Source organism: Lissotriton helveticus, chromosome 7 (genome assembly GCF_964261635.1).
Source record: "Lissotriton helveticus chromosome 7, aLisHel1.1, whole genome shotgun sequence".
NCBI classification, from domain to species: Eukaryota; Metazoa; Chordata; class Amphibia; order Caudata; family Salamandridae; genus Lissotriton; species Lissotriton helveticus.
In genome coordinates, this window is record NC_136068.1 from 7,124,658 (window position 1) to 7,268,836 (window position 144,179).

General features: G+C 49.7%; 1 protein-coding gene across 1 annotated transcript; it reads left to right on the top strand.

Moving 5' to 3' along the window:
• The first annotated feature begins 23,051 nt into the window (after positions 1–23,051).
• On the top strand, positions 23,052–72,563 carry LOC144766561 (serine protease 1-like). The gene is made up of 5 exons (XM_078650364.1): positions 23,052–23,114; positions 25,350–25,512; positions 40,336–40,595; positions 41,951–42,087; positions 72,365–72,563. Exons 1-5 carry the CDS (start codon positions 23,072–23,074, stop codon positions 72,512–72,514), a joined length of 753 nt encoding a protein of 250 aa, XP_078506490.1. The 5' UTR covers positions 23,052–23,071; the 3' UTR covers positions 72,515–72,563.
• The last annotated feature ends 71,616 nt before the right edge of the window (positions 72,564–144,179 follow it).

Below are 144,179 nucleotides of genomic sequence, written 5' to 3' on the forward strand. Positions count from 1 at the left end.
CTGCTGGGCCCTGTCACCTCTGTTCCTATGCAGGTTGTCCTGATCCTGTCCTTATGCTGTAATAAACCTGCAGAAACTCCTACTACCTCGAATCTTGACTCTTATTTTATTGAGCTATCTGTTATTCATTCATTCATTCAAAAATAGATCCGGTATTATTTATTTATATACCACATAATGGCGCCCGAACAGGGACTTGCCCTTTCCCCACGCGCCGGTGAAGCCACGCCGACCCCCTGACCCTCTGCAGTCGTGACGGAACTCTTCTGCGCAGTGGCAGATATTTCTGCTCAAGTATCCCTCAGGCCCACGGAGGAGACGGAGGAGGCGGTCCAGCATCCAAACGAGACGGTGGAGGAACGCGGCGAGTCCCGACCAGAGCCCAAGCCGAGAGTCCAAGGTCCGAGGTATCCGGAGGCCCACCCGTAACTGAAGTCCGAAGTCCGAAGTTCGTCGTCGTAGCAGTCCAGTCCCGTCCGAGGCCTTCCGTTCCGTGCTGCCCGGTGAGTACCATTGCTGGGGTAGTATCTAGACAGGACCAATCTAAATTGACTCCTGGTCCGTGGGTTGGTGGTGCCCAGACTCACAAACGAAGTGTTCACCTAGGTGGATACGGGTCTTGATGCGTCCCTTTATGGGACCGGTATGTTCCGTACTGTTACAGCAGTGCATCCAGTAACTCTAGTCTGTTCCGTTCTCGAGAAAATCTGTTCTGTTTCTGTTCTCAGTATTTTCAGGTAGTATTCTGTCCGAACTGTTATGTTATGATGTTGTTCAATGTATTTCCAATATCGTGGTATGCCTGAATTGTTTTCCCAATTGTTATTGTTCTTTGTGTATTGTATTGTGTTCCGATTCAAGTTTACAATGCCGCTCTTTTCCAAGTTACGTCAGTTAAAAACTAGAAAGGGTTTATTAGAAGAAGCAGTTCCTGTCCCGCCGAGGGACAGTCCAGGTCACTTTATGTATCAGAAACATGGCATAAGCGCCATATTGTATCTAGATTTATGGGTAGAGTATACCAAACAGTTAGAAGAAAAGTATAGATGGCCCGTATCGGGTACATGGGATGCCGAATGTATCATGCGAGTAGAAGAAGCATTATGGAAAAAGAAAGCCAGACAGTCACAGAAAGATGCCATCGAGTTATGGCGTAAAGAAGCGCATAGAAGAACCGAAAAGGAAGTCAGAAAGTCGGAGTTAAGTAGAGAATCCCAGGAACGAGCCCAAGAAAGAGAATTAATCGAGATAGGTGAACAAGTCAAAGCCGAACAGTCAGACAGACAGAGGCATGCCCTTATTAAGGGTATGTATCCTCTTCTTGCCGAGGGCTTGCCAAAAGCGACCCCAGAGGCATCCAGTAATTTCCCGCCGCCATTAGTTCCGACCAAGCTACGTCACAAACAGACCGCAGCTGATATTTTTATTTCGTCCTATTTGGACGACACAGTCCCAGAATATGCAAATCCTGTTCGCGCTCCGCCAGTCCCTGTAAATCAGGCACTTCCCGCTCTTCCAGACACCGGAGTACCTGCTACGGTACCCCCGGTCCAGCCAGCGTTTCAACTTCCCGCTCCGCCACGAAGAATGTCAGTCGACGATTCTAGTCTAGGGGCCGCAGGAGGAGGTCCTCCTCAAACCCCGCCGCCACACAAGCGTTTAACGTTAGCCGAATTACATGCACAAGCATCACAGCGTACGCCTAGATATCAGTCTGTTGCAGAAATAAGAAAATCCCTTGCCGAATGTTGCTATGATCCAGTCCCAGGCGAGGATAATATGGTTTTATATTCATTCCGCGTAAGAAAAGTGACCGAGTATCTAGTCACCTTACCGAATATGAAAGAAGATCTAGACAGAATATATCGTTTCATCCGTACAGGGGATGATCCAGAAAGTATTGGCGAGATTATGTCTCAAAGGAAAGCCGAGATTCAGCTCATGATATTAAAGTTCCTGATCAATTGTCTAATAAGAGAACAAGATTACCCGTCTAAAGATTCCGCCGAGATGAAAATTCTGACAAGGTGGAGTGATAATATAGCCGAGGGTAAGCACAAGACCGTCGGTGCTATGGAGAGTATGTACAAGAAAATTCGTAAAGAAATAATAAGGTTACACGACCAGCGTAAAGCAGCACCAGTAAGCGAGAAAGAAAGTATCTCTGATCCCGAAGAAGAGGAAGACGAGAATCCCGCCAGAATAGCGTATGTAGGAAAATCTAGATTTCCAGATCGCCATTTACGCCTAGAACACAAGTCTATTTGTCATCATTCAGCACCAGAACAAGGTTCTCTAGAACAAGTATTTCAAGCTACCGATCACATTCTGAAATCACGAATCGGTTATAGTGAATTAAGTACCATGCATGAACAAGAACTAGCCCGATCAGCAGTCCGATGGATTACTGATTCTACCACTTTTTCAGACGAAATAGTGGCACAAATGTTTCTGAAATTGCCCCCAGCCGAGCAACGACTGGTGGGTATGTATATGGTCCAGTACCTCATTACTCTGTATGAGGGTCAACACTCTGATCCAGGCCCGTTACACGATATCCTGAACGAGTTACTCCAGTATAGATGGAGAGGTCTGGGTACCGATTTAATTAGTGTTATTCTAGAACAGCGCCACAAATATAGAACGTTCCTGAACCCGCATTTTGTTCATGTCTCACCCCCAGAAAGTAAATCATTCTACATAGACAGACAGAATCCGTTACGAGAAGTCCACCCAGTCCAAGGGGCGGGTGGCGTAATGCAACGAGTGTTTGTATACACTCCGATATCAAAGATGGAACTTCTTGAAATGAAGAAATTAATTCCCTGTCATGACAAAGATCCAGCAGGGTTCCATAGAGAATTAAAAGACATGCTCCGTATGGGAGAATACACTTACCCAGATATCATTAAAATGTTAAAAGTCCTGCTGCCCGCAGGGGTATATGAAAAGTTAAAAGAAAAAGAATGGGAGGTGGGAGAGAAAAAGATCGATTGGGCAGCTCTAGAAGCTGAAGACAAGGCACGAGTACCAGGTACCGGTCTTGGAGATAAATGTAAAGAATTACCAGAATTACTGATTCAAGTTTTACCCAGATTATTGACAACTAGGAAGGAAGACTGGGATGCAATCTCAGCCTGTAAACAGAAACAAGATGAAGATATTAGTGATTTTTATTCTAGATTTGAGAAATGTTTCAGTATCAATAGTGGTCTCAAGACAAGTAGTGAGTCATACCCTCATCTTTTTGTTACCAAATTAGTCGAGAATTCAAGTCCACAAATTAAAAATCGAGTTTTGAAAGTCGAAAGCACCTGGCAAGCAAATACTCCGTCCCAGATGCTCCAGATGCTTCAGTATCACCAGAATAGAATTAGGGAAGAGCAAGAACACGAGAGAAAACGTATGAAAGATACGAAAATGAAAGTGCTAGTTGCACAATCTGTTCCTCAAGACAGTCAGAAGAGGGGTCCGAATCAAGCCAGTCATCCTGCAGCTCCCGTTAAAGGGAACTGCAATTATTGTAAACAGCCAGGTCATTTTATAAACGAGTGTGCAGTTCTGAAACATAACATAGCTACTGGTAAGACTAAAGAAAGACCACGTCCGCCTAGACAAGAACAAGTTTCACAGATTCCTCAGTCACAGAATGCACAACAGACAGTTCCCGCACCGCAGCCTATTGCTGCAACACAGCACGTTACATCGCAGATGTATCAGTATGCACAGTCTGAGTATCCAGAGTACCAGCCATATTCATGAAACAGCCTAGAGAGGGAGGTAGGCTTGCCTCTCATCGAGATACCTGTAGATCAAGAAGGTCCCTATGTTCACAGTCAAGTATTAGGGAAAGACAGAAAGTTTTTGATCGATACAGGGGCAAGTAGGACCACAATTAGTCACGCCGAAGTTCCAGGGGCTCCGCTCTCAGGCTCAAGAAATGTTTCCCTTGGATTTTCAGGAAAGCCAATAGTTAATGAGATATCAAAGCCAGTCACTCTAGAAGTAGGTCCATTGTCCCGCACTACTGATCTGTTACTTACTAAGTCATGTCCAGAAAATCTGTTAGGCATTAAGACACTGAAAGAGTTAGGTGCAGTTATTTGCTGTTCCCCAGAGGGAATACGTCTGTTCCTACGTGACTTTAAGGGTCACTATGTATTACGAGATTTTGATTCCAGATTGTCTAATGTTCCGCAGCATCTATGGGCGCAAGGTCCAATTGATGTAGGTTACATGCAAATCACACCCCATCGTGTGACTCTCAAACCAGGTGTAGTGTTACCACGAATCAGACAGTACAGATTGCCACCTGAGGCTGTAGCAGCCTTATCCAAAATTATTGACGAGCTCATGGCTCAAGGAGTAGTTGTAGAAACTGACTCCAATGTATGTAATTCTCCGATCATTCCAGTCATGAAACGTACTGATCCGAATGCACCCCCAGTATATCGATTAGTGATTGATTTACGAGAGCTTAACAAATGTATTATTCCTCAGTACCCAGTTGTCCCAGATATTTCTTCCCTGTTAACTGCTATTGATTACGAAGCCATGTTTTTCACTGTCATAGACCTTAAGAATGCATTTTTTAGTGTTCCAATTCATCCAGACAGCCAGTTTCTTTTCGGATTTTGTTTAAATGGAAGGAGCTATATGTTTACACGCGCTCCTCAAGGTTTCACAGAAAGCCCTAGTATTTACAGTCAAGCACTCAAGCGACAACTAGACAACATTCACATGCCAACTGACACTGCCCTGCTCCAGTATGTCGATGATCTACTGATCACAGCCCGTTCTGGACGTGACTGCGAGCGAGCGTCACTGACAGTTTTGTATTTCCTTGCCGAGATGGGGCACAAGGTGTCACCTTCGAAGCTTCAATTCTGTGTCCAGCAAGTGGTATACTTAGGACACTTGCTGTCCAAGAGGGGTAGGCAGTTGACACCCGACCGCATCCAGTTAATAGCGAGTCTTCCCCAGCCCAGAACCCAGAAGGAGGTACGTGCCTTTATCGGCCTTACTTCTTATTGTAGACAATGGATTCCTCAGTATGCATTTCTAGCCAAGCCACTGATACAGTTAACGACACAGGAGGCAGCCGTATCGACTGTCCTCCCTTGGACATCTGACCATACACTTAGTTTCAACGAGTTAAAGAAAGCCCTATGTCAAGCTCCAGTTCTAGCTACACCGAACTACAGTAAGCCTTTTACACTTTTCGTTACTGAACGCGAAGGTACAGCATTATCTGTTCTCACACAAGATCAAGCAGGACAATACAAGCCCTGTGCTTATTTTTCGAGCACATTAGATCCAGTCGCCCAGGCGTTGCCTGCGTGCCTCAAGTCAGTTGCAGCCACAGCACTAGCTATCAGACAAAGTGATTCCATAGTTTTAGGACACTCCCTGACAGTACAAGTTCCACACTCCGTAGAAGTTCTTTTAAACAGAACACAAACACAGCACTTGACAATTGCACGTTTAACAGGTTATGAATTGACACTGTTCCAGCCACACATAGAAATTAGACGCTGCAACGTCCTGAATCCTGCTACACTGTTACCATCAGTTAATTCAAATCCAGACACACATGACTGTGTGGAAGTAGTTAACATTACGACAAAGCCAAGACAAGACCTGACAGACATTCCGTTACCAGATCCTGACCTGACACTTTATGTGGATGGTTCATGTATGAGAACTAGTACAGGAGAACTAGTCGCCGCGTATGCAGTGACTACTGACACCGACGTTATTGAAACACACCGTATTGATACCCTGTCCGCTCAAGCAGCAGAGCTAGTCGCTCTGACACAAGCCTGTATACACGCCAAGAACCTGAAAGTTAATGTTTACACAGATTCACGTTACGCATTCGGAGTTGTACACGACTTCGGAGTGCTCTGGCAGGAGAGAGGTTTCATGACTTCTCATGGAACCAAGATTCAGCATGGTCTCCTTATTCAAGCCCTGTTAGATGCCATACATTTACCGACATCTATCGCTATCATGAAGTGCAAAGCACATACGAAAGTTACTGACATTATTTCTCAAGGTAATGATCTAGCAGATCGCACAGCCAAGCTTACAGCACAGACTCCAGACATTCCAGTTAACATGACACATACTCCAGATCCAACTACATGCATGACAGTTAAGGACCCTACACAAGACGTCATAGATATACAGTTACACGCTACTCCCGATGAAATCAAGAAATGGTCTGAACAAGGAGGGGTCCAGACAGATCAAGGATGGTTAACGAAGGGTAGAGCCACATGGTTTCTCCCCGATTCTATGGTTCAAGTCATTATCAATACCGCACATAGTCCAGCACATTTAGGAGAAAAAGCTATGTTAGACAGTATCCAGAACATTTGGTTCAACAAGCATTTACGAGCTGCAGCCAAGCAGAAAGTCCGTACCTGTATGATATGTTGTCAGTTTAATCCAGGTAAAAGTGTCCCGGTGGAACAAGGTGGTTTCCAGCCCCCTGACCACCCTTTTGAGGTCCTCCAGATGGATTATATTCAGATGGAGCGATGTCGAGGTTTCAAGTATGTCCTTGTAGTTGTATGCGCTTTGTCCAGATGGACAGAAGCATATCCAGTCCCAGATTACACAGCCGCGACCACTGCCAAGCAGTTGGTTCGTGAATTCTTCCCTAGATACGGACTCCCTAGAGTCGTATATTCTGATAACGGTCAGCCATTCTCCTCAGAGTTAATGAAGCACGTTTCCCTTTTGTTAGGGTACCAGTGGAAGTTCCATTGTGTACGCCATCCTGAAGCAGCCGGTCTAGTCGAGAGACATAATCAGACCCTGAAAATCCGTATTGCCAAAGTTTGTAAAGAAAAAGGTGTGGACTGGCTAGTAGCTCTGCCAGTCGCTTTGTTTTATATGCGCATGGTCGCACATTCCAGATCAGGTCTGTCCCCGTATGAGGTCGTATTCGGCCGCCCCCCTAACATGTGGGGTACTCCTAGACCCCGAAGTATTACCGATGTTTCATGTAATATGCTGACAGATTACCTAGCTTCCTTGATGTCTGCCCTCAACTCATGTCGTTCACAGGTTGCCGCCGCATTTCCAGACAATACCGAGGTGGCACCGCACGAGATCGTTCCAGGCTCCTTGGTGATGATCAGAAATTTTGACAGATCAAGTCCGCTGGAACCACGTTGGAAGGAGCCACGTCAGGTCCTCTTGACCACCCGTACTGCCGTCAAGTTGGAAGGCAGGAAGGGGTGGGTCCATCTTTCTCATGTAAAACTTTTCAATGGATTGAAACCCGTCTCCAAGAACATTTCCCAGGATTCCCAGGATTTTAAAAACTGTCAAGACATTGTTTTAAAGGACTGTCCCGCAAAAGACATTACTACAACCCCTCCCTGGTTAGAGAAAACTCCGCAGCAGGAGTATAAGTTAAAGCTCAGGTCTAGTAAAATAAGTCAGTCAGTTTGATTGTATAAGTCCTCCCCTAGGTGAAACGGTTAGATTGTTTCTGACATGAATAAAATAGACCCCCATAGTGAGAGAGTCAGTAATAACTCAATTCAATGTATCGTTTTTCTGAGTTTCATATTATTCATCAGCATTTTGATTTCCTGCACCAGCTATGCGTTCTATCTGTATTTTCCAGTTCCTCATGTAAATATGTCTGCTAATGCTACAGTAGAGCACACGTTTAGTGATCTGCCTCCTCACGAATATTCTTACCGCCTCGCTATGCGTAACAACACATTTATCCGTATGTTACATTATTCACACCAGACCAGCAATGCCACTAATTGTTGGGTGTGTGGTCGACTCCCCCCTTTTCAGACACCGAAGGGAGTTCTGCCACTCTTTCCTTATCCATTCTCACATAATGGTTCGTGTGGAGCATGGTCCACGTTAACGTCATCCTCAACAGATATGTCTTTTCTTAACAGTACATGTTTCCCAGACAAGCAAGGTCTCCCCCACAGAACAGGTTTAGATCTAGAAAATGAAGTATATAATTTAGGTAATTATTCGTCGAATTTCATGGTCCTGAATGTTCAGTCTGATACTACTCCAGACTTACCTGCTATTTCAGTACTACCTGTCAAAGGCGAATTATGTGTCCGTAGTTATGGTTCCATACATGTAGGTCATAGTGAATGTACTACTGTTATCCAGTATAGTGACAGTGGGAAATCTGTTTTCAAAGCTTCACGTCATTCTTATTTTATTTGTGGTCAAACTGCATATGTTCGTCTGCCCCTCGATTGGGAGGGAACCTGTTACATTGCCTTCCTACTGCCACCTGTTTTCCTAGCCCCATCTGATTATCACCGAAACACACATCTAGTACACATTAGACATAGAAGGGAGTCCCCAATTGTCGATTATACTGAAACTACTCTAGAACAGTATACAGATTTCAATAAAGGTTTCTTCTTCTTTGTAGGACCTGTCCAGAATAGTAAACTGATCCGTAGGTTAACAAGAACCCTTGAAGCTGTAGTAAATGAGACTGCCTCTGCTCTAGGTAACTTAACTGAAGAACAATCTGCTATGAGATTTGTCGTTTTGCAAAATCGTCTCGTCCTTGACGTCATACTGGCCGATAGGGGCGGGGCCTGTAGAGTCATCGGATCTAGTTGCTGTATTTTCATTCCAAATAACGCGCCGTCTGTTTATTCAGCTATAACCAGACTCCATAAAATTGCCCATCTGTTACACCAAGATCCAGGCACCTGGACATGGTCCGGTTGGTTCTGGAATATAATTTCCGCATGGGGATGGAAAGTCCTGTCCTTTCTAGGTATTGCAGTAGCGATCATATTTAGCTGCTGCCTCTGTATACAATGTGGCCCTGCGATTTGCAGCATGTGTGCTACCTCTTGTATTCCTAGTCCCAAGCCCCGTTCTAAATCCCGTTCCAAGACAATTCGAGACGAGCAAATGGTACTGTATGAAATGATAGATGGTATCATGAAAATTGATGTTTCCTGATGGAAACGTAGTGACAAGGAGGGAATGTGGAAAAGTAAATTTTGCCATGTTCTGTGTCCCTACTCATCCATCATATGTTATGTGTGCATGACCAATATGCATATGTTATTCCCCATGTCCGATTAATGACGCAATTCCAGTTGTGTCCACCTCTAGTATGCTAGTTTCCAGTCCTCGTGAATACTACGAATATCAGGCCTATGTAAAGCTATGTTGCCACGTTTCTCAGTATGCACGTTATTCCATTATAAAGTCCCCGTTTCTAGGCCTCAAAAGGGCCCGGACATCAGATTCAGCTCCTGTCTCCTGAAGCCTCGCTGAGGAGGGATACAGCCCCCACCTGTATCCTCGACCCTTCACTTACTCCCTGCCTCGCAGTGCCCGGTGCAGCTTGGTTCTGCCTCTGAGTCTGCCAAAAGTATGTTATAGTTCCAGCTATCAGTTCAGTCCTCCTTCTCTGCATTCCTAAGCTACTGAACTGCATCAATAGTTTCCGTCATTATCTAGCCTATTCGGCTCCACGTTAGAGAAATACTGTATTAATGGTCATTTAATATTCTTCATCACGCACTACATATAGAATAATGCATGGTCCAGTCTTAGAGTCAAGTTAGCTTTTCCCCTCATGACTTCTAGTTTATATCCACATGTTCCCTAAACACCAGATACCAGATAGGGTTTAGGTACATGTCGCTCCGACCCTCCAGACTTTAGTCTCTGCTCCTAGCACAGAGTTCGTAGCCCCCAGCTTCTCCTAGTCATACGTCATTGCCAGTTTTCGCGCACCATTAGGTTAGAGGTCCCGGCTCCTTAGGTAGCCCCCTCCTATGTTTCCGCCCATTCATGACATATTCTGTTACGTTTGCACCACATGTCTATGTACACGCCCAGTTACACCTACCTTTACTGTTATCTCTCGCGACTGCTACGCGTCACGCCTTCTGCTCCACCCACTGTTACGCCTACTGCAATGTAATGCTATGTGTTTGCGCTATGTATATAAGTCAATGTATTGTTATTAAAAGTTAGCGCGCTCATCCCAGATCAAGCCCCGGCAGCTGCTGGGCCCCAGTTGTCCTGCTGGGCCCTGTCACCTCTGTTCCTATGCAGGTTGTCCTGATCCTGTCCTTATGCTGTAATAAACCTGCAGAAACTCCTACTACCTCGAATCTTGACTCTTATTTTATTGAGCTATCTGTTATTCATTCATTCATTCAAAAATAGATCCGGTATTATTTATTTATATACCACATATCTCACAGGGGAATACCAGGAAGGGTTCCCTAAGCAAGCGCCGGGAAACCCACTGCGGGTAGCTGTGCGCTATATAAGCTCAACTACATTTACATTTACATTTACACGTTATCTCTGCGATAAAATCCGGCGATAAAAAAAGTTGCTAAGCTTTTTTAGCGATAAATATCGCTAGTTGTTGATAATATGCCCCATAGTGTTATTGAGAATTATTACGATATGCACCTTAATCTATATCTTGATAGCGGTTTCTTGTAGCTTCCAGTATTTTGAAATGTTGACAATGCGGTCAACTCCGAGCGAACCCCAGTGTCCCCATCCCCCCGCCATCAACAGCTCACTTGACCCCTGCGACCGCATTATTCACTCTCGCTTCCACGCTGTGACGTCGGCTCTGGTCGTTGAACCCTCGCGGCCTTCGTTCCTCATTGCATCACTGGTCAGTGTTTCAAGGCGCTGCATTGATCAGTCTCTGAGACCTACATCTCCCAGTGCCTAAGAAAATGAATGTATCTCTCTATGACGCGACTGGTGCTCATGTGAAGCGCTCTGAAACCTCCAGGTCGAGTTAGCGCTATATGAAACAAAAAAAGAAAATGACTACAAACAGCATGGACTGACTCCGAGAGCTGCCTATTGAACTGCATGAACTCAGACCACTTAATAATAAACGGAGTTTTTTTAATGCAGCACAAATGGTTTTTGCATTAAAAAAAGCGTAGCACTAACAAAAATGATCAATAAAAAATTGCAAAAGTGAAAAAAGGTGCAAACTTGTGGATGGAAAGAGGAAGAACACGTACAACCCTCTTGGGCGATTAAGTATCCATGTGTGATCCTGCACCTCGATTTTTAGACTGGAGTTGGAATAGTAAATCTGCCCCCCGCCCCCGTGTGTGCGCTTTCCACAATGTTTGTGGGTCCAGAGTTAGAGGAGTGAATCTGAGCCCGTCTCTTGCATCTGCCCTCCTCCCAAGGACTCTGCCCCTCCCCCACATTGTTTCTTACAGTGGAGTTAGAATAGCTAACATGTCCTAACTGCAAGAGAGGGGCTTTCCCCAACGGGCTGGGACAGGTACACCTTCGGGAAATGTCCGCGCTATAGAAAATCGCATTAAATAAAATAAAATAAAAAACCTATGGCCCGATGCTTTGCAATGGCTGATCTAATGTCGCCCTCCAGTGGTGACTCATGGTTATTGCATCCTCTGATGAAAAGTTTTCTTTATAGCGCTACAAAGAAAAAGTGTGTTTATAAATGATGCAGCGCCTCCCCCTGGTGGCCAGCTCCCAGACTGCAGCTGCTGGCTCTGCATGTCCTGGTCTATGGATTGGAAGTTTGTAAACAACTCCTGGTGCTGATGCTGAGGAGGAGGTGACGTCACCTCCTCCCCAGGGGGGCGGGGCAGCGATGGACGCAGACAGGCAGGGGAGGGTCAGTCTGACGTGCCAGGGCTGCCTGGGTTCATCCATCAGCACTGAGGGGGGCACGGTTCTATCCGCCTCGGGCCCTGTTCGAGCAGGGTTGGCTCTGGAAGCAGGGCCGGCTCTGGAAGCAGGGCTGGCTATGGAAGCAAGGCTGGCTCTGGAAGCAGGGCTGGCTCTGGAAGGAGGGCTGGATTTGGAAGCAGGGCTGGCTCTGGAAGCAGGGCTGGCTCTGGTAGCAGGACTGACTCTGGAAGCAGGGCCGACTCTGGAAGCAGGGCTGGGTCTGAAGCAGGGCTGGCTCTGGAAGCAGGACCGGCTCTGGAAGCAGGGCTGGCTATGGAAGCAAGGCTGGCTCTGGAAGGAGGGCTGGATTTGGAAGCAGGGCTGACTCTGGAAGCAGGGCTGGCTCTGGAAGCAGGGCTGGCTCTGGAAGGAGGGCTGGATTTGGAAGCAGGGCTGGCTCTGGAAGGAGGGCTGACTCTGGAAGCAGGGCCGACTCTGGAAGCAGGGCTGGGTCTGAAGCAGGGCTGGCTCTGGAAGCAGGACCGGCTCTGGAAGCAGGGCCGTCTCTGGAAGCAGGGCCGGCTCTGGAAGCAGGGCCGGCTCTGGAAGGATAGTGAGAAGGGGGTGCGATGAAGAAAGGCTGAAGATGAAGGCACAAATAGCCAGCTCAATGTCTAAGGGCCTCATTTATGAGACGTGACGCATCGCTTTGTGAAAACAGCGATGCGTCACTTCTCATAGCGCCCTCCTTGCGGCATGATGGATGCGTCATATTTACAGTATGACGCATCATTGTCGCAAGGAGTTACAGATACAGTATTTCTGACGTATCTGTATGGCGTAAAAGTGACGCATTGCTGGAGTGTGTCACAAAAGTGACAAAACCCCAGCAATGTTTCCTTTCACATGGGGCAGGGAAATCTTATAGATTTCATTGCGTCACTTCTACGAGGCTTACTTACGTGGGAACCCCCCCTGCATGCATTATACCTGGCGCAGGTATAATGTGGCGCAGGGATTTACAAAGTGACACATCTACATAGATGCGTCACTTTGTAAATATGGTGCAGCAAGGCACGTTTTTTACGCTACTGGTGCGTCACAAAAAGTGAAAAACCAGTGGCGCAAAAGTGACGCAAGGGCTCATACATAAGCCCCTTGGTTCTAGAGCAGCAGTGGTGAAAGGCTTCACAGAGATCCGCCTAAGGCCACGCCCAGTCACGGAGGGATGGCGGATATATTCAACTTGCCTTAGGATGCCTTATGCCAGGGCAAGACAAATAATGGGGCTACACTCCCAAGTCCATGCCCACTCCCAGCTTCTGCCGGACGGACGGATTTCCAGCTCCTGAGGTCTGTATTCTTTACTAGCCAAGCACATGTTTATGAAGAGACATGTAGATGATATGTTGGGTGTGTTGACATGGGTTAGTTTTTGGAAAAAGGAACCTGTTTTATAATTTGTTTGATTGACTGATGGTGTTGATATGCATACAGAAATGTGTCTTAGCTTTATTCTGGCCACTTGCGTGTTGTCTGAGCTTTGAATAAAACTGTGCCCTATACTTCCCGTCCAGCGTAAGATTGAGTCATACTGTTTTGGAGAGTGAGCAGAGTGCCAGGGGTTATGTACTCACCTCTTTCAGAGGGGTACATTTAAAGTATGATATAAACCAGATCACAGAGAGACCTCACAAAGAAAACTTAAAAGAAAAAGCATAAGCACTCCAGTTGTCTCTTGCAAGGGTGAAGGGGGGTGTTGAAGATCAAATGGTTTCAACCAGCACATACACATTACCTGTAACATCCACATCTGCGGTTGATCTGCGGTTGTCACCCCCCTCCCCCCCCAAAATTTGTAAGAGACCCTGTTGGTGCTGACTGTAGCTTCAATATCCACAAAAAGCACGGCAGCTATCGGTAGAATACACAATCCAGTATTCCTAGCCCAGGTACTGTGAGGTATTTTTAATCCACAGATCTGGGTCCCTCTTTATCCAGTAGTTTTTATCTAAGATCTCCCGCCTGCGCCGAGTCTACCCGGAGGTCGAGTCTGCCCTGGTGGCACTGTCCTACCAGGGTGGGGAGAGGGTGCCGATGATGAAGCAATGACACAATTCTGTGAGTGAGGCCTCCTCTACCATAAGGAGGACCTTCCCTTCCTTTAACACTCACACAGGAATTCTGTGATTCTCCCAGTGGGACCTCTAGTTGTTTGTTTCAGGGTAAGAAATCTGGATTGTGTATTCTGCTATAGCTGCAGTACTTGTTGTGATGATCTGGTCTCCATAGGTGGGCGTATGGTGGATTCCCTCCGCCCCATCCGTATGAGTTAGGAGCGGACTTTAGTTTAAAAGCAACACAGGACCCCAACATTGAAATCTGCACAACAGCCATGAATCTTAGATTGTTACGGTCCACTGAGGCCAAACAGCAATACAAAGGGGCGTATTTATGAGCCCCCGCGGCATCGCTCTTGCACCAGCGAAGAGTGAAGCGAATGAAAAATAGGACTTATGAAGCCAGGCGAGGCCACCTTGTGTGGACTTGAGCGGCTTCATACATCTCGAGTAATGTAATGCATTACTCTGCGGCAGGGCGGCGTTTCCATGGGTGCTACATGGGGGTTCACATGCAACATCTGTAAATTTTAACACTTTCCAGATGTACAAGAACAGGTAAGCCTGCAAATGTGCCCAAAAGATACACCTTCGCAGAGCGGCGGAAAGAGGAGAAGTTGCTTTATTTCTCCCTGTTTATTTCCTTTTTTTGTTTATTTTATTTTCCCTTTTTCAAATTTATCAGTAGAATTATATGGAGTAGAGGCCAATCTCCAATAATGGGTAGACCCATCGGTTCAGCAGCCCTCTCCTCACACCTCGCTACACAGATCCCCTCGCCAGGATCTCCCACTGAACCTCGTTCCCTCCAGGGCTCTCTGCCTCCTTACGAGGCACATTGGTCCTGGAGAGTAGGCAAGCCCTGGTGCTCCAGGTTCCTGGGCAGGAGGTCTGCGATTCCCTGGGTGATGCCCCCTCACCCAGCAGGGAGACTGGCAGGCCTTGGCCTCCAGTCCTGGTCACAGGCAGACATCTTGCAGAGCGTGATCGTTCACCATTTTGAGGGCCTTGCGTTCTGCTTCTTATGGTCCTTTATTAGACACCACGTTTGATTTAGGGCCCGAGGGGCTCATTTACAAGCCCCTTGCGCCACCCATACGTCATTTTTCACAAGTCAGAAAGTGACAGACCGGCGGCCCACGGGGCTTGTAAATAAGCCGCTGAGTCTTTGCGGTTTATGTCGGGGTTCTGTTTCCCGTTGAATTGCCCTCTCCTCTGCCCTGCCCGTCCTCAAGAAAGAAGTCTGTCACAGCGGGAGAATCTCCAAATCTGAGAGCCCACAATTCAGGTTCAGACCTGGATGTTCGCCACGGTGGTTTGTGCATCATCAGGGTATCCCATAGTCCCAGCCCTACTCGTCATGATTCTCTTACCAGCCCCACCTTCTTCCTGAGATGTGCCCCGGCCTCTTCATAGTAACCCCTCTCTGAATCGTAGAGGCCGCTTTGAAGTGTCCTGAGGAGCCTGGCTCTCCCCTCTCCAGTCAGTGGTGCAGCTAGGAGGGGGGACTGGGGGGACCGCCTCAGGTGGCACGAGTTTTGGGGGCGGCGGCCAGGCCCCCACTCCCACCCTTACCTGCGGCCTCATGCACGTAAGAATCAATGGACCCCCCCCTTCGTTCAGGCCACCAGGAGCGGCAAACGCAGGGGCCGCCACAGGCGGACTAAGGCCTAGCTACGCCACTGTCTCCAGTGTGTGTCCCACCCAGATTTAAGGGTTGCAGCACTGCACACATCTGTCTGAAGGGGGTTCATCTACCTCCTCGTGCTCCTCTAGTTAGCATTGGGTTTTGATGTACATTAAAAATAACATAAAAGGCTCTACCTACCACATAGCCCCATACCATTACCAAATAACTAGTCAGTTGGCAGTGAAGAAGGGTCAATCGTTTGTTAAGCAAAATACTCTATCGAGGAACCTCTCTGTCCCTCACCGATCAGGTGTGCAGAGAAGACTGCTGGCTTACAGTCAAAATCAAACATATATACTTTCAGTTCAACACATGAAGTCACCGTAAATGGAAAAACACCACTTGGCCCTTGGGTTCCAAGGAAGGACCACATATGGCACACATGATTGGTTCAAAGCTTTACTATTTATTACTGGGAAGGTCAGGAGGGGTGACTCCCTCTCGTCCTGGTGCCCGGGAGTGCAGGCAGGGCGCCTCCTGGAATGCGCTTCTCGCACCCAAAGCCAGATGCGACCTTGAGTCCCAGGACAGAGGGAAAACAGTTTACCTTCAGCTGCTCTCATTAACTCAAATGAACTGGGACTTGACAACTACTGGAGAATAACACGTGATCACAGCTTGTGTTCTGACCAGAGGAAAGAAGATGGCGTCTGTATGGTTCTCGGCCTGCTCTATTAGTATGGAACATAACGAAAAGATAAACCTTTTCCTACAGGCCAAAGCATATATGGGTTATGCTGCGTGCATATTAAGCAGAAAGGATATATAGATACATCATGCTAAGACAATATATATGCCCGATACTCCCCGCGTATGCAAAATCTGATTTTTATCACTCAGTTTTTCAAAATGGAACCCAAAATCTTCCATGTATAATACTATTCACAGGAACATCTTCACCCAAGACATGCATACAACACACGTGCTCAACATAGATCTACATGCTAACTGGATGTAGGTTAAGGATGAGTTAAGCACACAGCAGAGGGACTTTACAAGAGTGAGTCTGTGGACTTCACTCCAGTGACATGGTTCAAAAGGCCTGTTAGTCTCACTGATCACTACACGCTACGCTGCCACCTCGCTCTGCTTAACTCTTGGTGAAGGCGGGAGCCTTCCTCCACTATGAGGGCAGCAGTTGAGGCGCACCTCCGGCTCCAACAAGACCACACCCCCATGAGACAGGCATGTGTCGTGGCAGACACGCATGATCTGTGTTCACCCTTGACAACAAAAATCAGCTCCAGGGATCCAGACATCGTTGCAGTTGGGGCACTCAGGGCCGGGGCGCCCGTCCGTCACCAGGTGAGGGATGTTCGCTTCCCAACACCATCTTAGGCCCTGATCTGAAGGAAAACCTCCAATACACTAGACGGAGGATATCAAAAACCATCCCTGATCTCAACCCCCATAAACAAAGCTTTTACGAACTTCTGAGGATGCTCACTCCTTGAATACCTGTGGTCTCCCAGCAAGAAGTGAGCCCATGCCTCCGCCTGCTACATCAATGCAATCCAGACTCGATCACGGCAGGGCCATTCATTTGGCCTCTCCCAAGTTCTACCTTCACCAATTACAACAAATGCAAAACTCAGCTGTGCGTCTTATCACAAGTACCCCTGGAAGAGTGCGCATCTCCCTAGGTTTGGTTCAACCGCAGATATAACATAACATAACATAGCATAACATAACATAACACAATATAGCATAACATTACATAACATGACATAACATAAAATAACATAAAATTGCATAACATGACATAACATAACATAACATTACATGACATAACATAACATAGCATAACATAACACAACATCACATTACATTACATTACATGACATAACATAACATAGTATAACATAACATAACATAAAATACCACAACATAATATAACTCAACAAAACATAACATGACATAAAATAACATATCATAACAGAACATAACTTAACATAACATGACATAACTTAGCATAACATAACATACCATAACATAACATAACATAACATAACATAACATAACATAACATAACATAACATAACATAACATTACTTAACATGACACAACATAACAGTACATAACATGGCATAACATTAAATAACATAACATTACATGACATAACATAACATAGCATAACATAATACACCATTACATTACATGACATATCATAACATAGCATAATATAATACAACATTACATTATATTACATGACATAACATAACATAGTATAACAAAACATAACATAACATAACACAACAAAACATAACATGACATAAAATAACATATCATAACTGAACATAACTTAACGTAACATGACATAACTTAGCATAACATAACATACCATAACATAACATAACAGAACTTAACATAACATGAAATAACTTAACATAACACATCATAACACATCTTAACGTAACACAAAATAACATAACATAACATAACATAACATGACATAACATAGCATAACATATGTTGCTCAGATATGATTTTACCTTAAAAAAATAAAAAAAGACAAGAGGCGTTTGGAAAAAAGGAACAAGTTGGTTTTATTATACTCAGGAGCCAGGAGAGTATCAACAGAGTATCGTCTGAAGAAAGTTTGACTGACGATTTATACCGTTTGCGACGTACAATAAGCCTCTCTGACATTCCCGGCCTAGTCATAAACAACAAGTACAATCATCTGATAAGGAGGACACCCGTGGCTCTCAATCTCGGGAAGAGCTACTGTGGGCCAGTGTGTACGTGTCCAGATGTCTGGCGTTTGAAACGGATGATCATTGCATGTGGCGTGTATGCTGTCTCCTGATTGGCTGAGTGTTCCTAACTGTATGTGGCATCTGTCTTTGTGGTATTTTGGGAATGCACACCTTTGGCCAAACGTGTTTTATTGGGGCCGATTACCTCAGACCTGTTTGTGATGTAACTGCGTATCTGTGGGATCGACCGGGGTTTTCCTTGGGTGCACGTCTGTCTTTGAGGAATAGCATCTGTTGCCACGTGTGCCAAAACCATGCGTGGCTTAACTACGCAGTCAATACCATCACTGAGACATTACCATAAATGACTCATTATCATGAGTTCCATGACAACGCAACTTATTACAGCAACTTCCTTAAGGGAAGCGCTGGACTTTGGAATAGTTTAAAATACTATTCCGACTCCAGTCGGTGTATGAGTAGGGAAGGTGTGGACCTAAAATCCAACACCGCTCCAAGAGCGCATTCCCTATTGCAAGTCGTTCTAATGACTTGCGTTGTAATGGAACTTGTGGTAACGTTGCAGTTGTGGTACTGGCTGCGTTTTAAAGGCACTGCGTTGTAATGCCTGCATTGTAATAGATGTTTCCCGTCTTTGGGTTAAGTGTAACCCCACCTGTGACTTGTCTATCGGTCGGCTCAGGCTAGAGTCGCAGGGCCTTTCTGACCACGTATGACTGAATAAGGGTTGTTGGGGAAGTCACCTTGGGTGAATCCGACAGCAATGATATGAGTTTGTGCAAATGTTTCCACTTGACGTGGCACTCGATGATATAATTTTTACTGGCATCCTACGTATTGTGCATACCGTTGTCATAGCGTACAGCAATGTTCTCTTTACTGGTATCGACATTGAGATGCATGCATAGATTATGACATACATTCACGCTGTTTGTACTGGTATCAACGCTGTTATGTGAGCATATTTTATGAAGTGCATCGATATTGCATTCATTGGTATTGACGTGGTCGGGCCTGCATACATCATGGAGTGCAATGGCATTCGATTAACGGATATTTACACATAACATAACATAACAACACAAAATATGGAAAGAAGGAGGGGTGAAAAGAACCTGTAAGGGTGTGAGACAGAAGCAGGGTGTCTGGTGGTGGATTAAAGAGGTGTGAGGTGGAATCAAGACGATGCAGCCTTGGTATTGGGCACTCAGACCTTCAATAGTGTGAACCGGGCGCTAATGAGCAAACATTGGGCCTGGCACTTTTTGCTTCACAAATTAAGCAGGTGAAGTAAGTTGTGTGGTCAAACGACAAACCTTGTCTTTCAATCTGGGGCCCGGCAGGCTTTTCCGCCACATTTTAGATCACTGCCCAGGAAACTGATACAAAGAAGTGACCAGTGGACATCGGGTGTCTGTTTGGATCTCTTTGTCCTCAGGCTTCTGTATCCCTAGATTCTGTTCCCCTCTGTTCCCCTGTGTCCTGGAGATCCTGTAACACCACCATCCACAGACCCCTGTGAACCTGTGTCCTGGAGATCCTGTAACTGCACCATCCACAGACCCCTGGGCCCGTGTGTCCTGGAGATCCTGTAACACCACCATCCACAGACCCCTGTGAACCTGTGTCCTGGAGATCCTGTAACTGCACCATCCACAGACCCCTGGGCCCGTGTGTCCTGGAGATCCTGTAACCCCACCGTCCACAGACCCCTGTGCACCTGTGTCCTGGAGATCCTGTAACTGCACCATCCACAGACCCCTGGGCCCGTGTGTCCTGGAGATCCTGTGCCCCCACCATCCACAGACCCCTGTGCACCTGTGTCCTGGAGATCCTGTAACGGCACCATCCACAAACCCCTGGGCCCGTGTGTCCTGGAGATCCTGTGCCCCCACCATCCACAGACCCCTGGGCCCGTGTGTCCTGGAGATCCTGTAACACCACCATCCACAGACCCCTGGGCCCCTGTGTCCTGGAGATCCTGTAACCCCACCATCCACAGACCCCTGTGCACCTGTGTCCTGGAGATCCTGTAACCCCACCATCCACAGACCCCTGTGCACCTGTGTCCTGGAGATCCTGTAACTGCACCATCCACAGACCCCTGTGCACCTGTGTCCTGGAGATCCTGTAACTGCACCATCCACAGACCCCTGTGCACCTGTGTCCTGGAGATCCTGTGCCCCCACCATCCACAGACCCCTGTGCCCGTGTGTCCTGGAGATCCTATAACCGCACCATCCACAGACCCCTGTGCCCGTGTGTCCTGGAGATCCTGTAACCGCACCATCCACAGACCCCTGTGCCCGTGTGTCCTGGAGATCCTGTAACCCCACCATCCACTGACCCCTGTGCACCTGTGTCCTGGAGATCCTGTAACCCCACCATCCACAGACCCCTGTGCACCTGTGTCCTGGAGATCCTGTGCCCCCCCCATCCACAGTGGAGAAATCTTAGCCTGAAGACTGCTCTCCACAGCTACCACTAGGATAGCTTTCTATAAAGGTTGACTTTACAACCTACCATCAATACGGGTCGTTTAGACTGGTGCAAGGTGCCCACTAGAATAGTGGAAATCATTTGCCAGGCTAACTTCTCACAGCGACCACCGCCCAGACAGGGTTTAGGGTATTGGGGGTAGGTGGCTGCACGGTGTCCGTGCCAGAAAGTCTGCACGAGGGGCACATTTGGTGTCCTCATGCATAGTCCAGCTCAAACCAGTTCTGGGTGCTCTTTATTCCTGCTCTGGCGTGAAACTGGACAAAGGACATGGGTGTAGCCACCCCTCTGTCCTACCCTTCCCCTAGCAGGGTCCCTAAATCAGTCCAACCCTTTCCCGTGGGTATAAAATGGGTTACCTGGCTACAGAACATTAGATTTTACGTGGACAAGATTCTGCAAGAGGATACCACTACACTTCGACCGTCGGGACACGCTGAACTTCGCTGGACCTCCCTTGCGCTGTCTCTCTGCGGGTGTGCTCGTGGTCCTTGTTTCCATGATACGCCCTCCGCTGCGCGTGGGCTCTCTCTCTGCGGGTGAGCTCGCGGTGCTTGTTTCCATGATACGCCATCTGCAGCGCGTGGGCTCCCTCTCTGCGCGTGAGCTCGCAGTGCTTGTTTCCATGATACGCCATCTGCAGTGCGTGGGCTCTCTCTCTGCGGGTGAGCTCGCGGTGCTTGTTTCCATGATACGCCATCTGCAGCGCGTGGGCTCTCTCTCTGCGGGTGAGCTCGCGGTCCTTGTTTCCATGATACGCCCTCCGCTGCGAGTGGGCTCTCTCTCTACGGGTGAGCTCGCGGTGCTTGTTTCCATGATACGCCATCCGCAGCGCGTGAGCTCTCTCTCTGCGGGTAAGCTCGCGGTGCTTGTTTCCATGATACGCCATCTGCAGCACGTGGGCTGTCTCCCTGCGGGTGAGCTTACGGTGCTTGTTTCCATGATACGCCATCTGCAGCGCGTGGGCTCTCTCTCTGCAGGTGAGCTCGCGGTGCTTGTTTCCATGATACGCCATCTGCAGCGCGTGGGCTCTCTCTCTGCGGGTGAGCTCACGGTGCTTGTTTCCATGATACGCCATCTGCAGCGCGTGGGCTGTCTCTCTGCGGGTGAGCTCGTGGTGCTTGTTTCCATGATACGCCATCCACAGCGCGTGGGCTCTCTCTCTGGGGGTGAGCTCGTGGTGCTTGTTTCCATAATACGCCATCTGCAGCGCGTGGGCTGTCTCTCTACGGGTGAGCTCGCGGTGCTTGTTTCCATGATACGCCATCTGCAGCGCGTGGGCTGTCTCTCTACGGGTGAGCTCACGGTGCTTGTTTCCATGATACGCCATCTGCAGCGCGTGGGCTGTCTCTCTGCGGGTGAGCTCGTGGTGCTTGTTTCCATGATACGCCATCCGCAGCGCGTGGGCTCTCTCTCTGGGGGTGAGCTCATGGTGCTTGTTTCCATAATACGCCATCTGCAGCGCGTGGGCTGTCTCTCTACGGGTGAGCTCGCGGTGCTTGTTTCCATGATACGCCATCTGCAGCGCGTGGGCTGTCTCTCTACGGGTGAGCTCGCGGTGCTTGTTTCCATGATACGCCATCCGCAGCCCGTGGGCTCTCTCTCTGCGGGTGAGCTCGCGGTGCTTGTTTCCATGATACGCCCTCCGCTGCATGAGTGCTGAGTCGAAGGGTTTAGGCCTTTACTACCTGATGTCCATTTTTGCTGAGAGGGTGCAAGGCCCTGGGCAGTGCAGGTGATCCCGGACAGTCTGGGCCTGATTCGCAGGAGTAATCTGAGACAAAATCTTAAACTTACTACTTTTGGTATTCACAGAAGGCCTTTATTAGTAGTAAAGTTAGGATTTTGTCTTAAGTCTGTCCTAAGTTTGTCCCAAGTCTGTCTTAAGTCAAACTTAAGACACAATCCTAACTTTACTACTACTAAATGCCTTCTGTGAGTACCAAAAGTAGTAAGTTTAGGATTTTGTCACAGATTCGTTTTGTGAATCGGACCCACTGTGCACCACTCAGGGCCCCGGGCAGCGCCAGGTGATCGCGGACAGTCTGTGCACCACTCAGGGCCCCGGGCACCGCCAGGTGATCACGGACAGTCTGTGCACCACTCAGGGCCCCGGGCAGCGCCAGGTCTCTGTGTCCAGCTCCAGCTGGGCAGAGAGGCCCGGCTGTCACCCCGCCTCCGCCCCTCATGGAAAACATGACATTGCCAGCAGATGTTGCACTCTCAGGGCTCAGGGCCACAGCTGGAGAGGGAGCCTGGCTGGGAAGAGGGCAGCTGCCCGGCCCCAGGGCCATTGACGGCGATAAGCTAATCGATAGTGGTATATATGTGCCTGGCACCGGGGGCCACATCTCTCGACTCTACTCAACAGGATGAAGACAGTCCTGGTTCTCCTCGCGCTCCTCGGAGCCGCAGGTGAGTCACAGACACCCGAGTTGTAGATACAGAAACCCGAGCTGTAGATACAGACACCCGAGCTGTGGAGACAGACACCCGAGCTGTGGAGACAGACACCCCGAGCTGTAGAGACAGACACCTCGAGCTGTAGATACAGACACCCGAGCTGTAGATACAGACACCACGAGCTGTAGATACAGACACCCTAGCTGTAGAGACAGACACCTCGAGCTGTAGATACAGACACCCGAGCTGTAGATACAGACACCTCGAGCTGTAGATACAGACACCCGAGCTGTAGATACAGACACCACGAGCTGTAGATACAGACGCCCGAGCTGTAGATGCAGACACCCCGAGCTGTAGATACAGACATCCCGAGCTGTAGATACAGACACCCGAGCTGTAGATACAGCACCCCGAGCTGTAGATACAGACACCCCGAGCTGTAGAGACAGACACCCTGAGCTGTAGAGACAGACACCCCAAGCTGTAGAGACAGACACCCCGAGCTGTAGATACAGACACCCCGAGCTGTAGATACAGACACCCGAGCTGTAGATACAGACACCACGAGCTGTAGATACAGACACCCCGAGCTGTAGATACAGACACCCCGAGCAGTAGATACAGACATCCGAGCAGTAGATACAGACACCCCGAGCAGTAGATACAGACATCCGAGCAGTAGATACAGACACCCCAAGCAGTAGATACAGACACCCCTAGCAGTAGATACAGACACCCTGAGCTGTAGATACAGACACCACGAGCTGTAGATACAGACACCCGAGCTGTAGAGACAGACACCCGAGCTGTAGATACAGACACCCGAGCTGTAGATACAGACACCCCGAGCTGTAGATACAGACACCCCGAGCTGTAGATACAGACACCCGAGCTGTAGATACAGACACCACGAGCTGTAGATACAGACACCCTGAGCTGTAGATACAGACACCCGAGCAGTAGATACAGACATCCGAGCAGTAGATACAGACATCCGAGCAGTAGATACAGACACCCCAAGCAGTAGATACAGACACCCCTAGCAGTAGATTCAGACACCCCGAGCTGTAGATACAGACACCACGAGCTGTAGATACAGACACCCGAGCTGTAGAGACAGACACCTCGAGCTGTAGATACAGGCACCACGAGCTGTAGATACAGACACCCCGAGCTGTAGATACAGACACCCTGAGCTGTAGATATAGACACCCCGAGCTGTAGAGACAGACACCCAAGCTGTAGAGACAGACACCCCGAGCAGTAGATACAGACACCCCGAGCTGTAGATACAGACACCCGAGCTGTAGAGACAGACACCCCGAGCTGTAGATACAGACACCCGAGCTGTAGAGACAGACACCCAAGCTGTAGAGACAGACACCCGAGCTGTAGAGACAGACACCCCGAGCTGTAGATACATTCCAAGACACCCGAGATGTTTTAGTTTAGACCAGAAGTCTAAGTTTAGTAGTAGTAAAGTTAGGGGCAGATTTACCTTCCCTGTGCGCCAGCAGTGCGCCACTTTTCGTGACGCACTGGCGGCGCATTTCATTGCCCCATATTTACACGCACTCATAAAGCCACCCTGCATGACTTTTCCTCTCCTTGTAAATACGGCCCCTTCACACGCAGCGCTGTGCTTGGAAGGGGTGTTCCACGGGTGTTGCTGTGGGTGTTCCTACGCAACACGCATGGAATCAGGCACATCTCCAGATTTACGAGGAATTGTGAACCTGGAAACGGGTCCGAATGCTGCGCCACCCTAGCGGTTGGCATAGGTGGCGCAACGAGGAGACATGTTTTCATTTCTCCTAGTTTTTCCCTCTTTCAATGCGTGCTGCGTTCTACGGCACGCATTGTAAGAGGAAGAGGCTGCAGCAATTATTTTTGAGCAGGAAAATGCCCCTTCCTGCTCGAAACCAACCTCCCCATGATGCAGGCATGCTTGCACCATGGTGCCAGGGTGCCTGCACGGGCGCTTGGCAGCTGTTTGTGCGCCAGCGCAGGGGAGAGCACAGGAATGCAATATATTGTAAATATGTCGCATTCCTGTGCTCTGAAAGTGCCCCAGCGTGGCGCAGCCAAAGGGCTTGCGTTGCCGCGCTGTGACACTTCCTTGTAAATCTGCCCCTTAGACTTTTGGTCTAAGTTTACCGTTGTGAATCGGGCCTTCTGTGTCTCTCCACCTCTGTGACACTCACACCGTCATCTCAGACTCTAACCAGTGCCTTCTCCTTGCAGCGGCCGCTCCATGGGACGACGATGATAAGATTATTGGGGGCTACACCTGCAGACCCCACTCCCAGCCCTGGCAGGTCTACTTCACCACCAGTGGGAGCCGCTGGTGCGGGGGCTCGCTCATCAACGAGTACTGGATCATATCTGCAGCCCATTGCTACGCACCGTGAGTAAACCCTCCCTAGTTCAATCCAAGGGGGGTGAAGACATGAAGACAAGAGAGACTGAGAGCATGAAGCTGTTAGCGGGCTCAGTCGTATGTTTCCTAACCTGGGCATAAGTAGCAGAGCGGCCTTTACCCTACATTTGTCGCACCTTGCTCTACGTCAGTTCTTGCACTGACCTTTTACCCAGTTATGTGCTGAATAAATGTCGATAAGTTTCCTCGAAACCAGGCGCATTTATTATGCCTGAGGATTCTTAGCATCATATCTGAATCCGCTGCACATGACGTACATAACAGGATTAACAGATCATCTTCATCCTCGGGCGACGGAGCTACTTTGCATAGTTACAATTATTGATTTAGGTTCATCTTCATAATCGGACTCATGACATATCGATTGTGGTAGAACGCCAGAGGCTGCGTTTTTTGATATAAGAGCCTTGCACCTTCGCTAGGTAACCAGAGGAGACGCTTCTATGCCGACCCTGACACAGCGGTCCCCGCACGCCGAGACTTCAGCTCGCAGCGGTCTGACATCCCTTGCGGTGTGTCCTACTCGTGACCATGGCGGGGTCCTTTCTCTCCCATCAGGTAACGGGATGGCTCTTTCCTTGTGGAATCTTCTAGTGTTTTAGCTGATGTAGATTCTTTAAAGATGCTGCAGGAGTGGCGTTAAAAGTTGTTATGCATAACGGTCGCCTCCGGTCTTGTAATGAAATCGTGGCTTCGCACCCACGTACATGCTAGGTACACTCAGGTATATTTAGGTAGGGTCCGCATTGTAGGAGTGCGCAAAGATTACTGTTTTCATATATACGTGCATATAGCCATTGCTTTAGCACCAAGATATACATGTATCTGCTGTTCTCTCGTTTGGCGCTTGTAATCTTTTAAGCTACTGATTGTTGCAGCAAACGTGTTTTATATCACAATGGTGAAGGTAAACAACAAGAGAGAAAGGGTCACTAGGCAACTCTTATACCCCTCAATAATAATATATCAAAACAACAGAAGAGTACCTTAATAATACAGGAGACAGAGAGGAGATGAACTCTCATTGGCCACCACCAAAAGTTTAGGAAAAGGGAAATGAAGTGGGTTAGACAAATTCGGTGAGTGAGAAAAAGAACCCTCAGGCACCAACTGAAGTCGGTTGCCAGTTGTCTTCATTGGGTCCTTTTGGTAAGTACGTGAGAAACTACGAAGCAAAGGAAAAGTGCGTGATTAAAAAGAGTATTGGCTACTCCCCAAGCCAGAATTTTAATGTGGGGGTAGTACTAACTCTATTAAAAACAATAGTGCAGAAAAATGGACATGTGAATGGTTACGTTAATTTGAACCAAATGTCCTGATTAAAGGTCGACATGTTTCTTGCTCTCAACGGCCAATAGTTAGCCTAGCATTCTTCAGGACCATACATACCCTTACCTCATGGGAAGCACTCACTAAGGCGCCAAAACCATGGGGGGCAGAAAAGAAGTGAAATAAAAACGTTACCAACTTGATTGTAATTTGATGCACTGGGAATTCCACGTGCGACCCCTCCGACACGTAGGGACTGTTAGATTTGTCAGGCTCGGGTAAAATACCCCCTGGGCTCGTGGCAGGGGAAACCTTCACGCCCGGATGTATTTCGTCCAAGCGACTCCCCGCCTAGGAACCTATTTGGATCACTTCCACGGCCCGTAAAGTGTATTATTAAGGTACTCTTCTGTTATATAACAATGGAACTGGTTCAATAAATGCTTATTGGAAACGTCGCCAGCATTTTATTCTGTGTATCTCCCTGAGGCAAAGTGAGCACGAGTGCTTGAGCGAAAAGTACTGTACAGTTTCCATGATCCCTGAGGGGTCAGGGTTGTCGTGTTCGAGTTGCCAGAACTTGTGCGCTCCCTTGCAAGGTGAGGGGGCTTGATGGTGGCCCTGTGAGCGAGCTGGTCTAAAGACTAACATGTCCTTCGGGGGGGGGTCTGGAATAAGTCTGGAGACCAATCCCTTAGTTTATATTGTACAACAAATGCAGAGATCCTGAGCATTGTTAGGAACTATAAGACATCAGGACAGAACACCAAGAGGGGGCCGAGGACACAAAGCAAAGAAGGGACTCTGGGAATTAAGCCAAGGGGAGGGGAGGACATAAAGCAAAGAGAGGGCTGGACGGCTGATGACCTAAAGACAAGAGAGGGCTGGACGGCTGATGACTTAAAGACAAGAGAGGGCTGGACGGCTGATGACCTAAAGACAAGAGAGGGCTGGACGGCTGATGACCTAAAGACAAGAGAGGGCTGGACGGCTGATGACCTAAAGACAAGAGAGGGCTGGACGCCTGATGACTTGAAGACAAGAGAGGGCTGGACGGCTGATGACCTAAAGACAAGAGAGGGCTGGACGGCTGATGACCTAAATACTAGAGAGGGCTGGACGGCTGATGACTTAAAGACAAGAGAGGGCTGAACGGCTGATGACTTAAAGACAAGAGAGGGCTGGACGGCTGATGACTTAAAGACAAGAGAGGGCTGGACGCCTGATGACTGAAAGACAAGAGAGGGCTGGATGGCTGATGACTTAAAGACAAGAGAGGACTGGACGGCTGATGACCTAAAGACAAGAGAGGGCTGGACGGCTGATGACTTAAAGACAAGAGAGGGCTGGACGACTGATGACTGAAAGACAAGAGAGGGCTGGACGGCTGATGACCTAAAGACAAGAGAGGGCTGGACGGCTGATGACCTAAAGACAAGAGAGGGCTGGACGACTGATGACTTAAAGACAAGAGAGGGATGGACGCCTGATGACTTAAAGACAAGAGAGGGCTGGACGGCTGATGACTGAAAGACAAGAGAGGGCTGGACGGCTGATGACCTAAAGACAAGAGAGGGCTGGACGCCTGATGACTTAAAGACAAGAGAGGGCTGGACGGCTGATGACTTAAAGACAAGAGAGGGCTGGACAGCTGATGACCTAATGACAAGAGAAGGCTGGACGGCTGATGACTTAAAGACAAGAGAGGGCTGGACGGCTGATGACTTACAGACAAGAGAGGGCTGGACGGCTGATGACCTAAAGACAAGAGAGGGCTGGACGGCTGATGACTTAAAGACAAGAGAGGGCTGGATGGCTGATGACCTAAAGACAAGAGAGGGCTGGACGGCTGATGACCTAAAGACAAGAGAAGGCTGGACGGCTGATGACCTAAAGACAAGAGAGGGCTGGACGGCTGATGACCTAAAGACAAGAGAGGGCTGGACGGCTGATGACTTAAAGACAAGAGAGGGCTGGACGGCTGATGACCTAAAGACAAGAGAGGGCTGGACGGCTGATGACTGAAAGACAAGAGAGGGCTGGACGGCTGATGACCTAAAGACAAGAGAGGGCTGGACGGCTGATGACCTAAAGACAAGAGAGGGCTGGACGGCTGATGACCCAAAGACAAGAGAGGGCTGGACGGCTGATGACTTACAGACAAGAGAGGGCTGGACGGCTGATGACTAAGAGACAAGAGAGGGCTGGACGGCTGATGACCTAAAGACAAGAGAGGGCTGGACGGCTGATGACTGAAAGACAAGAGAGGGCTGGACGGCTGATGACCTAAAGACAAGAGAGGGCTGGACGCCTGATGACTTAAAGACAAGAGAGGGCTGGATAGCTGATCACCTAAAGACAAGAGAGGGCTGGACGGCTGATGACCTAAAGACAAGAGAGGGCTGGACGGCTGATGACTTAAAGACAAGAGAGGGCTGGACGGCTGATGACTTACAGACAAGAGAGGGCTGGACAGCTGATGACCTAAAGACAAGAGAGGGCTGGACGGCTGATGACTTAAAGACAAGAGAGGGCTGGACGGCTGATGACTTACAGACAAGAGAGGGCTGGACGGCTGATGACTTACAGACAAGAGAGGGCTGGACGGCTGATGACCTAAAGACAAGAGAGGGTTGGACGGCTGATGACCTAAAGACAAGAGAGGGCTGGACGGCTGATGATCTAAAGACAAGAGAGGGCTGGACGGCTGATGACTTACAGACAAGAGAGGGCTGGACGGCTGATGACCTAAAGACAAGAGAGGGCTGGACGGCTGATGACTTAAAGACAAGAGAGGGCTGGACGGCTGATGATCTAAAGACAAGAGAGGGCTGGACGGCTGATGACTGAAAGACAAGAGAGGGCTGGACGGCTGATGACTGAAAGACAAGAGAGGGCTGGACGGCTGATGACTTAAAGACAAGAGAGGGCTGGACGGCTGATGACTTAAAGACAAGAGAGGGCTGGAAAGCTGATGACTTACAGACAAGAGAGGGCTGGACGGCTGATGACCTAAAGACAATAGAGGGCTGGACGGCTGATGACTTAAAGACAAGAGAGGGCTGGACGGCTGATGACTTAAAGACAAGAGAGGGCTGGACGGCTGATGACTTACAGAAAAGAGAGGGCTGGACGGCTGATGACTTACAGACAAGAGAGGACTGGACGGCTGATGACTTACAGACAAGAGAGGGCTGGACGGCTGATGACCTAAAGACAAGAGAGGGCTGGACGGCTGATGACCTAAAGACAAGAGAGGGCTGATGGCATATAGTGACGAGGGGGCTGAGGAATCTAGCGCTATTCTCATCAGGAACCTCTTTCTCCTAAATTATTGAATTTACATATCCTCCTTCAACGCAACCTCTTTCCAAACTTTAAACAGATTTTGTTCTGTTCATTTCCACTTTATCGTTGTCTGCCCGCCTTGAAATACTCTTGCAAGTTTTTTTCTCCTCTGACCTTTTTAACCATGCTTTTGGGTCACTGAAACCCTTATGAGTCTAGTGTTAATATCATTTTACGGTCATACAAACCACATCTACTTGCCATTTTTCTTTATTCAATTGATTTTGAAAGCCTATGTTCTATTACAAGACCTGAGTCCAAGTATTTATTTTATTTCCATCCTAGTTTAGTCACTTATAGATACAAGCACTTGCGTCTCGTCAGCACCCTCAGATTCAATTATTCTAATAGGTCAATCTTCTTCGGCTCACGCTGAGACAAATATTTCCTCCTATGTCCTATTCTCAGTATTGGATCAATAATTTTATGATCTGAAATCGAATGTTATTCAAATGATGTCTGGTGTTTACATCATGTGTTATTTGGTAGTCAATACCAAACCATGTAAATCTGTACTGTATAAAAAGAAGCTTATGTTAAAATAAATATTATTTCTACTGAAAAAAATTTCAGTGGGAGATTTCTTATTGCAAATAACGGGAACAGCGATGGGCTCCCGAGTAGCCTCCTCACTGGTGAACTTATAAATGGAAGCATGTGACAAGGAGAATAGATTGTGGAAAAGAAAATGAAAGGTTAGTTTGAAAATGTACTTGAGGTACATAGAGAACTTTTTATTGTATGGATAGCCTGGGCGTAGTTTACAGAGTTTTGCTATGAGGAACTCCGCAAACTTACAAAAAAACTCTGCCAAGTTCCGCGAGTTAGGGAGTGCAGTGTGAACTGCAGTTTGTTCTGGTATTCCTGCAGCTCAGGTAGAAATTCTACCAGATCGGCAATTCGCGCTCGCCAACTTACCGCTCGTGATCGCAAAATTACCCGTGGCGATCGCGAGCGTGAGTGGGGAAAAAATTTCTCTGCACATCGTGAAGCGGAGTTTTCTGCACTTTGCGAGCTCTGCGGAGTGTGGTGTGCAGAAAACTCTGCAAACTTTGAGAACCGAGCAAAGTTCACCACCCAGGCCTAGGGATAGCAAAAAATTTCTGTCCCGCTAAGAATTAGATTTATCAGTAATACACATTGACGTTTGGTGCAATCTCTATGTGGCCCAATAGGAAATGGAATTAGACCTTCATATACAGAAAGCCACCAGATCAGAACAGCTTACTGCACTCTGAATGCTTTATTCCCAAATAAACGTAACTAGTTAGCCAAACGATATCCCCCACACAAATTATTTTATTAATATTATTATTATTATTATTAAACCATTTATAAAGCGCCTGGTTACGACCACTGGTGTGTCACAAAGGAAGGTATTGACAGGACAATGCGAGAAAGGAGAATACAAAGATGACAGTTTGTGAACTGTGAAAATGACCTCAAAGGAATGACTAGAGACAATATATTGCAATTCGATTGAAAAAAACATAACTAACTAAAGCTGTGACGTGACACTGTACCACGGTGCAGGGAACAGGGGTTAAAAGAATGAACAGAGAGCAGGCCCCCAAGTGCTCCCAGGTGCCCCCAGGAGCTCCCAGGTGTTCCCAGGGGCTCCCAGGTGCTCCTGCGAGCTCCCAGGTGCTTCTAGGTGGTGCCCCCGGGTGTTCCATTTGTTCCTAGGTGCCCCAGGTGTTCCTAGGTGCCCCCAGGTGCTCCCAGGTGCTCCCAGGTGCTCCCCTGTGCTCCCAGGTGCTCCCAGGTGCTCCTGGTGCTCCCAGGTGCCCCAGCTGTCCCCAGGTGCTCCCAGGTGCTCCTGAGGTGCTCCTAGGTCCTCCCAGGCTGCCAGATGCCCCCAGGTGCTCCCAGGCACCCCAGATGCCCCCAGGTGCTTCCAGGTGCCCCAGGTGCTCCCAGGTGCTCCCAGGTGCCCCCAGGTGCTCCCATGTGCCCCCAGGTGTCCCCTGGTGCTTCCAGGTGCTCCCAGGTGCTCCTAGGTACTCCCAGGTGCCCCCAGATCTTCTCATGTGCTCCCAGGTGCTCCCAGGTACCCCCTGTTGCTCCCAGGTGCCCCCTAGTGCTCCCAGGAGCCCCCTGGTGCTCCCAGGTGCTCCCAGGTGCTCCCAGACGACCCCAGGTGCCCCCTGGTGCTCCCAGATGCTAACAGGCTCCCTATCTCCTATGCTCCCCATGTTCCTTCTGTTCCAAGTACATCTTTGCATGAAGGTTCCCTGTTGGAAGGGGCAATCTCAGAGGGCCAGGTTATGCTCACCCCAAGACCCACCTCTCCCACAGAACTTGCCGAGTCTTATAGTGAGGTCCTCACCGGGGAGGACTTAGAGTCTAGGATCGTACACCCTGAGCTCCCACCACACTACGAACAGACACCACATCGTTGGATTCTAATAACAAGTTCTTTATATAAGCAGTAAAACGATGAAAGCACTCTTATGTACACAGTGGTCGAGGGACCACGAAGTCTTTGGAGGACTCGGGAAGGGGGAAGCGGGACAGTCTTTTAGTCTCTGGGTCAATACGAGGCGTACCCTGCGCACAGCTCTCAATCCTCGAGCCGGGGGATACGGGATGATGGTCGTACCGACTGCTTCACCTCTGTCGGGGCGGCTCGGTCGTGATGGTGGTCTCGATGGTCCAGCCGGACCAGAGTACTCCTCGAGCCGCAACAGTGTCAGCAGGGCTCGGATGGTTGCAGGTTCAAGCTTGCGCCGCGACAGCGTCAGCAGGGCTCCGGTGGTCTTAGAGGTCGAGCCGCGACAGCGTCAGCAGGGCTCCGATGGTTACGAGTTCAGCTCGAGCCGCGACAGTGTCAGCAGGGCTCCGATGGTTACGAGTTCAGCTTGAGCCGCAACAGCGTCAGCAGGGCTCAGGCGGTTCAGTTCTTTGTTGCGAAGAAGGAGCCGCGACAGCGTCAGCAGGGCTCAGCGATTGAAGATGAGTTCTTCTTAGGGTCAGCCTCGATCAGATCAGCAGGGCTTCAGGTCCAAGATACAACTGCCCGCTAGCTGTCGGGTGGGCCCAGATATAGTCCATTGGCCCTTTGATGTCCGGACCCTCGCAGGCGGAGGTCTCATGCCTTGGGGGCTGGTCGTTGGCGAGGTCCGGCGGTTGGCTCTTTGATCCTTTGAAAGATGGGTCCGGGAATTCCCAGACGCCCAGCGGGTCTGGAGCCAGCACTCGGGGAGGCCAGAGGTGCGATCGAAACTGGCCCACAGGGGAGGGCCAAAGGTGTGACAGATACCAGTCTCTCAGGGGAGGCCGGAGGTGCCATCGAAACTGCCTGGCTTATCACACTCGGGGAGCCCTTTACCCCCCAGCCGGGACTGGCGCGCCTTTGGAGTCTGGGTTTCGCTGGGGCCGGGGTCACGCTAGGCCCAGGGAGACAGGGATCTCGGGAAGGGAAATTGGCTGCCGGGCCTTGTGGGGCATGCCAGGTTAGGCGCTCGGAGCTGGGAGTGGAACGGGATAGGCAGGCCTGGTCGGGGGTTACGGGGATTAACTGGAGTAGGACGACCAGGCTCGGGGTGCAGGCTACACTAACGGGGATGCTGCGCAGGGGACTCAGGGTACAGGCCTACGCTCACAGGGTGTGGAGGGACAGGCGAACCACGCCACGAAGCCGGGTCCAACACGCGTCCCCCCCAGCTGAAGGCGGGGAGAACTACCCATCCTCTTGGGGGTTCTCTTCGCTGAGGCGGAAGAATCGGGACAGGCCGTCTGCGTTGGCGTGGTCAACACCAGGCCGGTGCTCAACAGTGAAATCCATTCCGTGGAGGGAGATGGACCAGCGCAGCAATTTGGGATTCTCCCCTCTCATCTGCATTAGCCACCGGAGGGGTCGGTGGTCGGTCTGGACCCGGAAGTGAGTACCGAACAGGTAGGGCCTCAGCTTCTTCAGGGCCCAAACCACCGCGAAGGCCTCCCGCTCGATGGTGCTCCACCTTTGTTCTCGAGGGAGTAGCCTCCGGCTAATGAATGCTACTGGCTGGTCCTGGCCGTTCTCGTTCACTTGGGACAGGACTGCTCCGATGCCATGCTCCGACGCGTCCGTCTGAACTACAAACTCTCGTGAGTAGTCGGGGGCCTGTAGGACGGGGGCAGTGCACATGGCGTCTTTCAACGTTTCGAACGCCTCTTGGCAGGTGGGGGTCCAGCTGACTTTCTTCGGCTGGTTTTTGGAGGTTAATTCCGTGAGGGGGGTCACGATGCTGCCGTACCCTTTGATAAATCTCCGGTAGTACCCCGTGAGTCCTAGGAATGCCCGCACTTCCGTCTGGGTCGTAGGGGCCTCCCAGGCCACGATTGCATCGATCTTGGGCTGGAGGGGGGCTACGAGGCCGCTTCCGACCTGGTGCCCGAGGTAGACTACGGACCCTTGTCCGATCTGGCACTTGCTCGCCTTAATGGTGAGACCGGCCCTTCTCAGGGCCGTCAGCACCGCCCAGAGGTGCTGGAGGTGCTCGGGCCAGTGGGTACTGTACACTGCGATATCGTCCAGATACGCAGCGCTGAACTCCTCCAACCCCGCCAGTACCTGGTTCCCCAGCCTCTGGAAGGTGGCGGGGGCGTTTTTCATCCCGAAGGGCATCACCCGGAAATGGTAGTGACCATCCGGGGTGGAAAAAGCGGATCTTTCTTTAGCTCCCTCGGTGAGGGCGATCTGCCAGTATCCACTGGTCAGGTCGAACGTGCTAAGGAAGCGAGCAGCCCCGAGGCGATCAATAAGCTCGTCTGCTCGGGGAATGGGATGCGCATCGGTTCTGGTGACTGCGTTGAGCCCGCGGTAGTCAACGCAGAACCTCAGCTCGGGAACAGCACCGGGGGCGGCTGCCTTCGGAACCAGGACCACGGGGCTAGCCCATGGGCTGTCAGAGGCTTCGACCACCCCGAGAGCTAACATCTTTGATACCTCGGCCTTGATACAGGCCCGGACTCGGTCAGGGACGCGGTAGGCTCTGTGCCGTACCGGTGGGCTGTCCCCGGTGTCCACGTCGTGGACGCACCAGTTGGTGACGCCGGGGGTGAGGGAGAAGAGGTCCGAGAACTGTCCCAACAACTGGCGACAGTCCTCGCGCTGCTCGGGAGAGAGGGAGGAGGAGAGACTCACCCACTCTACGAAGCCATCTTTTTCTTTCACGTACAGGAGATCGGGGAGAGGCTCCGTTTCTTCTTCTTCTCCATCGTCCGTGGCGAGGAGCAAGCTCAACTCGGACCGGGCGAAGTGGGGCTTGAGGCGGTTCACGTGGAGAAGCCTCAAGGGGTTCCTGGGGGACTGCACATCGATGAGATAAGTCACCTGGCTCTTACGTTCTACCACCTTAAAGGGCCCTGTCCACTTGTCTTGTAGGGCACAGGGCTCCACGGGGGCCATCACCCAGACCTGCTGTCCGGGCTGAAACTCGACCAGAGTGGCATTCTGGTCATACCACCGTTTCATTTCTTCTTGACTAGCCTCGAGGTTTGCCTCGGCCAGTTCTCTGAACTTCCTCGTCTGGTTCCGGAGGGCCAGAATGTATCGAAACACATCGGGAGCGGGCTCTGGGGCCGCCGTCTCCCAACCTTCTTTGACCAGGCTGAGGGGCCCCCTGACAGGGTGCCCATAGAGGAGCTCGAAGGGGCTGAACCCCAGGGACTTCTGGGGGACTTCGCGGTATGCGAAGAGGAGACAGGGAAGGAGGACGTCCCACTTATGCCTCAGGGGCTCTTCGAGACCCATGATCATCCCCTTGAGGGTCCGGTTGAATCGCTCCACCAGTCCGTTACCCTGGGAGTGATATGGGCTGGTAAATTTGTACGTCACCCCACATTGTTGCCAAAGGGACTTCATGTACTTGTAGATGAAGTTGGTCCCTCGGTCGCTGACGACTTCTCGGGGGAATCCCACCCGGGAGAAGATGGCCATGAGGGCCCGCCCCACTACGGGGCCGTCACCGTTCGGCGGGGAATGGCTTCGGGGTAGCGGGTGGCATGGTCCACCAAGACAAGGATAAAGCGGTGACCCAAGGAGGTCCGGGGGTCGAGGGGGCCCACGATGTCGATTCCCACCCTTTCAAAGGGGGTACTGACCACGGGGAAGGGTTGGAGGGGGGCCTTGCGCTTCCCTCCGCTCTTTCCGCTGGACTGACACGTGGGGCAGGACTTACAATGGGCCTCCACATCGGAGCGCATGCCTGGCCAGTAGAAGTGGGTGACTAGGCGGTGATATGTCTTGTCTTGACCCAAGTGTCCCGCCAGGGGCACATCGTGGGCCAGGTCCAGGAGAAAGCTGCGAAAACGTAGGGGTACCACCAGCACTCGGGCTGACCATAGCTCAGCAGATTTTTGTTCGCTGTACAGGAGGCCGTTCTCCCAATAGACAAAGTGGGAGCCGGACTGGTCACCCGCGGCCTGGGCGGCGGCCTGCTGCCGCGGCCCAACCAAGGATGGACATGAGGTCTGTTCTAGGCAGAATTCTTCTCGGGACGGTCCTCCTTCCTGGCGCCACTGGGCCAGCTCAGGAAGGTCGTCCAAGCTCGGGGTCGGTTCGACGCCAGGGCCGAGGGGACCTGCGTCGGGGGGGAAGCTCTCCCCGGGGAACAGCTCAGGGGTCTCAGAGGATTCAGGGACCTCGGGGTCCTCGGGGATAGTCAGTGCTGCCTCTGGGGTCGCCCCTTCGGGAGTGGCCCCTCGGGCGGTCATCGACCGGGTGCTCACACAGGCCCACTCGGGCAGGCCCACCATCTCCAAGTGGGTCCTTTTCTCAACCCGCTGCCATAGGGAGCTCTCTAGATCGTTGCCGAGCAGGCAGTCCACGGGCATGTCGGAGCGGACCGCCACTCGTAACTCTCCGGAGATGCCCCCCCATTCGAACGGGACTTGAGCTATCCGGCAGGTGCGGACGGAGTTATCAGCGGCGATCACCCTGCAGGAGATCTGGGGAACAATCTGGGCTTCGGTGACTAGGTGATGTTTGACTGCGGTGATACTGGCCCCAGTGTCTCGGAGCGCCCCTATGTGGTGGCCATTGACAGTCACCTGCTGTCGGTACTTCTCTGTGTTGTCGGGTAGGGGGGCTCCTGGGACCATCTCCCTATCACCCAGGGAGACTAACATCATAGCTGCGGGGTCAGCTCCCTCGAACTCCTCTTCTCCCTCTTCTTCTAGGGCTACTGAGGTGATGTGGCGCACTTGGGGCCCTGCAGCGGCAGGCTTCTTGAACAAAGGGCAGCGGGGGTCATTGGCATAGTGCCCTGGTTGCTGGCAATGGAAGCAGGCTTGGCTGACTCGGGGCCCTGGCTTGGCTGGGGGGAACCCTGCACGCGCTGTGGGAGGCGAGGTGCCGGGCTGGTTTCTGGGGGGACTGCGCGGGGACCCTACCTGGGATCCCCTCTGTCTATTCTGATTCCCCCCTCCTCTCTGGCGGGAAGTCCCCTGTTCATTTCGGCCAGAGTCTCCCCCGGGCCCCCGGGGTACTCTGGTGCTCACCCAGTGATCGGCCTCGACGGCCAGCTTCCGGGGGTCAGCCAACTTGCTGTCCAGGAGGCGCTGTCGGAGTTCCACAAAGCAGTTCAGGGACAAATGTTCGTAGGCAATGAGGTCGATGAGCCCCTCGAAGGTGGATACTTTGCTGCCCTTGATCCATCCTTCCAGGGCCCGGCTGTAGAAGTTGACATATTCCACCCATGTGGTGCCGGGGATCTTCTTGCAGTCTCTGAAGCGTTGGCGGTACATTTCTGGGGTGAGCCCGTACCTTATGAGGAGGGCCTCTTTCATGTGGCTGTAGGAGGTCTGTTCGGCAGACGGTAGGTCGAGTAGGGTGTCTCTCCCCTCACTCAGGAATCGTCCCCACAGCCCGGCTCCCTAATCTTTCTGCGGAACTCGGTGGGAGGTCATGGTGACCTCGTAGGCCTTGAACCATTGCTGGATATCATCGTTTTTATAATATTCTTTGACCTCGTCCTTGGGGATGTGGACCTTGGGTTCCACCTGGGGAACGGACTCTCGGGTTGCCGCTGTTCTGTTGTCTTCGGTCCGGGCCTTTAGTTCGATCTCCTTCATGCTGCGCTCGTGCTCCAGCTGGAGCCTCTTCCCTTCGTGTTCTCTCTGGAGTTTCTTCTCCTCCAGTTCTCTCTGGAGTTTCTTCTCCTCCAGTTCTCCTTGCAGCCGCAGCTGCTCGATGGCTAGCTTTTTCTCGGCCAGCTTGAGTTCTCCTTCCATTTTCAGACGGGCTAGTTCTAGCTCGTGGTTTCGGTTGCGTTCTCGGTCGGTCATCTCTTCTCGAGACAGACCGACCGTGCTGTGAGTCCGCGTCGGGGACTCTGCTCTTTCTTGCTCTGGGGCGTGGGTTTCGATCAGGGGGGCTCCCCCTCCATCGGCTTCTGTCGGTGCTGGAGGTTGGGCTCCGGTCTCCACCCAGGCTGTTAGAGCTTGTTGAAGGTCTTCTTTGGTGTTTAATCCCGTTGTCGGGATATGGAGATCTTTGCAGAATTGCTTGAGCTCACGGTGCGAATAGTCTCCCAGAAGCTCCATCTGGAAGGTGGTCTTGTCGTTCGTGAGGCTCATGGTTGTTCTTCGTTCGGGTAGTGTGTCAGTACTGTACGATCCCTAGACGTAGGTTCTTATCGCGATGCTGCCACGAATGTTGGAAGGGGCAATCTCAGAGGGCCAGGTTATGCTCACCCGGTCACCCCAAGACCCACCTCTCCCACAGAACTTGCCGAGTCTTATAGTGAGGTCCTCACCGGGGAGGACTTCGAGTCTAGGATCGTACACCCTGAGCTGCTACCACACCACGAACAGACACCACACCGTTGGATTCTAATAACAAGTTCTTTATATAAGCAGTAAAATGAAGAAAGCACTCTTATGTACACAGTGGTCGAGGGACCACGAAGTCTTTGGAGGACTCGGGAAGGGGGAAGCGGGACAGTCTTTAAGTCTCTGGGTCAATACGAGGCGTACCCTGCGCACAGATCTCAATCCTCGAGCCGGGGGATACGGGATGATGGTCGTACCGACTGCTTCACCTCTGTCGGGTCGGCTCGGTCGTGATGGTGGTCTCGATGGTCTAGCCGGACCAGAGTACTCCTCGAGCCGCGACGAGGTCAGCAGGGCTCGATCTGGAGGAGTTCTTGAGGAGCCGCGACAGCATCAGCAGGGCTCGGATGGTTGCAGGTAAAAGCTTGAGCCGCGACAGCGTCAGCAGGGCTCCGGTGGTCTTAGAGGTCGAGCCGCGACAGCGTCAGCAGGGCTCCGATGGTTACGAGTTCAGCTCGAGCCGCGACAGCGTCAGCAGGGCTCCGATGGTTACGAGTTCAGCTTGAGCCGCGACAGCGTCAGCAGGGCTCAGGTGGTTCAGTTCCTTGTTGCGAAGAAGGAGCCGCGACAGCGTCAGCAGGGCTCAGCGATTCAAGATGAGTTCTTCTTAGGGTCAGCCGCGATCAGATCAGCAGGGCTTCAGGCCCAAGATACAACTGCCCGCTAGTTGTCGGGCGGGCCCAGTTATAGTCCTGTGGCTCTTTGATCTCCGGACCCTCGCAGGCGGAGGTCTCAAGCCCTGGGGGCTGGTCTTTGGCGAGGTTCGGCGGTTGGCTCTTTGATCCTTTGAAAGATGGGTCCGGGAATTCCCAGACGCCCAGCGGGTCTGGAGCCAGCACTCGGGGAGGCCAGAGGGGTGATCGAAACTGGCCCACAGGGGAGGGCCAAAGGTGTGACAGATACCAGTCTCTCAGGGGAGGCCGGAGGTGCCATCGAAACTGCCTGGCTTATCACACTCGGGGAGCCCTTTACCCCCCAGCCGGGACTGGCGCGCCTTTGGAGTCTGGGTTTCGCTGGGGCCGGGGTCACGCTAGGCCCAGGGAGACAGGGATCTCGGGAAGGGAAATTGGCTGCCGGGCCTTGTGGGGCATGCCAGGTTAGGCGCTCGGAGCTGGGAGTGGAACGGGATAGGCAGGCCTGGTCGGGGGTTACGGGGATTAACTGGAGTAGGACGACCAGGCTCGGGGTGCAGGCTACACTAACGGGGATGCTGCGCAGGGGACTCAGGGTACAGGCCTACGCTCACAGGGTGTGGAGGGACAGGCGAACCACGCCACGAGGCCGGGTCCAACACTCCCTCTGTGTGCTGCTGTCTCCCAGAGGTCTCATATATTTTCCTGCATCTTTCTTCTTTAGAGCTTCGACACTGGTGGCCCACCTGGGTGAACACGACACCACCCGCGCAGAAGGGACCGAGCAGCGCCTCCAGGTGGCCAAGGCCATCATGCACCCAAAGTTCAACAGCTACGACCTGGACAACGACTTCATGCTGGTCAAACTGGCCACCCCTGCAAAGTTCAACGCTCAGGTGCAGCCCATCAGGATGGGCGTGAACTGCCCTGCCGCGGGCAGCCAGTGCCTGGTGTCTGGCTGGGGCAATCTGCGGATGTCTGGAGGTGAGAAGTGCCCCAAGCAACAGGGCAGGGGCAGGGCTGAGCTGAGCACTCATCCTCATGGAAATGTTATGAGAAGAAATAGTTTTCTCTTCTAGAGAACAAACACGGGAAACACCCTTTTTTATGGATATTTGTTTTAATGTTGCTTTGTACAAATTGTTGTGATTTTAATTAACTAAACAATAAACGTATTCATTCCTCCTCCACGGGACACTATATCACCAGCTTTATGGTGCTGACATTCCCCGTGGAGCCTTTTGGGTTGACGTCACCATCCCTGTAGGCTGGCAAGGATGATGACATCAGCATCCCTGTAGGCTGGCAAGGGTGATGACATCACCATCCTTATAGGCTGGCAAGGGTGATGACATCATCATCCCTATAGTCTGCCAAGGGTGATGACATCACCGTCCCTATAGACTGCCAAGGGTAACAACATCACCGTCCCTATAGACTGCCAAGGGTAACGATATCACCGTCCCTATAGGCTGGACAAGGGCAAAAACATCACCGTCATTGTGTTGACATGTATGTTGGCGCATTGTTCCTGTTTACACGCAGACTGTGTGACAATGTACATTGTGACTGTTTGGGAGGAGCTGGATTTAGATGCGGGACAGTGGACATTTGGACCACATGACGGATGTGAGGTTGTACGTGTACATTTCCATCTCACAGTTCCCAGCTCTGTCAGATGTGGTTGGCCTGTTTCGGCGCATGTGCGGAGCCGTTGTGCCCTATGTTCTGCAGTGTCGGGGTTGCACTTTGTGCCACATTGTCAAGGAAAGTGCTGTTGTTGCTATGTTTGTGTGCTGCAGTGTGCCGCGGAGATGGGGAATATGACCCTGGGTGATTGTGGGTGTGCAGTGTGCTACGCATTGTTGTGCATGTGTGCCATTGTGCCCGTCTCCCCCGTCACCCCAGTCCCTGTTAGTTACTCACCCTGTTGATGTTGTGTCAGACCCTCCCGAGCTGTGTCAGGACTCCCAACTCCTTGCGCCGTCTCCACACTGATGACTGTGGCTTACGTTTCCCCCAGCTCCTCCTGTGCCTTCCTGTTGGTAGCGGCTTTGTGTCTGGTTTAGATTTTCACATCATGCCAGCGCCTCATCGCAACTTTTTTGCGTTCGTTTTTCTAATTTTTGCTGCGTCGCATTGACTTTATCGCGGACATTTGAGGCGTTGTTGGGGGCATTTTGCACCTCCGTGTTGTGAATACTTAGTTAACACGTGTAATTTTCCTGCGATAGATTGCGATGTTGTAAGTTGTGTTATGTTACTTTTGCGATGGTTATCACACGTTCTTGAGATTATCCCCCTCTGTACTCTGACTATAACCTGTGTCTCCTTTACAGTTCAGTACCCGAAGGCCCTGCAGTGCCTCGATCTGCCAGTCCTGTCTAGTGCCGCCTGCCGTCAAGCCTACCCCGGACAAATCACCGACAACATGTTCTGTGCCGGATACCTGGAAGGGGGGAAGGACTCCTGCCAGGTGAGATGAAACCCTGCCTGCTAACCTGACTGTCAACATTCTGAACATCTCCCACATCATCTCCCTGTGAGCATCTCCCACATCCTCTCCCTGTGAGCATCTCCTGCATCCTCTCCCTGTGAGCATCTCCCACATCCTCTCCCTGTGAGCATCTCCCACATCATCTCCCTGTGAGCATCTCCCACATCCTCTCCCTGTGAGCATCTCCCACATCCTCTCCCTGTGAGCATCTCCCACATCCTCTCCCTGTGAGCATCTCCCACATCCTCTCCCTGTGAGCATCTCCTGCATCCTCTCCCTGTGAGCATCTCCCACATCCTCTCCCTGTGAGCATCTCCCACATCCTCTCCCTGTGAGCATCTCCCACATCCTCTCCCTGTGAGCATCTCCCACATCCTCTCCCTGTGAGCATCTCCCACATCCTCTCCCTGTGAGCATCTCCCACATCCTCTCCCTGTGAGCATCTCCCACATCCTCTCCCTGTGAGCATCTCCCACATCATCTCCCTGTGAGCATCTCCCACATCATCTCCCTGTGAGCATCTCCCACATTCTCTCCCTGTGAGCATCTCCCACATCATCTCCCTACAAGCATCGCCCACATCCTCTCCCTGTGAGCATCTCCCACATCATCTCCCTGTGAGCATCTCCCACATCCTCTCCCTGTGAGCATCTCCCACATCCTCTCCCTGTGAGCATCTCCCACATCCTCTCCCTGTGAGCATCTCCTGCATCCTCTCCCTGTGAGCATCTCCTGCATCATCTCCCTGTGAGCATCTCCCACATCCTCTCCCTGTGAGCATCTCCCACATCCTCTCCCTGTGAGCATCTCCCACATCCTCTCCCTGTGAGCATCTCCTGCATCATCTCCCTGTGAGCATCTCCCGCATCCTCTCCCTGTGAGCATCTCCCACATCCTCTCCCCGTGAGCATCTCCCACATCCTCTCCCTGTGAGCATCTCCCACATCCTTTCCCTGTGAGCATCTCCCACATCCTCTCCCCGTGAGCATCTTCCACACCCTCTCCCCATGAGCATCTCCCACATCCTCTCCCTGTGAGCATCTCCTGCATCCTCTCCCTGTGAGCATCTCCTGCATCCTCTCCCTGTGAGCATCTCCTGCATCCTCTCCCTGTGAGCATCTCCTGCATTCTCTCCTTGTGAGCATCTCCTGCATCCTCTCCCTGTGAGCATCTCCTGCATCCTCTCCCTGTGAGCATCTCCTGCATCACCTCCCTGTGAGCATCTCCTGCATCCTCTCCCTGTGAGCATCTCCTGCATCCTCTCCCTGTGAGCATCTCCTGCATCCTCTCCCTGTGAGCATCTCCTGCATCCTCTCCCTGTGAGCATCTCCTGCATCCTCTCCCTGTGAGCATCTCCTGCATCCTCTCCCTGTGAGCATTTCCTGCATCCTCTCCCCGTGAGCATCTCCTGCATCCTCTCCCCGTGAGCATCTCCCGCATCCTCTCCCCGTGAGCATCTCCCGCATCCTCTCCCCGTGAGCATCTCCCGCATCCTCTCCCTGTGAGCATCTCCTGCATCCTCTCCCTGTGAGCATCTCCCACATCCTCTCCCTGTGAGCATCTCCCGCATCCTCTCCCTGTGAGCATCTCCCGCATCCTCTCCCTGTGAGCATCTCCCGCATCCTCTCCCTGTGAGCATCTCCTGCATCCTCTCCCTGTGAGCATCTCCCACATCCTCTCCCTGTGAGCATCTCCCACATCCTCTCCCTGTGAGCATCTCCCGCATCCTCTCCCTGTGAGCATCTCCCACATCCTCTCCCTGTGAGCATCTCCCGCATCGTCTCCCTATCAACATCTCCCTCGTCACCCACCCAATGAGCACCTGCGCATCGCCCTCTCATGCGCACACGCATGCACACACATGTGCACACATGCAGACACACAGACACACAACCACTGTCCCACCAACCACCTACAAGAACCTGTCCACCTCCTTTCCCATACACCTACTAGACACAGGTTGAGCTGCTCCCTCTGTGGAGAGCTCTCCTCCTCAGCTCGCTTTGAATTGTGGACTCGACCTGCCAGTGTCCATGTCATCCCTCCCCCGCCACCCCCCTGTGTGTTTAAGGACTGCATGTGTGCTCCCACGTGGTATTTGTATATATGCATTTATGTGTGTATGCAAGTGGTATTTGTATGTATCTATGCACGTATGTTATATATATCTATATATAACTATATCTATATTACATACTGGCGGTCGCCAGTAGGAAGATGTACTTAGGACCTAGTTTCCATAGGAAATCCGCAACATTCTATTTGGAATAACTTTGGCACCGGTTGACGAATCTTCGCGTAATTCTCCAAGAAGATGGGGCGCTCCGCTCCTATCCTGAAAGTTTTGGGGTGTTTCGTCAAGAGTGGGGCCGAGAAAAAATTGCAATTTTCCATAGGGACCTTTAAGTGAGGCTACAGCCCGCACTGCTGAACGGAATTACACAAACTTTGACAAAAAGGTAGAGTTTCGTTCGCAGATTACGCTTTTTGTTAAATAGTGTAAATCCGTGCAGAAGTTCCTGAGAAAATCAAAAGTAAAATCATAGATATATCTATGGACGAAGTACGGTACGCGTACCTTCCGAGGACTATACGCATACCATTACGAGAACCGAGACACAAGAAAACTGAAAAACAAGTGCGTAAAATGCGCAAAGGGGGTAGGGTAGAAAAACCCTGCACCCCTAGGCCTGCTCAGGGGGTCCCACAAGGACCCCCAAGGCCCCCAATCTTTTTTTTAAATCGTGGGATACGCGTAGGGTACGCGTATCCCACAAAAAAACAATGAAGCCTGATAAATTTGTAATTAGCCCCCGGGGGGGCCAAAAGTCCCGGGGGAAAAGTGGATAATTACAATGGGGGGCCCATAGGGGCCCCTCAGCCCCGGGGACTGCTCCCCGGGGCTTTTTAAAGAATATAATAATGGGGGGCCCCTCAAAACTGGGGACCGCCACCTTCTGGGCTTTAACATTATGTGTGCGGTGGGGCTCACGCCCCCCCCCCCGCAGCCCCGGGGACCGCCAGGGCTTCTTTTAAAAAAAATAAAAAATACCTATGGGGGGGCATTTTTTAATTGGGGGGTCTATGACGGACCCCCCAGCCCCAGGGACCTCCACCTCCCGGGCTTTTAAATGTTGGGAGGGGGGCCATGCGGCCCCCCTCCTGGAGCCCTCGATGGCCCTGGGGACTGCCACCCCCCTGGGCCGTCTCCTGCAGTGTCCCGAGGTGTCCCGGGGTGCCTCGCGGCTCCCACCCTACCATAGCAAACTGCTTTGGTTTTTGGAAGAGAGAGCAGGAAACCTGCTCTCTCTTCCAAATAGGAAAGCAATGCCAGCAATGCCAGTAATGCCGCAGGATGCGGGGAGCCGTCTGGCACCGTGGGGGGATTTTGGACCCCCCCACTGCCCCCAACAAGGAGGGCCAGCCTCAGGGGATGGGGTCCCGGGGCTAGTAGTGGCCCCGGAGGGGGAGGCAAGCGGCCCCCCTCCACAAAAAAAATTAGAAAAAGAAAAAAATTAAAAAACGACCCCAGGGGATGGGGTCCCCGGGACCAGAAGACGCCACAGGAGGGGGGCAAGGCAGCCCCCCTCCAAAAGAATATTTTTTTTTTTTAAAAGGTCATGCCCCGGGGGTTGGGGTCTCCTGGTCGAAAAAGGCCACGGGAGGAGGGCCACACGGCCCCCTTCCCAAAATGTTTGAAAAAATTTAAAAATTTGGGTCAGGCCCTGGGGATGGGGTTCCCAGGGCCAAAAAAAAGAAAAAGAAAGGGGGCTTCACAAGTACATTTTAAAAAAAAACAGGATGGGGAGGAGGCCATGCCCCCTCATTGCACCTCTCTGCAAACGCGCCCCCTGGCGCATTTGCAGAGGGGGAACTAATTCCCCTTAAAAACTGGGGGTCCCTGGGGGCCAACTAGCCCACCAGGAAACTCCAGTATGCGCCGGGGGGCTGCGTTGCAGAGAGGTGCTCTGAGGCCACGTCCCTTTTTACACCTCTCTGCAAAGCAGCACTCTGGCGCATACTGGAGGGTGCTGGTGGGCTAATTGGCCCTCAGACACCCCCAGTATTCAAGGGGATTTAGTTCCTACTCTGGAAACGCGCCAGGGGGCTGCGTTGCAGAGAGGTGTAATAGGGTCATGCTCTTTTTATACCACTCTGCAACGCAGCCCCCTGGCGCATACTGGAGGTTCCTGGTGGGCTAGTTGGGCCACAGGGACCCCCAGTAGGCAAGGGGACTTAATCCCCCAACTTAGAACACGCTACTGGGCGCGTTTGCACAGTGGTGAAGGTAGGGGGCCAGGCTTGAGGTAGTATGTGTGCAAACATGACCTGTGGCGCATTTTAAGTTGGGGAATTAATTCTTCTTCAATCCAGAGGTCCCCTAGGGACCAACTAGCCCACCAGGTACCTCCAGTAAGCACCACGGAGCTGCGTTGCAGAGTGTTGTAAAAAGGGGGCGTGGCGTCTGAACACCTCTCTGCAACACAGCTCCTTGGCGCATACTGCAGGTACCTGGTGGGCTAGTTGGCCCACAGGGGACCTCAGATTATTACACCAAACAAGCGGTTCAGGTAATCACAATACAGATCAACAATTCAAGGTTGATAACAACTTAATCAGTGAAGCAAAAAAAAACGAGGGGAAATAAGGGAAGGGGGAAAGACATTTTTAAATACAGAAGAAGCCTATACACACTTGCAATACTTTATACAAAAAACAGTAGAATTTTATTCAGTTTGTAGTTTTTGTTAAAAACTGTTCTGAAAAGAAAGAACAATTATGCTCAAAAAGGAAAGGAATGTCGGCAACACATACATACAGAATTGACATGCCATACCAGTGGCTAACACATAAACATAATGGATACAGAAAGGAACAACAAGATAAAAACACTGTGTCCTTTATCAAATTATGGCCACAGAAGCGTCAACGGCGTTTCAATCGTTAGAATTATAAATTTTTCAGATACCAAAATAATTATGGGTATGGACTCTACACTTACTGTAAGCCAGAAATTGCCCACAGACCATTCAGAATTGGATCAGGGCGTCAAAATATCACTTTCTCATTCCGCTATGAAGTAGGAGTGTACACGGGCCTGCAATCGCCCAAACCAAAATGCCCAATCAATCGGCTGTGAAATTAATAAAGGGGACTTATATTAGGCCAACGATCTTCGTAAGCCTAAAACCTAACAATTTCATGCAAAATTCCATGAATCAATGAACGTCAAACCCCTTATCAACATAGTGCGCTTTACAGAATCCAATTTCAATAAACACGCATTGAAATGACACACAAATCCAAGGCACATGAGGAAATGTTCACGCATATGGTTCAATATTATACGTCTCACGTAGGTCTCTCACGGTTCAAAATTCACTACAGTAACAATGTCATCAGTGATGTCACTGACCATGTCATGAATGATGTAATATGTGACATCATCAGCAGTGGATTGCGGGCGCGCAAGATATAGTTAGTACAACTAACTATATAGGAGCAATTTCAATGGTTTTGTATGAGTAAAATGGCCAACTAACTATAACACCCTTAAAACCTACGTTTTTTTTCACAACCATCCGGAAGTTAGGAGCTTCTGAATGCGGTGGTCCCCTTCATATAAAAGCACAATTTCTTCTTGGACAGGCTCAGACAGGGGCTGAGGCAAAAGCACAGTCCTACCCAGACAAATCCATTCTGTGGCGAGGGGGAGCATGAACTAATGTCCCTATCTGCAGTCCACAGCAGGACATGCTCCACACCCAATTCCCCCTGACCAACACAGCCTGCCTCCTGCTCCCATGTATCCCCTGCTCACATCAGGAAGTAAATGGGGTTTAACTTGTGATTGTGGAGCACTGGCGTCACGATGCTGCACAGCACCCACAATTACATGTGTGGAGTTTGCACCAGTACCACGCAACTCGTACCCGGGGCCATAGAGGTACCAACGGGCACAAGCAAGCAGGCGCATAGAGCGACACCTAAACGGACACTGATGGCACCCATGCAGAGACTTAAAGTCACACAGGTACTCGCGCACATGGGCCGCTTAAGGGGCAGTCACCTCTGAACACACAGACACACAGAAATAAATCATGTTGCCAGCATGGAAGCACATGGCAATCACAGCAGCAGTGTGGTGAGATGTCTGGCTCGCGAGCACACAGCAGTGTGTCCAGGAGGAGTACCTTTCCTGCCTGTTTCTGCACATCTCTTGCCTCTTTCTGTACCCGTGTTACCTCTTTCTGAAGTTATCTTGCTCTTTCTGCACACTTCATGCCTTTTTCAATACCTCTGTTGCTTGTTTCTGAACTTCTCTTTCTTCTTTCTGCACCCCTTGTGCATCTTTCAGCACCTCTGTTGCTTCTTTCTGTACCCCTTGTGCCTCTGTTAGACGGGGACCCTGAGGGTCGGCCGGATACCGAGGGAGAGATCCCCGAGGGGGACTGTCTCCGGCGATCGTACAGACAAGTACCCTCCTTCCCCACAAACAGGCACCACACCAAGTCGAGTTCAAGGCTTTATATAAGGTTCTTAAGGCAAGGATATCAGCGATACAGGATAACTTGGACCCGGGGGTCCTCTCACTTCTAGTCTCTGTAGGGAAAGGGGGTAGCGGGACAGTCTTGGTACCGGATCGGTACAGGTAGTGGTAAAAGGCGAGCTCACAATCCTCGAGCTGGAGGGTCTGTGGATCGGGCCGCGGCAGCGCCAGCAGGCCAAGGTGATAGTCTCATAAAGCAGAGGGCCGCGGCAGCGCCAGCAGGCCAAGTCGATGGTTTCACGAGGCAGAGGGCCGCGGCAGCGCCAGCAGGCCAAGACGATGGTTTCACGAGGCAGAGGGCCGCGGCAGCGCCAGCAGGCCAAGACGATGGTTTCACGAGGCAGAGGGCCGCGGCAGCGCCAGCAGGCCAAGACGATGGTTTCACGAGGCAGAGGGCCGCGGCAGCGCCAGCAGGCCAAGTCACGGATGAGTTCTTCTCGGGTCTCTCGACTCCAGGATACAACTGCCTTCCTGGTCTGGCCCTGCCCCAGTTATAGGTCTGGTCCCCTTTGATGTCCGGACCCTCGCGCCTGGGGGCCGGGAGGTCCGGGATGAGGGAGTCCAGACACCCAGCAGGGGGGTGGAGCCAGCGCCCAGGCGGCCTGGGGTGATCGACACCTGGCGGAGGAGAGCCGTTGACGATTCCTTCTCCCATTGACTCGCCAAGTGATCACTCTGCCTCCTGGGAGGATGGTGGGGCCTCGATGTCGGGGCCGGCCGGGCCCTGGGTTAGGGTCGAGTTGAGGCCACGCGGCCTCGTGCTGCAGTGCCCCAAGATGGCGGCCGGGTCGATGTCGTGGGGTAGATGGTGACCCGGGCCAGCTGGGTCCGGAGCTGGTGTCTTGTAGTGGAGGGATTGCAGGGTACTTCGGGTGGTCGTTTGTGGACTCTGGCTGGGGATGCAGGGAGAGCCAGGGTCCTGGTCCCATTGCGGGGAGGGGGGACAGCTCGAACATGCGGCCTGTCCAACATGCGTCCCCCCCAGCTGAAGGCGGGGAGAGTCAGCCATCTTCCTGGGGACTCTCCTCGCTGAGGCGGAAAAAGCGTGACAGGCCGTCGGCGTTGGCGTGGTCCTGGCCTGGACGATGTTCCACCGTGAAGTCCATCCCCTGCAGGGAGATGGACCAGCGCAACAGCTTCGGGTTCTCCCCCCGCATTTGCATCAGCCATTGCAGGGGTCGGTGGTCTGTTTGCACCCGGAAGTGGGTGCCGAAGAGGTATGGCCGGAGCTTCTTGAGTGCCCAGACTACGGCGAAGGCCTCCCTCTCAATGGTGCTCCAGCGCTGTTCTCGGGGCAAGAGGCGTCTGCTGATGAAGACCACCGGATGGTCGACCCCTTCGGTGTTGAGTTGGGAGAGGACGGCCCCCACACCATGATCGGAGGCGTCCGTCTGCACAATGAATTCCCGGCTGTAGTCGGGAGCCTGGAGCACGGGGGCCGTGCACATGGCGGTCTTTAGCTTCTCGAAGGCTGATTGGCAGTCCGGGGTCCAGTTGACGGTTTTGGGGCTCTTTTTGGAGGTGAGCTCTGTGAGGGGCCCCACGATGCTGCCATAGTCCTTCACGAACCGCCGGTAGTATCCGGTGAGCCCCAGGAAGGCCCGGACCTCCGTTTGGCTCGTAGGGGGTTGCCAGGCCTGGATGGCAGCAATCTTGAGTTGGGGAGGGGCCACCAGCCCGCTTCCCACTTGGTGTCCCAGGTAGGTCACGGACCCTTGGCCAACCTGGCACTTGCTGGCCTTGATGGTGAGCCCGGCTTGCTGGAGGGCGTGTAGAACCTCCCGCAGGTGGCGGAGGTGGTCGGTCCACTGGTGGCTGTACACAGCAATGTCGTCCAGGTAGGCGGCGCTGAAGTCTTCCAGGCCCGCCAGTACCTGGTTTACCAGCCGTTGGAACGTTGCCGGGGCGTTTTTCATGCCGAAGGGCATGACTTTAAAGTGGTAGTGCCCGTCTGGGGTAGAGAAGGCGGATCGTTCTTGGGCCCTAGGGGTGAGGCCGATCTGCCAGTAGCCCGCTGTTAGGTCGAAGATGCTCAGGTAGCGGGCGGCCCCCATCCGGTCAATTAGCTCGTCTGCCCGGGGGATGGGATGAGCGTCTGTCCGGGCAACTGCATTCAGCCCTCGATAGTCCACGCAGAACCGGAGCTCAGGGGCAACGCCCGGGGCAGCTGCCTTGGGAACCAGGACGACTGGGCTCGCCCAGGGACTGTCTGAGGGTTCGATCACTCCTAGGGTCAGCATCTTGGACACCTCGGTCTGGATGCAGGCTCGTACCCGGTCTGGTACGCGGTATGCTCGGTGTCGAATAGGAGGGCTGTCCCCGGTGTCCACATCGTGGAGGCACCATGGGGTGACTCCGGGGGTGAGGGAGAACAGGGAGGCGAACTGCCTCAGGAGCGTTTGGCAGTCCTGGCGTTGCTCCGGGGACAGGGCCTCGGAGAGCTGGACCCCTTCCACTGAGCCATCCTGCTTGAGGGCCCTCAGTAAGTCCGGAAGGGGTTCGGAGTCTTCTTCTGTCCCAGTATCGGTAGCCATCAGGAGGCTGAGTTCGGATCGCACAAAATGGGGTTTGAGCCTGTTGGCATGGAGGACCCGTAGGGGGTTCCGGGCAGTCTCCATGTCGATTAAATAGGTGACGGGCCCCTTGCGTTCGATTACCTTGAAGGGCCCGGACCATCTGTCTTGGAGGGCACAGGGCTCAACCGGGGACATCACCCAGACCTGTTGTCCAGGTTCGAACTCAATGGAGGACGTGTGCTGATCGTACCACCTCTTCATGTCCTCCTGACTGGCCTCGAGGTTGGCTTTGGCGGTGTCTCGGAACCGCCGGGTCTGGTTGCGGAGAGCCAGGAGATACCGGTAGATGTCCGGGGGAGTTTTCTGGGGAGGCTGCTCCCAACCTTCCTTGACTAGGCTGAGGGGGCCCCGGACGGGGTGCCCGTACAGTAGTTCAAAGGGGCTGAAGCCGAGGGACTTCTGCGGGACCTCCCGATAGGCAAACAGGAGGCATGGAAGCAGTACGTCCCACTGGCGTCGAAGGGGTTCTTCTAGACCCATAATCATCCCCTTGAGGGTGCGGTTGAATCTCTCGACCAGTCCGTTTCCTTGCGGGTGATAGGGGGTCGTGAATTTGTAGGTGACCCCGCATTGCTGCCAGAGGGACTTCATATATCTGGAGATAAAGTTCGTGCCCCTGTCACTGACGACCTCCCGGGGGAACCCCACCCGGGAGAAGATCCCCATCAGGGCCCGGCCCACCACGGGGGCCGTCACAGTCCGAAGAGGGATGGCCTCGGGATAGCGGGTGGCGTGGTCTACAAGGACCAGGATGAACCGGTGTCCTTGGGCTGTTCGAGGGTCGAGGGGCCCCACAATGTCTATTCCCACTCGTTCAAACGGGGTGGTGACGACAGGAAAGGGTTGTAATGGTGCTTTGATTTTTCGGCCACTTTTTCCGCTGGCCTGGCAGGTGGGGCAGGCCTTGCAGTGGTTGGTGACATCCTTCCGCATGTGGGGCCAGAAAAAATGGGTCACCAGGCGGTCGTAGGTTTTATCCTGCCCCAGGTGTCCGGCAAGGGGGACATCGTGGGCTAAGTTCAGGAGGAAGTCCCGGAAGCGAAGGGGCACCACCAGCACCCGACTGGCCCCTAGTTCTGCAATTTTCTGCTCGCTGTAGAGCAGGTCTTGGTCCCAGTAGATCCAGTGGGCCCCCGAGGTATCCCCGGTGCTCTGGGCCAGGGCTTGCTGCCGGAGTCCTTCGAGAGAAGGACAGGTTTTTTGCTCGGCCCGGAATTGTTCCTGCGTGGGGCCTCCCTCCTGCCGCCATTGTGCCAGGTCAGGGACGTCCCGAAGCTGGTCGGGTCCTTCTTCGGTTTGGGTCAAGGGAATGGCTTCTGGGGCGGCCTCCTCTGGGATGAGCGCGGGAGGAGGTTCTGGCCACTCGGGCTCTTCTGGGCTGGGGACCGCGCGGGCGGTCATGGACCGGGTCGTGACGCAGACCCATTCGGGGAGGCCAAGCATCCCCAGGTGCTCCCTCCGTTCGACAGCTGCCCAGGGAGAGCTTTCAAGGTCGTTTCCTAGGAGGCAGTCCACGGGGGCATCATCGCGGACAGTTACTTTTAACATCCCTGTTACTCCTCCCCACTCGAAGGGGACGCAGGCCATGTGGCATAGGCTTTCGGAGTTGTCGGCTGATCGAACAGGGCAAAGAATGTTCGGCAAGATTTGGTCTGGAGTGACGAGGTGGCGTCGGACCGCCGTTACACTGGCCCCGGTGTCGCGGAGGGCTTCCGCCCGGCGGCCATTGATGTTAACCCATTGACCGTACTTCTGTGTGTTGGCGGGAAGGGGGGCCCGCGGAATCATGTCTCTCTCCCCTAAGCAGACCAGTGCCATGGCGGCGGGTGCCCATTCAGAGGGATCGGTCTCGTACTCCTCTTGGTCTTCCGGGATTATTTCTTCCCCTAGGGCCGCCGCTGCAACTTGGCGGGGAGTCGTGTTCGGATTCTTTGGGCAGTTGGGATCACTGGCGTAGTGGCCGGGTCGCTGGCACCTGTGGCACGTAATGTTGGCCCGGAAACCGGCCCGGACGGCAGGGCTTCCCCGGCCAACCGGGGTCGAGGGGTTTCTGGGGGGTGACGAGGGGCCGGGGTCTCTCCCCCGACCCTGACTTCCTCCTCCCCCTCGGGGGCGATACGATCTGGATACTTCGCTGGGTGCGCTCCGGCCAACTCGGGTGCTTTCCCACCGGTCGGCTTCGGCGGCGAGTTGTCGAGGGTCGGTTAGCTTGCTGTCCAGGAGGTGTTGCCGGAGCTCCACGAAGCAGTTGTTCGACAGGTGTTCCCATACGATAAGGTCAAAGAGTTGTTCGTAGGTGGTTACTTTGTTGCCCTTGATCCACCCCTCGAAGGCTCGGCTAAAAAAGTTCACGTACTCCACCCAAGTTGTACCCGGAATCCGTTTGCAGTCGCGGAACCGTTGGCGGTACATCTCAGGTGTGAGCCCGTATCGAGTGAGGAGGGCGGCCTTCATGTGGTCGTAGGAGGTCATCAGCTGGTCCGGGAGTTGCAGCAGGGCGTCCCGCCCTTCGTTGACAAACCTCCCCCATAATCCGGCTCCCCAATCGCTTCGGGGAATCCGGTGGGAGGTCATTGCCACCTCATAGGCTTTAAACCACTGCTGGATATCATCGTTCTTGTGGTATTCCCGGATGACATCTTTGGGGATGTGAACCTTGGCCTCGGTCGAGGCAGGCGGGGTCGGTCGTTCGGGGAGCCCGAGGTCTTTATTCTGTTTCTGAATCTCCAGTGCTTTGAGATTGCGCTCATGTTCGTACTCTAGTCTCTTTTCCTCTAGCTCCCTCTGTCTTTGCTTGTCTTCCCGCTCTTCCCTGAGCCGTAAGTGTTCCAGGGTTATTTTTTGTTCTGCCAGCTTGAGTTCCCCATCCAAGCGAAGTCGGGCAAGTTCTAATTCGTGGAGTCTGGTTTTTTCTCTTTCTCGGATCTCTTCCAGGGAGAGATCCGCTCTTTCTTTAGTTGGTGCGGGGCTCGTTTCGGTTGTTTGTGTTCGGGGTACGGCCGTACCCGTTTCTGCCCAAGCTTCTAGGGCTCGTTTGAAGTCTTCCTTTGTGCTAAGACCTGTGGTTGAAAGTCCAAGTTCTATGCAATATTGCTTCAGTTCCCGGTGGTTGTAGTCTTCCAATTTTTCCATCTGAAATTTTTCCGTTGTTCCGCTCTCTATTGACATGGTTGTTGTGTGTGGTGGGGCGAGTGACTTTCTGTACGATTATGCGTAGGTTCGGATCCCGTCGCTGGCCACCAATGTTAGACGGGGACCCTGAGGGTCGGCCGGATACCGAGGGAGAGATCCCCGAGGGGGACTGTCTCCGGCGATCGTACAGACAAGTACCCTCCTTCCCCACAAACAGGCACCACACCAAGTCGAGTTCAAGGCTTTATATAAGGTTCTTAAGGCAAGGATATCAGCGATACAGGATAACTTGGACCCGGGGGTCCTCTCACTTCTAGTCTCTGTAGGGAAAGGGGGTAGCGGGACAGTCTTGGTACCGGATCGGTACAGGTAGTGGTAAAAGGCGAGCTCACAATCCTCGAGCTGGAGGGTCTGTGGATCGGGCCGCGGCAGCGCCAGCAGGCCAAGGTGATAGTCTCATAAAGCAGAGGGCCGCGGCAGCGCCAGCAGGCCAAGTCGATGGTTTCACGAGGCAGAGGGCCGCGGCAGCGCCAGCAGGCCAAGACGATGGTTTCACGAGGCAGAGGGCCGCGGCAGCGCCAGCAGGCCAAGACGATGGTTTCACGAGGCAGAGGGCCGCGGCAGCGCCAGCAGGCCAAGACGATGGTTTCACGAGGCAGAGGGCCGCGGCAGCGCCAGCAGGCCAAGTCACGGATGAGTTCTTCTCGGGTCTCTCGACTCCAGGATACAACTGCCTTCCTGGTCTGGCCCTGCCCCAGTTATAGGTCTGGTCCCCTTTGATGTCCGGACCCTCGCGCCTGGGGGCCGGGAGGTCCGGGATGAGGGAGTCCAGACACCCAGCAGGGGGGTGGAGCCAGCGCCCAGGCGGCCTGGGGTGATCGACACCTGGCGGAGGAGAGCCGTTGACGATTCCTTCTCCCATTGACTCGCCAAGTGATCACTCTGCCTCCTGGGAGGATGGTGGGGCCTCGATGTCGGGGCCGGCCGGGCCCTGGGTTAGGGTCGAGTTGAGGCCACGCGGCCTCGTGCTGCAGTGCCCCAAGATGGCGGCCGGGTCGATGTCGTGGGGTAGATGGTGACCCGGGCCAGCTGGGTCCGGAGCTGGTGTCTTGTAGTGGAGGGATTGCAGGGTACTTCGGGTGGTCGTTTGTGGACTCTGGCTGGGGATGCAGGGAGAGCCAGGGTCCTGGTCCCATTGCGGGGAGGGGGGACAGCTCGAACATGCGGCCTGTCCAACAGCCTCCTTCTGCACCTCTGTTGCCTCTTTCTGCACCTCTGTTGGTTCTTTCTGCTCTGCTCTTGCTTCTTTCTGCACATCACTTGCCTCTTTCTGCACTTCTCTTGCTTATTTCTACACTTCTGTTGCTTCTTTCAGCAAGACTCTTGCCTCTTTCTGCACTTCTCTTCTTTATTTTTGCAACCCTCCTGCCTCTTTCTGTACCTCTCTTGCCTCTTTGTGTACCTCCTCTACCTCTTTCTGCACCCATCTTGCCTCTTTTTGCACCTCTTTGGGTTCTTTCTGCACTGCTCTTGCTTCTTTATGCACCTCACTTGCCTCTTTCAGCACTTCTGTTGCTTCTTTCAGCAATTCTCTTACCTCTTTCTGCACTTCTCTTGCTTGCTTCTGTACCTTTCTTGCGTCTTTCTGCACCTCTGTTGTCTCTTTCTGCACTTATCTTCCTTCTTTCTGCACCCCTCTTGCCTCCCTTTGCACCTCTGTTGCTTCTTTCTGCACTTCTTTTCAGTCTTTCTGCATTGCTCATGCCTCTTTCTGCATCTCTCTTGCCTCTTTGAGCATATCTTTTGCTACTTTCTGCACGTCTGTTGCCTCTTACTACACCTCTCTTGCTTCTTTCTGCACCTCTCTTGCCTCTTTCAGCACCTGTTTTGCTTTGTATGCACCTCACTTGCCTCTTTCTGCACTTCTCTTGCTTCTTTCTAGACCTCTGTTGCTTCTTTCAGCAATTCTATTGCCTCTTTCTGCAATTCTCTTCCTTCTTTCTGTACCCCTTTGTTATAAATGGGATCCCTGGCTGGCCAGGGCTTGCACCAAAGTCAGTCAGAGACCACCACTTCCACGTCAGGGCAAGGGAGTTACACGCCAAGATAACCCCTGCTCACCCCCTTGGTAAGGTAGCACGAGCAGTAAGGCTAAACTTGGAAGCAATGTGAGTTAAGTATTTGCGCACGCACCCCAGCAACAACACCCAAGGCCCACCACAAAGGAAACTCCACACAAGGTTATATAAAAATAGCCTTTGTATTATACCAAAACACATTAGATAAAAACACACACTTTACAATGTGCCAACAGGCACGGGCAGAATTTACAGGGGATATGTACAAGTCAGGGCCACCTGGCACTTTGGGGCCTCTCGGGCTCTCAAGAGATCAGTGGGGTCCCTCTCGGGGGGGGCCGTGAACACCTGGGGCTTCGTTGGAGTCCCTCTCAGGGGGGACTCAAAAACATAGAAATGTCGCCTCGAGCCTCGCAGGCTCGTTTACCAAATGTGGCTCAGGAGCCTCTTGGGCTCGGTAGTAAAATGCCCCCTCGGGCCCCTCGTGGGTCCGACACAAATGCTTCCGGTCGTTGGAGTCCCCAACTGGGGACTCTGAAAGCAATGGCCCCTCTGCTAGAGCGGCCCACAATGGTGGGCCCGCTCAGAACTGTAGCCGGGTTGGGACCGGCTACATCGTGGCACTCATGGAGCCCCCACCAGCCCTCCTTACTCACCGGGACAGCGGGGACTCTGCTCGGGCGCTGCTCCTCAGGCTTGGTGTGGCGGCCGGGGCTGCAGGAGAAGGCTGCGGGCTTCCTCTCTCTCCTCGTCTCACCGGAGCACGGGGTGGGCTCCCGTCCGCTTCCGATTTTGAAGAGAGCACTTCCGGGTGTCCCTCGGTCCCGCCCCCGGCCTGCCTGTCTTCCTGCTGTGGGCCGGGTGGTGGCGGGGACAATTTTGCGGGGCAATGCCGGGTGGGCACCGGCTTTAAAGATAAATAAAGCGCTCCCAAAGCGTTAGCGAAAAATAAAGCGCTCCCTGTGCCTAGCAACTAATTACAGCGCTCTCAAGCGCTAAGGACGAGTACAGCGCTGTAGGCAAATAAAGCGCTCTCAGGCTCTAGAGGACAAATAAAGGTCCAAGTAAAAATAAAGCGCTCCCAGCTCTCCAGGATAATTCACAGCACTCCCAGCGCTAGGGGCAAGAGCAAAGCTCCAGCGATTATTCCTCGTGGAATGCAGCAAGGCAGGGAGGACAAAGGCTGGGCCAGGGGCAAGCTCACTGGCCCTCCAGGCAGGGAGGCAGTCCAAGTGGCGGTTCCTCCTGGCCCCAGCAGCAGCAGCAGCCCCCCTCAAGTAGGATCAGGAAAGAACATTTTGATAGGGGACACAGCCCCTTCTTATACCACTAAATCCTTTGTTCTGGCACAGGGTGAGGGGGAAAACCAGTCGCAGCTGGTTGGTGAGCACTCTTGATGTGCTCATCCCCTCACTCTATTCACTGGCAGGGCTAGGGTCGTTAGACCCACCACAGGGGGCGGAGCAAGCATTGTGTGGGGGGAAAGCCCAGCCCCATTCAGGACACAGGTGCACTCCTCCCCAGCCATCAGCATGCTAATCTCCACACTCACCACCGGGCAGACCCACACAAACTCTTGGAGCCAGGCTCCCCAGCCAGCTTCAGCCAATCACGCGCCAGCATACTTACTGCACACGCACACCAATGTCTAGAAGTGGCACTTCCACACTAGACACATACACACCGCATACACCATCTCGCAGCATTCAATCACACGAGTCTGCACATACCAGACTCGAGCCTGCACACCCCACGCATCAGGAACTACCAGGGACACATACATTCCCCATGCATTCCTATGGGAGGGCGGGCTTACCAGACTCCACGCACTCAGAGTGCGCATGCACTTTACACTGGGACACAGTGCTAAAGTGCGCAGAACCCAAAAATCACCATCACCATTAAAAGCAAAAAGTTTAGGGGTGAACCTGCCAGAAGGGCCAAGTCCAACACCCTCTAGCCTCTTTCTGTACCTCTCTTGCCTCTGTGTGCACCCTCCTACCTTTTTCTGCACCCCTCTTGCCTCTTTCAGCACCTCTGTTGTTCTTTTCTGCAGATCTCTTGCCCCTTTCTGCACCCCTGGTCCCTGTTTCTGCACCTTTCCTGCCTGTTTCTGTACCTCTGTTGCTTCTTTCTATATCTTTGCTGCCTCTTTCTGCACTTTTCTTGCTCTTTCTGCACCCTTCACACCTGTCTCAGCACCTCTGTTGGTTCTTTCTGCACTGCTCTTGCTTTTTTCTGCACATCACTTGCTTCTTTCTGTACTTCTCTTGCCTCTTTCTGCACTTCTCTTGCATCTTTCTACACCTCTGTTGCTTCTTTCAGCAATTCTCTTGTTTCTTTCTGTACTTCTTTTCCTTCTTTCTGCACCCCTCGTACTTTTTTCTGCACACCTCTTGCCTCATTTTGCACTTCTCCTGGTTCTTTCTGCACTGTTCTTACTTATGTCTCCAGATCTGAAGGCGCTGCATCGGCTCCCCATAAAAAGAGAATCTTAAAAGACTCCTGTTGTGTTTCACAAAGCCCTCAGTCAGACGGGCCTGACAACCTGAGGGCACACATTAGGGACTGAACGCCTGAGGGCACGCATTAGGGACTGAATGCCTGAGGGCACGCATTCGCTTTTATGCTCCCTCCAGATGTCGTCTTAGCCAAAAACTCCTACGATTGGGCGCACTGACACTGGCGGCGGATCCTTCTCCTTCTTCTTAGGCCCGTCGGCTCGAAACAAACTTCCCACTGAGATTCGTAGCATCACACATCTCTCTCATTTCAGGAAAAGATTGAAAACATGGGGGCATATTATTAAGAACTGCGATAAAATTATTGCCGCTTTAGCAGCAGGAAACTGCTGCTAAAACTGCGATAATGGGCTTGATAATATGCCCTTGTGAATTCCCATAACAGCCCAGGTTAACACCAGAATTATGGGCGATAATTATCAAGCCCATTATCGCAGCTTTAGCGGCAGTTTCCTGCCACTAAATCAGCAATCATTTTATCGCCGTTCTTGCTAATATGCCCCCAGGTGTGCACGAAGATTCTCTCTTGTAGGAAGGGGGAGTCTCTAGTTGGCGCAGTGCAGCACTGGCGACAAGCAGGGACTTTCCTTTCCTCGTCAGGGCTGAGGGTTACCTTCAAGACAACCTCTGCTTACCCTCTAGGTAGTGTGGCTTAAGCAGTCTTAGGCTAATCTCTGGGGCATCTAGGGTTAAACATTTGCAATATTACACCATCACAACCAACCCACCACACAATGACACCAAACTGTATTTGTGAAAATATATCTCTTTATATAAATCTCAAGCAGGCTTGTAAATACAGTCTTGGTTACTTTAAAAGCAGGTTCCAGTTACTCTTTTATCAAGGTCACAGTTCTTTCTCAACTTGTCTTTCTTATTCAAGAAAGGGGTTCAGGCTCTTCAATGTACTTTCTCTGTCCGTGGGCCTCTCTGCGCCCCTGGGCTCCTCCGCGTAGGAAAAGCGGGCCCGGTCTGCCCACTCTCACGCTTCTGGCGGGAGCGGCGGCCGGGAAGTCAGCGTCCACCTCTCTCTGCGAGCTGCACGGCTGTGCGCGGCTGGCGGGGGAGAGAGCGGGGGCCCGGGGAGCGTTCTTCACGCGGCTCCTGGGGCGAGGCGAGGCAGCGGGCGGTGCGAGCGAAGCAAGACAGATGCTCGCACCGCGGGGCAGGACACAGTACCTTTTCTTGTGGAAGCAGCCTGGGCACAGTTCAGCGCGGGGATCCGCGTCGCGGTGTCTTCCTTCCGACGTGGGAGCGAGCGGCGGCTCGGCTCTGGCTCGGGGGTTGGCGTTGCGGCGCGGGCCGGGCTGAGAACGTGCCTCAAGGTTTCCTGGCACAGGGGGCACACGAAAAAGGGATAGCGATCGGCAAAGTACGCCTCTCTCGATCCAGGCGACGTTCAGGCACCCCAGGCAACAGCTGTTTCTCGGACAGCGGCGGCGCGTTCAGGGGCACCAGACACGGCGGGTGCAAGCAGGCAACGGGCACCACCTCCTCTTTGCGTTGCGAGCTGCGGCTCGGGGTCAGTCACGATGTTTGGGTCAGCTGGGCTGACCTTCACGGTGCTTCTGGGCCAGGCAGGCAGCAGTCACGGTGCTTGGAGAGATAGCAATACCCAGGGCGTTGCTGAAGAGCGCGATGGTCACAGCGCGCTCCGCTTTTCCTGGTGAGGCGGGCAGAGGGAAAGCAACTCCCCACAGTGGTTCCTCTGTCAGGGGGTAGCGCTCACTGTTCCTGGAGCGCTGGTCAGGGGGCAAGTTCAACAGCAAGCCCTTGGAGATCTTTCAGCAGAGTTTGGCACAAAGTTAAAAATAAAAGCAACAGTCTTCTGTCTTCCTCTCCTTTGGCAGCAAGGCACCAGACACAGGCCAGAGTCAGCACTCCTCCTTGTAGTCCTTCCAGGTCCTTCTCTTCGGGCAGAGTTTCTCTTGTGGTACAAACAGGATCTGATTTACAAGGAGCAGGGCTCCTACTTTTATACCCAGTTTCTTTTGTTCTAGCAAGCCAGGGGGGCCTCTGCATAACTGCTCCAGTCTCTGAGTACTTGTTGTGGGTACTTATGGCTTCTGTATTCAGTGTGAGGGCAGGCACATCAGCCGCTCCCCAGGGGGGCGGAGCCGGCATTGAGAGGGCAGGAGTGGCCTGAGCACTTTGTTGACAGCCTCGGTCCTTCCTGGGCCAGGTGCAGGCTGAGTCATCAGTCGCTCCCCAGGAGGGCGGAGCCAGCATTGTGGTGGCAGGGGCACAGCCTGATGCATCATTCAGGGGAAACTCCCACCACCCATTAAGGGGTCCTCCTGCTAATCACTACCTGTCAACTCCCAGCCCTGTCACTCACACACACCAGACAGTCAGATCCACATCCAAGCAGAGGCGGGCTGAAATGATTAGGCAAGCAAATGCTAACTTTCTAAAAGTAGCATTTGCAAACACAGGATATTAAAATAAACTTTACTAAAAGAAGTATTTTATTATTCTGAGTCCAGGCATACTAAACATGAATCTCTACCATGTTCCCTGAGCCTGCTGGGATTATAGAGTGTAATAATTCCAGCAGCCCATCTGGCCTAGAAGGGAACAGGTAGCCTTACAATAGTGAAAAACGACTTTGGCAGTAATTCACTATTAGAACATGCCACACACATCAGGGCATGTTCTACCTTACACTTACAATGCACCCTGCCCTCAGGCCTACCATAGGGGCGACTAATATGAAGTTAAGGGAAGGTTTAGGGGCTGGCAAGTGTTGCACTTGCCCAGCCAGCATGACAGTACCAGACTGCACGCAGGTTCTGCAATGGCAGACCCTAGACATATTTTAAGGCTGCTTCTGTGGGTGGCGCAACCAGCGCTGCAGGCCCACTAGCAGTATTGGCATTCACAAGCCCTGGCACTCCTAGTGCACTTTACTAGGGACTAACAGTAAATCCAATGAATCAATCATGGACATCAATCACATGTACACTTTTCAGTAGGGAGAGCATATGCACTTTAGCACTGGTCAGCAGTGGTAAAGTGCCCAGAGTCATTAATCCAACAAAAACAGGTCAGAGAGAGTATTGGAGGAAGGCAAAAAGTTTAGGGATGACCCTGCCAAGAGGCCCAGGTCCAACACAACCCCCTTCCAGCCAAAACGCAGGGTAGACCAATCACCACTGTGATGGGCTTCCCTGCTTAGGGCGATAGAACATGGACCTGGCCCGCAACAGCAGGGGCACACTCCAGTTCTACGCCAATCTGAACCTATTTCAAATCCTCTGTCCATACTCTCAGGGTCCACCCCGCTAATCCATGGGGCACCCTTCTCTTCTTCTGTGGACACCACCTGTGCAGCCTCTAACCTTAACTTGCTCACAGGTGTGTCCCAACAGACAGACATCAAGTCATAGCGGCCACTGACAATAGTCAGAGATGAGACCCAGGCCTCATGCCTCTCAGGGCTCTCAAACCTCTGTGGCCTTAAAGCGTGGGGGGCAGTAACCCCAGGTGCTTGGCACCCTTTGTCCACTCTCCCTCCTGTCAGGTCAGGTATGTCATCCTGGCACTGACCCACCAGCCCCAGGTCTGTACCAGGCGGCTGTACCAAAGACTGGGGTGGCCTTTCCCACACCCGGTCCTCCTCCTTGGGGCTCTGTACCCTCCCACCTGGAGTGGTACCCCCTTCCAGAATTGTCAGGGCACCTGTGGCATGTGACCTGCACAATTGGCCCACCAGTTCAGGGGTGCTATCCTGCAACTGGGGCACCAGGTCAGGGGGGACACCCTGCACCTGGCCCTTAAACCTAGGGTCTAAACCCTCAAGTTGACCCGGGGTCAGAGGCGAGGACTCCCTCCCTCTGCACCCCTTTCCAGAGTACTGCCCACTCCCAACCGGAGTGGTACCCCTAGAAGCGACATGGGCCAGGACACTGATTACAGTGGTCCTGCCCTCCAGGTCAGACAACACCTGACCCTGGCTTCTCAACTCAGGGACCCAACCCTGCAGTTGAACACTTGCCTGGTGCACCAGGACTTCCCGGGGAGCACGCCTGCCCCCCCTGAGGGTGGCACATAACTCATGTGTCGTGCGACAGTCTGCCTGGCACAGATCTCCCAACCCCTGTCCCTCTGACAGTGCGGGAAGATCCCCCAGGACAGAAGTGGTTTCACCCTGGTCATTCACTGGGGACGCAGCCCTGCTGGCTGGCCCCTGACCCACTGGTTCTTCCACTGGGGACTCTTTCCCCCTCTCGCCCCTCTTTCTGGACTTCTGCACCCTCCCAACTGGAGTGGTACTGCCAGTCACCAGAACTACTGGAGCTCTGTTTACAGAGCCTCCACGTTCTCTAGCCACTGGGGGATCTCCCTCAGAGGGGGACTCATCCGGACAGCCTAGGCTCCCCACCTGGTGTTCCCTTAAAGAATCATCCAGGCTCTGAGACTGAGGTTGGGCACTACCGGGACAACACCCATTCTCACTCCTTCCCCTTAAGGACAGGACGTGAGGCCCTACACCCCTCTCACTACTACAGGACCTAGCTGGGCTACTCTGCGCCACTTTCACCACTCTGGGCTGGAAGATACCTGAGCCACTCCCCACAGGATCACACCCCAATGCCTCTCCAGACCCTCTGGAATCCACCACAAGGTCTGCCTCCAATGTGAGCTCCCTGGGGTCAGAGAACTCACTCTCAAACAGGTGTTGGCATAGCTCTGGAAAACTGGGACTTACAATATGCTCTCCCACAATTGGATTACACAGCCCCCTAGCAGGGTTAACCAAATTATCCTTCACCTCACCATCCAGCGCCTCACACACATACTCCACACCATTCTTCTGAGACTGGCCAGACAGTAGCGAACTGTCTCTGTCACACAACCCACACTCTTCTGGGTGGTCCTTACACTCACCCACCAGGACCTCAACCATGGGGGAATCCCTCCCACCACTAGGACCATGAACTCCTACGCCAGCTACCCTATTCCCTTCAGGGACGCTGCGCACTACTGGAGCTACCTCATGCCCTTGAACCTCCTGGTGTATGTTAACCCCCTCCAAGTCAGGTGCCATACCTCTAGGTGCGCGCGCTATGCTGTCTGCACTAGATACCTGAATGTTGCTGCCACCATCTGAGCTGGACTCCACCTCCAACTCAGCAAAGCTCAATCTCTGAGCTACACACATTTCTTGTTGCTGGGCTGAAGCCCTCCTGGCCTCAAGCCCCTCGAGCTCCAAGTCAAGTTTCCTCATTCTTAAGTCATGCGCAAGCTCCATTTTCATTTCTTCCAGGGCTAACTTCCTAGATTCTAGCTCCAGTTGGCACTTCAATTTCAGCTCCGCCAACTTCATTTCATGTATTCTGGCCTCCTTCCTGTCCGTCAACTCCTCTGGCGACAGGGCTCTACCAAAATCCATGATGCTTCCTGCTGATCCAGGCATGACTTCACAACAAATGGGGATTCTCTCAGTAAAACATAAAAAAAAAGTCTGTGGCTAAGATACTGGACTGTAATCACAGTGCAATGGTCAGTAGTTAAGGTAAAAACACTGCAAATGTAAATTCGCTATCCTCACCGCTGCGTCCAATGTAGGAAGGGGGAGTCTCTAGTTGGCGCAGTGCAGCACTGGCGACAAGCAGGGACTTTCCTTTCCTCGTCAGGGCTGAGGGTTACCTTCAAGACAACCTCTGCTTACCCTCTAGGTAGTGTGGCTTAAGCAGTCTTAGGCTAATCTCTGGGGCATCTAGGGTTAAACATTTGCAATATTACACCATCACAACCAACCCACCACACAATGACACCAAACTGTATTTGTGAAAATATATCTCTTTATATAAATCTCAAGCAGGCTTGTAAATACAGTCTTGGTTACTTTAAAAGCAGGTTCCAGTTACTCTTTTATCAAGGTCACAGTTCTTTCTCAACTTGTCTTTCTTATTCAAGAAAGGGGTTCAGGCTCTTCAATGTACTTTCTCTGTCCGTGGGCCTCTCTGCGCCCCTGGGCTCCTCCGCGTAGGAAAAGCGGGCCCGGTCTGCCCACTCTCACGCTTCTGGCGGGAGCGGCGGCCGGGGAGTCAGCGTCCGCCTCTCTCTGCGAGCTGCACGGCTGTGCGCGGCTGGCGGGGGAGAGAGCGGGGGCCCGGGGAGCGTTCTTCACGCGGCTCCTGGGGCGAGGCGAGGCAGCGGGCGGTGCGAGCGAAGCAAGACAGATGCTCGCACCGCGGGGCAGGACACAGTACCTTTTCTTGTGGAAGCAGCCTGGGCACAGTTCAGCGCGGGGATCCGCGTCGCGGTGTCTTCCTTCCGACGTGGGAGCGAGCGGCGGCTCGGCTCTGGCTCGGGGGTTGGCGTTGCGGCGCGGGCCGGGCTGAGAACGTGCCTCAAGGTTTCCTGGCACAGGGGGCACACGAAAAAGGGATAGCGATCGGCAAAGTACGCCTCTCTCGATCCAGGCGACGTTCAGGCACCCCACGCAACAGCTGTTTCTCGGACAGCGGCGGCGCGTTCAGGGGCACCAGACACGGCGGGTGCAAGCAGGCAACGGGCACCACCTCCTCTTTGCGTTGCGAGCTGCGGCTCGGGGTCAGTCACGATGTTTGGGTCAGCTGGGCTGACCTTCACGGTGCTTCTGGGCCAGGCAGGCAGCAGTCACGGTGCTTGGAGAGATAGCAATACCCAGGGCGTTGCTGAAGAGCGCGATGGTCACAGCGCGCTCCGCTTTTCCTGGTGAGGCGGGCAGAGGGAAAGCAACTCCCCACAGTGGTTCCTCTGTCAGGGGGTAGCGCTCACTGTTCCTGGAGCGCTGGTCAGGGGGCAAGTTCAACAGCAAGCCCTTGGAGATCTTTCAGCAGAGTTTGGCACAAAGTTAAAAATAAAAGCAACAGTCTTTTGTCTTCCTCTCCTTTGGCAGCAAGGCACCAGACACAGGCCAGAGTCAGCACTCCTCCTTGTAGTCCTTCCAGGTCCTTCTCTTCGGGCAGAGTTTCTCTTGTGGTACAAACAGGATCTGATTTACAAGGAGCAGGGCTCCTACTTTTATACCCAGTTTCTTTTGTTCTAGCAAGCCAGGGGGGCCTCTGCATAACTGCTCCAGTCTCTGAGTACTTGTTGTGGGTACTTATGGCTTCTGTATTCAGTGTGAGGGCAGGCACATCAGCCGCTCCCCAGGGGGGCGGAGCCGGCATTGAGAGGGCAGGAGTGGCCTGAGCACTTTGTTGACAGCCTCGGTCCTTCCTGGGCCAGGTGCAGGCTGAGTCATCAGTCGCTCCCCAGGAGGGCGGAGCCAGCATTGTGGTGGCAGGGGCACAGCCTGATGCATCATTCAGGGGAAACTCCCACCACCCATTAAGGGGTCCTCCTGCTAATCACTACCTGTCAACTCCCAGCCCTGTCACTCACACACACCAGACAGTCAGATCCACATCCAAGCAGAGGCGGGCTGAAATGATTAGGCAAGCAAATGCTAACTTTCTAAAAGTAGCATTTGCAAACACAGGATATTAAAATAAACTTTACTAAAAGAAGTATTTTATTATTCTGAGTCCAGGCATACTAAACATGAATCTCTACCATGTTCCCTGAGCCTGCTGGGATTATAGAGTGTAATAATTCCAGCAGCCCATCTGGCCTAGAAGGGAACAGGTAGCCTTACAATAGTGAAAAACGACTTTGGCAGTAATTCACTATTAGAACATGCCACACACATCAGGGCATGTTCTACCTTACACTTACAATGCACCCTGCCCTCAGGCCTACCATAGGGGCGACTAATATGAAGTTAAGGGAAGGTTTAGGGGCTGGCAAGTGTGTGCACTTGCCCAGCCAGCATGACAGTACCAGACTGCACGCAGGTTCTGCAATGGCAGACCCTAGACATATTTTAAGGCTGCTTCTGTGGGTGGCGCAACCAGCGCTGCAGGCCCACTAGCAGTATTGGCATTCACAAGCCCTGGCACTCCTAGTGCACTTTACTAGGGACTAACAGTAAATCCAATGAATCAATCATGGACATCAATCACATGTACACTTTTCAGTAGGGAGAGCATATGCACTTTAGCACTGGTCAGCAGTGGTAAAGTGCCCAGAGTCATTAATCCAACAAAAACAGGTCAGAGAGAGTATTGGAGGAAGGCAAAAAGTTTAGGGATGACCCTGCCAAGAGGCCCAGGTCCAACATCTCTAAACAGGATTGGGCTATTGGGTTACACCTTCTTTCTGGAAGGTTTGAGAATTTTGGGCTGCTTTTAGGCTGTCTCCTGCGGGTTCCGGTGGGCGATTACCTGTGGCCTGTTCATTGCTGCTTTTAACAAGGAATTCCAGAAGTGGTTGGAAGGTCGTCCGTGGACCCCCGTAAGGTTCTGCAAGGAGATGACTGGGCTCAGGTCTGTTTGCTGTTTTGTCCAACGAGGTTCAGGTGGTGCCGCTGAGGCTCGTCATGCTCTGCGCCACGCAGATGGTGTTAAGGGACTCAACAGATTTTCTCCTGCAGACTGGGGCGTGAGATTGTGTTTCTTTGGAGTTTTGAGGACATCCTCACCCTACGCATGTGAGGAGCTCAGCTCCCGACACCAGAACATTTGCCTCATTTTGGAATTAAAATAGGGGCCCTCCATTTGTTGGAGGCCTAACATTTTTTATAGAATGGGGTCCTTTCTATCCTGAGCATGCCCTAGTGACTTAAGCAAAGGGACCTGGGTGCATGTTTTCATGCATTGGTCGGGGGCCGCCCTGTCCCCTTGTCAGACTGCCCGCCCCTGGGGTGTGGCCAGCCAACCCAGCCCTGGGAGACCAGCAGCAGAGTGGGGCCTAGGCCCTTGCAGACACCCAGAGTGGCAGATTTAGTGTGGAATCCCGATCGACTGACTGTTGCGGATGTATGGAAGGAATTGTACCTGCACGATGGTGTGAGGGGGATACATCCTATCGGGGTGATCTTGTGCCATTGTGTGTTTGTATTTTATTGTGCAAAGGCATGACGTCAACAAACAGTTACCCCTCCCTGTCGTGGCTGTGACCCTTGCTGGGTTTGGCTATCTGTCTGTGGTGGCTGTTGCCACAAGCATGGCCAGCCATCCGGTCCCCGCTGTGGCGGGCCACTGGTTGCCTGATTCCCCTGGGGCTGACTGGAAGCTGCAATGGTGTTGCTCTGGACTTGATTTGTGGATGGGTATTCTGTGTGGAATGTCCTGGGATTATGCTGTTTTGTTTGTAGTATGCTTTCAGGCGACCTCGACTAACCATGTTACTTGGTTTGTGACAATAGTGGTATTCCACGAGGCTTGACTGTGACCAGCCCCCTGGTGTCTGCCGATAGGATTGGGCAGCTATCGTCTGGGGTTCCCTTTAAGACTAGTGCAATATGTAGAGCTAGCCGCCATCACGGACCCCTTTAGTGCGGTCTTTTTCAATTCGTTTTTGACCAACTTGGTGGTGTCTCTTTGAGCCATCTCCTGCTTTTCTGTGTCCTTCTATTGTTTCTTCCCATAAGAATACAATATGTGGGTATGTATCTCCTGCAGGGTTTAGTGCCTACCCCTGCTACACCATCTAGTCCAGTTTGGATCTCAGTGGGTTGTCCTTTCATGAAGATGTTGCAAAAGAATGCAACCTGGGGACCCGTGTCGGTCCAGGGCTATCCTGTTTCTTTTCCCCATCGTTCTCTCATTCTAGCTTGGAAATTGGTCACTGTCTACCCAGGTTTCATGCTCTCTACCATCAATCCTCCTATGTCTAGTAGGTCAGAGAATATTCCCTCGGAGTCGCCCATATTTTGTGTCTAAATGAGTTAAATGTGGCTCTGTAATGCTCAGTGTTGATCAGCATGACTGCGGGGATGTGGGCTCGAGAAAACACTGTGTCAGTCTGCTCCCGATGAGACTGCTGAGCAGACTTTTGATAACACTTAGAACTAAGGGGCATATTACCAAGCAATAGCGATAATTATCGCTATTGCTTGGTTAGAGACAAAAATGTACCGCCGACCTGCGGCGATTTTTATCGCAGATAAACCTTGGTATTACCAAGGTTTATCGCAAATGCGATAAAAAACGGCCGCAATGCATGAATATCGCTGAAAAGTCAGCGATATTCATGCATTACCGAGCTAATGCTCTTAGCCATGTTATCCACCTCCCATTGGATAACATGGCTAAGAACTGCTCAGGGCAGGTGTTAGCTTTTGGAGATATTCGTGCTTAGCACGAATATCTCCAAAAGTTGGTAATAGGAGATAGCGATGTTAGCGACTGTTTCCAGTCGCTAACATCTTGGCACGCCCACTTTGCATGTCATTAGTGATAAATATCACTGACATGCAAAGTGGGGCCCAAGATGGGTGCTATCTCCTACTAGCTGTCGCTAACTGGTGTTAGCGACAGCTAGGTAATAGGGAGATAATTTTATCTCCGCTTTCTTGGCTTTTAAAGCCAAAAAAGCGGAGATAAACCCCCTTGATAATATGCCCCTAAGTTTATTCTTGTGGTGTTTTGTTGTCAAAACACAAGATCCACTCACCTGCCCGTCCATCGATGGGAGAAGTTTGTTGCTGAACCCTTCCTTGTCCATCTGTGTCCAAGGCACGTGGATGGGTCATGCTGCACCTTTCTGCAGTAGTGGACAAATGCTGGTCTGAGGAGGCTTTGTCAGTTTCTCCCCGACAAAAACACTCCCACTATCTCAGGAATTCCAGCATGTAGAAAAGTACCCCTTTCTGCATGGGTGCCCCCTACTTTTTTCCTAATGCTGATGTGCTTTGACTGAGTGTGCCCTGGGTTCCTGCCAACCAAGTACCCAGGGCCTGTGTTCTTCCCTAAGCTGTTCTGTTGCAAAACCCAATTGGCATCTCTGGCCACAGGTCAGCCCCTGGTAAATGGTACCCTAGGTACCCAGGGCACTGTGAGCAGAGAAGGCATCTAATGGCTGCAGCACATATTGTGCCACCCTTAGGGGCCCTGTACCCTGACACCCACACACTGCCTTTGCAGGCTGAGTGTCTTGGTGCAGAACTAAACAGAGAGTCAACATGGCACACATCCCTGTGTGCCACGCTTACAAACCACTGCCCTGGCATAGGTAAGCCACCCCTCTAGCTGGGTGCACTAGACCAGTGGTGAGGGTACAGGTGCATGAGCCCTGTACCCCTAGTGTCTAAGTCCATTCTTAGACATTAAAAGTGCAGTAAAGGAACGGTCTCCTACTGCTGTGACTCAGTTACATTTTAGCCACCAGGGTGATTATACTCTCTTCGTCACTCTGTCCCTCTTGATCTCCTCTTTTAATATTTTTATTTGCTTTTAAGTATCATGCTGAACTGTTGCTGCTACTTGCACATTTGCCTTTCAAATTTTTATATCGCTGCCGCATCGCGCAATTAACTGTTGTTTGCACATTGCCTGGCTTCCCTGGTCCATCGCGGTTTCAACCGATTGATGCAGAGGGAAGACCACTCACTACGCGCTTCCGGGGCCTCACTTCCGCTTCAGTTGATGATCCAGTGGCACCTATTTAGGTGCAGGCTGGATAGGACACGTAGCAGACGAGTGCAGTGGGCGTGCCGAAGGCCACACCTGGCCCAGGTGTAGGGCCAGAATTCCTGGACCAAATACTAAAATCAAGCACAATTATAAATATTCGGGGGAGGGCCTCCACGCCCTTCGATGACCTAGGAGTAAGGCATGCATGTTGTTCTCCTTCTGAGCACTGTTAAGTGCAGATTACTCTCAATGCCCAGAATGTCTCACTAAAATTTCCAGCCGCTCCCAGGTGATGCCTAAACCCGATAGAAACCTGGCCACCTCAGCCACAAATATTTTAGAGCTTCAGTTAGCACTTATCAATGCTAGGTCGTTGATTGAACACAAGTATGAAATTGCAGAATTTATTACTGACAATAAATTGGATATTTTATTTGTGACAGAAACCTGGGGCGAACAAACGTCTGATCCTGATTTTAACATCACAGTTCCTCATGGGTATAAAGCGGTTAGAGAGGATAAACAAGTTAAAAAAAGGGGGGGGGCTTGCTCTTATTCATAGTGTGGCGGGGTATCAGTATCAGACGGCAGACCAAATCGTTTTAAAGAAGGCTTTATTTTTCCGAAGACCTTTTCTCGTCTAGAAGAGAGTCTTTCTCTAAATATGGCTGCGGGATCCGTCTTGCTCTGTCTGTCGGGCGACTCTGGGAAGAAAGGATCAGTTTCGGTGTCTATCTTGTCACCAGGTCTTTCCCAGCCTCTGGTCACCTCGTCTCCGGATAACCGCAACCCAAAACAAGAAGGAAAACAAAAATGGAATCAGGACAACCGTCCTACTATCTGTTTCCTATACCAGGGGCCTAGGAGTGAGGGAAAACTACAGCTCCCAGAGTGCACTGTGCCAAACACACACATGGAACATGAAGGTCAGTGCTTGTGAGGGCAGGCGTGTCCGCGCTGGAAGCCGTTCCAGCTTTCGCCTCCTCGCTGTTTCCTTCGTCTCTCTGCCTCCTTTCAATCGCTCTCGCTTTCCAAGTTTCCACCGCTTCGTCCTCCTCGAGATTCGCTTCCGCCTCCCTCTTCCGCCTCCCTCCTCCGCGTCTCCTCCTCTTGTAATTGGAAGTACGAACTTACGTCAAAAGGGGGCGGAGTCTCATCACACGCGAAGCTCCAGTTAAAGGCGCCCGCTCTTTGTTTCTCCTCGCCGTCTCGTGAAGCTTGACTTTGGGGATGCCAGGAGTCCTGCTGAAAGGGGACAAGAGGGGGTAAGACATCGGTTTGCGCCCACCACTCTTGATCGTCTTCCTTTTCCTTAGTATGCTGGTCTGCCCCGTCACACATAGGAACAAGCTTACTACACATTGCTCATTCGTTCCCACATCAGAATGCGAGGTAATCCATTTTAAAATCTCTCTTCTTGATCAAGAGACATTGAATGGAATACTAATATATCGCCCACCTGGCCCCAGAAACAGCTTTTTGACCAAGGTTCATCCGCTATTAGAGTTAGGTCTCCAACCTAAATATTTCACTATCCTGGGTGACCTGAATTTTCATCTTGATATTCTAGATGACAGGGACACACAGGAGCTCCTTGATGTCACATTAGAAGGACTGCAGCAGCTCATACATCACCCCACCCTTCGAGCAGGACACACTTTAGAAGGATTGTTTACTAATAACCCGATTCACAGTACTAATTTAAGACAAAATCCTAAACTTACTACTTTTGGTACTCACAGAAGTTAGGATTTTGTCTTAGGTTTGTCTTAAGACAAACTTAAGGGAGACTTAAGACAGAGTTAGGAAGCCTCAGGACACATTGTTTGCAGTTTTTCAGGTGTTGCCTTTTTCACCCCAGGAGTTCAAGGTGGCTTTGTTTACAGTTCCTTGGGTGTTTCCTTTCTCCCCAGGCGCTCTTACTGATTCTCTTCTGTGTTCTCTGTAGGGTGACTCCGGGGGACCCATGGTCTGTGATGGTAAGCTGATGGGCGTTGTGTCCTGGGGAGACGGCTGCGCAGTAAAGAACCAACCCGGTGTCTATGCTCCTGTGTGTAACTACACCGCGTGGGTGAAAGACATTATGGCGAAGAACTAAGGTCCAGTCTGACGTCGATGTTGACTCCTCCTCATCATCGCCTTCATCCTATCACAATAGATGTACTTGGCCTCTATTCATGTTAATAGCAATAAAAATGAAATGGAAAAATAAAACAATGAAACACAAAAAAGACTCCATGTTCATAAATAACACAAATAAAATACACAATGCATGCTGGGTACTGGGGAAGGACGGCTCTACAGGTGCAACGAGTCAGAGCCCAGAACGCTGGGAGACCTCACCAGCCCAAGGATTGACCTGAGCGTCTCAAACATTCTCCTGTGCGTTGGTGTGACTTCATCTGGCTTGTCTCTGAAGTACTCCTGATTTACCTCTGGTTTCCCTCTGTCTTAGGTCTACTTACCACTGACTTACTCCCGACGTACCCCTGGCTTGTCTCTGATTTACATATAAATTAACTCTTGCTCACCTCTTACTTATTTCAGCATTTTTCCTGACTCCCTCTGACATGCCTCAGTCTTACTCATGAAATACCTCAGACTGAATCTTGACTTACTTCTCACTTCTGACTTACCTCTGAGTTATCTATGACTCCTCACTTACTTGACATAATTTTGCCTTTCCTCTCATTTACCTGTGATATATTCCTGACTTACCTGTGACATACCTCTTACACATACCTCTTACAGATGCATTTGCATCTGACAAACCTCTGACTTACCACAATTTTACCCCTAAATTGCACCTGGTTTACTACTGACATGTCTCTGACTTACTTCCTTTCTTAACTTGCATCTGGTTTACACCTAACTTACCAATGACTCGCAACCGATTTACTTCTGAATTGTACCACTGGTTTATCGCTGAATACTAATTTACTTACCTCTGAATTACGTTTAGATGGCCATGACTTATATCTGACTTACCTCTGGTTTATGTCTGAAATGCTATTAATTTATATCTGTCTTAACTCTGACTTATACCTGGTTTGTGTCTGAATTCTATTCGACGTACCTCTAAATTGCCTTTGACTTACGACTTAGCTCTGACTTACTCCTGGTTTAAACACACGGAGATGAAGGACGGGGCACTGAAACTTTTCAGACACAGATCTGGGTTGAATGCATCATCGTTCTTTAGCTCACTTCACCATCATAGGTCAGACATGGCCATATGCAAATCAGCCTTGACCCTGTGCCTCATGGGAACAGTCCAGCCCGAATTGCCAAGCCATGTCTTTCCTGGACCGGAATCAAGCATCCTAGGACGGGTTACAGGCGTTCAGCCATCATCAGCCTGGATAGCTTGACTCCAGTGGCAAAGTGAGCACGGGACCCACGTCTGGGCATACCCATCACACTCGGGGTGAACATTGTAAACACAAGGAGATGATGGACAGAGCGCTGAAACTCCTTGTTTTTATTTTACTCCTGATTTAACTCTGAATTAGATCTCACAAGTCTGAATTATCTTTGACTTACTCTTGAATTATTATTGACCTTTCTGATATATAAGTGACTGACCTCAGGATGTCCTTTGATTTACTGCTGATTCACTGCTGACATGTATTATGCAGATTTGTAGAGTGCAGAATCCCCCCAGAGGGTATCCTGGTGCTGAGATACCTATAGAGAACCCCTCAGACCCTAATAACGTCAGAGTAGTAACAAACATCCCCATGCTAACCAAAGTCCTAGAAAAGTGTGTTCAACAACAACTGAGCCAACACATTTCTGAATTCAAACTGCTGAAAGACTGCCAATCGGGGTTCAGACCAAATCACAGTACGGAAACGGCAATTCAGCACATAGTGGATGACGCTCTTCTTGCCTGAGACCGCAACTAAACTTGCCTCCTAATTCTGCTCAACCTCTTGTCCGCATTTGACACGGTAAACCATGACAAAATTCTAGACCGGCTGGAGGAAAAGATGTGACTATCGGTCACAGTCCTAGAATGGTTTAGATCCTTCTTAAAGAACAGATCGCAAAGATTCAAGGTGAACCAAATACTGTCAGCTTCATCCCCTAATCTGATCAACACCACCCCAATCTCTATTCAGTCTTTACGTAGAACCACTAACAGAAATTCTACAGCAGGTCAACATCTCCTTTCATATATATGCAGATGATACACAGCGATATATCACGATTACATCATTGGAAGAGATCAACGTCATGAACCAGGCCCTGAAAAGGACCGTTCATTGGCTAACTAATACTCATCTCAAGCTCAACCCACATAAAACAGAATTCCTTCTGATTTCTCCCCAAAAAAGCTCAGCGACGATAATGGAATGGACCAAGTTGATCACTGCGCTAAACAGTACTCCAAAGCTAGTGGACTTAACCAAGTCTATTGGAATCACACTAGATAAGAATCTGAACCTGTGATCCCACATCAGCACGATGCCTAAAACTGCCCGCTTCCATCTGAGCTATCTTAGGAAACTTAAACCATGCATTCCTACATCAGACCTCAAAACGGCAGTGCAGGCATTGGTCATCGCGAGGAATGAGTATGGATGCACAACTTTATCAGGACTACTCAAGATTTCAACAGCTCCACTAAAAGCCTGTCTCAACGCGGCCACAAGACTCATAACAGGCTCCAGAAAGCTTGACCACTTCACCCCACATCTGAAAGCTCTTAACTGGCTCCCTTATGAAGCAAGAATCCAACTAAAGTTTGCATGTATCACACACAAAGTGATTCACTACAAAACGCCACAATACCTAGCCCAGAAAATCACATTACTAGGAGGCAGCAGAGTCTCTTGGCGTCTACCTCTACACACACCCACTCGCTCACCCATTGAGCCATTCATAACTAACTCAATCGCTAATACAGGCGCTGACAGATCTGCTCATACATCCAAACAGCCACTCGCACAATGTAAGTCACCCATAGAGCAACTCACACACCTGTTCACTCAACCAGAGTCAATCACACAGCTATTTACTTACCTACACAATTATATACACACCCACTCATTTATTTGTACAGATACTAACACATACTCATTCTCCTATACAGTCAGTGACACAACCACACCCATACTCACTCACAGACACAGCCATACACGCACTTAGTTGCCCATACAACCCCACCCAGACATACTCACTAACTCATGCAGCCACGGACTCACCCATTCAGTCATCCATGCAGGCAGCCACACACACCCTCACCTACCCCACCCCCACACCCACAGACATTCATGCACCCATACAGGTACTCAGACAACCAATCAATCACCCATACAGCAACTCATGTACCTACTCATCAACCCATACAGCCACTTAGACACCAACTGACTGATGCAAAGGGAAACATCCTTTACAACGCAACTTTTACCACGCAGTGCCTTTACGACGCAACCATTACAAAGCATGTCATTACAACGCATTGCGCTGGGGGGCGCTCTAGGATATGGAATAGATTTAATTTACTATCCAACACCTTCCCTACTATCCACGGGGACTGGAGTTGGAATAGTAAATTAAACTATTCACTATCCAGCACCCCAAAGCGCTATGCGTTGTAACAGCATGCGTTGTAAAAACTGCGTCGTAACAGCATGCGTGGTAAAAGCATGCGTTGTAATGTCATACATCCGATGCAAACATTCACACAACCAGTCACTCACCCATACATTCCCTGAGGCACCTAATCACTCACTTATACAGTCATGCACCCACTGAATCTGCCATTTAGGCACTCGTACACTCAATTATTCACTAACAACCCTTGGTATATAATTTAACACTCAAACTTTGTAAAAACACTCACAGTTACCAGATGATGTCATCAGTGATGTCATTTGAGATATCATTAGTGATGTCACTGACCATGTCATATGTGAGGACATAAGCAGTGCATTGCGGGGCTTGAGTTATAGTTAGCTCAGCTAACTATAACGGCCAAATTTCTCTGGTTTTGTATGAGTGAAATGTCAACCTAACTATAACGGCCCTGAAACCATTGTACTTTTCAGTAAATACATATATTCACTGAAAAACTCAAAGGTTACAGGGGCTTTATTATTGTTAGGTATAATAATAAGATCTGTTTTTGGTTTTAAAAAAAACCTTAGAAATGCACTGAAAAAACACAAATGGTAAAGTGACAATATGGTTAGGTAAATATGTCAGTGGCAGCATTAACATTTTCAAGTTAAAAAAACAACAGAAATTCACCAATTATACATAGAAAAACTAACCATAACTCTCGCCTCCACCATGCACTGCTTATGACCTCACATATTACATCACTCATGACATGTTCTATGACATCATTTATGTGTTTTTATGTGTGTGGCTCAGTGAAATTGGATAAGGGTTTGGAAAGGTTTGTGAATTGATTGATAATGTTGATAGGGGAGTGTAACTGACACTATTAATTATTACTTCTGTAGGCACAGCTGGTCTCATTCTCTCGCTAAAATATATTGGAACAATTTGTGGTAAAAATTAATTTACAGTGGGATTGTATGAAGAAGGTGCCGGCAAATAAAATAAAAGGGTGCGTTGTTGAGTCATAGGAGATGGAGGACAGAAAGGCTGGTGGGGCCTCATTTATGAGGCCGTGCGTCACTTTTACGGTGCCAGTGCGTCACTTTTTGCGACGCACCAGCAGCGTAAATAATGTGCCTTGTTGCACTATATTTACAAAGTGACACATCTAGGTAGATGCGTCACTTTGTAAACCCTTGCGCTACGTTATACCTGTGTCAGGTATAATGTATGCAGAGGGGGCGTTCCCCCGCAAAAAGCCTCATAGAAGTGACGCAATGAAATCTATGAGATTTCACTGCGTCACTTCTAGGACGCCGTTGCGTCAAAATCTTGCGCCTGCCTCACAGCAGGCGTAAGACTGATGCAAGCCGTTTCACATGGGGTTTGCCCCCTGTGAAAGGACACATTGCTGGAGTTGCGTCACTTTTGTGACACACTCCAGCAATGCCTCACTTTTGTGACACACTCCAGCAATGCGTGACTTTTGCGCTTACAGATACTTCAGAAATATAGATGTATCTGTAACTCCTTGCGACATGATGCGTCATACATTAAATATGACGCATCAGGTATGTCGCAAGAAGGGCGCATTGAGAAGTGACGCATGGCTACTTTCACGCAGCGATGCGGCACTTCTCATAAATGAGGCCCGTGGTGTTTAGATCAGACGCAGGAAGCCGAAGACGATAGAAGCTGTGTTATAAATAAATAATGGCATTTTAGAGGATTGATTATTCAAACGGAGGGGAGATTTGAAGAAGATATTTCTGTTTATTGAACAATATATGCATAACATCATAAACATATTTCATATACAACGAAAGCACTGCAGTGTATACAACAATATTCCTGTGCGTGGCCAACTTGAATTTCAACACAACCTTGATGTGGGGTCATTTCTTCTCTCATCGCACATGGCAAAATGAACACCAATGGATTCTCTGGTGACAGATGTGTCCAACGTGAAGTCCTATTAATTATCTCCATTTCTCATTCGACAGTTTAGCATCTAAGGTGTAGTGTTATTTATGAACCTATTTTGTCATGCGGCAACCCGGAAGACTACCGACTCACACAAAGGGGGACGAAGACTACCGACTCACACAAAGGGGGACGAAGACTACCGACTCACACAAAGGGAGACGAAGACTACCGACTCACACAAAGGGGGACGAAGACTACCGACTCACACAAAGGGAGACGAAGACTACCGACTCACACAAAGGGGGACGAAGACTACCGACTCACACAAAGGGGGACGAAGACTACCGACTCACACAAAGGGGGACGAAGACTACCGACTCACACAAAGGGGGACGAAGACTACCGACTCACACAAAGGGGGATGAAGACTACCGACTCACACAAAGGGAGACGAAGACTACCGACTCACACAAAGGGGGACGAAGACTACCGACTCACACAAAGGGAGACGAAGACTACTGACTCACACAAAGGGAGACGAAGACTACCGACTCACACAAAGGGGGACAAAGACTACCGACTCACACAAAGGGGGACGAAGACTACCGACTCACACAAAGGGGGACGAAGACTACCGACTCACACAAAGGGAGACGAAGACTACCGACTCACACAAAGGGAGACGAAGACTACCGACTCACACAAAGGGAGACGAAGACTACCGACTCACACAAAGGGGGAGATGCGGACGAGGGGAATCTTGAGAACTGCACGTGAGCCCTGGGAGAGGAGGACCTGACAAGAGGTCTCCGCTGCTGCTCATGCGATCTTGCACACTCTCTTGCCCATTTGCTCAAGCGGCCACTTTCCTTGATCCTGGTTCTTTGGATAGATTTTAACTGTGTGATATTTTGATTTTGTGTGATCCTCGCTTCATCTGTCAGAGCGGGTCTAGTGCCACAGCTACCGTGCCATCCTGGTTGCCGCTCTAGTCTTTGTCCCCTAGAGAGAGGAAGTCTATTTGAACAGGATACAGACAAAACCTCGCAGCAGACGAGTGCAGTGGGCCAATGGCGTGCCAAAGGCAAGCCCGTCTGTGTCCATCAACGACCTGACCACACACAGCGCCGGCCATGCTGCTGGTCAAATGAGATGAATCTAATATTGACAAATGATAATTTAGACATACTGTTCATCACAGAAACTTGGACTACCCCTGACTCCACCATTGACCTTGGACTGGCTTAGGGGGAGGAGCAGGTATTCCTTTTCAGAACTACTGGAACATGGTGTCGATGAAAAACTTTCTGGTCCCGACACTATGGGTTTCTCTTTCAAGTCTTGGAAAGGCTGTGCATTATCAGGTCTCTTGTGCTACGGCACCCCTGGCCCCAGAGATCCCCACTTACCACCTGTAATTTAGATGATCGCCAACGTGGCTCTGGTTCTCTCCAGACTTCCTCGGTCTAGCGGACTTCGAGTGTGTGGGCAGAGGAGCTGCCCCCCTCTCCTGCTTATACAGATTTTTGCAGCTCCAGCAACATCTTAGGTTTACACCAGATAGTCTCTGGCCCTACTCAACCAGCGACCATACCCTAGACCTCATCTTTGCTCCAGAAACGTGGGTCTCTGTCTTAGATATCTTCCCGCTCTGTTGGTCTGACCAGCTATTCTCACAGCAACACCCAGCAATACTAATGAGATCTTTGAGTCCATATCCTCAGGATCCCTACTTGATCCCCTCCCTTATAGGATTTGGAAGGATCTGACAGAGAAATCTTTCCTGCTGCTGCAACAGATTTGGAATAAAAAAATATATAGAAATCCGTATTTGTAAAGCACAAACTACTCACCCTTACGGGTCGCAAGGCGCTGGGGGCCGTTGTGGAACTGAAGTGAGCTATTGCCCAGCGTCACATGGTGCTGAGCTGAGGCCGGGGATCCAACCTTGAGGCCTGTGCTCCGAACTCAGCTGCCCTGGCCGCTGCACCACCAGATATTAGTCCGGTTCCACACAATTGAAATAAAGCTATTGTCTTCCCTATTTTGAAAAAATCTTCTATAGACCCAGCCCTCCCTGGTAACTATAGGCCAAACTCTGTTGCTTTTTTCGATAAAGCTACTAGAACACTATGTCAGCAAAGTCTCTCTCACTATCTAGAACTATCTAGAACACCCCTCCCTGCTGGAAAAGGAACAGTTTGGCTTCAGACCTGGACATGGAACTAAATCGGCCCTTCTCTGGCCATGGATTCTCCTTCATCAAACCCACCGTACACCACCACAGCCACCGCCACCCTTGCAGAAGCTGGAACAAGGTCACCAAAGACCAGCTCACCACCTCCCTCAGCAAAACCCCAGCACCGACATCCACGGACCCCAACGCCTCTGCACACAACCTCCACCTATGGATCTCTGACTGCGCCAAAACCTGACTCCTCTCAGGACACGCTCAGGTAACAAGCCCTCCAAGAAAGCCAGCTGGTTCTCTTCTGCCCTTCAAGAGTCCAAGCGCACCTTCAGACGCCTCAAGAAAAGATGGAGGAGCAGCAAGATCATGGCAGACACGCAGCCTACAGAACCGCTGTCACCGCACACATCACCTCATCGGAACTACAAAGAAAACAGTCATACAGGAAGGCATCAACAGCAACACACAAGAGTAAAGAACTCTTCACCGTGGTCAATAAATTTGCCTAATCCAGCTTGTAGACAGCAGTAATCCCCCCTCCCAAGACCTTTGCGATAACCTTGTCGCCTTCTTCCACCGCAAGATCAAAGAGATCTATAACAGCTTCACAAGCCAAGATCCACCCACCCCACCTGCAACTACCACACCCAATGGCTTCAGACCCCAGCAGACCCTGCCCAACTGGACCACCCTCACCTCTGACAACACCCTCAGGATCACACAGAGCATCCGCTCCAGAGCCCCCTCGGATCCCTACCCTCACCACATGTTCAACAGAGCCGGCACCTCCCTCGCTCCGAACTCCGCCGCATCATCAACTGCTCCATCGAGTCCACCATCCAGAACATCTCTACCAGACTCCTCCTGAACAACCCCCACTGCAGCCACATCACCAGCCACCTGAGAGACGTCCACTGGCTCCCGGTCAACAAGAGAGTTACCTTAAACTCCACACACACGCCTACAAAGCCCTTCACAACGTGGGACCTGCATACCTCAACCACCGCCTCTCCTTCCACACACCCACCAGCCATCTCTGCTCCACTCAACAGGCTCTGGCTGTCATCTCACGGATACTTATGACTTCGAAAGGAGGTAGATCCTTCTCCTACCTCGCATCAAAGACCTGGAGCTCTCTGCCTCTGCACCGCAGGCAATCACCGTCACTGCCGCAATTCAGGAAGGACCTCAAGACCCGGAACACCCTCCCTATCCACCTCAGGCAATCACCGTCACTGCCACAATTCAGGAAGGACCTCAAGACCTGGAGCTCTCTGCCTCTACACCGCAGGCAATCACCGTCACTGCCGCAATTCAGGAAGGACCTCAAGACCTGGAACACCCTGCCTCTCCACCTCAGGCAATCACCGTCCCTGGCTCAATTCAGGAAGGACCTCAAGACCTGGAACACCCTGCCTCTCCACCTCAGGCAATCACCGTTACTGGCTCAATTTAGGAAGGACCTCAAGACCTGGAACACCCTACCTCTCCACCTCAGGCAATCACCATCCCTGGCTCAATTCAGGAAGGATCTCAAGACCTGGAGCTCTCTGCCTCTGCACCTCAGGCAATCACCATCACTGCCACAATTCAGGAAGGACCTCAAGACCTGGAACACCCTACCTCTGCACCTCAGGCAATCACCGTCACTGCCACAATTCAGGAAGGACCTCCAGACCTGGAACACCCTGCCTCTCCACCTCAGGCAATCACCGTCACTGGCTCAATTTAGGAAGGACCTCAAGACCTGGAACACCCTACCTCTCCACCTCAGGCAATCACCGTCCCTGGCTCAATTCAGAAAGGATCTCAAGACCTGGAGCTCTCTGCCTCTGCACCTCAGGCAATCACTGCCACTGCCTCAATTCAGGAAGGACCTCAAGACCTGGAACACCCTGCCTCTCCACCTCAGGCAATCACCGTCCCTGGCTCAATTCAGGAAGGACCTCAAGACCTGGAACACCCTACCTCTCCACCTCAGGCAATCACTGTCACTGCCTCAATTCAGGAAGGACCTCAAGACCTGGAACACCTGCCCCCTACACCTCAGGCAATCACCGTCACTGCCACAATTCAGGAAGGACCTCAAGACCAGGAACACCCTACCTCTCCACCTCAGGCAATCACCGTCACTGCCTCAATTCAGGAAGGACCTCAAGACTGGGAACACCCGACCGCTCCACCTCAGGCAATCACCGTCCCTGGCTCAATTCAGGAAGGATCTCAAGACCTGGAGCTCTCTGCCTCTGCACCTCAGGCAATCACCGTCCCTGGCTCAATTCAGGAAGGACCTCAAGACCTGGAACACCCGACCTCTGCACCTCAAGCAATCACCGTCCCTGGCTCAATTCAGGAAGGATCTCAAGACCTTGCTCTTTGACTGAAATGCTGGTTCCCCCTTAGCACCCTAACAGGTGAGTATTTGTGCTTTACAAGAATCCTGATTGATTAATTGATTTATTGATTGATTGATTGGATGAGCTGCGGGTGTTAGTTGATGGTGACAAATCAGCGATTTTGATCTTAGACTTATCTACTGCCTTTGACACAGTATTCTAGCAGGAAGACTTGCCGTGGCTGGGGTGAGTGACACTGCTCTGAGCAGGATGCGCTCCTGCGTCTCAGAGTGACGTTAGGCCATTGCCCGGTCTCCTTCCCGGTCTGTTTTTAAGGACGTCAAGTATGGTGCCCCTCAGGGGTCGACCGGTAGACCCAGTTTGTTTAATCTTTATATGAGGCCGCTGGTGACCCTTATTAAAACCACACCCTCTGTCTCATCAACTACGCAAAGGGCACCCGCCTAATTCTGGCACTGAACAGTGACCACCAGACAGAGACTACGACCCCCAATGACTGCATGAAGGACATCGCTGCATAGCCAAGTGCCAACTCATTGACTTTAACAGCGACGATTTAGAGCTTCTGTGCCGCTGTGCCAGGAAGTCCCTGTAAGTCTCCAGCCAATGCCTGGCCTTTACCCACTCAGGAAGAACCATTCCCCTCAGATGTGGTTAGGGGGCCACCTTCGATAGTACATTATCCTTGGAAGGTCGCGTCACTAAAACAGCTCGGCTTAATTTTTTGCTTTTACGAGGTTTGCGGAAACACCTTCCTTTTCTACCAACTTCTACCAAAACGCTGGTTATTCATGGCGGGGTCTTGAGTAGACTGGATGATTGTAATGCTCTCCTCCTAGGAGCTCCAAAGTTCTTGCTGCAAAGGCCACATATAGTCCAGGCCACGACAACCAGACTGGCTCTGGGTGGGCTTCGAGAAACCCCCCGCATTAGATGCAACGAAGGAGCTTCACTGGCTCCTGGTCGTGCTAAGAAGACCCTCCAAGGCTCTCTATTTAAGCCACTCACTCGTGCACCGATACACCAGCCGGGACCACGGGGTACCACAGATAGGTTTACAACAGAGGACGCATCACTACCAAATCAGATCCAGGATGAGCCTCTACCCCGAGCCCCGATTTTTACTCTAACCCTCTTAGCATTGAAACATATTTTGCTATTTTAATGTGTCTGGGAGTACGCCGACATTTTTTCAAATCACACCTTAGCGAGTATGTAGGTACAACCCTGGTTTTTCACGTGGCTACTTTCACCTTTCGCCACTCACCTTTCATTGTTCTGGTCCTGAAGAAAGCCCCGTTAATGACACAGCTGGGGCTGAAACATGTAGACCGCCACATATAAGCCAACTCATAGGTATAAATATTCCTTTAGTAGTTGCACCACACATATTTTAACGATAACCTGGGCCACCAACATTAAAATACAAAGGTAAGGATTCCCAGAGGTATTTTTAACTGTATCACATAACATCACATTCTTTGCACCCACACCCGCTCCACTGTAATCAGGCGTCGTAGCACAACCGGGTGGCACTCGGCCGCCTGGTTGGGACCCCAATGATGAAGCATGACACCAACTAGGTTGGTGTGTGAAGGGTCTTTTAATAACACCTAATGGGTCCAAACTCAGGCCACAAAACAGTGACAAAACTAATCACACACACATAATGGGACCGTCCACATTGTTTAGACAGATGTGGAAAATTCCCAGGACAAAGAAAATGATATTTCGGCATCCTCTATATTTAATTTGGAGGTAACAGGTACCTCAAGCGCCTCCATGCTGGACGCAATGCTAATTTTACAAAAACCTTTGCAAGGGTTGCTAGAGGCGGCAGTGATGAATAACGAGGTCTTAAAAACCCAAAGGGATCAGTTCAAAATCATGATGGGGAGCTGAAACAAATCAGGGAGCTCATGCCCTCTGAGGAAAAGTAGAAAATGTCTCACTCTCCCCACCAGGGATCTATCCAGCAGTTTGCATAATAAGGCAGCAAAGGAATTGACAGGCAATCTGTAAAATTAAAAGACATCTTTATTATAATTAATTATGAGGCTTCGTCGTCCAACCGTAGTTTTACAATTGAAAGAGGGAGCCTGCCTGAGCTTTCTCAGGCAGGCTTTTTATACAAAAAGTTTGGCCCTAGGCTCACATTCTTGCTTTGAAACACATCATTGTAGGTCGCTCCCATGGTACCATAACAAAGCAGGCTATAATTATGAATTCCATTCTACTTGCCCAAACTGACCAACCCATCTTCCATCATGAACATATGTCAAACTTCACATATTTTCCTGTGCAGGCCGGAGAAGCTCACAATAGAACTGGTTTCCTCCCCATCATATAAACAGTCACCTCCCCATTGTAAAAGCCCAGAAGCAGAGAAACAGAGCCAGGTGTGGAAGATAGAAATGTAGGATAAGGAATGCTTGTGGGTCATAAACAGGCATGGCTACTGTATTCGGCCTTCTAATCTTGCTCAGGCCAATGTACACAACAAGTTGCTCAGATCTTTAATATAGATTGACTAGAGGGCATGGACTGGTTTGGTGAGGCCAACATCACGTAGGCAGATTCAGCCTGTTCAGGTCAAATGGGAGTCAGGAAGAACTCAAGCTAAGGAATACGTGTCCTTTAAGAATCATTGGCTCATGTATATGCCTATGTAAAGGGCAACAACTAAAATGGACGCTGCTCACAACCTGGAGACCTGTGGGCTCAGAATGAATTTGTCAATAACTTCTGCATTCATCATTGTATCGTGATGAAAATACACACACATATAAAACTTGCCATTTTCGTTTCTCTGATATCAAAATCATAGCAGAATAATGATATTTTAAACACAGGTTCAGATTTCAAAGAACCTCAGACGCCCCTTTTGCCCTTACATAGGCAATAACCTATACTCACGCTAGTCTGGGTCCAGATCTATATTTTATAAAAATCCTCAAGATGTTACTGAAGCATAATCCTATTACCTAGCGTCTCTCTCTCGGGACAGGTCTCCCTACACACGCGGTAGAACAAAGGCCATATATGGCAGTACAAAAATAGGGGGTGCCTCTATCTGTAGTATGTGGTACAAGGCCACATACCCAACAATAAGTGATGTCCAACTACTAACTGGTGTTGATGAAAACGATACAAAAGGAATTATCAGTAAACTCTGATCTCCTAACTATCCGTGTTCGGGTAACATCTGGAAAGATGCAAAGAAGTAGAAGAAAGACATAGGTGTGGGAGGTGGGTGCAGACGTCAATTGTGTAGAAGAAACAAACCAAAATATAGTAGCCAATAAAATACATAAAAGTATTAAAATAGATAGAGCTATACCACACTTAGAGAACAATATTCTATAATGTCTGTTTTTCATCTCTTGCTTTTTATCGTCATTCCTCAATACAATCTCCATTTTCTAATGTCGCTCACGCAATCTTGGTAGAGTACTTCAGCTGTGATTATTAGCAGGTCATAGGGACACTGCAAGTCCTGCAGGCCTACTGCCACTACTCAGGTCACAAACTGAACCGTTTGTACTCCTACGTGACCCTGCAACTGGCAAATGGTAACCAATCAAAAATTTAACAAAAAAAACATAATACAATTTCAGAAAAAGCAAGAGAAAAATAAAAACAAAAGTCAAATGCAAAATACTTGCACAATCCTAAACAGAAAGCAAATCCTAGAATTATCTAATAACATTTTATATAGCTTCCTATGCATTTCAGTAATTCATTATATGTTTAAGTGAAACAATGGTGTTCCTGATCAATGCTCTCAGATGAAAAGGGATACTGTTCCACAGAGAGTGGACTTTATTCTGCTTCTATTAAACAGAATAGTACTTTAAAACAATGCCAGAAAAGCAGCAAAAATTAGTTTCAAAACTTCAAGTCTATACAAGCTCACAGAAAATACCCAAAGTCCGTCAAAGCCTCTCCTGGCAGGCTTCTATTATCCATCAAATCCGCTTCCAGTGTTTTCTTCGCCTAGCGTCTCTTCAAGTCAGGCTTTTCATGAGAAAACAATACTGTTTAGTTGGAGTGCTCTCCGGGCAAAACACTCACAGCTCACTCGAAAGTCTCAATGTCTCAAAACAATGCACCAGTGTCTGTTCTTTGTGGCAGACGCTACAAATGATGTGCTGTTCATTGATCAAGGGCACAAAGCATCTCGTGCAGATCCAAGCACTACTTAGCAAGATCAGCAGCATCTTCAGACTCCAACACTCATCATTTAGTGTCAGAGGACGCTCAAGCTGCTCTCTCATGGGCACCAAAATGTAGTGCCTTTTTCCAAACGTGGATGCTTGGGTGTACTGTCGTTCCACTGGTGCAAAGCAAATGAGGTGTGAATGTGGCCAAAACTCGGGCCAAGGGCTCAAGGGAATGTACACTGACAGAGGTTTCCAGCACATAACAGGTACAGAGCCCAAACAACAAATAAAAGAATCAGCTCCTCCTTTCTTCTGCAACGCCTTTCGCAAATCAAATGCCTTGCTTTGGAGGTACCACTGATGTCGCGCTGATGATCGCTGTTAAGCTTCGCGACTTTCTTGTTGCACGAATTGTAGAGCCAGGAAATCTATTCATCTCAGAGCGGTCACTGATGGGGAGTGAGCTTAGTGCTGATCACAGGTCTACAGGGAATCACTCTTCCTTTAACTCTGGAAGGTCTAGCAGAGCCTAGTGATGCAGGGAATGTAACACAATTGTTAGTTTCCTCCAAATCAAGCACAAGAAGCAGTTCATGTGTTTTAACAAGGGGACTGGTAAGCATGTGGCCTGTAATTCTTCAAGGGAGTGACAATGTGCCATTGGCATAAAATACAAGAGCAAAGGCAAAAGGGCAAAACAGTATCTTTAGAATCTTCATTTATGTTCTTTTCATTATTCTCTGTCATCTATAGCTACACAGGAATTCTATCCAAATGAATTTCCTCACACAGTGGCATTGTCTAATGGGGTAAATACATGTGTTCCCTCAATGACTAAGCCTAGGTGTTCCTAAATTCCTTATCTAGAACATCTCGAATAGAAAAATAACATGATTCAGATTATCAAGGACATGAAGAAAAGTCCCTTAAAAATGTGCATTAAGTGCACTATGCAACACAAAGGCTAATGATCAAATGTGAAGACAAAGAACAAACACTAGAAAGTCCTGGTATTTGCATGATTAGAACACATCTAATTAAAAAAATTGAAACAGCAGAAACAGAAGAGAACTGAAAAATTAAAAATAGACATTAAAAATATGTCGTACTAAAAAGAATGTAAACTTGAGATATCTCCTATTGAGATGGAAAACTTGTATTGGGTCAATTAACCAGGCTATCACTATCCTGACAGTCAGTCTGAAAAGACATTTGAAGTGGGCCTAAAGAAAATTCTTGAAAACTAGTCTGATCAATCAAAAGGGAGTGTATGTGGCATAAGGGGGGTTCCTAATACATCACTGCAGTCTAGAAGTGTGAACATGAACAATACACCCATAATAATAAATGAGCTGACTGGTGAAAGGAAGATGGAGAAGGGAAAATGGAAGTAGAACACAACTAAAATCTTCAATAACTAAACATGATGCAACATTGGTCAGGTAAGAAGCAAAAAGAAAAATCTATAGGAAGGACAAGAGTTTGCCTGGGTGGCCTAAGGCGTGTGACGCAGCACCAAGAGCACGGGGATACATGAAAGACCAATGTTACAGAAATTTAACTCTACCGCTGACAATCTATACCCTACACGGTAATTCTAACTAATGTTCAGTTGTCTCTTCAGGGAAAGAAAAAAATGAATCCATAGGCTAATCAAAAAAAAATGCGATCAAAAAATGCGATATCGAAATTAGGCCACCTTTAGTCACGGATCTATAATTCCATCCTTAGGCCCAATCAAGGATACATAAATGCAGAGCTGCCTGTCCTTAAGGGAAAAGGGCAGTAAGTGACTAACAACGGGTGGCACACTTTGATCCAGTATATCATTTTAGTTTTCTTAAATATCATTACAGCCAAATTTAGGCATGCACTGGAAAAACTGCTGCCTTACTCGCTCACAGTATGAGGTCCATATCTGTGAAATTTATCTTAATACAATATTCATCCAATTTATTGTGAAATAACACATATCGTCATATGTGTTCCTTCACAGCACAGGGGATAAAAAAAAATACACATATCAAGCCATCTCAAGCCATAAGATATACTTGCTGTATGTCAAGCACAAGGAAAAAAACAGCCCAGACAAACAAACAGCATATATGAATAAGCGGTCATGCATAATACCATACTATACTATAAACCTGCAGCCCAATCTCAATTGTCAAGTCTAACCCTCCTTTTGACAGCAGGGCATCAGGTAATTGATACTCTGCAGTCAAATATAATGTCGCTGTATCAAATAATGCGTTTCAGTGGGCCAAATGTACAAATGAAAACATAAACACACACATTTTTTCTTAAAGAAATTACGCAAAAAAAAACATTCTCTTCAACCAGCCAACTCACGTGTCTTGTGAATTAATCCATGAATTATCTGTAGGAAGAAGCAGAAAAGATACACAACACACACATTTCTCATAATACAACATCAATTATAACCCTTTTTATAAAACATGACACAATGTGACATACAAAAACTTTTCATTATTTACCTGTAACTTTTTGTCCATGCACCTTGCAAAAACGCCCATTCTCACTCAGGCCTAAGGCCTTTAAGTTGCAGAATTTTGGGGAAGGGCTTCTACTTATTGCCTATCTAAAACTCAATGTAACACTTCGTTTTTCTTTTTGTCAAATAAACTTAACTAAAAAAATCATTAGTTCCTAGCATGGAGACACACATATACCAGTTCTACAGATCATTTAGCAGAATGTTTGATATTTTTTTTTTTTAAAGAAATCACTTTTGCATTTGCCTTTTCTAAATCATGTTCCCTCATTTTACACAGTGCTTAATTTGTAAGACATGAAGTGCAGGTGCTACAATTTTGCATGAGGAATACCTTTCCTATATGTTTATTATCTCAGATGTGCGCTTTTAACGCAGATGTAATGTGAATGCGGCAAATGAGAACAAGCCAGCCTGCAATGAATGAAGGTTACAGATTTAAATCATATACAATCAACTACATCTCATATAAAGCGCTTGTGTGCAGCATTTTGAAAGCAACTGGGAGCTATGTAAACCACGTGTGGGCTCTAGAATCCTTCAGGGTACTGACAAATGAGGCTGCAGTTTTTCAAATTAAATAGTGTTCCTTTTATTATTATTAGCGGGATGCAATGCTGTGTCAGCCCTGCCGTATTTCTAATTTGAGATAAATGTGTTGATGACATAATTTACCGAACAACAAGCGTTTTGTGGGACCATGCTGGAGCTATTATTTATTCTTTGGCTAAAATGCAATCATCATTTGCTGTACATGTGCCCTGCATCCTCTGCTCATTTTAGTTTAAAAACAAAAACCCCATCCCAGCTAATGTCAAATTTGTAACGCTTTAAGAAGACACTTTTAAATTATGGACATGCGCAGGAATTAAATTTATCGGAGCAAGTCAGGCTATTCAAGTGACCTCAGGTCAGGACCGTGGCAGGGGCAGTGATTTAAATACAAAGAGGCAGCTGAAGTTAGCATCAGATGCATGTTTAACCGTGTCATGCTGCATTCCACAGGCGAGGCCCTAATTAAAAGGTCACAAATGTCAACAAGACAGCCTTACAAGATAACATCTCGGCCGCTACTGCTGGAACACGTTATACAGGTTCTGCCAGTCCCCTGCTCATGGTAACTGAAGCTGACGAAAGCCATTAAGTTTAAACACCTGCAATATTTCACTCTATTTAAAACAATAATTTCTCTCTCTTTTTTTTCTTTTGCGCTAAAATTCATCTCCCTACTCTTATATTATTAACCTAGATTTACTGAATAAATCACCAAACCTAATAACACACATACTAGTCTTTTTAGAATAAAAGCTTCTTGTAATTCTATGACACATTGACTCGCTGAATCATAAGAAGGCACAACCTGCAAACATATATATTAAGATCTAAATGTATGTATTTACTAAAGAGACACTTTAAAAAGGGGCCCTGAAACCATTTAAACAGTCTATTTATCTGAAAATCGACTTTGGTATTCTAGATACTAAGAAATAAATATCCTACAATTTTATTGCATAGTGGGTATTACTAGAATGTCTACTACCTAATTTATGAGTCATACATTTGAAAATACTACGTTATACCTTATAGAAATGAGCTTGTTTGCGCCTAGGGTAAGGGAAATTGCGCACAGAAGTGTTTGGTCATTTTTGTGGTACAACATAACTTAAATCAAACATTTTAATGCTAGGGGGTCATAGTATGAGTGTTAAGCTTCACAAATATAAAAAAACGATTTTTGTAGTACTTGTTTTTAATAATTATTTTTCATAATTAACAATTATTTTCTCCTAATGAAACTTAATTATTGCTATTTGTGACTGTTCTACATGTAAAACGCTCACTATATCCCTAGCCTATTATTTAGATACATATTAACACACAAGCTTAGGCGCAGCTGCCTAACTGGGAATGCGTGAGATTACTGCGCCATATTTATTTAAAAAGGACTGTTTGCAAAATTTTACCACCCGTGTTTAACTAAAGAGGTGCTGGCTGAATGAACATTCTTATTAGATATACTGCAGCTGAAAAGACTTGGCTGTGAACATCTAACACCGTGCGTCTAAAGAACAGGCAATTTCGTTTTTTCATTTTTTTTCTTTGGAGCCTTATTTACATCTATTGGACGTGACCCATACACATACATACATTGAGCTCATTCCAGACACAAAACAGAAGGGGAGTCAAACACTCAGGCCACACAAAACAGCGTGCTCTAATCATTTCTTGTAAATAGCGCCGTCGCAATTTACAACAAAACCCACAAACAACATAGACATTTAAACACACATTTTAACCCATAGGTCAACACTTAGGACAGAAACAAGGAACAGCCTACAGACTGTGCTCAAAAATAACCTACCAATACTAGTTGTAAACCATATTTACAACAAAAACGTTTTTGTTCCTATTTTTTTCGTTTTTTTTTTTTTTTTTTTTTAATTCTTCAACAGATTTCCAGAAGGCTGCAAAAGGGACAGCCTCACAGACCTTTAAAGAGAGCTCATAAATTGGAGTTCCAACCGGAGGTATCAGACGCGAATCCTCCAACCGGAAAACACCACTCGAACCAAGAACTTAGGCCTACCAGAACAGACAAATGTATCGATACCCGAACTGAACTGAATGATTATCGTAACCAGTGATAATCTTATGAAACCGAACCGAAACCAAGAACTAATGAAACCGAACCGAAACCAAGAACTAAAAGGATTATCGAAACAGGCACATTTCCGCGACCAATAAATAACTAAGGACTCAGAACCAAAAAGGACTGGGAGCGACCCACTTTTAATCTTCAACTAAAGCAGATGGAGAAAATATCTCTTCATTAACTGCCTATACAAATTGCAATTTGCATATACACGAATATTTGTCCAAATTATAACTGTCAATTCCCCACTGCACTAACAGTCTGTTAAAAAATACTTACAGCAAGAAAAAAATAAGTTCCTTAGTCAGGAGTGGCAACTTCAGGAGAGTTTTAAGTCAGAAAAATCAAAAAACATACTGGGCCGCAGAGACAAATAATCCCCCAGAAAACCCTGTGCCCAGAGTACCTCTTTTTGGTAGAATTCTGTCTTGTCTTCCCCAGCAGTTTTTCCATCCTTTGACAAAACACTACTGAAGATAACCACTCCATGATAAGGCCCACAGTTGGATGCGCCATTTGAGGAAAAGTAGAAAATGTCTCACTCTCCCCACCAGGGATCTATCCAGCAGTTTGCATAATAAGGCAGCAAAGGAATTGACAGGCAATCTGTAAAATTAAAAGACATCTTTATTATAATTAATTATGAGGCTTCGTCGTCCAACCGTAGTTTTACAATTGAAAGAGGGAGCCTGCCTGAGCTTTCTCAGGCAGGCTTTTTATACAAAAAGTTTGGCCCTAGGCTCACATTCTTGCTTTGAAACACATCATTGTAGGTCGCTCCCATGGTACCATAACAAAGCAGGCTATAATTATGAATTCCATTCTACTTGCCCAAACTGACCAACCCATCTTCCATCATGAACATATGTCAAACTTCACATATTTTCCTGTGCAGGCCGGAGAAGCTCACAATAGAACTGGTTTCCTCCCCATCATATAAACAGTCACCTCCCCATTGTAAAAGCCCAGAAGCAGAGAAACAGAGCCAGGTGTGGAAGATAGAAATGTAGGATAAGGAATGCTTGTGGGTCATAAACAGGCATGGCTACTGTATTCGGCCTTCTAATCTTGCTCAGGCCAATGTACACAACAAGTTGCTCAGATCTTTAATATAGATTGACTAGAGGGCATGGACTGGTTTGGTGGGGCCAACATCACGTAGGCAGATTCAGCCTGTTCAGGTCAAATGGGAGTCAGGAAGAACTCAAGCTAAGGAATACGTGTCCTTTAAGAATCATTGGCTCATGTATATGCCTATGTAAAGGGCAACAACTAAAATGGACGCTGCTCACAACCTGGAGACCTGTGGGCTCAGAATGAATTTGTCAATAACTTCTGCATTCATCATTGTATCGTGATGAAAATACACACACATATAAAACTTGCCATTTTCGTTTCTCTGATATCAAAATCATAGCAGAATAATGATATTTTAAACACAGGTTCAGATTTCAAAGAACCTCACCTCCATAGCTAGACCAGTTGGTGAGGTCCACGAAGAGGGGGGTAGGCATCGGCAGGAAGGTGCAGCACTGCAGACCCCATCGCAGAACGAAGGGCATAGTGTATATGTTTCATGGAACCCAATGATTATAAAAAACGGGGGTAAAGGAGGAGCTATAAGCGGTGTATCCCACGCCCAGAGTGATGGAAGAGGAAACCTAGAAAGGGCCAAGCTCCATTACAGCAGGGGTTAAGGAAGGAAGCGAGCGAAGAAGAACAAGGGCTCGTAGGAAAGAAGGTGAGGTTAGCCACACCAAAGGTAAATAATCTCGGAGAAGGAACTCCTGTGAGTGACACAGAAGCCAAGGAAAGGAAAGAAAAAGGCCCAGGAAAACATAGGACGAGGAAAAATAGTATAATTAAAGAACGAGTTGGGAAAAAGGAGGGGGAAAGGGAATGAAAGTTGGAGAACGCATTGCAAGGAGGTACAAGAATCATTAGAGGCCATGCGGAGAAAGGCAAGGAGCCACTTTATCAAGGTAGAAGCGAGTACGATCCAAAGGGGGCCCCCGAGAGACAGAGACAAAAAGTGGACAGGACTTGTGATTATTCTTGGAGCTGGCTGGGGTAAAGGAGGGGGAAAAATGAGGAAATGAGTTCCTTTAAATCGATCACAACTGCTATCCTCCCAATCTAATTGTGAAAGTCTATGGAATATCGGCACAGAGGATCTTAGAGAAGTTGACTTTACCCTAAATAGCAAGGGGACAGATGTAACCAAGGTCTTACGTTATTCTGGACTAGCGAAGACCGCAATAACTAAAGCGGAACATGAGCTATTTAAGGAAGGGATCAGATTAGTAGAAAGGATAGAATTGCAAATTCATAATAAGGATGAGAGATCTTTTCTTAAAAACCATGCAGGGCTGGGCCAGAGACAGGTCAGATGATTGATACCGGCTGGGATAGAAAAGAGGATCTTGAAATCACCATAAGAGGTTCGGAGTGTGAGAGAGACGATGAAGGATCCCTAGCAGGAAACAGATCCTGAGTCCTAGCGTCCCCAGGATATGAGGGAGACGAGTGAGATGGATTAGGAGCCCGGGTCATCGCACAGTCTAACCATACTATCCTGGAATATAAATGGTTATAACGAGAAAAGCGAACCAGGGTAGCTTCAAAAAGACCATCGACAGCAATGAGATTATTTGTTTGCAGGACACCTGGCTGTGCGATGAAACACTAGTAATTGAGGGTTTTGCTCACCAGACGAAGGTTGCAAAAAAGAATCGTTTGGCCGACCCTCAGGAGGGCAACGGACGCTGGTCTCATCTAAGGTTGCCAGGAAGGTGGGACCTCTAGATGTAAAATGCAAATAGGCAATAGGATGAAGATAGTACTGTTATTGAACTCAGACCATCGATTTGAAGGCATAGTTATTGTAAATGTAAACATTCAGAAGAGGGAAGAGCATGGTTATAAGGCTGAAATGGAAAAATTAAATGAGGATTTGTTAAATCTATCTGATAATTATCAAAAAGATGTATTGTTTGTGATGAGTGATTTTAACCACAAGCTATACCCAGGTAGGACCGATCAATGGTGCAAGGAATTGTTAAGCTCACATAAAATTAGGGAAGCCTTGTTTCCAAGGGGGGTTACGTCAGCCTATGATGTGTCTCTAGGTCAAATGTTTGGCGCCTTGGGTCTGGTCTGTGTGAACGGCAGATTGGACACGGATAGACCGGCAAAGCTCACCTCCGAGTCAGGTCGGCAACTCTGCCCAATAGACTACGGGGCATATTACCAAGATTAAGCGATATTTATCGCTTAACACGGTTAGCGGCAATATTATTGTCGCAGAGCTACGCCAATTTTTATCGCTTAGGAACCTTGCTATTATCAAGGTTTATCTCCTAAGCGATAAAAATCGTCCGTAATGCATGAATATCACTGAAAAGTCAGCGATATTCATGCATTACCGAGCTAACGCTCTTAGCCATGTTATCCACCTCCCATTGGATAACATGGCTAAGAACTGCTCAGGGGCAGGTGTTAGCTTTTGGAGATATTCGCGCTTAGCGCGGATATTTCCAAAACTACGCCTTTGTAGGTAATAGGAGAAAGCGATGTTAACGACTGTTTACAGTCGCTAACATCTTGGCACGCCCACTTTGCATGTCATTAGTGATAAATATCACTTACATGCAAAGTGGGCCCCAAGATGATCGCTATCTCCTACTAGCTGTCGCTAACTGGTGTTAGCGACAGCTAGGTAATAGGGCGATAAAATTATCGCCGCTTTAGCGGGAAAAATTCCCGCTAAAGCGGCGATAATGCCATTGGTAATATGCCCCTATGTGTTTGTGCATGCCTGGAACTTTGATCTAATTAAGCGCTTTGAGGTGGTAAATGCGGAAGGAAGCGATCATTACCCCCTGAAGACAGAAGTACATGGCACAAAGAAAAAGCAAAGAGACACTGTGCTACGGATCCATGTCGATTACCCAAGACGCCTCACAACTAGGATATCAGAAGATTCTTTAGAAAAGCCGGCACCCTTACAGCAGACACTTTTGTTGGAAAATGCTCCAAATTCTTGTGATATTATTTGGTTAAAAAATATTTTCGGGAAACTGGTGGAATGTATAAGGGTAAAAAATTAAATTTCGAAAACCAGGGTGTGGGGGGAAAAAACCAACCACAAAGCATAGAGAGGAAATGGTTTGACGAAGAATGTCGCAAAGCTAAAGCAAGTATCAAACAACAAGAAAGAAAACTTAGGGAGCGTACGAGGTAGAATTGCATTACAGCCTCCAGAAACAAAAGGCAAACTTATAAAATGATGGTAAGAAATAAAAAAAGATCCTCCAAAGAGAGCTGTTGGGTTAAATTGCGAACTGCGATAGAATCTAAAGATGTGAACGGCTTCTGGAAATTGGTCCAAGAAAGCTCAGGGAAATCTTTAGGTTCCTTGAATGTGTGGTAGCAGAAGATGACTGGGTTACTTACCTGGGGGAAATTTATGGCAATTGGAAAGAAAATTAGGGATCAATCTCAAGACTATGGCTAGGAGTGAGAAAGGAATTTAAGGATCAGTTTACTGCCAGCAAGATTAAAAAAAACATATCTAATCTAACATTGACTCGAGCGGCTGGCTCAGATAACCTCCCGGCAGTGATCATAAAAAATAGGCCTGAGTGCTGGGCAGACTTATTCTTAAAAATGTTTCTGGGGATACTTAATACAGGGAGCAGACCAGAAAACTGGAGAGGCGCAATAATATGACCCATCCATAAGAAAGGAGACATAAATACCCAAAAGAACTATAGATTAATCAGCCTCTTAGATATAAGTGAAAAAGTATTCCAAAATTAATCTTGGAGAGTTTTAAGGAGTGGGCAGAAGTGAATCAGATTGTGCCCCCGGAGCAGGGGGGGTTCAAGGAGGGGAAACATCCTTTACAACGCAACTTTTACCACGCAGTGCCTTTACGACGCAACTTTTACAACGCAAACCATTACAACGCATTACGCTGGGGGGCGCTCTAGGATAGGGAATAGGTTTAATTTACTATCCAACACCTTCCCTACTATCCACGGGGACTGGAGTTGGAATAGTAAATTAAACAATTCACTATCCAGCGCCCCTAAGCACTATGCGTTGTAATGGCATGCGTTGTAATGGCATGCGTTGTAAAAACCGCGTTGTAAAGGCATGCGTGGTAAAAGCATGCGTTGTAATGTCATACATCCTTCAAGGAGGGATACTCAACGGTCGATCACTGCTATGCGCTCTGGCCCATTGCGCAGAAGTCCTTTGAGCAGACTGGAAGTCTGTATTCAGGACCAGATTGGCCAAAGCGGGCACCGGGCAATCCCCCAGTGCGCCGCATGGGTGGGGGCCAATTTTGGGCCCCTGGGGGCGATTTTGTTACAGGGCCGTTTTAGCAGCATAGGTGCAATATCGGCCCTGTACCAAAATCGCCCGAAAACCGACCCCGGCAAAGAGCTCGGTGGCACCTCCAACCCCCCAGAGTGGGGGGGGGGGGGGTAGTGGGGGGGGGGCAGCCGAGCACTTTGACAGGGCCGGTTGTGGTTCCCAGTCCGGCCCTGTTAGAAGGGGCGATCTCAGAGGGCCCAGAGACCGGGCGAGGGTTCTCGGGTTCCACCCCCTCGGGGGTGGACAGTCGGGCGGTCATGGATCGGGTGTTCACGCAGGCCCACTCGGGCAGGCCCACCATCTGCAGGTGAGTTCTTCGCTCTACCTGCGTCCACGGGGAGCTCTCCAGGTCGTTGCCCAGTAGGCAGTCCACGGGCATGTCGGTGCGGACCGCTACTCGTAACTCCCCGGAGACTCCCTCCCACTCGAACGGAACCTGAGCTATTCGGCAGGTGCGGACGGAATTGTCATCTGAGATCACCCTGCAGGAGGCGTGGGGTATAATTTGGTCTTCTGTGACTAGGTGACACCTAACTGCAGTAATGCTGGCCCCTGTGTCTCGAAGCGCCCCTATGCGGTGCCCGTTGACGGTCACCTGCTGTCGGTACTTTTCAGTGTTGTCTGGCAAGGGGGCTCCGGGGACCATTTCCCTGTCACCCAGGGAGACTAACGTCATGGCTGCTGGTTCCCACCCCTCTGGGTCCTCTATCTCTTCTTCTTCTAAGGCTACTGTGGCTAGCTGGCGCGCTGGGGGACTTGCAACAGTGGGTTTCTTGAGCATGGGGCACTGGGGGTCACTGGCATAATGCCCTGTTTGCTGACATCTGTAGCAGGCTGTGCTGATTCTGGGTCCCTGTCTAGCTGGGGGGAACCCTGCTCTCGCTGCGGGAGGAGAGTTTCCGGACTGATTTCTGGGGGGGCTTCGTTGGGGCCCTGCCTGGGACCCCCTCTGTCTACCCTGACCTCCCCCTCCCCTCTGGCGGGAATATCCTTGCTCGTTTCGGCCATAGTCTCCCACGGGCCCCCGTGGGACTCTGGTGCTCACCCAGCGATCTGCTTCGACAGCCAGCTTCCGGGGGTCTGCCAACTTGCTGTCCAGAAGGTTCTGTCTCAGTTCTACAAAGCAGTTGGTGGATAAGTGTTCATAGGCGATGAGATCAGAGTCCTTCAAAAGTGGTCACCTTGCTGCCCTTGATCCACCCTTCCAAGGCTCGACTGTAAAAGTTCACGTACTCCACCCACGTGGTGCCAGGGATCTTCTTGCACTCTCGGAACCGCTGGCGATACTTCTCGGGGGGTGAGTCCGTATCTCGTGAGGAGGGCCTCTTTCATGTGGCTGTAGGAGGTCTGCACTGAGGACGGTAGATCGAGTAGGGTGTCTCTCCCCTCGCTCAGGAATCGACCCCACAGCCCGGCTCCCCAATCCTTCTGCGGAACGCGGTGGGAGGTCATGGCGACTTCGTAGGCCTTGAACCATTGCTGGATATCGTCGTTCTTGTAGTACTGGACTTTTGGTTCCGCCGGGGGAACGGCTTCTTGGTTCCCCGAGGTTCGGTTGTCTTCGCTCCGGGCCTTTAGTTCGATCTCTTTCAGGCCACGCTCGTGCTCCAGCTGGAGCCTCTTGCCTTCATGTTCCCTCTGGAGCTTCTTCTCCTCCAGTTCTCCTTGCAGCCGTAACTGCTCGATGGCTAGCTTCTTTTCAGCCAACTTGAGCTCTCCTTCCATTTTCAGGCGTGCCAGCTCTAGCTCGTGGCTTCGATTGCGTTCTCGGTCTGTCATCTCCTCCGGTGACAGACCTCTCTCCGTGCTGGGACTCCGCGTCATGGAGTCGGTTCTCTCATCCTCTTGGTCACGGGTTTCGGTCTGTGGTCCTCCCTCTCCACCGTCTCCTTCTGGCGGGGGAAGATGGGCTCCGGCCTCTACCCAGGCTGTTAGGGCTTTTTGGAAGTCTTCTTTGGTACTTAAACAAGTGGTAGCGATATGGAAGTCTTTGCAGAATTGCTTCAGTTCTCGGTGGGTATACTCTTCCAGAAGGTCCTTATGGAATGTTCTTTTCGCTTGTTACAGTGAGACTCATGGTTGTTCTTCGTTCAGGTAGTGTGTCAGTCGTTTTACTGTACGATCCCTAGACGTAGGCTCTTATCCTGTCGCTTGCCACCAATGTTAGTAGGGGCGATCTCAGAGGGCCAGGTTATGCTCAATCGACCACCCCGGGACCCACCTCTCCCACAAGTACTGCCGAGTCTTAACGTGGGGTCCTCGCCGGGGAGGCCTTCGGGTCTAGGATCATACACACTGAGCTCACACCACACTTACGAACGGACACCACACTGTAGGTTTTCAGTAACAAGTTCTTTATGAACAGTAAAAAGAAATCAGCACTCTTATTTACAAGCGATCGAGGGATCGTAAAGTCTCAGGAATTCGGGAAGGGGGAAGCAAGACAGTCTCAGTCTTTAGACCAGTACGAAGCGTACCCTGCGCACAGCTCCCAATCCTCGAACCGGGGGATACAGGAGATGATGGTCGTACTGGCTGCTTCACTCACTTCGGGGCGACTCAGGTCGTGTTGGTGGCGTCGATGGTCCAGCCGGACCAAAGTACTCCTCGAGCCGCGACGAGGTCAGCAGGGCTCGATCCGGAGGTGTTCTTGAGAAGCCGCGACAGCGTCAGCAGGGCTCAGGAGGTTTCACGAAGATCTCTTTAGGGTTCAAGCTCGAGCCGGGACGAGGTCAGAGGGCTCTGAGGTTCTAGTTCCGTCTTTACGAGGACGAGCCGTGACAGCGTCAGCAGGGCTCCGATGTTCCAGTTCCGTGTTACGAGAGGGAGCCGCGACAGCGTCAGCAGGGCTCGAAGAGTTCGAGGGTTCAGTTTTCCCCAAGGGTCAGCCGCGATCAGATCAGCAGGGCTTTCTTGTCCAGGATACAACTGCCCGCTAGTTTTCGGGCGGCCCTTGATATAGTCCAGTAGCCCTTTGATGTCCGGACCCTCGCAGGCGGAGGTCTCATGCCTTGGGGGCTGGTCGTTGGAGAGGTCCGGCGGTTGGCTCTTTGATCCTTTGAAAGATGGGTCCGGGAATTCCCAGACGCCCAGCAGGGTCTGGAGCCAGCACTCGGGGAGGCCAGAGGTGCGATCGAAACCGGCCCACAGGGGAGGGCCAGAGGTGTGATAGAAACCAGTCTCTCGGGGGAGGCCGGAGGTGCAATCAAAACTCCCTGTCTTATCTCACTCGGGGAGCCCTTTACCCCCCCAGCCGGGACTGGCACGCCTTGGAGCCTAAGTTTCGCTGGGGCCGGGGTCATGCTAGGCTCAGGGAGTCAGGGACCTCGGGAATGGAAAATGGCTGCCGGGGGGCCTGTGGGGTGATGCAGGTTCTGGGCGCTCGGAGCCGGGAAGGAGGACGGGGGCATGCGGGACTGGTCGTCGGCTGCGGGGTCGTGCAGGGAGTTTGGGCGTACAGGGAACAGGACGACCAGGGGCTTCTGGATGCAGGGCTAGGCTAACGGGGTGCTGAGGAACGGGGGGAACCATGCCACGTGGCCAGGTCCAACAGGCCCTGTCTGTATTGCTGCTTCGTGGACTTCCGTGCAGCGTTTGATTTAGTGGACCGAGAGAAGCTGTGGGAGACGCTGATTGGTTACGACATCCCAAGAGACTTACTAAGCCTGATACAAGAGCTTCACACTTCAAACTGGGCGCAAGTAATTCTAGATACAGAGGGTAGCCTGTCTAAAAAAATACAGATTGGAAATGGGCTAAGACAGGGGTGTGTACTGCCCCCCCTATTATTTTCCCTATTCATTGCAGATTTGCCCTCAGTTTTGTGCAAAGAAAGGTGGGCCAGCTCAAAGGTAGATGGGAAACATATCTCTTGTCTTTTATATGCAGATGATTTAGCAATTGTAGACCAAACAGAGATTTGTCTACAAAGAAAGCTGAACAGTTTTAACAAATATTGTGGGCATAAAAAACTCATTGTGAACGTGGACAAAACAAAGATCATGAGATTTGGAAGAAAGAGAATAAGGTTCAGCTGGTACGTGGGCTCCACAAAGTTGGAAATAGTAGATGAATACAGGCACTTGGGTATGTGGTTCCGAAAAAATATGAACCGGTCTACCCACCTCGAGGCATTGAAAGTAAGGACATCAGCTTCGGTTGGGGGTTTAAAGAAATTCAATGGAGTGTACAGGAAAAAGTCGGACAGACCAGTTTTAAAAGCATGTACAGCTATGGTTCCATCGCAGTCCCTATATGGAGCCAAACTACAATACCTGAGTGGGAAAACTGGATTGGAAGGTGAAGAGGGAAAGGCCCTGAAAAAAAGTATTATCCTTGCCCAAATCATCAATGGTGGAAGCGATGAGGCTAGAAACAGGTATCACCTCGTGGAATAATGGTCGGCATGGCCCTGGTTAGATTCTGGTAGCGTCAGGCACTAGGTGAGGATAATAAAGTTTCAAAGTGGTGCAGAAACGAGATAGTGAGTATTAGAAATGGGGGTCTCTAGTTGGCAGTGGCGGGCCACAGTCCAAGTAGGGACCCTTCTTCCTAAGTCAGAGTAAGGGGGCTACACCCTTCCATAACCCCTGCTCAACCCTGTGATAACGTAGCACGAGCAACTAGGCTTATCTCAGAGGCAGTGTGTAAAGCATTTATGATCATACACAGTAACACAGTGAAGGACACTACAAAGGGACACCACACAAGTAGTTATAAAAAATAAGTATCTTTATATATAGACTTAACACAAGACCAATAATAGGAAAAAGCCACAATACTGAAAAGGGGGTACTCTTGAAAAGCTGGAAAAAGAGTTTAGGGGTCCCGATTTACAGAACTAACTTAAGACAAAATCCTAAACTTACTACCATTTTGGTATTCACAGAAGGCACTTACTCATTTTGGTATTCACAGAAGGCACTTACTCATTTTGGTATTCACAGAAGGCACTTACTCATTTCGGTATTCACAGAAGTTAGGAGTCCTAACTTTAGGACTCCAAAATGCCTTCTGTGAATAGCAAAAGTCTTAAGGTTAGGATTTTTCTCACTTTAGGACTCCTAAATTCTGTGAAAACCAAAATGAGTTAGTGCCTTCTGTGAACACCAAAATGGTAGTAAGTTTAGGATTTTGTCTTAAGTTAGTTCTGTGAATCAGGCCCAAAGTGTTCAAATAGGGGTTCAGTTCAAAGCAGGGGTCTCTGCAACCCTTTTACTTACAAAGTACCTGGATTTCGTAGCAAAACAAGCAAAATGTCGCAAACGAACTGTAGCGATGATTTTCCCCACGCTAGGCCGGCGATGAGATGAATCCTGGTCGCAAGGGAGGATAATGCGCCGGTCTGCGGGTGCGTGCGGGACAAAGCGACAAACTTCTTCATGCTAGGCCAGCGATGCGTTGAATCCTTGCCGCAAGGGAGGATGATGCGCTGATCCTGTTGTGTGTGTGATCTTGTTGGAATGAAAGAAAATGGCGCCCGCGAGGTAGCGACGTTCCGAGTGCGATGCAAGGAAAATGGCGGGCGCACGGCGCCCGCTCTGCGATGATCTTGATGCAATGATCCGGGGTTAGCGAGCCTTCGAAAAGCTCGCAAACGTGCGATGCGATGATCTCGGGGGTTAGCGAGCACTTTGTGGCCCGCAAGCGTGCGATGCGATGATCTTTGGTTTGCGAGCGCTCGGCAGCAGCAGCGCAATGATTTTTTCTTACGCTCTTCAGCTGCGGCAGCTCGCAAACGGGCGTTAGCAACGATTTTCAGCTTTCCCTTCTCTGTAGTAGAACTAGAGACCCTGGGACTCACAGGGGCGTCACCTGCAGATAGAAATCCTCTCTGGGAGGTATCAGGAGGCTGGTGGGGGAGTCAGATGGGCCTGTGACTCCAGCAGGAGGCTAGCTCTCTTCTAGCCCTTGGGTGATTGCTTAGCAAAATAAAAGTCTCTCTAAAGTCCTTTTCCCTCTTCTTCCAGGTCCAAGGGGAACTACTGCAGGCCAATCCAAGAAACAGCATACAAGCACAAGGACAATCCTCTCCTGAAGATTCCTTCAGTAACACGGACAGAGGTTCCTCTTGACATCCAGGAGCAATACCAATTGTAGGGGTTTGGGCACATATATTTATACCCCAAAAGTCTTTGTTCTCAAAAGTCTCTAGTCACTGAACCCAGCCAGAACCAATTCTGCTCAGGCCTGGAGCACTTTGTTTACCAGGCTGCATCCTTCCTTTCAGAAAGAGGGGGTGTGCCTTCAGACGCACAGTAGGAGGTGGAGCCAGCATTCACCTTGCCAGGCACAGCCCTATTCAGGTCATGGAGCTACCCCTCCCCAGTACTCAATGCAGATTTCTCTATTCAACCCAGGTCTGACTCAGCCTGCCTTGCCCCTCTAAACCCAGACAGCCAATACACATAACAGCAGAGCACACTGGAGGCTTAGGCAGGAAAATACCTACTTTCTAAAAGTTGTATTTTCAAACAGAATGTTAAAACCAACTTCACTAAAAGATGTATTTTATCATTCTGAGTTCAGGCATACTAAACTCAAATTTCTACCATGTTCCCTGGACTATAAAATGTAATAATCTAACTGCCCATTCTAGCCTATGGAGAACAGGTAGCCTTGCAGCAGTGAAAAACAAAATGGAGGGTGATTCACTACCAGGACATGCTACACATACAATGCACCTACCATAGGGGTGACTGACATGATGCTAAGGGAAGGTTCAGGGGCTGGGAAGTGTGAGCACTTCACAGCCAAGATGGCAGTTCTGGACTGCACGCAGACACTGTAGTGGCAGGTCTGAGGTACTCTTTACAAGGTGCTTCTGTGGGTGGCGCAAACCAGTGCTGCAGGTCCACCAGCAGCATTTGGGTTACCAGCCCTGGGCACACGCAGGCCACAATACTAGGGACTAACAGGTAACCCAAATAAGTCAATCAGGGATATACCAATTTACAATCATATTTACACAGGGAGCATTTGCGCTGTGGCACTGAAAGGCAGTGGCACAGCGCCCCGAGCATCTAATACCAGTGAAAACAGAGGAGACAAAAGCGAAAAAGGGAAGGGAGACCCTCGCCAATGGTGCCAGGTCTAACAGTGAGGAGCGATCTAACATGGTCAAAAGGGGTAAGAAAAACCCTGATAAAAGCTTCTACTATGACGAGGCGTAAGTTCAGGCCTCTGTCCCTACAAATTGAGGCCGAGAGGAGGGAACTTAGGTCTCTGGGAAAAGAAACCTCGCAAGCTAAGGATCAGGAGTAACTAAGGGGAAAAATCAGTATGTTTTATGGCTAATTCATGGCAAAAAGAATTTAATTTCCCCTACATTGATAGATTACCCTGCCGACGACTGAGAAGAGAAGTTTTAAAGCTGAGAATTGGTGTTAACCCCTGCGACTCCAACAATGGAGTCAAAAGAGTCGTGATCGACTGTAAGGGGAAATGTAGCTGTCTATGGGGACAACAGGTGATATCGCACACATTTTATTGGATTGCCAATTGGTTTTAGATATATGGAAATAAAGTTTACGCCCAATTTTTAAAAAGTAAAGCAAGAAAAACATGGCACAGGGAGCAGATGTTTTACTAGAAATGAGGGGTTTGGATGAAGCCTGTGCTCTGGGAAGGATTATTCAAAAAGTAAAAGAATTTTTGAAATGCGATTCGCGCCCTCAAGCTCGCCTGTCGGCTGGATATGGGTAGGAAGTGCGGCCGAGAATAGGATTAACGATCTCACCCTGGAATCGTAGGGCTATGCATCTATAGGTTGTGCCCTCGGGGAGAGCCTGTGACAAGCTAAAGGAATCTGAAATGCGCCCAACAATGAATTATTGCCTCAACCTATGATACGTGTTAGGATAGGTTTTATGGTTGGAAGTTGAGAACGAACAATTTTAACTTGATAATTATGATGTTGTTTTATCTTTTTTTTGTGTAATTTGTGATTTTTAGGCATTGTTTTTTATGACGATTTTTATATGTTTAAGGACTGCATAGTCCAAATAAACTTTGTTTTGAGCTGAGCTGAACAGCACCTTCAGTTGTCTTCTTTCATTCCGAGCAGCAAGGGGCAGGCGGGGAGGGGGCTTTATGAAATGAAATGATTCGTACTTGTAAAGCGCACTTATACTCATGAGTGTCTTGGCGCTATACGCATACCGCTGTGGAACCCATCCTGGCTTTCCCTGTGAGGTGTCCACTCCTGGGCACCCCAGTGTGAAGCCAGGCATCCTTAGCGCTGCTGGGGCCGTTGTGGAGATTAAGCAAGCTATTGCCCAGAGTCACAGAGTGGGACCCATGATTAGACTAGGCACCGAGGCGAGAATGATCAGGTCCGAGGAAATTGAGCCCAAGACCCGCCGAGGCGGGAATTGAACCCTGGTCCCGTGCCAGACTTCTGCATCAGGGTCTGCAGCTCTAACCATTGAGCCACACTTCTCCACAAATTATAAAATCCATCTGTGCCCAAACCAAAGGTTGAAGTTGAGGGCCACCAGACCTCCGTGTGTGGGAATATCCTGGCTGGGAGTCTTCGAAGCCTCATAGTTAAACGCAGTGGAGGGAAACAAAGGCTCGCGGCTTCACTTCACAGGGACTCATGAGAGGAATGTTTTGACTTTGTTCTGTCCCTGTATATAAGAGATATAAAAGAACGCCAGGGGGCATATTACCAAGCAATAGCGATAATTATCGCTATTGCTTGGTTAGAGACAAAATTTTACCGCTGAGCTGCGGCGATTTTTACCGCAGATAAACCTTGGTGTTACCAAGGTTTATCGCAAATGCGATAAAAAACGGCCGCAATGCATGAATATCGCTGAAAAGTCAGCGATATTCATGCATTACCGAGCTAATGCTCTTAGCCATGTTATCCACCTCCCATTGGATAACATGGCTAAGAACTGCTCAGGGCAGGTGTTAGCTTTTGGAGATATTCGCGCTTAGCGCGAATATCTCCAAAAGTTGGTAATAGGAGATAGCGATGTTAGCGACTGTTTCCAGTCGCTAACATCTTGGCACGTCCACTTTGCATGTCATTAGAGATAAATATCACTGACATGCAAAGTGGGGCCCAAGATGGTCGCTATCTCCTACTAGCTGTCGCTAACTGGTGTTAGCGACAGCTAGGTAATAGGGAGATCATTTTATCTCCGCTTTTTTGGCTTTAAAAGCCAAAAAAGCGGAGATAAACCCCCTTGATAATATGCCCCCAGATGCGTTGGTCGCCCCAGTATTTACACGAATAACAATGTAAACACGTTTGTTTTGTTTTACTTCTGTTATAGCGCCTCATCCCAATGCAGGGTGTCGGAGCGCTTTACATCACGCATACACTGCATACATGGACAGTGAATGGTACGTGTGTAAATCAATGTCCAGGATGTGTTACATAAGACAGCGAGGCTTACTGGGTGTCGGAGTCACACGTCCCTCGCACCTCACTGTGCCGAGTTAAAAGGATCACGGTTCATGAACCGCGAGGAACAAAAGGACCTCGGGGGTAAAACCAGTGATCCGCCCTCCGAGCTGCTTCAAAACAAAACCTGTCACCTGTGGGTGACATCATGTGGTTTGCAGGAGACATATTAACCCTCTACGCTCCCCTGGTTCAAACCTGAGACTAAACACCGCACACATCTGTCCAGCAAACACAGGACACTCCAGAGCGCTCCAAGCATGCTGCTCACAGAGATCCCTGCAGCAGGTGCCTCAACCCCATGAGATGCTGGAAAATGCAAACTTTGCAACCAATAAACAGAACGGATTCTTTGCCACGTTTCTCTTGTAAAGGTCCCTGTGGCGGAGTTTTAAACATAAGGGGCGCAATTCTGAGAGCGTCGCGCCGCTTTTGTGCCACGCAGCGGGACGCAAAAGCAGCGCAACCCTCACGTGGAATTTATCAACCACGCGAGGCCCCCTGGTGGGACCCTGCGCAGTTTGCTACATCTGGAGTATCGCGACACAGCACAAGTCGCTGCGCTGCGTCACTGTGCGCCAGGAGGCGGTCCAAGGGTGGGTCGTGGGTGAGCGCAAGTCGCTGCGCTGCGTCACTGTGAGCCAGGGAGGCGTCCATGGGTGGGTCGTGGGTGAGCACAAGTCGCTGCGCTGCGTCACTGTGAGCCAGGGAGGCGTCCAAGGGTGGGTCGTGGGTGAGCACAAGTCGCTGCGCTGCGTCACTGTGAGCCAGGGAGGCGGTCCAAGGGTGGGTCGTGGGTGAGCGCAAGTCGTTGCGCTGCGTCACAGTGAGCCAGGGAGGCGGTCCATGGGTGGGTCGTGGGTGAGCACAAGTCGCTGCGCTGCGTCACTGTGCGCCAGGGAGGCGGTCCAAGGGTGGGTCGTGGGTGAGCACAAGCCGCTGCGCTGCATCACTGTGAGCCAGGGAGGCGTCCAAGGGTGGGGCGTGGGTGAGCACAAGTCGCTGCGCTGCGTCACTGTGCGCCAGGGAGGCGGTCCAAGGGTGCGTCGTGGGTGAGCACAAGTCGCTGCGCTGCGTCACTGTGAGCCAGGAGGCGGTCCATGGGTGGGTCATGGGTGAGCACAAGTCGCTGCGCTGCGTCACTGTGAGCCAGGAGGCGGTCCATGGGTGGGTCATGGGTGAGCACAAGTCGCTGCGCTGCGTCACTGTGAGCCAGGGAGGCGGTCCAAGGGTGGGTCATGGGTGAGCACAAGTCGCTGCGCTGCGTCACTGTGAGCCAGGAGGCGGTCCATGGGTGGGTCGTGGGTGAGCACAAGCCGCTGCGCTGCGTCACTGTGGGCCAGGGAGGCGGTCCATGGGTGAGTCGTGGGTGAGCACAAGTCGCTGCGCTGCGTCTCTGTGCGCCAGGGAGGTGGTCCAAGGGTGGGTCGTGGGTGAGCGCAAGTCGCTGCGCTGCGTCACTGTGAGCCAGGAGGCGGTCCAAGGATGGGTCGTGGGTGAGCAAAAGCCGCTGCGCTGCGTCTCTGTGCGCCAGGGAGACGGTCCAAGGGTGGGTCGTGGGTGAGCGCTAGTCGCTGCGCTGCGTCACTGTGAGCCAGGGAGGCGGTCCAAGGGTGGGGCGTGGGTGAGCGCAAGCCGCTGCGCTGCGTCACTGTGAGCCAGGGAGGCGGTCCAAGGGTGGGTCGTGGGTGAGCACAAGTCGCTGCGCTGCGTCACTGTGCGCCAGGGAGGCGTCCAAGGGTGGGTCGTGGGTGAGCACAAGCCGCTGCGCTGCGTCACTGTGAGCCAGGGAGGCGTCCAAGGGTGGGTCGTGGGTGAGCACAAGTCGTTGCGCTGCGTCACAGTCGTCTAACCACCGGGCTGATTTATCATGGGCTCCCAAAGAAAATGAATCTTCTTAGTCGTCACCAAATAATGGAGGCTAGCGGCGCTGACCATCTGAAGCCGCCCGTTCGCTTTCCTAACTCCGTCAGACTTCCGGGCTAACCAGGAAGTCTGACCGTACTCAGAGCCGAGGTGGACGACAGCGCGACGGAGTGATAAATCAGCCCGGTGGTTAGACGACTAGTTAATATATGACTAGCTTCCAGTAGGGCTCTACTAGGAACGAGAACGCAATATCTGATTATCCCGAGTTTTTTTATAATCAAGGCGATTGAGTTAATTATCCATCAGACTTTACCTCCACCGCAAAACAACGTAGCCGTTTTTTCAATACAGCCAAGTCATCCAACAACTTATGTAGTAACTAGAGACTGTTTGGCGACACGCTGATGGCCCTACGGTTGAATTAAACCCCGTTTTGAGACAGCTCCAGGCAGGAGCATCCCCGGGTGATCGACACCGTTTTACTAATGGGAATATACCCTTAAGGTCTGGGAATCATCTGGATCAAGACCCTAATCTGGTTCAGCTTCCTGTGTATGTTAGGAGGTTGCCCACCCACAACCTTCCCGTCCTGAAGAAGACCCCGCTGTAAGGACGAATATCCTACGTGCTAAGTGGGTCGAAACGTAGACGCCAATCTCTTCACCAACTCCTACCCCTAAGCTAAACTAAAGCAGCTGAAGGGGAGTTAGGTGGTCTACATGAACTTTACGAAGGACTCTATATGAGCACAGTATTGTGAACCCTGATCTCAAGGAATCACATGAACATTTGTCTTTTGAATTTGGATATATCCGTATACGAACGAATTTGATCATTTCTTTATTCCTTTTAAAACTTTGGCACTTTCCCTCACTTCACCCCCCTCCCTGTTGTGTATGTGGGCACATAGATAAGAATTTTTGTACTGTGGTATTGATGAAAAGTAACCAATGAGTGGTTAAAATGCAAAATTTGTAATAAATCTTTTTGCATTGATTTATCTGTTTTGTTGTAAAGAGTTATTTAAAATTGTGAATTGTGTTGTTTTGTCCGGGACCCCTTCCTTATATACCATAAAATACCCAGGTCCCTTGACTGTACTGGGTTTAACCCTTTGTGTATAACTTAGCCACAAGAGGGGCTTATGGTCTGTCTGAACAAGGAAGTGAGTACCAAACAAGTATGGCCTCAACTTCTTCAGGGCCCAAACCACAGCAAAGGCCTCCCTCTCAATTAAGCATGGGCGTAAAATCCGCTCCGCTCGCGGATTTTTCGGATTTTCGGCAAATTCGCAATCCGCGAACGCTCGCGAATTTGTCGAAAATCCGTGAATCCGCTCGCGGCGGATTTTTTGCTTGGTTGCGGCGCGCGGCGTGGTGCACGGCGTTCACTTTCCGTCATTTTAGCGTTTGCCGAGTTGTTTTTCTTTGCGAGTGACGCGCCATTTTAGATCTTGCTGCGTGTTCCCGCGGGAGTTTGTCACCCGCGAATACGTACTCGCGGCTTGCCACCTTGCACAGCACACCTCGCGAGAGTTCGCAATTGCGAACACGTAGTTGCGGCGGAAAGGAACAATCTCGCACTTGCGAAATAGAGATTTTGCAATTTCGCACAAGAAAATCACCAGCAAACAGGATAAACCTTCAGAAAATTATGATTTTTATCAGAATCACTCCTCAGGTTGACATTTGCATGGCCTTTTTTTTTGCAAGGAGTCCATTTTGGGGGGGGGAGGAAGGAAGTGCCCCACAGTCTCCAACTTCCTGTTCCTGTCCAGCAGGCTCCTCCCAGTGCTTTGTCCATCTCCTGGTCACTTTCATTTGGATCTGGAGCTGGAAGGATTACTTTTTGTGGGTGCTGCTGGATATTTGGATTTGAGGCCTTTTTGACTGTCTTTGGATCACTTTTGGATTAGAAATCAACTTTCACAAGTAAGTTTGTTTGGGGCATTACAGTTGCTGCAAGTACGATTTTGGAACTTTTTCAGAAAATTAAATAAATTATATTGTGGGTAGCCACAGTATCCAGTAGGACCAGGGTTGGTTATGGGTGCATGATACAACTGTTTTGTTGAATTTAAACACCATTGAGGCCATGGATGGGCTGGGATTGTGCAGATTTTATTGTTTTTTGTCGTTTTTTTGGGCCTGCTGGTGTGGCCCTTTGCCCAGGGGTGGTGAGTGTTGCATGGGCCTAGTCTTTCTGTGGGGTGTCTTCTTGAATTTAAACACCATTGAGGCCATGGATGGGCTGGGATTGTGCAGATTTTATTGTTTTTTGTCGTTTTTGGGGGGCTGCTGGTGTGGCCTTTTCCTTGCCCAGGGGTGGTGCTGGTGCATGGACTGAGTGTGCCTGTGGTGTGGTCTCACTCTCTTTGATGTAAACATCATGGATGGCATTGGATTGTGGTGATTTCTGGCTGTTTTTCTGTTTTTTGGGGGTGTACTGTTGATGTGGACTGGCCATGTGGGTGGTGGTGGTGGCCATCTTGAGTGCTGGCTGGTACAGGCAACATGTGCTTGGGGTGTAAGGGGGCCATTTTGAGGAGAGGCAGTGTCTGAGGCCTGCACTTATTTTGCATACTTTTCATCCCTTATGCCCAGGGGTAGTGAGTGTTGCATGGGCCTAGTGTTTCTGAGGGGTGTCTTATTGAATTTAAACACCATTGAGGCCATGGATGGGCTGGGATTGTGCAGATTTTATTGTTTTTTGTCGTTTTTTTGGGCCTGCTGGTGTGGCCCTTTGCCCAGGGGTGGTGAGTGTTGCATGGGCCTAGTCTTTCTGTGGGGTGTCTTCTTGAATTTAAACACCATTGAGGCCATGGATGGGCTGGGATTGTGCAGATTTTATTGTTTTTTGTCGTTTTTGGGGGGCTGCTGGTGTGGCCTTTTGCTTGCCCAGGGGTGGTGGTGGTGCATGGACTGAGTGTGCCTGTGGTGTGGTCTCACTCTCTTTGATGTAAACATCATGGATGGCATTGGATTGTGGTGATTTCTGGCTGTTTTTCTGTTTTTTGGGGGTGTACTGTTGATGTGGACTGGCCATGTGGGTGGTGGTGGTGGCCATCTTGAGTGCTGGCTGGTACAGGCAACATGTGCTTGGGGTGTAAGGGGGCCATTTTGAGGAGAGGCAGTGTCTGAGGCCTGCACTTATTTTGCCTACTTTTCATCCCTTATGCCCAGGGGTAGTGAGTGTTGCATGGGCCTAGTGTTTCTGAGGGGTGTCTTCTTGAATTTAAACACCATTGAGGCCATGGATGGGCTGGGATTGTGCAGATTTTATTGTTTTTTGTCGTTTTTTTGGGCCTGCTGGTGTGGCCCTTTGCCCAGGGGTGGTGAGTGTTGCATGGGCCTAGTCTTTCTGTGGGGTGTCTTCTTGAATTTAAACACCATTGAGGCCATGGATGGGCTGGGATTGTGCAGATTTTATTGTTTTTTGTCGTTTTTGGGGGGCTGCTGGTGTGGCCTTTTGCTTGCCCAGGGGTGGTGGTGGTGCATGGACTGAGTGTGCCTGTGGTGTGGTCTCACTCTCTTTGATGTAAACATCATGGATGGCATTGGATTGTGGTGATTTCTGGCTGTTTTTCTGTTTTTTGGGGGTGTACTGTTGATGTGGACTGGCCATGTGGGTGGTGGTGGTGGCCATCTTGAGTGCTGGCTGGTACAGGCAACATGTGCTTGGGGTGTAAGGGGGCCATTTTGAGGAGAGGCAGTGTCTGAGGCCTGCACTTATTTTGCCTACTTTTCATCCCTTATGCCCAGGGGTAGTGAGTGTTGCATGGGCCTAGTGTTTCTGAGGGGTGTCTTCTTGAATTTAAACACCATTGAGGCCATGGATGGGCTGGGATTGTGCAGATTTTATTGTTTTTTGTCGTTTTTTTTGGCCTGCTGGTGTGGCCCTTTGCCCAGGGGTGGTGAGTGTTGCATGGGCCTAGTCTTTCTGTGGGGTGTCTTCTTGAATTTAAACACCATTGAGGCCATGGATGGGCTGGGATTGTGCAGATTTTATTGTTTTTTGTCGTTTTTGGGGGGCTGCTGGTGTGGCCTTTTCCTTGCCCAGGGGTGGTGCTGGTGCATGGACTGAGTGTGCCTGTGGTGTGGTCTCACTCTCTTTGATGTAAACATCATGGATGGCATTGGATTGTGGTGATTTCTGGCTGTTTTTCTGTTTTTTGGGGGTGTACTGTTGATGTGGACTGGCCATGTGGGTGGTGGTGGTGGCCATCTTGAGTGCTGGCTGGTACAGGCAACATGTGCTTGGGGTGTAAGGGGGCCATTTTGAGGAGAGGCAGTGTCTGAGGCCTGCACTTATTTTGCCTACTTTTCATCCCTTATGCCCAGGGGTAGTGAGTGTTGCATACTTGCATGTCCCTAGTCTTTCTGTGGGGTGTCTTCAATGTAAACATCATGGATGGCATGGGATTGTGCTCATTTTTCTGTGTTTTGTCGATTTTTTGGGGTGTATAACTGAACTGATGTTCCTCTGTCTTCCATTGCTTTTAGGTGCACAAGAAGACTCAATAGAACCACCAGTGCCAGGAAGAAGTCCTGCAGCGGTGTGTGCAGCATAACGTCACGCGACGTCACGTCTGGACACAGAACCCTCTGCAACTCGTGCAACTGCTGCCTGCTGACCTGCTCTGAAGAAGATGGCCCCAAAAAAAGTAACCCGTAGCTCCTCTAGCAAGAAAGGTGCCAGTAAGGAGCAGAAGAAGCAAGTTACCAAGGACACTGGTGTGCCGCCCGCCCCTTTTTTTGGGAGTAAAAAAAAAAGTATGCCTGCAGCAGCTGCAGCGGGATCTGCTGGGGACCAAGCTGGCAGCAGCACCCCCGCTCCATTGGGCTCAGTGCCACCACCACCACCACGCCAACTTAAGTCCAAGCCCTTGAGTGCTGCAGAGGCAGCCAGTATACTTCTTCAATCACCATCGACCAGTGATGTTGGCTCATCGCAAGAAAGCAGCAGCAATGTCCCTCAATCAACACAGGTTGTTGTAGCTCATCTGACGAGTGTTGAACAACCACAGCCGCAACAACAATCACATGTGCAAGTACAAGCCCAAGTACATGTGGAAGGAGAGGCAGCGCAAGGAGATGCGCAAGCAGAGGTGCATGGAGGGTCACAACAAGTGCCCACAATAGTTGTTCCTCCCGAAGTAGGGGCACATCAGGAAATCGACAATCAAGGCGAGGTATCATTTGAGGAAGCCACTCCTCCTGATGATCCTTCATTGTCTTCCACACCCCTAGCAAGGAAGAGATCAAGGGTGGTGTCTACATCCTCTTCAAGCACACCTCCTTCTGATGATACGGATCAAACTTGGGAACAAACAAAGGTAGTTAAGCGTAAAAGGAAGCTCGTCCAAAGTCTCAGAGTTATGGAGTGTGATGAGTCTCAACAAGAAGTGGCGGATACTGCTGCTGATGAAGACTCTGCCAACGATGACCCAGTCATCATAAAGGTCACTGCAGCCCCAGCGGGCATGCAGCAAACAGACATTTTGACCCTAGCCCGAAGAGCTGCTGAGCGTGATGATGATGTTGTCGATGAGGAGGCAGTGGAAACACCACAATCATTGGAGTTAAGTAGTACACCAACTCGTCCCGCTTCCATATTTCTTTCTGGCAAGAAGAGACCTCCGTCAACCTTGACCTTAATTAGTGGCGGTGAAAGTGCAAAACGTACAAAAGTTGGGCAATCCACATCCTCCACTTCATCTGGCATTAGCTTCATGACCACCACCACCAGTATCGCCGCCTCCTCCATGTCCCACAGACACTTCAAGTCCCCAGTTTGGGACTTCTTTACTGTTTGTCCAAAAAATCCAAAGTTTGCCATTTGTACCATTTGTAAGCAAGCAGTTAGTCGTGGTAAGCCAGGTACCAACTATGGTACCGGAGGCCAGAGAGGTCATCTTAGGAGACAGCACACTGTCAAATGGTTTGCGCACCTAGATGCGATCAAGAAAGGCCAAATTCAAGGAAACGTTGATGTTTCATCTGATGATGACGAGCAGGAAGAAGACGTGTCAAACACTTCCCTTACACCCAGTACCCCTGTCAGCAGCACACCCAATGTGAGGCACACTAAGAGTGTTGGAGCGAGTGAGACACCAACGCACAAAAGTTCACCAGCGAGCAAAATTGGGTCAACGAAGTCATTATCAGCCCGTAAATGCTTGGTCCAGGGCAACATTAGAACAATGCTTACTTCAGACGTGCCATATGAACGCAACCACCCACTGACGCGTCTGTATAACACTAAGCTGGCTAAAATGCTAGCTGTGGACCTTCTACCTTTTTCTTTTGTAGAAGCGGTAGGTTTTCTTGAATTAGTGGCAACGCTCTGCCCTAAATGGAAAGTTCCGAGCCGGTTCTATTTTGCCAGAGTTGCGGTTCCAGCACTACATGAAGATGTGCTGCAGGCGATTGGGGCAGCTTTGCAGAAGAGTGCTGTTCACACAATACATCTGACAACAGACATGTGGACCAGTGGCCCAGGCCATGATTACATGTGCATCACTGCACACTGGGTCTCTTTTTCAGGTGTTAAAGCAAAGCTAAACGCAGGTGTTGACCCGGACAAAGTTTTCAAAGCTGCTCGGAAACATGCAACACTAGCCATGTTTGGCTTGGAGAAAAGTCACACAGCAGAAAACCTTTTGCAAGAGTTTAACAAAAAGGTCTTGACAATGCTATCCCCCCTAAAACGCAAGATTGGTTATGTTTCCACGGATAATGGCTCCAATGTAGTTAAGGCCATGTCGGAGGGTGGCTATTTCAGAGTGCCATGTTTGGCGCACTGTATCAACCTGGTAGTTCAAAAATTCTTGAGTGATAGAGACAGTGCAGCGTTCGCGGTAATGGCCACCTGCCGCAAAATGTCCAACCATTTCAGCCATTCTTTTAAGGCCCGGAAGCATCTGCGGAGACTGCTACTTCAACGTAGAATGCCAGTGAAAGCACTCATCCAGGAGGTGGCAACACGTTGGAACTCAACCTTCTACATGCTTGAGCGTCTGTATGAGCAGTATACGGTACTCGATCACTATTTCTTCACAGAGGGTAAATCTCAGAAGGAGGACCTGCGGATGACTGCGGCGCAATGGGACATAGTTAAAAGCCTGACAGACATGCTTCGTCCTTTTGAGTTCTTCACGCGTGCAGTCAGCCAGGAGGACTGTAATTTGGGAAAAGCTATCCCATTGTTGTGCATGCTGGAGCACCAACTGATGGCGGTGTCTTCTGAGTTTGAAAAAGAAGATGAAGAAAAAAAAAACCATTTCATTTTGTCAGAGAAATTATTAGAGCGCCTACGTGGTGATGAACGTCTTCAAAAGATCAAGTCCGATCAGCATTACATTTGTGCTACTATTCTGGATCCACGCTACAAAAAGGCGCTGGCAGACGAAGCATTCTTTCCTTTTGATGATGCAGATGTTCAAAAGTACAAACATTGGTTAGCCTGGTCAGCCAATAGGTTTGAAAAAGAACGGCAGGTTATTGAAGGAGAAGCCAGTACATCAGCATCAGCATCAGCAGGCCATCCCCAGTCACAAGAATCCACTTCTGCACCTGTGGCTGGGGCACAAGTGACCTCTCAGCCGTTAAAGACACCGGCAACTGGATCATCTGCACCACACACAATGACAACACTAACAGTGGCTGCGGAGGAGGATTGGCTAAGTTTGATGGGGTATGGTTCTCGAAAAAATGTCACAGCCACAGCAAAAAGTAAGCAAAGTGGAGGAACCGTTGATGACCTTGAGTCGATGGTGCAGGACTATATGAATGACTCAACAGTGGTCTTTCTTAATGAGGAGCCATTGCAGTATTGGCATGGCAAAAAACAATTGTGGCCACAGCTCTACAACCTGGCTATAAACTATTTGTCTTGCCCACTCGCAAGTGTGTCTTCTGAACGTGTTTTCAGTGCTGCTGGTGGCATTGTAACTCCCAAACGGAGCCGCCTCTCGCCCAAAAATGTGGAGCGGCTGACAATGATCAAGATGAATCAGCACCTCATACCACCTGATTACAAAGTACGAGAAAGCACGCCGCATGAAGACGAGGAGGACGGCAACGTAGATGAGGGGATTTTTTCTCTGTTCGGTGGCACTGACCTCATCCAGCCTGAATTCGCAGAGTATGATGACGAAATCTTGTTCTTATTCCCTGACACCGAGCACTGAAAATGAGACAATCAATCAAGAACTTTCTTTTTCGTCCTTATTCCCTTTTATTCCTGTGTGCTTTGTGTCTCTCTTTCTTTGTTTTGCACAGTTAATTTAATTCAAACTTTAATCACCTAATCCCAAAAACAAGACCATCATCAGAACTGTCTTCACTTGTTTGCTTATTGCTTTGAAGGTGCCGCAGTCTACATTCCTCAGGTTCACAAGTTCCGAAGAACATGCTCCTCTATCCTCCTCCTCCAGACTGCGATTTCCCTCCAAGCAGAGTGCTGGATTACGCCCAATGAAGAAAGACTCAGCACTTGTGGGGGTGTTGTACTTCTTTGCGGGTGAGTTGACGGATTTGGGCCCATTGCTGTGAAGCTCTAATAATGGACAAAAGTGTTTTGGACCAAATATGAGGTGGAAATTTCTTGCCGTTTTTGCTGACTTGCTTGCCTTTGAGGTGCTCTTTGGCGGGGTTCCGGGGGTTTGTGGGTAATTTTTGGTGTCTGTCGAAGCACTGCTGCGACAGTCTAATCTTGATTGCATTTGCTTTTCAGGAAATCCGTGGTGGAAAACAGGAGTTATGATGATTGATGATGATGACCTAGCTGAACAGCGCCGCATTTGGACCGAAGGCCGAGAGATATTGTAAGTATGAGATTTAGCTTTTTCGCTGTTTGGGGGTGTTGTCGGTTGTTTTTTTGCGGGTGGGTTGGCGGGTCTTGCCTGGGGCATTCCTGGGAAGGTCTAATACCGGATAGAAGTGTTTTGGACAAAATCCATAAGGAACAGCCTTTTTTTTGCTATTTCTTCTGACATCTTGCTCAATGTAGCGTTTTGGGGGGCTTCCTGCTGTTCGTGGGTGGGTTGCGGCTGGGGTCTCTGTCGAAGCACTGCTGCGACAGTCTAATCTTGATTGCATTTGCTTTTCAGGAAATCCGTGGTGGAAAACAGGAGTTATGATGATTGATGATGATGATGACCTAGCTGAACAGCGCCGCATTTGGACCGAAGGCCGAGAGATATTGTAAGTATGAGATTTAGCTTTTTCGCTGTTTGGGGGTGTTGTCGGGTGGTTTTTTGCGGGTGGGTTGGCGCCGGCGGGTCTTGCCTGGGGCATTCCTGGGAAGGTCTAATACCGGATAGAAGTGTTTTGGACAAAATCCATAAGGAACAGCCTTTTTTTCAAGGTCAAATTTTGTTCTAAAACACAGTAGTACACCTACCTTGAGGGGAAAGATCCGCTATAATATTTTGGCCATACTTATTGATCCTTAAAAAGGTGACTCAGACAGAGCACGCAATTTCTAAAATATTGTACTGTCTATTAGGGAAATCAAAGTGTGACTTTTTGCACCACACAGCGTACATACCTTTTATTTATTTATCAGTGGTATTGTAATAGCACTTCCTGTTTTCCGTTCAATAATTACAGGCCGGGTTTCAGTCAACATCCGCCAGGCAGGCAGTGGACAGGGTGTCTTCTGTCAGTGGTCACCACATTGATGGACGAAGCGTCAGCTGGAATGGAGGAGTGCCGCCAATAAGAGGAATTGTTTGCTGCATGCTTATTACTTACCAAATTCAACAGGACAACTCCAACAACATACGCAATACAGATACAGTATCCATTGTTGTCTTTTATTCTATGAGTGTGACTGCATGTGCTTACCTTTAGTTTGTAACCAAAGATTGTCTGTATCTTCAATTATTGTTTGTCCATGCTCTGCTTTTTTTTTCTTCTCTCAACAAAACCTACCCAAAAAGAAACCCCCATTCCCATCCATTTTACAAACCCTAACCCTCTTCCCCCGGGCTGTGTTGTTTTGCTTGATGTCTGACTAAAATGACATCAATAATTCCACACACTTGCTGGGGAGGATAAGGTCATAGCAGCAACAGGCTGGTGAAGGAATACGAGGATATCTTCTAGACTTACTCAGCTTCAGTACTATATCTTCTAGTAGTAGTAGCCAATGTCAAATAAATTCAACGCAAGTACTAGTTATACTTGCAAGCAAATACTTTACCATTTGTTAGGCTACATTATGGCACTGTTCTAGTGTACTGTCACCTGCTATTTTCTCGATCGTACCGTAACCGTTGTAATGCTACAGTAAGGAGGACAAACAAGGTTTCGTTTTCTTTTTTTCCATAGGCATGCAACTGCCACTGTGTCACACCACTAGTACCACCGCAATGAGGAAATGTCACCCGCCCAGGATTGACAACGTTAATCCCCATTTCACCTGGAGCCAGCCCTGGGCCTAGCCCTAATTTCTAACACAAATTACAGGTAAGATAAGCGTTTGGTGGGAGGTAGTATAATGGAGTATTATTTCGGAGTAGACAAGAGATTGACGGTTGTACTACTAAAGTCCTACGACTGTTCAGGAAAACAAAGTTACTGTTACACCCCCGCCCCCCACCCACCAGACTGAAAAGCAGTAAAAAACAGGTATGGTCAGATAAAGTTGAAAAATATATTTATTTAGCCCTAACAAAATAATCTCCCTCACCCACCCTAACCCCAACGATTGTCTCTGAAATGTCCCAAAACGATCCCAACTCCCAAATCCCACCCCCCAAAAGTCTATAAAAAAAGGGCAAGGGACACTCCACTACTGGAGGGTGCTGGTGCTGGTGCATGATGCGGCATGGGCATCATACTCCTTGTGGAGGGTGGCAAGCTCGGAGCGGAGGCCCTTAACCAAGTTCTTATACCTCAGGACCTCCTGCTCCAGGTTGGACATGCGGACTCGTAGGCGGCGTTGGCGTTCCTTGCAGCTCCTGTGGGGGGCAGCTGGTATTTCGGTTGCTTGGCGGTGGCGGTCGTCTTTCTTAGCCCGGCTCGGTCCCGCTGGCTTAGTCACGGAGGAGGATGCAGTGGTCACAGTCGAGGATGTTGCCCCGCTCGACTGCGTGTCCTCCTCCTCCTCCAGGGCCACCAGCCGCCGATAATTCGGCGACTGTGGCCTCCAGCCTCCGTTGCCGGGCCAATCTAGCCTGCTCCCTCCTTGTTGTTGATTTGGAAGGAGCAACTATATGAAGAAAGAAAGACATAGTCTGTAACCAATGCTCCTTATTAATAACACAAAGTGATTGAGCCGAAAGTTGGGTCACAGAGTACAAGTAGCAAATTGAAAGCACAGTACATAACTATTGAGGACAGTATCTATGTAACCTCCCACTTCTGCATCCTTGCTCTAACAGTAGTGGTAGTTTAATGAACTAATTCTACGACCACTATGGACTTCCATTACAGTCGACTATGACAGTACACCAGTCTTATTCTTCTTCTTCTCTCTTGTTTAGGGAAATGGGTACGTTATCTTATGCAAGCCGGCAGAATGACATGGACACAGCACAGTGAACTTGCACCCGAGAAAAAAAGTTGCACACCATGATGAGTGAGACAGACTTGCGTTACTGTACCGGTCCAGTACATGCAGGTGGTGAAGCTATTACTTTTCTATTACGGGTGGCACTGAGAATACTCTGTTACAAGGGCTACTGCTTAATTAATTTACCTTTCACCCTACAGTGCAAATGAGTACTAGAAAAGGAAAATGAAGAAGCTAACTAATTTGATTATCTATCACTTCACATGGGACGTATTTAATGACAGATGAGATGACTTTAGGTGCTTTGCTTAATATTGAGTGAACAGTGATACACCCACACTTGAATGACGTACTACAAGTAAACTAAAGTTATTAAGAGAGGTACGGAGTGTCCACCGTAATAACCAGATATATGCTGTGAATGCAAACGCAATACAAAGTACTGCTACTATTCATGGTAGTATTGGACACATTTACAATTTCTTTTCCTTGCCTTCCCTGCACTGGAACGGACGTGCGGGTGCGGTGGTACATGCTCTTCAAGGTAACACTTACTTCACCTGGCGACCATCTACTCTCTCTAGATACACATGTGCTATCTAAGAGTCAGAGAATACCATGCTCCAGGCATCCATTCAGTCAAAGTATACGCACACATACAGTTTCTGTTTCACCCACCCAGGCTGCTGTCCTTCCACCCATCCTTGCTTCATCATTGACCCAGCCATGCACCATACCATATTCTTTCCTTCCCAGCCACCTCGGGGGCCAAGCAAACACATATCGTTCTTCTTTGCCAGCCATCATACAAGTTCGCGTCCCACTTACTTACACCCTTCTTTCGCTTTTCGTTCATCCCATCCATCACGTTCGTCTAAGAACTTATTGGGATTCTTCTCACCAAAAACTTCACAGCTAAGTCAAAGTACATTTCGAGGAGGCTACTACCTGGTTGATTTGTAATTGTAATACACCCGTGCAGAAAGCACACTATGCAGTCTTCAATCTCAATAAGTAAGGAATATATAGCTTACCTGTTTCCGCCACCACCGTTTGATCCCCCACAGGAACGTCCGCCAGCTCTTCTACCGCCGCCTCCTCCCCAGAGGCCTCCGAGTCCTGGTCCAACACAGCCACCTCCGCGCTGGCCCCGTCACCAGATGTTACACCTACAAAGTACATTTAAGAATGTTAGAATACACCACTCACTACTATATAATATTTGGTCTAGGAGAAATGTTAAAAAAACAGAATACAATGTAATAATTTGTGACTGTCTACTCCATAGTAAAAATGTCCCATTTTCCAGGGAAGGCTGTTGTCTTGCTGCACTTTTATGCACAACTGATGAATGCTTGCTTTTGATTTTTAACACGCACCACTTTTTCTCCTAACAGACAGAAGCTTGACTCCTGAGTCCTAAGAACACGACCAGGATCAAGTTCAAACCAGGTGAGAGTTCGGCTCGACCACAAGAAATGTGTCCAATTAATCGTCAGCACTAACCACTTTTCCGTTTACAGTTAAATAGTTTTATGACAAAGTAGATTTTAATAAATGTGTTTACTTTTAATAAAGCTTTTAAACTTAAATAGACTCTGTGGTTTTTGTTCCTCTAGACTAGAGTGGATGAGCTAAAGGTTTTGGAATTTTTGCAAGCATGAGTGCCTCTGACACTTCTTGACTGTGCTGTGACTCCGTACTACTCTCTTGTCCTGCGTACGATAATCTAGAGATCATTGGGGATCTATAATCGGTGACTTCGGGAGCTGAATGACTCTGACACACTATCTAGTCAGTAAGGAGACAGTGCATAGAGGTATTGCTGAATATAATGGGAGTCCAATGGAATTGCCAAATGTCCAATCTTAGTTAGCTACACAGACAGACTAATAAGAATAGTCTAGTAATACCACAGGGAGTCATATTCGAGGCAGGATAAGAATTTATATCCAGTCTACAAGAAGATCAAAGACGATTTAGAAAAAATCGAATGAGGAACGCTAGGAAAAAATAGGTACTGTTTATTAAAATGTAAACTTACTGGGGCCAGCAAAGGAGCCCTCGCCTGCCCGATCCTGGCCTGCATCCTCAGCACCCTCCTCCTGTGTCCTCTTGCCCTTGGGGGGAGCTGATGTACAACATGAAAGAAAGAAAAACCAGAAAACATGGATGAGATTTTTCAACCAAATCAAACATTTCAAAAGAACAATAACAACATATTTTGGAAAAATAGCAAATAGATAGACAACTATTCCACGGGATCTATCTCATGTGGTATACTACGTTATTCGTATTGCCTGATTTGCGGAACGTTGACTTAGAAAGTTCCTATGTAACTCAATAAACAGACTACTAAAGAGGTTTGCCTAGGCCTGGCACTGCAGGCAGCAGTGCGCAACACGTGACAGACAAAGTCCATCCTGCTTGCAGATCAGTGAATACTCAAACTATCAATCCACCCGCCACCACCGCCACTATTTCTTCTTATAGCCATGTGTCTAAAGGAAGGACTGGACTTCAGTCTGTTGGGGCTGATTTAGAAGTCCCTTGCGGAAGTTGCGGCTCATTTTCCTCCATTGTTGCGTGCCTTTTCTGACGCAGCGGCAGAACAAAAGACTCGCCATGGTGTTGGTGCGGCGTATATATTAAAAAAAAAACACATATGGGCATATGGGCGATGCATCACGTTGTAAAGCCCTGCGCCATCAGGGGGCGTTCCGGCGCAAGGGAGGGCGTACCTGCGCAGGAACGAATCCTAAAAGTGGCTGAGGGAAATCTACAAGATGTCAATCAGTCACTTTTAGGACAATGATGCATGACTCAAACCCTGCGCGCTTGAAGCCGACGTACGGCTTGATGCAGCATTGGGGAGATAGGGTACCCCAGAGCATTGCTGGAGCTGCGCCATCGTTGGCACGCAACTCCAGCAATGCGCTGCCTTTACGGCACAGATGCGTAAGGCTTCTGTGACGTTTTGGGCCAATGGGTGGTGGTGGCATGGCACACAATTACTGCCGCATCCCTGCTACTTTGCAGGGATGCGCCGGTAATTGAAAATATGACCCTTACTGTCTAGCATTACGCAGTTCTTTTCTTTACAGTACACTCATACATAATTTCTCAGGCCAATGAAATGCTTCTGAACACAACATACAAAACAAAGAAGCATAGTAGCAAGCAAGGCTACTGAGAAGGAGAGCAGTGCACCTGAAATGCATAGAAGATTTTGAAATATAATTTACCTCAATGTAATCGGCAGCATTATTGCTCTTGGTAAAGAACAAAGATTTGCAAATAACAGAGCAGGATAAAACAGAGTAGTAAATGTACTACTACTACTACTCACCAAGCCCGGGGACCTCTACGCCGAGCGCGTCCAGCAAGTCCCGCTCCCGGTCCATGACATCGGTCCAGCGGTGGGTGGCCTGGTTATATGTGCGCCGGACCCCAGAGATCTTGTACATGGCCCGGCACACCTTCTCCCACCGCTTGCGACGCTCCCGGATGCCATAGCCGGTCGCGATCTTGCCGCCTCCCAGGATCGTCTTGGGGAGGCGGCGCTGGACATGGAAGATCAGTGCCGCCACTTCCTCCGCGTTGAAGATCTCCCTCGGGACCACTTGCTCCCCCCTTAAACGCCCGCACGGGAGCCGGGCACGGGGTGCGGGACCCTTCCCCTTCTCAGGGTGCTTCCCGGCTCCCTTTACCATGGTCTGGGCAGAAATAAACTTAAATGATAAAGAAGAAATAGAATAGTGAAGAAGAAAAGAAAAGAGTTTAAAAAAGTAGTTTAAAAGTAACTAAAAGCTGCAGAAAACACAAAAATATAGAGGTAGAAAAATAGAGGGATAGATAATAAGTAAAATTAGATCAAAAAAACTTCAAACAAGCAAAGGATGGCAGAGATTGAGAGAGGATAGAGAAAGCATGCCCAGAACCATAGCAATGAATGAGAAACAAGATGGCCGCGCCCGTTCACGACCGCGTGGGTAAGTTCGCGCGAGATTTTCCTTGCGAGTACGCGCGAAATTGTACTAGCGAGCAGCACACTTTGCGAGATTACACATAGCGGGCGGAAACGGAATTACGTCACGCCAACAAGATGGCCGCGCCCGTGTACGACCGATAGGGTAACTTGGCAAACGTATAGCTAGAAGCGCCTCGCGAACACGCGCAAGATCACGCGAACATACACGTCGCAAAAAAAACAATTTTGTATTCGCACGTATTCGCGGCTTCCGAAATCGATCTCGCACGGATTCGCGCCCCAAAAAATGCGCGAAATTGCAGAAAAAACGATTTTAGCTAAACTGAAAGCAATGAGCAGGTGCAAAAGTTCAAACTTAACATTAGTAACATTCAAGGTAGTGCTTCCTGATGGGCCCCTCCAGAGTTTGCAACTATTCTATGACCCTGCTATGACCCAAACAGCAGGCTCATAGAATAGCTACAAGTAGACCATAAAGGTCCTGTGAAAAAAAAATTTCACTGCAACAAAAAGCAAATTACAGATAAGGAAGGAAGCAGGTGCCAGCCAGACTGGAACTTTCAAAATTACTGACACATTAATGAAACACAAATTAATTGATGGCAGTTGAAGAAGGGCAGGTGTGCTTGCTTTTTTCAACCACCATAATCTACAGTGATAAATAAACCTAATAGGTGCCAGTGAGGATGTACCAGAGGGTGGCATGGGTGTCCCAGAGGGTGGCAGTGGTGAAACAGAGGGTGCTGTGAACCTGTGATGATAAACCAGACGTAGAAACAACATAGTCGCGGCCGTTGCGAGCCGAAAAGTAAGTTCGCAATTGCGAACTTGTCCCAAAATCGGCGCGAACACGCGCCAACACAAAAAACGGAAAAATCCGCAAATCCGCTAGAGTTCGCGGATCTTCGCGGATTGCGAATCCGTAAATCCGCAAGTTCGCGTACGCGAGATCCGCTAGATCCGCCCATACTTACTCTCAATAGCTGACCAACGTTTCTCCCTGGGGGTCAGCCTTCTGCTAATGAAAGCAATGGGCTGGTCTTGACCATCTTGATTAAGTTGTGAAAGCACAGCTCCCACCCCCAACTCAGAAGCATCTGTCTGTACAATGAACTGTTTGGAGTAGTCAGGACTCTTCAGGATAGGTGCAGAGCACATGGCCTTCTTCAGGTCATCAAATGCCTTCTGACAGCTAACTGTCCACTGAACCTTTTATGGCATCTTCTTGGATGTCAAGTCATTTAATGGTGTCACAATGGACCCATAGTTTTTCACAAACTTTCTGTAATACCCAGTCAGGCCCAAGAAGGCTCTGACTTGTGTCTGGGTAGTTGGAGGAGCCCAGTCCTGTATGGTCTGGATCTTGCTCTCCAGTGGCTGAACCTGACCTCCACCTACTAGGTGGCCCAAGTATACAACCTTGCTCTGCCCTATCTGGCACTTGGTAGCCTTGATAGTCCGGCCTGCCTTTTGCAGGGCCTCCAGAACTTTCTTCAGGTGGATCAGGTGATCCTCCCAGGTGGAGCTAAAGACAGCAATATCATCTAGATATGCTGCACAAATGTCATCCAACCCAGTAAGGACTTGGTTCACCAACCTTTGGAAAGTGGCAGGTGCATTCTTCAAACCAAAGGGCATTACCACAAACTGATAATGTCCACTAGGGGTAGAGAAAGCTGTCTTGGCTTTTGACTCTTCAGCTAGTCTGATCTGCCAGTAGCCAGCTGTCAAATCAAATGTGCTCAGAAACTTGGCAGAAGCCAATTTATCAATGAGCTCATCTGCTCTTGGAATGGGATGTGCATCTGTCCTAGTGACAGCATTGAGACCTCTGTAGTCCACACAAAATCTCATTTCTCTCTTTCCATCTTGGGTATGAGGTTTTGGCACAAGGACCACTGGGCTTGCCCATGGGCTCTCTGGTGGCTCAATCACTCCAAGCTCCAACATCTTTTGCACCTCAGCCTTTATACAATCCCTGACATGGTCAGGTTGCCTGTAGATCTTATTCTTCACAGGCAGACTGTCACCGGTGTCCACCTCATGGGTGAACCTGTTAGTTTGACTGGGTGTGAGTGAAAACAAGTGTCTGTGGGCTTGCAGAACCTGTCTGCAGTCCATCTGCTGCTGGTCAGTGAGGCTGCCTGCAAAGGCTACTCCATCAACTGAACCATCATCAGGGTTCTGGGAAAGTAGGTCTGGGAGAGGGTCACTCTCTTCCTCCTGTTCCCCATCTGTGGCCATGAGCAAGCTCATGTCCTCCCTGTCCACAAATGCTTTCAACCGATTTACATGGAGCACCCTGTGGGGGCTCCTAGGGGTTCCAAAGTCAACCAAGTAGGTGACTTCTCCCTTTTTCTCAATGATAGGGTAGGGTCCAGTCCATTTGTCCTGGAGTGCTGCTGGGGCCACTGGCTCCAACACCCACACCTTCTGCCCTGGCTGGTACTCAACCAGGACAGCCTTTTGGTCATGCCAAGCTTTCTGTAATTCTTGGCTTGCCTCCAGGTTTTTGGATGCTCTCTCCATATACTCAGCCATCCGGGAGCGGAGACCAAGTACATAGTCCACAATATCTAGCTTAGGCTTTTTGAGAGGTAACTCCCATCCTTCCTTCACCAAACATAGTGGACCCCTCACAGGGTGGCCAAACAAAAGTTCAAAAGGGCTGTAGCCAACCCCCTTCTGTGGGACCTCTCTGTAAGCAAAGAGCAAGCAGGGTAAAAGAATGTCCCATTTCCGCCTAAGCTTCTCTGGTAATCCTTTTATCATTCCCTTGAGGGTCTTGTTGAATTTCTCCACAAGCCCATTGCACTGTGGGTGATAGGGTGTGGTAAACTTGTAGTTTACTCCACATTCCTTCCACATTGCTTTTAAGTAGCCAGACATGAAGTTAGTGCCTCTGTCTGACAACACCTCCTTTGGAAAGCCCACTCTTGAGAAAACTGCAATGAGGGCTTTTGCCACCACAGGTGCTGTGGTGGTCCTCAGGGGAATAGCCTCTGGATACCTGGTGGCATGATCCACTACCACCAGTATAAATCTGTGCCCAGATGCTGGTTGAGGATCCATGGGACCCACAATGTCTATTCCAACATGTTCAAAGGGTACCCCCACCACAGGTAGTGGTATGAGGGGGGCCTTTGTTGTGCCACCTGACTTACCACTGGCTTGGCAAGTGACACAGGAGCGACAAAACTCCTTGACATTTTCTGACATATGAGGCCAGTGAAAGTGTGGGACAAGTCTTTCCCAAGTCTTGTTCTGGCCTAAGTGTCCTGCAAGGGGAATATCATGGGCCAAGGTGAGAAGGAAACCCCTAAACTGCAAAGGTATGACCAACCTCCTGGTTGTACCAGGCTTGGGGTCTCTAGCCTCTGAGTAAAGGAGTCCATCTTCCCAATACACACTATGGGCACCTTGGGCATTCCCTGCAGCCTCAGCAGCAGCTTGCTGTCTGAAGGGTTCAAGTGAAGGGCAATCTAATTGGGCCTGCCCCAGGTCTGCCCTTGAGGGTCCCCCTGTCCCCAGAAACTCAACTTGATCAGGTTCAAGTTCCTCAGAGACAGTCTCCTCTTGGACTGCAGAATCAGTTTCCTGTGAAATCTGATCCTCAACCTGGGGCAAGGGGGAAGACATAGCCTTAACCCTCTTGCTCCTTCTCTTGTGTTGTGGTTCATCTATTGTTCCAAGATCCACCACTGGTTCAGGAAGGCACTTCTTAGCCTGAGTCCTTGTCACTGCAAGGACATGTGCTGAAATCCCTAGCATTTCTGCATGAGTCCTGTACTCCACTTCTGACCAAACTGAGCTTTCAAGATCATTGCCTAACAGACAGTCTACTGGGAGGTCTGCACTCACAACAACTTTCTTTAGGCCATCTACCCCTCGCCAGGAGAAGTTCACAACAGCCACACTATGGGAAGTAGTGGAGTTGCTTGCATTGGTCACTAGGTAACTTTCACCTAGTACAATCTGTCCAGGGTCCACAAAGTCAGGTGTCACCATTGTGACACTGGCACATGTGTCCCTGTAGGCCTGAGACAGTTTCTCATTTATCAAAGGTGTCTGCCTATTTTTGCCCAGGTTACTGGGACTCACTGTAGTGGACAAAGCTAAGTCCACATCATATAGGAGAACTGCCTGAGTAGGGACTCTGACTAGGCCAGGTCCCACCTCAGTACCCAGGGTTAACCCTACTACACCTTTTGGCTGTGTGCAGTGGTGGCGACTGGATTTTTCTTGGTGCATTCACTGCCCCAGTGTGAAACTGATTTGCAGGTATTACACCAAGGTTTCTTTGGGCCATCGTTCTTCTTTTTCTTGTTTCCATTTTGGGAACCACCCTCCTTATTATTAGTTTAGGGGCCTGAAGACTTCTGGTCCTTTTCTTTATCTTTCTGATTCCCACCCTTCTGGTCTGTTTTCTTCTGGTCACCACCTTGGTTCTGGGGTTTCTGCTTAATCCTTGTTCTGACCCATTTGTCTGCCTTCTTTCCCAATTCTTGGGGAGAGGTCAGATCAGAGTCAATAAGGTATTGATGCAACAGTTGGTTTGTACAGTTATTAAGGATCTGTTCTCTCATGATAAGATTGTACAATCCTGTATAGTCTGAAACTTTACTTCCCTGCAACCAACCCTCCAAAGCCTTAGTGGCACACTCAACGAAATCAGTCCAGTCCTGAGTCTGTGCTTTTTGGGTGTCTCTGAACAACAACCTGTATTGCTCAGTGGTTAGGACAAACCCTTCAATAAGAGCACTCTTCAGGACAGAGTAGTTTTTGGCATCCTCAGGTCTAACTGTGAGGAGCCTATCCCTCCCTTTCTCAGAAAAGGAGTACCATAAAATTGCAGCCCACTGATCCTGAGGAACCTGCTGTACCATGCAGGCTCTCTCAAGAGCAGTCATCCATTTGTGGATGTCATCCCCTTCCTTGTAGGGGGCCACAATTTTAGTCAGGTTTCTATTATCATAGCTCCTGTCTTTTTCTCTAGGAATTATGCTGCCACCAGATGCATCTAAGCCACACAATTTTTGCTCTCTTACCAAGGCAAGTCTAGCTTGAGCCAGGGCTACCTCCTCCCTCTCTATTTGGAGTCTGACAGCCCTCATCCTGGCCCTATGCTCTTTCCTCTGAGAGGGAGTCATTCCTCTCTGAGATTCTCTGGAGGCACTAGAAATATGAGAGTCCCCTGAGGGAGATCTCACTCTTCTGTTGCCTGGGAGAATAACATGGTGGGATCTGGGGAGGTGCTGGCCCTCTCCATTCCCCAGTAGGTCTAAGTTGGCCTGGTTAAGCCTGGCAACTACAACCTGGTTAACCCCCTGATCCTGATCTTCAAGGTCCTCTCTATCTGAGTCCTCTTCCTACTCCTCTTCTACCTCCTCATCTTCCTCCTCTGGAGTGGTATCAGTTACAATGGGGTTCACTCCATCTCCTGAATCTAAGGGAACTGCATTCGCCTTTTCTAAGTCATCCTGTTCTAGAATGGCTATCAGGGAAGGACTGGTGGGACTTCTGCCCCTTTTTAACCCTCTTGAGATGCATAAGGCAACCAAGTCTTTGTGGGTTAGTTTGTCATAGCTGGAAGTTGCCTTGGTAAGGTCAACTGTCACAGGAACAGACCCTGAGTCTTTTCCTGTGTCAGACATGACTCTAGTGTGGTGTAAGTGATGCACCTACCTACACTAAGTGTTTTCCTACTGTACCTTGCTAGTGAGTTGTGGTCAGGGTGTGCTAATCCCTTTAATCTACAACTACTAAGTTCAGTAGAACTTAAATATGCTAAGCTTTTGATTTATATGTACCTAGAGGTACTTGATGTGATCTTTCAATTTGATAAAAAGATTGCAATGGTAAAACAAACAGCAAGCTCAAATCCGCACCGCTGCTCACCAATGTGAGAAGTTGGCCTGATATATGATGTTTCCAATTCTGGAACCACCTTGTATCAGTCCAAACAATCCCTTATGGTGTCTGGTTGTAAGTCAACCTTATTAGACAAGCTATCCTAGGGGTAGCATGGACTAAGCAGCCTAAAGACTTAACTCAAGAGGTCGTGTTAAGCGAGCTGTTTTACCAAATACAATCCTGTAATATCAAATGAAAGGACACCACACAAGTATATATTATAAAAATATATGTATTTATTACTAAAAACAATCCCCAGTATTCTTTATGAACAAAGGGGCACAAGCGTTAAATCAAAAGCACAGTATAACATACAAAGTTGCACAATTTTGGATGAGGCCGAGGGGCCACTCAAACCATATACTAAAACAATGGTATAAGAGAGACCATTCGATCAGTGGTTAGGCCTAGGGCCTAGGGAATCGCTGGGAGCAGTCGGGACAAGCAATGCTGAAGTCGGGAAAAGCCCGCGGGATTCGGGTGCAGTGCTGCAAGCACAAGCATGCATCAATGTTAAGTCAATGGTGCGTAAAAGTTACACAAATAGAGTTTAAGGACACTTCCGCTGAACCTAGAGGAACAAAACGTAAGACACAGACCCTAGAGGTGAGTACCAGTGTTGGAACACTGGCGTTGCAATGTTACCTCACCCACAGGAAGTGGATGCACAGGGTCGAAGTTGAGTCGGGTTTCGTCACGCAGGTTCTTGGTGCTTGAAGCTGAAAGGGCTGCAGGCGAGGTGAAGGAGAAGTGTCCGGTGGAGTCCAAGGGTGTACTCAAGTCGAAAAGTACCTGAAAGCAGAGGGGACAGAGTCTGGGTCACTCAGCAGTGACCAGGGTGGAACCAGGACGGAACCAGGCAATGTTGGGCGCAATCAGGTGGTTGTCGAGGAGCTTCTCTCCGCTGTCACGTGGGCTCTGGGGCATCTACGACATCCAGGAGCGGGTCACAATCTGTCCCACGTAGGCTCTCGCTGTCGGCGCTGTCGGCTTCAAGATTGGAGCAAACAACACTTGGCAAAAGCATTCCACGCGAAACCGGGAGATTGCTTCTCACTCAGACCAGGAGGGTCAGAGTGGGGACTCCTTTTCAGGGGAGCTGGTGCAAATCTGGAGCAACCAGAATCGCAAGTCGAATTTCAAGTTTCGTCGGCACAGGGGCCACAAGCCAGCTGGCAAGTGACCGGGCCAATGCGTTGAGCCAAAAGAAGCAGAAGGGCCCCACGCAGCACTCGTCAAGTGTGGAGGGCTGAACTTCGGTGCAAGAGTGGCTCAGGGTTGGGGCTTCTCAAACCCCGGTGTACAGCTTCGAGGGTCACTCGTGGGCTGCACGGTCAGCGTCTCATGGTCTTTTTAAGATGGCGTGCCCCATGCTTCCAATCGCCTCCACGGGTCTCAGCTCTGCAGGGACTGTGGATCGGGCGGTTAGAACGCAGGCAAGCTTGATCTCGTTGATATCTGTCACTCGAGTTCCGGCGGGAACTGCAACAAAGCAGACGTCGATGGCTGGATGGTGCCTGTTTGCACAGGGTGGTCACTCCTTGACCACAAGGGAGATTCTTCCGTCTTCTACGTCGAGTAGGATGTCGAAGGGTCCAGAGTTTCATTTCTTATGTTTCATCAGGATAATCTGAAGTGCATTGGCACTGCTCCCATTCTTATACCAATCTAGGGGGCTGGATTACCTGCTAGGTCCCCTCCTATGGGTGGGACCCAGGAAGTGGGTGGATACACCCCCTTCCTTTGATCCAGGCCGCGCTGGCACGAGGGCTGGAGTGCCCCAGAACCGGTTTGGCCGGATTATGCAAGGGGCAGCCTTGTGCGCCCCAAGCAGTGTCTGGTTTCTTTCAAACCTCCCTGCTACAATCCTCTATCTCCTGTCTGGGGGGGTGTAACACCGCCCTGCGACAGGAAACCCTTTGTCCAGGCCCCCTTGGCTGAGTTTCGGTCAGCTGCAGGGGGTCAGACCTGTGTCTGTGGCAGAAGCATCCATTTTGTGGATCTGAGGCTCTTTTAAAATTAACCGCATTTCAGTAAAGTAACATGTCTTATCCCTCTAGAGGGGTGGAATGCTATCCCCGTTGCCAGAACTGGCGAGGGGATAGTATTCCAAATCGTATGACACCTTACACAACATGTTTTGATAAAGCCAAACCAAAGTTGCTATATAACCGCGAGGATTATAATGCACTTAAGAGTATATGGTATGGCATTATCCTGAAACAGCTTAGGGAGTTGTTCCCGACAGCTGCAGACAAGCTCAGCTCATGCTAGAATTCCATCTCACATTAAACCACGCACTCTGCCTCCAGGATTGATGAGGCCTTCCATAGGAGTGGTTCACAGGTTTATATGTGTCCAGATATAGGTTTAGATATAGGTATACTATATCTAAGCAAGGGGTGATTACACCACCTTACCCCAGCTGAGTGATCAGCCAGTTGTGTCAATTTAAGAACCAGCCAGGGGTGGCAAAAGATATGCTGCAGCCCCTGGTAGGCCTTGGTGGCACCTATGACCTGGGCACCTATAGTGCATGGTACAGGGGCTAACAAGGAGTCCATTTCCAATTGTGGTATGTGCCTATAGCACATGTATTAATAATTTAGTGAGAGAACAGCAGGCTGGGGGTCTGATTAGCAGGCCCACAGCCTCAGTAGTCGAAAACCAGTGAAGCAAAAAGCAAAAATTTGAGGTGACCATAGGATAGCAGACCCTACTCTCCTACAGACACCAAACGACGATCCTGAGCCATATTCAACAAGACTGTCAAAATGTTAGTTTGGGGAGGTTCCTCAGGAACGGGCAGCCATATCTCCAGCGCAACGCTCAATATTTTCCGATATTGAAGATATTGTCCCGCTCTGAGATTAAAGGTCTCCATCACCTCCTCTCAAGTAATAAACTGCTGATCCACATATAAGCCACCCATCAACTGGCAGCTCCCATCTTTCCAACGCCGTACTGAGAATGACGAGGCAATGCAAGAAAAGGGGCACATCGCCCACAAAGGCATGTCCGGCGCATACGGAGCGCGTCGAACCACCGGTTTAACGGTGCCCTCCCATACAATCGCCACATGCTGTGTAACATATGGGAGCGATGAGGAGATCCCGGTGCCAAGCATCAAGGTGGTCCGCAAAGACCATGCGCCATATGTACCGGCTAAGATGTGTTTCTCCCAATTATTACTATCCTCCATCCAATGAACAGCATGCTGCAGTTAAGCTGCCATCCAGCAGACCTCCAGGCGGGGTACCTCAAGGCCTCCCCTGCTCCAAGTTCTCTGCATGCCAGTAGGTCCCACACTCTTGTGCCTGGATCCCCACAGAAGATCCACGATCATTCTGTCTAACGTACGGAAGTCATTTTTGCAATTGCTATCCTACCTATAAGAGATAGAGGTAGATCCCTCCAAACCCTGACCGAAGCCCCAAAATCCTCCTGATGTTAAGTTCTAAATATTCTGAATCTGTGTAGGCCCAGCGAGTTCTGCAATATGAGCCCCTGAAGTCACCCAAGCAAACCCCACTGCGGGTATAAGTGCTCGGGTATTGCCGCTTTTCTCCCCAATGGAATTAGCTTTGATTTATTTGGGTTGAGTTAAAGGCCCAAGACATCGCTAAACACCTGCTGAACCCTAAGTAGTATTGAAGAAATATAAACCTCCTAAGGGGTTCACTGATACACCTGGGTCTTTCAACCAACAAAGAAGAGATTGGCACAGAAGCTGCAATATCAAGAAAACATATTTAATTACCTCACATGAGGGATACTGCGTCCCACAGTACCCTCAGGCCACTGTATGAGACAGTCTAAGGAGTACAGAGAACAGGGGCCTTACATATGCATAGGTTACATTAGTCAGCATAAAACCAAGGGGAGGTCCTGGCACATGTAAGCATGCTTACTGACTAATATGGCTATACAAAATTTGCTTGCTCAACAAAGTGGGAGGCGAGACATTTCTCCTTACATCAGCAAGAATAGCCTGACAGTTCTATACTAGGAGCAGGTGCATTCTACTAGCTAGGCCCCTATGAGCATGTGCAAGGCCCTGGAAGAGGGAGAAAGCACATGGCAAGCACACGGCTAACTAAGATGGCTGCCAAGTACAAAATGGCTTTCAGCTCATGCTAACAGATCCCTGCAATCTTTAACAATATAGGAACCAAATAAACCGGTTGTTGAAGATATGCCAGCGTATCATCCCATAAATGTAGACCACATGATTAGTTTCCCCATTGGTGATGGCCCAGGCTCGCATTCGGAAGCAAGGTCTCCACCAACGGCTCCATAGCGACAGCGAACAAGAGTGGCGAGAGAGGACACCCCTGTCGGGTGCCCTTATGTGACCTAGAGGAAGCTGAAACTCTTTCCCCGGATAGTATCTTAGCAACTGGAGCAGGGTAAAGCAAGTGAAGCCAGCAGATAAATCGAGGACCCAACCCAATGTGACGAAGCACAAGTCACATATAAGACCAGTTAATGGAATCAAAGCACGCTCTATATCAAGGAGCGGCAGACCATAGTCATCCGCCATGAGATGTGGAGCGTGCCGTAGATGCGCCAACCACCGTAAAGTATGAGCGGTCCTGCGCTTTGGAATAAAACCTGCTTGATTCAAATGTTCGAGAAGGGGCACACGAGGGAGAGGACAGGCTGCCATAACAATTTTATATCAAGATTCAGGAGGGATATCGACCTGTACGCGGTAGCAAGTGCAGGGTCCCTGTCAGGCTTCGGTATCATGACAACAGTTGCCTTATGCGTAGAATCCGGTAGAGAGTTAACATCCAGCGCCTCATTATAGACCTCTAGAAGTCCGTCCGCTATTAATACAGCAAATGTATGATCAACTTCGGTTGGTAAATCCATCACTGCTGCGGGTCACGCTGCAGCGTTCCAGAAATGACCTCCTGTGACAACTGGCTATGGATCTGACTGGGGGGGGAATCGAGATGATGAACATAGAAGGAAGGGGAGGGAGGGACGTAAAAAGGGGAGGTGACAGCGGAAGTTAGCATTGGCACTTTTGTTTCAGTTAAAAGTACCAGATATTTGTTCAGTTGTTCAGTTCTGAAATCGTGTCTTAAAAATTGCATTTTAACACAAATTAGTTCAGAGTTTAAAATATGCTGTATTTCTTGTTAACTTCAATTCTCACTTGTAAATATATATTTGTATGTATACGGAAATACTTTTGAAGTAATTGGATAATTTATGCATTTATTTACTGTTATATATCGTATTATGAATCATCATAATCCTGCCCCTAGCCCCGCCCACTTGACACACCTCTAGCGCCTTTTAATGAGTGTAGGAGAGTAGAGTCTGCATCCTATGGTCACCCCCACTTTTTTCTGTGATTCTCTGGTTTTTCGACTTTAGTCTGGCTGGGGCCCTGCTAATCAGGCCCACAGCCTAGCTGTTCTCTCTCTAAATTGATACCATGTACTTTAGGTACATACCAGATTGGTTACTGGGTCACCCTTGTGAGCCCCTGTTTAGTGTACCATAGGTACCCAGGGCATAGGTGCACCGTAGGCCTACCAGGGGCTGCAGCATGTATTATGCCACCCCTGGTTTGCCTTCCAAACTGACACCACAGGTCTGCTCACAGTCTGGATAAGGTGATGTAATCACCCCTTACTTAGATATAGTATACCTACCCAAACACCCTTAAACACTAACCCATCTTAACCCTATGAATATACCCTGTACCCCAAAACCCAAACCTAGCCCTGAACCCTAAAAATACCCCTGTACCCCAAAACCCAAAACTACCCCTGAACCCTAAAAATACACCTATACCCCAACACCCAAACCTAGCCCTGAACCCTAAAAATACCCGTTACCCCAAAACCCATACCTATCCCTAAACCCTAAAAGTACCCCTGTACCCCAAAACCCAAACCTAGCCCTGAACCCTAAAAATACCCCTGTACCCCAAACCCCAAAACTACCCCTGAACCCTAAAAATACACCTATACCCCAACACCCAAACCTAGCCCTGAACCCTAAAAATACCCCGTTACCCCAAAACCTAAAATATATCTGAACCCTTAAAATACCCAAACACCCCAAAACATATGCCTCAGTACACCAAAACATATACCCCTATACCCATACTTACCTTATCCAAACATTAAAAAAAAAACATGCTTTTACCATTCATGCTAAATGTATGCGTGGTAAAAGCATATAAAATGTAATGCCATGCGTTATAATGGCATTGCGGAGTCATGGTACTTTCGTAATGAAAGTATGCGGAGTGATGGTATGCGGAAAGAAAGTTGCGGAATAATGGGTGTTTACCCTCCCCCGGTAAGTACATTGGTGGCACGGCGGCCCACATTTTTTCACCATGGATTTGAAAAATGCACAGGTCTCTCTCATTGATGGCCAGCACCGACATACACTTTTAGACACACTCCTGCCACAAGTTCTAGAATCAGCTCAACATCCTGTGATTCCAGGCAAATCGCTTTGTCTCCTCGTGCCTACCACAAATTAATGTGTTCTTCTGTAATGTAAATTGTGCTCATGCCATGTTGTTGAGTTTGCTCTATATAATATTGCAAGGAAAAATAAAGTAGGAAAAGTCGAGTTCACACACTACTGAACGCGCACTCTTAAGTGCATCAGCAGTGCACTGTGAATCAGAGCGTTTCACAGGCCTGTCACAGATAAGAAATGCTATCAAAACGAAATCCTAAAAAACAATATACTACTGGCCGGCAGCAATTCATACCCGGACAACGTCGGGACGGGCTGCTGGTATATACATATAGACACATATGCACCTATAAGTCACTTCTATGGCAGGCCTTAACAATCCTGGAGGCAGAGTGCTTGGTTTTGTGTGAGAGGGTGCCATAGCATGAGCTGAGCTTTTCTATGATATAACCATACCATGTACTCTTAGGTGCATTAAAATCCTCACAGTTAATGCTAACTTTGGTTTGGCTTTATCAAAACATGTTGTGTAAGGTGTCAAACACTTTGGAATACTAGCCCCCCCGCCAGTCCTGGCAGCGGGGGTAGCATTCTACCCTTCTAGAGGGAGAAGACATGTAGTTACTGGTTTACCTGGTAAAAGTTATCCGCCCTGATACTCTCGGAAGCGGACGCTCCCCACGACCCCTGGTCCCACCTGGGTATCGTATCTTTCTGCACTCTGCTGCCGATTTACCCTGCATATTACAATTTTTACTAGTGCCTGCGCTGCACGCTGCACTCTGCTGCCGATTTATCCTGTAACTTACTATAATTTTTTCCTGGAGCCTGCGCTGCTCGCACTTCCTCCCCAGCTGCATCCGCCATAATTTAGTAGACTCTCAGCTGTTGTGGTGTGGTGCTCGCTTTGTGTGCCCTCATTGACTCGCATTGCCTCCGCATTGTTTAGTAACGTGCACAGCCTGTCCCGGTTTCGATTCGCCAGCCATTTTTGTTGTTGTTGTGAATAGGAGCCCGGCCCCTCCACCACGATCCCGCCTCCCAGCTGATCCTCCCTCCCACTAAGTGCCTTGCCTCGCGCCGTCCTTTGTTTGCGCTGTGTCCGCCCTGATACTCTCGGAAGCGGACGCTCCCCACGACCCCTGGTCCCACCTGGGTATCGTATCTTTCTGCACTCTGCTGCCGATTTACCCTGCATATTACAATTTTTACTAGTGCCTGCGCTGCACGCTGCACTCTGCTGCCGATTTATCCTGTAACTTACTATAATTTTTTCCTGGAGCCTGCGCTGCTCGCACTTCCTCCCCAACTTTAGTACACTCTCAGCTGTTGTGGTGTGTTGCTCGCTTTGTGTGCCCTCATTGACTCGCATTGCCTCCGCATTGTTTAGTAACGTGCACAGCCTGTCCCGGTTTCGATTCGCCAGCCATTTTTGTTGTTGTTGTGAATAGGAGCCCGGCCCCTCCACCACGATCCCGCCTCCCAGCTGATCCTCCCTCGCCCCTCCCCTTCCACTATCCACATATGACAGATGCTTTTGCGTGCAGCGTTCACGCGCAGCGGTCGCGCCCCATGCGCGCCGAAGGTGCGCCAAAGGTAAGCCCGTCTACGCCCGTCCGCGCCTGGACCGCGCCCATCACCATACCCCCTGGCCCCCACAAACTGCACTCCTCCAGCATAAAGTATGACGCCGCTACCCTCCTAGCCCTTAACCCCGGACGCACACCTCAATGCTACGAAGCTGCCCCGGGACGTACCCACGGTCCCTTCGCCTGCCACTCATGCAAATTTACCAACATCAAGAGCCATACCACTTCCACTAACCCCAAACACAGCACCGACTCTAACCACCTGAAGTGCATCCTGCTAAACACCCGCTCAATCCACAGACATGCCACCGAACTCTGGGATCTACTCGACACTGCTTCACCGGACGTCGCCTTCCTTACCGAAACATGGATGAACGCATCATCAACACCCGACATCGCCTTAGCCATCCCGGACAATTACAAGATCATCCGAAAAGACCGCACTGTCCAAACAGGAGGAGGCATCGCCATCGTCCATAAGAACACCTTCAAAATCACGACCAGCTCCGACGATAACCTTACAACCGCCGAACACCTCCACTTCCAGATCCACACTGACCCTAGGACCACACTCAGAGGCACCCTCATCTACAGGCCTCCAGGAACCCGTAAACAATTCAGCGAAGACATCACTGACTTCATCAGTCCACATGCCCTCGCTTCCGAGAACTACATTCTACTAGGAGACCTCAACTTCCACCTGGAAAAGAAAAACGACAGCAACACCACCACCCTTCTCGACAACTTGGCCAATCTCGGCCTCAAACAACTTGTTGACACCCCCACCCATGTAGCCGGACACACCCTCGACCCAATCTTCACCTCCAGCAAACACATCTCCTTCGATCGCACCACAACTCTTCATTGGACGGACCACGGTTGTGTTCACTTCAGCTACAAAACCACCTCGACCCACAACCCCCCACAACCTATTCCCCGAAGAAAATGGAACATAATCACCACCGACCAACTCCTCACATCACTCAACCAAAACCCACCCGCCATCTCATCGGACCCAAACCAAGCTGCCATCAAATTCAAACAATGGATCACTCACAGCGCTGACGAATTAGCACCCTTGAAAAACCATCACACCAAACAAGACAGCAAAAAGGCCCCCTGGTTCAACGATGACCTTAAGAAATCCAAGAAGCTTTGCCGTACTCTCGAGAAAACCTGGAGAAAAAACCCAACCACGACAACATGACCACCTTCAAGGCAGCCACCCGCAAACACCACCAGCTGATTCGAGCCACCAAGAAATCAGCATTCAAGAATCGACTCGACAACAACGCCCATAACAGCAAGTAACTATTCAACATCGTCAAAGAATTCACCAACCCCACCGCAGCCTCAAACGACATCACTCCCTCCCAAGACCTCTGCAATTCGTTATCCTCCTTCTTCTACAACAAAATTGCCGACATACATAACAGCTTCGAAAACAGCTCCAACGAACAATCCTCTCCGCCCCCCTTAGAACCTAGACCGCCCTCTAACAACCTCAGCGCCTGGAACCCGATCACCACTGAAGACACCATCCGCCTAATGAATTCCATCCACTCTGGATCACCAACCGACCCATGTCCCCACCACATCTTCAACAAAGCTGACCCCATCATCGCACCCCATCTCCGTGATGTCATCAACTGCTCCTTCAACTCTGCTACCTTCCCAGAAAGCTGGAAACATGCCGAAGTCAGCGCCCTCCTGAAGAAACCCACAGCAGACCCCTCTGAACTTAAAAACTACCTCCCCATATCCCTCCACCCATTCCCGGCCAAAGTCATCGAGAAAGCCGTCAATAGCCAACTCGCCGCCTTCCTTGAATCCAACAACTCCCTCGATCCCTCACAGTCCGGCTTTCGAGCCAAACACAGCACCGAAACCGCCCTCATCGCAGCAACAGACGACATCCGAACACTACTGGACAACGGAGAAACAGTGGCCCTCATTCTACTCGACCTCTCCGCCGCCTTCGACACCGTCTGTCACAGCACCCTCATACAACGCCTCCGCAACATCGGCATAAAAGGTAAGGCCTTGGACTGGATCATCTCGTTCCTAGCTGGGAGAACTCAGAGAGTCCGACTTCCCCCATTCAAATCCGAGGCCACCGAAGTCATCTGCGGTGTACCACAAGGTTCATCACTCAGTCCCACCCTTTTCAACGTTTACATGAGTCCTCTCGCTTCCATCGCGCGTCAACACAACCTTAACATCATCTCCTACGCTGACGACACCCAGCTGATCCTTTCCCTCACCAAAGACCCCAACACCGCCAAAACCAATCTTCACGAAGGCATGAAAGAACTAGCCGTATGGATGAAAAACAGCCGCCTAAAACTTAACTCAGACAAAACGGAAGTGCTCATCCTAGGATCATCCCCCTCTGCCTGGGACGACTCATGGTGGCCTTCAGATCTGGGCCCAGCACCCATACCCACAGACCATTCACGTAACCTTGGCTTCATCCTAGACTCCTCACTCTCGATGACCAAACAAGTCAACGCCGTCTCATCCTCCTGCTTCAACGTACTTCGTATGCTCAAAAAAATCTTCCACTGGATCCCCGCCGAGACAAGAAAGACTGTCACCCACGCACTGGTTACGAGTCGACTAGACTACGGAAACACCCTCTACGCTGGAATCACAGCCAAATTACAGAAAAAACTCCAACGCATCCAAAACGCATCAGCAAGACTCATTTTGGACATCCCTCGCCAAGATCACATTACCGGCCACCTGAAAGACCTCCACTGGCTTCCCGTCAACAAGAGAATAACATTCCGTCTCCTCACCCACGCACACAAGGCCCTCTACAAACTAGGGCCTGAATGCCTCAACACTCGACTATCCTTCTACACACCCACCCGCCAACTAAGATCCTCCAATCAAGGCCTCGCCGCAGTTCCGCGTATCCAAAGATCCACCATGGGAGGTAGATCCTTCTCCTACTTGGTGGCCAAGACATGGAACTCGCTCCCCACTCACCTCCGCCTAACACAGAACCACATCTCCTTCAGAAAAGAACTTAAACCCTGGCTATTCGATAAATAATGAACCCCCCCCCCAAGCGCCTTGAGACCCTCTGGGTGAGTAGTGCGCTATATAAATTCTTGAACTTGAACTTGAACTAAAAGTTAAACAGAGCCTCAGCATCACAAAATGGATGCTGCTGCCACAGACACGAGTCTGACCTCCTGTTACTGGATGAAACTCCGGCAGGGGAGGCCTGGACAATAGGTTTCCTGTCCAGGGAGGTGCCAGCACCTCCTCAGAGAGGCTTTTGTGTATTGGGGCAGGAAGGGCTGCATTCAGTGAATGCTTTCCAGACACTGCCTGGGGCACACAAGGTGCTCCATGCATTTCCCAGTTCAGACCGGTTGCTGGGACACTTTGCCCCAGCTCTGGCGCGATACTGGACAAAGGGCAAGGGGAGTAACCATCCCCTTCCCAGGTCCACCCATAGGAGGGACCTTAAGGGTAGTCCAGCCCCTACACTTAGTATAAGTATAAGAGCCCAGTCACTAGGACTTTAGATTATCCTGGACGAAACTTTGAAACATAAATCCTGGACCTTCGACATTCCATTTCGACTGGAAGATGGAAGACATCTCCCTTGTGGTCAAGGAGTGACCACCCTGTTCAAACAGGCACCACCAGTAACTTTGCCAGTCTGCATTTTCAAGGTTCCTGCCGGATCCCGAAGAATCTGCAACACAGGACACAGACTTCCAGACATCGCTGACCACGACCTTCGTTCACAGCAAAGCTGGGACCTATGGCGGACACGAGAGACTTGGGACCGGAGCTCATTGACATCCTGCATTTTGCAAGCTGTACTCACTTCACGGCATAATTCAAAGTCGTGCATTGGTTGCCTGAAGACCCAGACCCGAGCACCATTTGCTTTGAAGGTCAGAGGCCCCCACTCCACGAGTGACCCGTGGGCCCCGCTTTTGCATTTCAGCTTGACGCGTCTTCTCGGTTCCTAGTCTGTTGGCTAGTGAGCTCCCCGAAGACTTTCTTTTGAATCTAACTTTTTTCCTGGTTGCTCCAGGCCTGCTCCAACTTCCCTACAATGGAGAAGTTCCTCAGACCTTGCTGGTCTGCACCGAAGCCAATCCTGACATCCTGCATGGGTTGCGCTTGCCAAGGTTGTTGGATCCAGTCCGGATACCGATACGGCAGTCAACTAGATCCTTTGTGGGACAGCTAGAATCCAGCTCCTGGTTGTAGTCGACACCTCCTGGTCCTCGTGGCTGAAGAGACAAACTTCATATCTTCATCTGAAATCACCCGACATCTGGTGGCATCTTCCTATCGCCGCCCTGGTCACTGGCAAGTGACCCAGACTCTGTCCCTTATGCTTTGAGGTTCTACAGATCTTCGATCCACCCTTGGATCCACCCGGACACTCTTCCTCTGGTCACCTGCAGCACTTCTTTGCAGATCTCCATTGAAAACATTGACGAAACCCGACACCAAAAGTCACCTATGCACCCGGCTTCCCTGGGTGAGGTAACACGAGTACCCCGGTGCTTCCGTGGGTCTTGACTCTCGAAGTGTCCTAGTTTAAAAGGGTTCCATCGTAGTCCATCCGGAAGTGTCCTTAAATTGCAAATTGGTAACTTCTTCGTTTCCCATAGAAAGTCAATAGTAACCAGCGCCTGTGTGTAGACACTGCACGCATCTCCCATGGGCCTCCTACTTCCTAACCTTTGGTTGTTTAGAGTAGCCTGAGCGATTCCACAGGCCCCAGGCCTGCTTTCTAATTCTCTCATGGTTCTTATCGGACTATTTTAGTATATGGTTTGTGAGGCCCCTAGGGCATAACGTATACTGTGCAACTTATCGTATAGTAATTGAGTAAATTGTATTGTACTTTTACCTCTGACCTCATAAAGAGTGCAGAGGGGTTGTGTTTAGAATAAATACGTATATATTTGATATATACCTTGTGTGGTGTTCTTTCATTTGGTACCCAAGGGATTATAATTGGTAAAACAGCTTGCTTTACATGCTCTCTGAAGTCTTAGCCTATGACTGCTGGTCCATGCAACCCCTAGGATAGCTTTCTATAAGGTTGACTTTACAACCATCACCAATAAGGGTCGATTAGACTGGTGCAAGGTGTCCACTAGAACCAGTGGACATCATATGCCAGGCTTACTTCTCACAATGAGTACCTGCACTTATTTTTTCCCATTTAAACCACTGGATAAACACACCCCAGAGCGTGACCTTGAAGGCCTCCCACTCAAGAGTCTGGCTGGACAAAAGCTCCCAGTTGTGCAGTTGTGCTCAAAATAATGTTCCAGAGTCTCTGTGACTGTTGCTGCAAAGGTGGGGGGGAGGTCTGTGAAAGGCACTGCAGGAAGCGGGGCTCTGTGGAAATGAATCCCAACAAGTAATCCTGGAGGTCCCTCAGTGCCCCTTCACCACTCTTGCAGCTCCAACCGTGACTTTTATTGCTTTCCCAGAGTCAGATTACAGGGGCAGTGAGTCCCCTATAGGCACCGACTGCAGGGGATCAAATACCTCTTCCTTCTGGTGTCTCTGTGTGCCCTCAAGCACCTCAGCGGGCGGGACTCGCCGCCACCCCCAGGGCCCCGTGCATCACTCGCAACTGAGTCCCGTCCATTTACGGCTCGGTGTAGTCTTGCCAGTGATCAGTTCCTACCCGATGCTCTAGGTGAGACGCCTTGCCCACTAAATGACGCCCACTTAAGACTCTTGGAAGATTTGTGGTCCAGGCTCTCCCGCCCCTCTTAGATTAACCACTCCCCCCCCCGCTTTGGTATATTTTTTTACAGATTACACGTTGTGGAAGTCTATGTTGCTACTTTTAAAACTGCTCAAGGGGCCAATGAACCGCCCTGAAGGTTGAATTTTATCTACATTTACCTTTTTCTATCGTGTCCGCTCTGGAAACAGACCTCCTTGTTCACTAGACATTTATCTACTTACCCCTAGATGAGATTTGGACTGATTTGAATATGCGCCTGTGAGCGCCCGATCCACGATACTGGACCTGAGTTTCTGTGTGTTTTACACCTGTTAATTGCTGGAGCCTTAGGGGTCTTGGCACAGACCGGAAACCTTTTTTGCTCCATTGATATAGAAAATCTTCCCTAAAAAATCTTGCTCAGATTGTCATCCTAGACCCCTCTTGTTCTTACAGATCCTGTATGTTGAGCGGGTCTCAACTAACTTCCCCTAGTACAGTCTGTT

Bases quoted from the DNA above. Each gene is read 5' to 3' on its own strand.
- LOC144766561 (XM_078650364.1), top strand. From the start codon at position 23,072: ATGAAGACAGTCCTGGTTCTCCTCGCGCTCCTCGGAGCCGCAG. The intron at 23,115-25,349 runs GTGAGTCACAGA...TTCTCCTTGCAG, and splicing joins CGCGCTCCTCGGAGCCGCAG to CGGCCGCTCCATGGGACGAC. The intron at 42,088-72,364 runs GTGAGATGAAAC...TGTTCTCTGTAG, and splicing joins GGGGGAAGGACTCCTGCCAG to GGTGACTCCGGGGGACCCAT.